This window comes from Onychomys torridus, chromosome 5 (genome assembly GCF_903995425.1).
Source record: "Onychomys torridus chromosome 5, mOncTor1.1, whole genome shotgun sequence".
NCBI classification, from domain to species: Eukaryota; Metazoa; Chordata; class Mammalia; order Rodentia; family Cricetidae; genus Onychomys; species Onychomys torridus.
Genome location: NC_050447.1, coordinates 78,208,995 through 78,353,173, shown reverse-complemented (window position 1 = coordinate 78,353,173; position 144,179 = coordinate 78,208,995). Strand labels below are relative to the sequence as shown.

At 42.6% G+C, this 144,179-nt stretch overlaps 1 protein-coding gene across 1 annotated transcript; it reads right to left on the bottom strand.

Annotated features, from left to right (window-relative positions):
- Nucleotides 1-35,648: 35,648 nt before the first annotated feature.
- Nucleotides 35,649-117,484, bottom strand: Armc3 (armadillo repeat containing 3). Its single transcript, XM_036188193.1, has 19 exons — nucleotides 117,430-117,484; nucleotides 114,688-114,736; nucleotides 107,660-107,777; nucleotides 104,919-105,044; nucleotides 98,207-98,275; nucleotides 97,133-97,308; nucleotides 94,027-94,221; nucleotides 91,057-91,240; nucleotides 78,307-78,459; nucleotides 78,098-78,203; nucleotides 59,986-60,235; nucleotides 56,587-56,723; nucleotides 51,674-51,842; nucleotides 49,381-49,478; nucleotides 48,359-48,460; nucleotides 47,874-47,969; nucleotides 43,613-43,810; nucleotides 41,220-41,382; nucleotides 35,649-35,963 (listed from the first exon to the last, which is right to left on the bottom strand). The coding sequence occupies exons 2-19, from the start codon at nucleotides 114,733-114,735 to the stop codon at nucleotides 35,754-35,756; spliced, it is 2,598 nt and encodes an 865-aa protein (XP_036044086.1). The 5' UTR covers nucleotide 114,736; nucleotides 117,430-117,484; the 3' UTR covers nucleotides 35,649-35,753.
- Nucleotides 117,485-144,179: the final 26,695 nt, after the last annotated feature.

The following is a 144,179-nucleotide window of genomic DNA, read 5'->3' as shown; positions in this document are numbered from 1 at the left end:
ACAGCCAACATAGAATTGAATCTACACAGAACTGGGTCATTTAGTCAGGAGCCAAGGCTAGGCCAAGGCTAGGCTTTGTTATTCCACACCACGTGCGCTAAATTTGCTAGTGGAGCAGTACCTCAGTTTCCTCTGGGTGTGTCTGCCTGTTTCATATCAGGAGAGAGCTGGACATTTCCTGTTGAGCATTGGGTTCGGAGGAGAACATGGGATGAGATGGGGGGGCTGAGGAACAAAGGTAAGGAAGAGCTTCCTGCTTGGAATCCCTGTCCAACCCTTTCATGTTCTTTACCTCCGTGCTGGGGCAGCTGTGAGATACACACCCCCACTCCCCACCCTCCCACCCCTGGAAACTGGGAGTCTGCAGTTTTCTCAGAAGGTGTGGACTTGCCAGACACCCTGTATTGATTATAAAGGGCAGGGATCAACCAGCACTCTGCCCCTGGGTCCTCACTGCTTTTCTAAGTACATAGACGATTCTAGAACAGCCTTCTTGCTCCAGGAAAGCAGTCAGTGAATTTATATAAAATTTATAGACACCTGGAGTTGGAAGAAATGCTAAAAGATACAGGGAAGGCATGGTCCGAAGTGAATGGCTAGGGCCATAGGGCTGCATAATAGTCCCTTCCTTGAACAGAAAATAAAGAAAAAACAAACAAAAAAGGCAAGCCAGATGCCCCTGTCTTCACGAGGCCCATGTCTCTACTCACCAATGGTTACCCAGACGCCCTTAGAGGAGAGATTGGACGACAGTACCAAAGCATCAAGCACTTACTGAAAGTGATGGGATCACCCAAAGAGAAGAAAAGACAAAGGGAGAAGGTTCTTGCTTCTTTCTGTTTTGAAGGGCTGGCCAGCCCCTTGCTGGTAGCCTACATACCACGTGCAAGGCCCTAGGTTTGATCCCAGCACCATAGAGATCAATGTCATTCCTTGACTTTGCTACTTTGCATATCACACCGAGGGCACTTAAGTCATTCCAACTAGATCAGGAGAATGGCTTGTTCTTTCCTAGAAACTCAGTTCTTCTAATGCTGTTTTCTCTGTGTGGAATCAAGTGTAACAGTTGGCAGAGGGTGTGGCTTAGCCCATCTAAAGCTCTCAGTCTATAAACACCTGCTCTTGGTTCCTGGGGCAAGTGTCTCCTGTGAAGGCTGCTGGCTGCCAGCGAGTTTCTGCAGACTGATTTAGCTGCACAGGAGTGGTTGTTAAGGAAGAGCCGAATGTCATTATCCATATCCCACTGTTTCAAAATTCTGGTTTTGTGGCAAGGGGAGCAGAAGCAGGCTCCCAGGATCCTACACCAGTTCTGGACTGCTGTGCTCCTGTGTCTTATATCTGGTTTCTCCTTTGTTATTTTACATTTCAACAAAAGCCTTGCTCTCCTGGAGTTTATTTGGTCAATGTCAGTAAGGAATGCAAAGTCATAATTTGTGGTGGGAGAGACGTGTTAACTAGGTCCAAACTGCTATCAAATATCCCAAACATAAACTTCTTCCTGTGAAGTTGAAAAGGGAGCCGAGGGTCTTGGAAAGTTTGCTCTCCACTTTCTGAGGCCTTCCAATGTCTTGGTTGCAGCTGGATATACTCTTAGAGTCCATTAACTGTCCCAACAAAGGAGAGGGATGGCCTGCAGAGCAGTCTGTCTTGGGCCAGGAAAAGCCCAGATTCTTCAGGGGACAGCACCCCTGCTGCCTGACTCTGGTGTTTGGGGGAGCACCGCCAGGTCTCTGCCAAGGATAGGAGAATCCCTGGGCAACTTAGACTCTTCAGAAAGACTCCAGCAGGGTTTTTGTTTGCTTGGTTTTTTATAGTGTTGGGGTTTCCTGCATACTAGACAAGCACTCTACTACTGACCTCTGACCTTGTCCAGTAAAATGACTGTACAGCTCCCAAGTGTATCAGCTCTAACCCAGCAACTTTCATAAATAGTTATTAAGCATCACTATGTTCCATGTTGATATCCACTTTTCTTTTGGAATTGGTTTCCTGGGGGGAAAAAAATAACAAAACCAAAAATGGTATTGGCCACTCTACAGAGAGCTTCTTAATTTACACGATCAGTCCTTGGTGGAAAATCTTTCCTTTATGGGGAAAAAAAAAACACATAAAATATGCATTTATTGTGTGAGAGGGGAAGTGAGTTTCACATCCACATATGGACACCAAAGGACAGCTTGCATGGATGGGCTCTCTCCTTCCACCTTTCCAAGGGTCCCAGGGATCAAACTTGTCATCCATTTTAACAGCAAGCATCTTTATCCAGTGAGCTATCTCACCAGCCCTCCTTTGTAATTTTTAAACTAATGAACAGTGTTTATTATAGGGTTTTTAGTTTTCTTACTTATTTTTGAAAATTTCAAAGATATATATAGTGAAGTATGATCATATTTACCTCCCAGTTCCCTGCTTCAACCTCCCCTATATTTATCTCACCATGACATTCTCCTAGCTTTTTTCCATGTCTTTTCCTAAGTGGACATGGCATCAGACTGCTCTCTAAATTCATATTCTCTACTGATAGATTATCTCAGCTCTCAGACCCCATCAGAGAAGTATGTTTGTGCAGTGGATGGTGGTTAACATAGAAACAGCTGGTCAGAGTATAAATGTAAATGGGATGCTCAGCCCAAACTGGCACATCTGTATTACAACCCCCACACACAAAGTTCAAGGACCATCATGAAGAAGGGTGGAAAGAGAGTAATAGTCAGAGATTAGGGAGGATCTGATCAAAATCACATCTTCTGGACAGGACAAGACTTCTGTACTCATGAACTTACAGCAGCTATGGACCAGTCCAGTCCATATAATACATGGAGCAGGGAGGGATTCACAGCTTCACCCCTAACTGAGGAGCCATGCAGTTGATAACTTCTGGGGCAGTCAGTTTTCATGAAGAAGTGTGACTCCCAAAGGTCAACCATACTCCAGTGGATGGCCCCACATGTAGAGTACATGAACAGCACAAATTGGACTTGGCCTCACTGGAGGGAGTATGTCACAGAGGGTAGGTTTGGGGAGTTTACTGTCTCACCTCACTTCTGGTTCCCTCTGTTTGCATTGGCATTTGCACCTGAAGATGTGATCTCCCAGCTCTCTGCTCCACTACTGCAGCCACCTACTGCTGTGCCAAACAGTCTACCTTTATGGACCGTCCCTCTGAGACCATTAGCCCAAATAAACTCTTTCTTAAGTCATCTTTGGTCACAATTTTTTTTTAATTTTTTTTAATCACAACAACAGAAAAGTAGCTAATACAGGGTGGGTAGGGAGGTGGAGATGCATCTAGGGAATTATGGGAAGGAGTAGGGTACAAATATATATGTGTCTATAAAAGCTGGGTGTAATGGCAGGCATCTTTAGTCCCAGTACTCTCAGGGTAAGATGGTAGGCAGAGACAGAGGAATCCTCTGTAAGGTCTTGGTTTTAGAGTCTGTATCATGGAAGAAACAAGAGAGATCCTACCTCAATAAGATGGAAGGAAAGAATTGACTCCAGGTTGTCTTCTGACCTCCATATGGACTCTGTGGCAAGCACACATCCCATTCATACACTCTCAGATATCAGACACATACTCATAATAATAATGAATAAATAATAAAGTTTACAGTTAGGCTTGGTGAGATGGCTTAGTGGGTAAATGTTCTTGCTGCAAGTCTGATGACCTGAATTTGATCTCAAGAGAACCAACTCATCCAAGTTGTCCTCTGATTTTCAAATACTCACTGTATCATGTACACACACACACACACACACACACACACACACACATTCAAATAAAATGGATGTAATAAAAGTTTTAAATGAAATTCATTGTTGTCTTGTTAGAGTTTCTATTGCTGTGAAGAGACACTATGGCAACTTTTAAGAAAAACATTTAATTGGGTGGTGGTAGTTTGAATGTAATTGGCCCCCATAAGCTCACAGGGAGTGGCACTATTGGGAGGTGTGGCTTTGTTGGAGTAGTTATGGCCTTGTTGGAGGAAATGTTTCACTGTGGGTGTGGGCTTTGATGTTTCCTATGCTCAGAATACTGCCTAGTGCCACAGTCCATTTCCTATTGCCTGCAAGAAGTAGGACTTTCAGCTACTTCTCCAGCACCATGTCTGCCTGCACACCATCATGTTCCCTGCCATGATGATAATGGACTAAACCTCTGAACTGTAAGCCACCACCTCAATTAAATGTTTTTCTTTATAAGAGTTGCTGTGATAGTGGGTGTCTCTTCACAGTAATAGAAAACTTAAGGCAGGCAGCTTACCGTTTCAGAGGTTTAGTCCATTATCATCATGGCCAGACATGGCAGCATGCAGGCAAACATGGTGCTGGAGAAAGCTGAGAGTGGAGAAGGAGCTACATCTTGATCCCAAAGGCAACAGGAAGTGGTCTGAGACAATGGTTGTGGCTTGAGCATATATGAGACTTCAAAGCCTACCCTATATTGACAAACTTCCTCCACATCTACTGCAACAAAATCACACCTCTTAATAGTGCCACTTCCTATGAGTGTATGGGGGCCAATTACATTCAAACTGCAATAATTGTTAAATTTATTTTGTGTTGGTTCCTGGGAAAGTGACATGGGGGAGCCATCATAGGCTCATTGACTAGAGACAATGAAACAAGAAGGCAGCCGCTCTGTTGTTGGGAAGCGAAGCCATCTTGCTTCATGCTTTCATGGATGGAAAGAGAGCCCCCCCCCCCACCAGGAGTGCTGGAACTGTGTTTTGAATGCACACTGTAGGAACTTATCAGAAACTTTTAGCAAGTAATTTGCTTCTTTGGGACTCAGGTTTTCTCCTGGAAAATAAGACGAGTGAGCAGGGCAGGCTGTAGAAATCCTTCAAATTCTACAACTCTGTTACTGGGCTGGAGCACAGCTTGTGGGACTGAGCTGGTACAAGGTCCTAGGGTCCATTCCCAGCACCTCAGAAGTATTTATTGGATGTAATTGAGGTGATAGACTTTGCTGTTTATATATTTGGGACATTTGTTTGAGGGCTCTGTATAGTTAACTGCTTTATATGCAACAAGAAAAGAAATACATCCTGAAAAAGTTTTGAGTGAAAAAAAAATCAATGGATAATTCATACAGGCCTTGAAATAAGTAGATTATCTGCAGGAGGAAGAATAATCTGTTTTCTAGGACAGCATAATCCTTTTTAGGAGAATTTTTAGTGTGATTATCAAACAGTGAGTTTATTAATAGTTGTTTTGAAAGTAAGGAGAGGAGGTATCTGTCAAGGAGAGGCAAGTTCCCCTTTGGTTAATGAGACAGGATTCTCAGAGCACCAGTTTGAAGAGCCCTGGAAATTTACAGGGAAGCTTATTCAGAAAGCTGGGATTACATAATGCAGGATGAAATCATATCTGAGCCAACCACCTTAACTAGACCCAACTAGGTACAAAACAGCAGCCATTTCCTAAGAGTTAAGAAGCAAAGTATGTTCTAGAACATTCCTTCTGTTGCTCAAAGATGTTATTTTTCATAAGAAAAAAATTAAAACCCTGATTTTCCTTATGTTCAATGCACATTCAGGAATGCCCTCTTCACTGTCTACATCACAGATCTCCACACACCATCCGTTACAACTTCACCTTCATGCATGCTTAGGAGCCTCTGTTCTGATGTTCAGTGATATTATCTCCAGAGAAGACTGAAGAATAAGTTTCCCTAGGCCCTATTCAACTATTCAGGTATTTTTTATCACCTACAAAGGAACTCTGGAACTTCACCCCACAGTATGGCACATTAGTAATCTGATGATTTTCCAAGAACGACCCTTAGTGACCAAAGGACTCTAGAAGATGTTTTGTTCAGATTGTCCTTCATCACTCCAGTTTCTTTTCCTATTGCTGTGATAAAACACTCTTACAAAAACAAGTTCAAGGAGAAAGGGTTTACTCTGGCTCACAGTTCAAGGGTACCATCCATCATGGAGGGAAGTCACGGAGCAGGAACTTGAAGGAGCTGATCACATCACATCCCCATTCAGGAAACAGAGGGATGAATGTGTCACTGCTGTTCAGTTCCTTTTCTCGATTGCTATCGTTCAGCATCCAAGCCCAAGGAAATAGTACCACCCACAGTGGGTGGGTCTTCTCATTAACACAATCAAGATAATACTTCACAGGCATTCCCAGAGACCCATCTCACATGCGACTCTAGATTCTGTCAAGCTGACCACTAACACTAACCATCACACTCATCTGCCCAAAGACACACTGACCAAAGGGATTGCCTTTGGTCCCCTCTTTGCGTTTCAAGAACTAAACTTGTAGCAGAAGCTAGAGGGTAGCTATGTCACACACTTGGATAGCACAAAGAAGCTCTGAGGTCAACATCCAGCAGAACAACAGAACTAAACTTATGCCACAAGAAAGAAGATGAAGGAATGTCACCGTAGTTCACTTTATACCATTATTGTTTCTCTCCAAGCCCATCCACCTTTCTAAAGAGAACCATTTCAAGCTAGTGGAGCTGGGATGTAGTTCAGGGGTGAAGCAACTTGCCTAGCATGAGACACTGGATTTGATCCCTAGTAACTCAAAAAAACAAAACAAAACAAAACAAAAAACAAAAGCAGGGGTACAGTCCTTTCTAACATAGCATGCTTGAAGGATAATTGCTCCCATGGCAAACTAGTGGCTTTTGTCTTGGTCCATTTCTTCCTCTAGTGACCACTTACTACCTTCAAAAACAGCCTACCTTCTTTATTCCTCTCTTATATGTGAAGAAAGATGGATGCATGATTGAATCTCTTTGAGTTTAGGGTACTACACTGCTTAGGATTTTCATTGCTGACACTAAATGTCTGAGGAAATCAATACAAGGAAGGAAATATTTATTTTAGCTTACTATTTCAGTATGTTGCTGGATGGCTGTATTGCTTTGGGTCTGATGGTGAGAGTGTGTGGCAGGAAGCAGAGACAGGATGGGGCAAGGAGATCAAAGACATGTTCCCATTGACTTACTGTCTTAGTTAGAGTCTCTGTTGCTGTGAAAAGACACCATGGCCACAGCAACTCTTATAAAGGAAAACATTTCATTGGGGCTGGCTTACATTTCAGAGGTTTATGTAGAACAGGAGAGGTGTAGCTGGAGTTTTTCTCTCTGGCTCCTGCCAAGCCCCAGCAGTCCCTCAGCCCACTTATAAAATAAACACACAGATGCTTATATTATTTAAACTGTTTGGCCTAATGGCTCAGGCTTCCAGCTAGCTGTTCTTATATCTTAAATTAACCCATTTCTGTTAGTCTATAAATTGCCACATGGCTTGTGGCTTACCAGAATCTTACATGTTGTTACTCATGGCAATGGCTGGCAGCCTCTCTCTGCCTCAGCCTTCCACTTCCCAGAATTCTCTTCTCTGCTTGTTCCACCTATACTTCCTGCCTGGCTACTGGCCAATCAGCATTTTATTTATAGAGAGTGATATCCACAGCAGAGAGGTAGCCAAGAGTTCTAAATCTGGATCTGCAGGCCGCAGGAAGAAAGAGAGAGAGAGAAAGAGAGAGAGAGAGAGAGGATCTGAGAGAGAGAGGATCTGAGAGAGAGAGGATCTGAGAGAGAGAGAGGATCTGACTTAGGCTTCTGAAACCCCAAATCCCACCCCCAGTGACACACTTCCTTCAACAAGGCTGCACCTACTCCAACACAGCCACACCTCCTAATCTCTGCCAAGTACACCACTCCCTAATAACCAAGCATTCAAATATATGAGCCATGGGGTATATTCCTGTTCAAACCACCATACTTACTTTCTTCAGCCAAACCAATCTCTACTGTTTTCTAGTAATACCCTCCAGTTATGAATGGATCGTCCACTGATGAAGTCAGAGTGCCCATGATGCAGCCATTTCTTAGATGAACTCCTGAGCTTTCCATGGACCGTTCAGGGTCATGCTGGAACAGGGTCTGTGTGTGCCTTTCCCCTGGAGTCACTCCAGTGTTGGCATGCTCAAACCTGCCACCTCTTCATTCTACACATGCTCCCTCTACCCCTGGGGCCTGGAGTGGGGGCACAGAGCAGGTTTGGACATCACTGTCCTGAGATGCACTGAATATTCAGAACAGAAGAGAGGTAGGCTCAAATTCAGACTCCAAAACACTACCAGCTAACCAATGGAGGAGGAAGGAATATTTTCACTATGAACTACCTCTCTTAGTATTTTAAACTCTTTCATATTCAAAACAGAAAAAGGACAAAAACATAGGAAACGTGACATCCTTAAAGTAGGAGGGGTGTAGAAAATGTCCACACACTCACAGTACAGAAAAAGAAAAATCAGAAAACAACAGGGCTTTAGTAATTATTATGTATGAGTGAACATAGGCTTTCCTATTTTCAAACTGTATTCACAGACTGACCTTGCTGAACAGATGTAGCAACATTTGATTCAGGAAGGGAAGAATTTATTTTGGTTAGAACTCTATTTGAAAGCAACGTATTTTTAGCCATTAAATGAACCCATGGAGCTGTGATGAAGTGGTTCTCTGGTACAGCCTAGGAATTTTGATGTTTTTGTTGATGGTGTGCAAATCACACCAGCTCACATTATGGCAATGTCACCAGAGTTTTTCAGTAAAAGCTAGGTAGACTCAGCCACCTGTGCCCAGGATGCCAATTAAAGAGACAAGTGACAGTGAAAAGCAGAGAGAGGACATTTATTCCACATTGGAAAAAGGGACAGATATGAAGGTTTAGTGACATCTACTCCATCTTCAGGGAACTTACATGAAGTTTAAGTTTAAATAAAGAGACAGAGTTCTGTCTTGTTTACTTCCCTATTGACAGGACAGAACACCATAACCAAGGCAACTTATGAAATAAAACATTTAATTCAGGGTTCAGAGTTCTACAAGGTTAGAGCCCATGACCATCATGTTGGAGTCAAGGAGCAGCAGGCAAGCAGGCATGGCAGTGGAACAGTAGCTGAGATTTTACATCTGATCCACAAGTACAAGGTGGAGGGTTGGGGATAGGAGCCTGTTAACTGAATGTATTGTGGGCTTTTCAAACCTTAAAGTCTAGCCCCAGTGACACACTTTCTCTAACAAGGTCATACTCCTAATACTTCCCAAACAGTTCCATCAACTGTCAACCAAGCATTCAAGTGTATAAGCCAACGGAGGTCATTATCATTCAAACCACACACAGAGGTATGCCTAACTAAGCAGTCCTAGTCAAGGTGTGGTCCTGCCTAACACTGATCCAACATTATCTCACCTCTGGTCCTATAAGGTGGTTCATATTATAAAGTGGCACATATACATATGAAGAATGCAAATAAGATAAAAAGTAGTGGTCCAGGGCATGTGTGAATGTTTTGTCGTAAAAGTGGTAGTCATTACAAAAACAGGAACACGGGACCACAAAGCCTGGGAAGGGAAAGTACCACTAACAATCTCAGCTTAGAGGACACCAAGTTGGCAAAATGTTCTCCTTAGAGGTCACCAAGTTGGCAAAATGTTCTCCTAAGCTTTGTATTCTAGAAGGCTTATGCACTTGAGGAAATTAGATACACTGAACACACAAAGACACCATAGCAATGAGCATACAGCTACTTAGAAGTCCTTCACATAGATACTAGTTTAGCTTCTATTTCTAAGACAGGAGGTGGCTCCCCACAGGCAGTGAGAGCAAGGCACATGGGAAGTCATGAGTTAACCACACAGCCATGTGATCCCTCCCCATGAATGGATGAGTAGCTCTCCTGCTGGGCCAAGGAAGAGCATGTGGACTCCTTGCCAGCTCTGCCCAAGAGCTGCTCAAAACATCAGGCTTCATCCAGACCCATAAAAGCCCATCAGGCAAAGATCATGGTGCACAGGCATGAGCAGAGGCCAGAGAAAGATTCAAACTCAGGTCCACAAGCTTGTGCAGCTGTTACTCTTGCACTGAGCAAGCTCCCCAGCTGAGGCTTCTACTTTTGAAGCAAAATTTAGAATCCTTATCTAGGTAAAGTAATGTGTTCACTGCGTTGGCAAGTATAAAAATTTAAACTTATACAAAATTTGGGAACAATGCACATAAATAGACTTGTTTTCTGTTGGTCATGTATATGTCATATATAGGACAACAAAACGCTTATTTGGGAGAGGTTAATAAATGTAGAACAGGTTTAAATAGGAGGCCTCTGTAAATGGCAAGTTTATATGAACTGTATCAGTTATATAATAAATAGTAGAAATGTTAAAAGAACTTTATTAGCCATTTTGTGTTACAAGTCCAGAATCAATACATAGTATGTGAAAGAGAATATTTGTTGGTCACATTGTATGTATTAAACATATGTGCCTTTAACTCTGAAAATGCTTCCACAATGTTTAAATGAAGTTTAGACACATGGCTCTGTGCATGTTTAAGTCACAGATCGGAAAGGTTTGAATGACAAAAATTAAAATAATAGTGTGCATAAAGTGGTTATCTAAGAGGTGGTAACATAAGCAGGTACTTCAGTGAGCCCAGACTTGGTTAGACTCAGCTTCCTCACTGCTCCAATGCCTAACAAAACCAGCAGAAAATACAATTATTTCAATAAAACAAAATCTGCTCTGCCAAGTCAATTCCTTTTTGCAAACGTCACAGAGAATGGAAAAACATTTTAAAGAAAGGATTATTGCTTTGGATCAAGCACCAAAGCTTTCATTAAAACCAGGTTGCAAGTATCTGCTGAATTATCTCTTTGGTTTCAGCCTTGTAGGGGGATGAGGTAAATTAGGTAAGCACTCGGTGAGTGACCACCATGCCTGTGATGGTTTGAAAGAACCCAGACTCACCAGGGAAAGGGTGGGCATGCCTGTAGAGGACTTTTTTGATTGGGCTAATCGATGTGGGAATACCCATCTTAATTGTGGGCAAGTGATTCCTTGGACAGAGGGTCCCTAACTGTATAAATGGAAAAAGTGAGCTGTAACATGTATTCATCATTCTCTGCTTTCTGACAATGGATTCAACGTGACCAGGTGCTGTGGATATCGCTCTGTGTAAATAAAGTTCTGATTGGCCAGTGGCCAGGCAGGAAGTATAGGCGGGACAAGAGAGAAGAGAATTCTGGGAAGTAGAAGGCTAGAGAAAGACACTGCCAGCTGCCGCTATGACAAGATGTAAGGTACTGGTAAGCCACGAGCCATGTGGCAAAGTATAGATTAATAGAAATGGGTTAATTTAAGACAGAAGAAGTAGATAACAAGAAGCCTGCCACGGCCATATAGTTTCTAAACAATGTAAGTTTCTGTGTGTTTACTTGGTTGGTTCTGAGCATCTATGGGCCTGGCGGGTGAGAGAGATTTGTCCTGACTAGGCCAGGCAGGAAAATTCTAGCTACAACCAGGTGCTTCAAACTCTTCCCGCTTTGTTGTATGCGTCATAATGGGCAGTACTCTTCAATGATGGATTGGAGTAACACCCCCTTCTCCCTTGAAATGCTTTGTCAGAGTACATGATCACCACAAGGGAAGAGAAAGTAGGACAATGCCTTTCAAGAGTCAAGCAGGAGTCTGATCCAAAGAAGAAAAGAGACAGACACAAAACAAAAGGAAGTCACCAGCCCTTCACCCTGCATTTAGTGGGCCAAGAAGAGGAATCCATACTTTATTCAGATAAGATGCTTGTGCAAGAGAGTGCCACACCACACCCCTTTCTGTTCTCTCTGATGACACAGGGACACGAAAGATTTCAGGTTTGAGGCTCAAGGGGTACTCTCAGATATATTGGTTTCGAGTAAGAAATATCAAAGCCTCCAACAGCAGAATGGCAAGGTCTCTGAGGGGGTCATATTGCAGAGAGGGGGTCACTTACAGGTTCCAAGAAGTGGCAGAGGATCTATGCCACATCTATGGCACATGCTTGCAGTCAGGCTGTCTCTCAGGCATCTGGGGGGTGGGAAGAGCAAGAATGTAGAAATACAAATGACTTTAGTTCATATCAGATTACAGATCCCATTCAGAAATAGAGATCATCCAATATGGAAGAGCTTTATAAAATGGCACAGATCTGGATAAAGGGACATGAGGAAGAATGTGGCCAGGCCTTATGGAGTTACCCCCAATTCACTGTCATGAAGCTGTTCCTGTCACCTTTAATTCTTTCCCACAGCTATCCATGTTTTTAATCACACCTATCATAAAGACATGGATTTCCCTCTTTTTCTTTATGTAGAATCCAATGCCATGCAAAACTTGGTCTTAATAAATGCATGTGCCTTTTTCCTGATAATCTGCCCTTTATTATAAGGGCATCTCACAGGAACTTAGAAAGGAAAGGAAAGATATTTCTGTATTCACAGAACTCTGGGACCTGAGTGAACCGGCCTTCCTAAGCTGTAAATGACACAGAAACATGCCCCCACCCCCCCAAAAAAATCTCCAAGAAACATTGCTTTTGATAAAGAAATCCAGTCACAACAAACCCCACAGCAAGTTATCTGGTTAATCTAACATGACTAATTTAGCACAAGTGAATGTGAAAAATGGCTTTAAAAATAGATTATACCCCAGTTGCTTGTGCCGACACCATCTGCATGTCCCATTCCCTTTCTCCAGCAGAGCTCTAGGATCTCTAGCCTCACATCCCTAACACCTCAGTGCACTGGAGTTTTCTGGGTAATTAGCATGCAAATGTGCATCTCAACGCAAGATCATACAGGAGCTTTCAACTCTCCTGCTGAGGAACTGATTCTGTGAGAAGGTATGCTTTTCTCATTTAGACACGCCTGTGAACACAAGGAGTAAATTCTCTCTCACAGCAGCTGGTCAGGAAGGTGCATGAGGTGAGACAGATCTAGCAGTGAGTGAAAATATCTGGGCCCTCGGCGGGTCTGCGGAGACTAGCTGAAAGGCAGGGGTGCCATTAATATTGACTTGGATTGAAAATTCTGCTTTGCCTGTACCTAAAACCTTGTTTTAAAGAACTGAGAGTAGCTTCTGGGACCAAAACCCTCAGCTGTATTTGAGGAGTTTTAGGAAGATACAGCAGGCCACACAACCACTTGTGTGAGCAGAAGGAAACTGTCCACAGCCTACAAAGGCTGATTACCTGATAGTGATTTCAGTGGTTTTGGAGAGGTTAGAATGCTTTGCAGATAGAGTCAGGTTGTCTGTCATGGCCCCTTGGACAGGCATTTATGGTCCACCTCTTGTAAACGATGAAACATCCAAATGACTATTAGGTGAATCCTTTGGAATGTATGATTAGATCGTTAGCGTCTACCAAACTGTAAAGCTGAAGATGTCGCCAGGGGTTCGTGGGCAGAAGTCTCCCTGCTGTGCTCTATCCTGCCTGCCTGCTGTTCCCACCAGTGTATCTGGAGAGAGTCCTGATTATAACTCTATTTGTTCTGTTACTATAAGAACTTCATGAAATTGTTGCCTCATTGAAACACGGAATTTGAAGTAACCCAAGTCTGTTTGACGGTTGGGGTGGTCACTTACATTTGGCTCCAGAACACACTATTGTTTATTCCTCTGGAGGTAAAAGCATATTTGTGTGTGTGTGTGTGTGTGTGTGTGTGTGTGTGTGTGTGTGTGTGTGTGTGTGTTACATTGTTACTGGTTATTTCTAAGCACAGATTCTTAATAATGTAAAGATAGAACCTTTGATTCTCTTTTGCTGAAGTAATTACTTACTTGGGTGATGCCAGAAGCTAGATATGATAGGAAAGAAGAAGCAGAGTGCATGGTGGCTGGAGGTTGATGCCACCACAGTTGTATTACAGTAGGGGATCAGGGGATCACTCAACCCTTCCCTGATGGGTTGGGACATGCATGGCTGACCCAAATGATCACTGACTACTCTTGTTTCATAGCAATGGCATCTGCATGTCATTAGACACACAGAATTAGCAGCTTTTGTTATGTACATGGCTCCATTTACACATATACAGACACATACAAACCTGTCCCAGGAAAACCCTGACCCACTCCTGGAGTTCCCACCCTAACTCATCCAGAACCCTACCCTCCAACAGGGTTTACCGGTAATAGAAAATGAATCTTCAGCCATCACCAACCTTTAAGATTAAGGAATCAAAGTCTCAGAGAGGGAGACTAAAGCCAGACAGAAAGACAGAGAAAATTAAGAGAATATGCAAAGGCAAAAGAGCCTATCCTGGTCTCTGGGTAAAATTTTTTGCTAGCTGAGAGTCAAGAATTTAGCCTAATCAACAACATTTGCTGAGAAGGTTGTGTACATAAAGACAAAATTCCCTTTCTAGTTCATGCAAGAATATTAAAATGGCAATGAGCTATGCATAAACCTAAGCATATACAACCTTCTTCCTTTCCCATAGGTAAATCTGAAATCTTCTGGAATCTCATAAATAACACAAACCATTAACAGCATGGATATCTTAGCTTCCTACTGCACACTTTTGACCTGTGGTTTCACCTTCTCAGTTGTAATCCCATACAGCATCCGTTAGGACCCACCCTATGGCCTTGTCATTTACCTACAGAAAAAAATCCCAAACAACCCTTTGACATGTAACTTGAGAAGCCACCAACTTCTTGTTTGTGGTTATTGCTAAGGCATGTAGGCGGTACTCCTCCAGAAGCTGTTAACCCCGTCCCCCTTTCCCTAAGTGTTTTTCTTTCTGTTAACCCCATCTGGATCCTCACATTCAAAGCACTTAATAAACCTCAATTCTGCTGGGCAGTGGCGATGCACACCTTTAATCCTAGCACTTGGGGGACAGAGGCAGATAGATCTCTGTGAGTTCGAGGCCAGCCTGGTCTACAGAGTGAGATCCAGGACAGGCACCAAAACTACACAGAGAAACACTGTCTCGAAAAACCAAAAAACAACAAACAAAAAACCCCAAAACAAACAAACAAACAAACAAACAAACAAAAACCAATTCTGCTTAACATTGACTTATTTTGAAATTCCTTTCTCTGGCACAGCCAGGAGCTCCAGCTTCTCCTGAGAAAAGGTCCCTAGAAGAACCCTTCAGGCTGCACCTCTGGCTCCCACCCAGTGTCACTAACATGGCTGTTGAGACTAGTTGTTCAACGTCCTTTCCATGTGCCTCTCTTGAGACCCTTGCACTCAGTCTTAAGTATGTGTCTATTTAGCCTGTGTAATAAAACCTCCCCCCAGTTCCTTCCTGATCCTCATCTCTGAATTCTTTCCTTGCTCGTGACAAGAATCTGGGGATACTGGAGAGAAGCCTCACATTGCCCTCTACCTCTGTAATTTCCCCTATCATATTGTGCTGTGACAGTGACACTTGAAAGGACAGCTGGTTCTTATCTCCCAGGATGGGAGCTGCTTGGGGTACCAAAGGATGCATCATCTTTCAGACCCTGCTTCCCTGGATTTCTTCCCCCAAAGCCTATAAGGAAACCTGGTGCTGACAGCCCCTAGTCACCTCTGGCCTGGGGCTCTTGGTGGTCATTATTGGTTGCTTCTTCATCTTTGTCTACAGTCTCTCTACAGTGAGGCCAAGTCACTTTTAGGATCTTGAAGTGTCCACTACTTTGAAGCTTGTCATCCTACAGGAGGTCTGGAGACAGAGGGGTACTCTCTGCCAGCCAGTGAGCATCTTTATTTGGGCAGGAACTCTTGTTGGCCCCCCAACTCTACCAGGGGATCCTGATCTTTGTTAGGGAGTACATTGGCTTTAGCAGCATGGAAGCGGGGTATCTGCTCCCCAGGAAGGAAACTCATTCTCTACAGGGTGTGCAGAAAGCCTCCTCTGCTCCTCACAGCCCGCATCTCCTCAGAACTTCCCTGGACTGTATACTTGCCTCTGGCAGTGATTTATGAAACCATTTGGTGCTGGGCAATTGCTCATTAATATGCTATGAATCACCGGTTGTCCTCGGTTATGGCTGCTATCCCACAAAGCCACAGCATTAGAGAAAGGACTGGCTGCCTTCAGCCCAGGAGGAGGGTGCTCCAAAGCAAACTGCTCTAAGGGCTTTTCTTGCCACTTGCTTCTCACTGTTCAGCTTTCTTTAAAGAAAGGACAATGGTGAAAATGTGCCAGAGGAGGTTAGCTGCGCACCCCGACTCCAGGACCCGAGGAGCCAGCCGTGTGTCCTCAGCCCTTCTGTCAACATATCCTTCCTCATCAGGTGCCCTAAACTCTGTGAGAAAATGTGCGTGTTAAGTAGGCCAGTAATTTTTTAAATGGCCAAATGAAAAAAACTGGAAAGAAATTCATCAAAAAAGGAAGGAAGGGAGGGAGGGAGGGAGGGAGGGAGGGAGGGAGGGAGGGAGGGAGGAAGGAAGGAAGGAAGGAAGGAAGGAAGGAAGGAAGGAAGGAAGGAAGGAAGGGAGAAAAATACTGCTGGATATGATGGAACACACCCATACACCCATAAACCTTGAGAAGTTGAAGCAGGAGGATTGTCACGAGTTCAAGAGCAGGTTAGGTTGTACACTGAGATCTTATCTAAAAAAAAAATAAAAATATTAAAAAAAAAAACAGAAAAAAGAGATACATAGTAACAGAGATACATATAAATAAACAAACACACAAAGTCCTAAAAAACACTAATCATCACAGATCAAAGATGCCCCTTCTGAGTGAGACCCTCAGGTCTGCTTCTAGCACTTCTTATCTTTTCTTTTTGGGGAGGGGGTGGCTGGGATCAAGCCTAGGGCCCTGTACACATACTTACTCAGTTTATGCTAAACTGAACTCACAGCTCTTTTAATCCCCTCTTGATTTTTATTATTATTATTACTTTATTTGACTAGGCAAAATAATGGCTACAGGAAGCAAACCGTCTCATTCTTTGAACGGTTAACTTTTCCCTGCCATCCTGCTTCCTGATGGGAGCAGACCAGGCATCCACACCCAGCTCTGCTGTGGATATCGCTCTGTGTAAATAAAGATCTGATTGGCCAGTGGCCAGGCAGGAAGTATAGGCGGGACAAGAGAGAAGAGAATTCTGGGAAGTAGAAGGCTGGGGAGAGACACCGCCAGCCGCCGCCATGAGAAACAACATGTAAAGACACTGGTAAGCCACACGCCATGTGGCAAAGTATAGATAAGCAGAAATGGGTTAATTTAAGATAGAAGAAGTAGATAACAAGAAGCCTGCCACGGCCATACAGTTTCTAAACAATGTAAGTTTCTGTGTGCTTTCTTGGTTGGGTCTGAGCGACTGTGGGACTGGCGGGTAAGAGAGATTTGTCCTGACTGGGCCAGGCAGGAAAACTCTAACTACAAATGGCGCCCAACGTGTTGGCAAGAGTTTCCACCTAAAACCTGAGAAAAAAGATTCTAAAACGGAGCTAAAAACAGCTTCCTAGGTGTCTTTCTCAAGTTAGCGGCAGCCTGCCGGTTTGAGCTACTGTGGCGGGTTCCTGGTGTGTGCGTCTGACCTGCAGTGTGGCGGGAATGAGGAGTCTACAAGCGACACTTTACTCTGCTGCATGGTGGATTTAGCCTTTGCTAGTTAAAAAAAAAAAAAAAAAAGTTTCTGGGCTATGCACTGCTTTGATAGAACTGCTTCTGATAGCTGATGGTACACATGGCTCCAGACCCAGAGCTGGTGGTAAACTGTACCACCGCCATGTTGGGAAGCTGAGGTGGGCGGAGCCAGGAGCCACAGCAGCGTTTCAGTCTTACAAAGATGGATATTACACAGAGAATCTGGTTTGTCTTGTCTTTGGAATTTTTAACTGCAGAAAAAGATTTGATCGTAAAAGCTGTTGAGTTAAACAAGTATGTAAATTTTAAAGGTACCTTGACTTCAAAATTTGGATATAAGGATATGTTGCTTTGGAAAAGAGTCTCTGCTTTTGTTTCCACAGAAAGCCAGAGGCTGTGGATTTGTTCCAGATTAAGATACATCAGGTTTGATCAGCCAAGACCACCTGAAAGTTCTCCGATGACACCATGGCCCAGATGATCCAACATCCAGAATGCTTTCAAGGCAACTGTCTCAGAGGTTCACCCTAATGGACTACTCCATAATCCTAAAATTTTCTTTGTGTCCCCATAAGATACAGCGCCCCCCTCCAGCAGGAAGTAGTAAGAGAAACTACGCCCACATTCCCAAAATTATCAAGCTGGCTTTGGAGATGGAATTGGCTCACTCCTTCTCTAAACCCAGACATATTGCTAAAAGAAAAGGTTAAGAGATTCTTGTGTCCCAAATCAGAAGAGCCCTCTGGTGTGGGACAGAAAAAAACCAATATTTTTCTTTAAAGCAGGTTGATTATAAATGAGATCTCTTTCTAAAGAAGAAAGGGGAATATGATATAGATATAATAGGATGAAAGGGTAGATTAGGGAACTTACTTCTAAAGAGCAACAACTTGTTTAAAATGTTTTACATTGGTATAGATTTTAGTCTATTGATACAAACTTAAAGTTAATTTTGTTATACTGTGTGTATATTGCTAATCCTGCTTAAGGTATTATGTTTGTATAGTTCATTTTAAATTGTAATGGATAATTAAAAATAGATTAATAATTAATCATCTGTGATAATCATACTCATAGCCATGTTAGTTAAGTCTTTTAGGTATACATAGAGATATTTCAGATAGATAGGTAATCTTCAAATACTTCAAAGACCTTCAGAATATGGCATTTAAAATATTATTAAAATTTAGACTTTCTGGACAGTGAGACATGTCTGCTCCTGGCAGCACCAATTTACTTCAGAGAGGAGGATGGGCATTAAAGATACTTCATATGGAGTTTATCTTCACCTTGGTAAAAATAGCCATTTGGGCAAGAAACTGTTCTTGCCTGGACTGCTTGATCAACTGGACATGCAGGACCCATAGAAAGGTGACCACTGAACTTTGCTTGACAAAATGGTCCTTCAGGTTCCTGCTTTGCAGAGGAAACTTCCAGACATTCTACAGGACACTGAGAGAAGTGACCGAGAGACTCTAGCCCTGTGGGCTGAAGACAAATGCCCCAACTTTACAAAGAAACATTAGGTGACTGTCCAGGCTGCCAGCTGTCTCTGTCTACCCTGAAAGACTCCTGAAAAATGCTTACATCCTTCTCCCGGTTCTCAGGTAATATTATATCCTTCTGAGGTCTTTGATGTGGTTGAAGACTAGATAGTTATAATTTCCTCAGTTATGATAAAAGATAAGTTAGATATAAAACCTTAGACTCACAAATATAAGATAGATAGGATATCTTCTTTAATATTGTAACTGTAATTCTTGCTTGATAATTGTTTTGTTATATGTAATTGTACTATGTAAAAGTTAAAACCTTCCTTTAAAAAAAAGAAAAGGGGAAATGCTGTGGATATCGCTCTGTGTAAATAAAGATCTGATTGGCCAGTGGCCAGGCAGGAAGTATAGGCGGGACAAGAGAGAAGAGAATTCTGGGAAGTAGAAGGCTGGGGAGAGACACCGCCAGCCGCCGCCATGAGAAACAACATGTAAAGACACTGGTAAGCCACACGCCATGTGGCAAAGTATAGATAAGCAGAAATGGGTTAATTTAAGATAGAAGAAGTAGATAACAAGAAGCCTGCCACGGCCATACAGTTTCTAAACAATGTAAGTTTCTGTGTGCTTTCTTGGTTGGGTCTGAGCGACTGTGGGACTGGCGGGTAAGAGAGATTTGTCCTGACTGGGCCAGGCAGGAAAACTCTAACTACACAGCTCTCTGTTCTCCACCAGACTAAGGGACTAGGCTCATTATCTCTCCGTCTCTCTCTCTCTCTCTCTCTCTCTCTCTCTCTCTCTCTCTCTCTCTCATCTATATTAATAAAATGAAGCTTAACCAAAAAAATCATTTTCTGGATAGCTAATTGAATGAAGTCCCATGGCTAGATCACGTACGCAGACGATGGCTATCAGTAAGCCAGCAGATGAGTGGCATGATAATGCCACTATAAACGCATTTGCCTGGGCTCTTTGGAGTTCTTCTGCTGGTGAAGACTGGACTCGAAAGGAAAGATAGACATCGGCTCTGAGTCTTCAGAGAAAGGGTATATAAATAAACTAATTGGTCTGTCGCTCGATCTGTGTGCAGGGTACATGAGCGTGGAGAGAGCAAGCCCTGCTCGCTTCAGCTGCTTTCAGCGTGATTAGTGTGATTCTTGGTGCTTGATTCCATTCGGGCACCAGCTGTTCTTGTGAAAAACAAATGGAGGTTTCTCAAGATAATCATAGTCTGGCTGTCTGCAGGGCATGGGGGGCTCTACTTCTGGACTGTGTCAGACTGTGGATCTGAAGCTGCCCCAAAGACCTGTGTGGGAGGCTTCGTCTCCAGCCTGTGGTCCACTGGTGAAACCTTAGGCATCAAAGCTGGTGGACAGCCGGTCACTGGGGTTGTGTATGGGGTTCCTTTGAAGTGGATATTGGGAATTGGGAGCACATCCTTTCTCTCTGCTTCTGGGACACCATGAGCTGGTCACTTTTGCACGGTCACAGGCTTCCTGTCGCACCACAGGCCAACATCAATAGAACCAACTAACAACAGATCAAGATTTCCAGTCTTGCAGTTAATTGAACAGTTATTGTACTTTGAGCTAAAAACACATCATCATCATCATCATCATCATCATCATCATCATCATCATCATTCAAGTACTGGCACTTGAACCTCTGAGCATTTATTCAAATAAAGAAAATCCAGGTTTTGGGTTTTTTTGTTTGTTTGTTTGTTTTTGTTTTTTTGAGACAGAGTTTCTCTGTGTAGCTTTGGTGCCTGTCCTGGATCTTGCTCTGTAGAACAGGCTGGCCTCAAACTCACAGAGATCCTCCTTGGCTCTGCCTCCTGAGTGCTGGGATTAAAGGTGTGTTCCACAACCGCCCCGCTCAAAAATCCAGCATTTTTAATATCAAAAGAATTCTAAGTGGTAAACACAAATTCACTTCTTCCTTAAGAGTTGATCTTGGGTGTTTTTGTCATAGCAGCAGAGGGCTGAGTAGTACATGCTAGAAAAGCAATGCATGAGACTGAGCACATCAATCCGAGGTGAGAGCCAGACCCTGGCCCCTGCTGTACCTACCCTAGTGCAGCTTACTGGGGATCAGGAAACTTGTCCCTTGCTTAACCAACAGAGACTCCTATGCGCTGTTGGTTAGCACAAGCCCAGGTTACCTCAAGCTCCAGTACAGTACTTCAAAAGGGAGATGTGCAGGTTGAACCATTCAAAACAAGACATTCACACCTCCGTCTGCCCAGGAACTAAACTAAACCTATAACAATCTGAAATAACCCTTCCCTTCCTCCCTCTTCCTCCTTCTCCCTCCTTTCTTTTCATCTTTCCCTCATTCCCCACTTCCTGTCCTTTCTTCCTTAGCTAGAGGTTGAGCTCAAGGCCTTGAACATGCTAAGTATACACTATATACTGTGCTACACACCTAACCTCAATCTTTCTTTCCCTCTCTCCCTCCTTTATTCCCTTCCCTTTCTTCTTTCTTTTTTGGCAAGGCCTACTCTGTGGCCCAGGTTGGCCTTGAACTTGTAATCCTCTAGCCTCAGCCTCCTAACACTGGGATTGTAAGTGTGCACACCCATCCCTCGATTCCAAACTCTTAAGGTAGCCACAGGTCAGATGTGGGAAGGCATCATGTTGACAGTGTAGGAATGAGCATGTGCAGAGTGGAGAATAATACACACAGGCCCCCAAACAATGGAGTTCCCCCATTCACATCGACACTCCCTAACATGAGTCTGAAAATGGCTCTGCCCTCAGCATGCCTTCCACACTGAACAGTCCAAGGAAACAGCGCCCAGTGGAGATGGAACTGCTTTTCTTTACCACCCAAGTACTTCCAATAGCATCCAAGGAAAATGAAACTAATTAAAAATCCCCTTATACTTCTTGAGGTCCAGCTGTGGAAGGCATACAGTCAACAGAGATGGTCCATGTCCCCCTGTGCTGGTGATGGACAAGCAGGCTACTGTGTGAATTTTCCTGGGGTCGGGGGAGATGTAGATAACCCCAGAGAGAATATCAAGGGCACACCAAAGAAGTCATTCCACTCAAGCCTAGCTTGGTGAACTGATGAGTTTGTGGGTGAGGCAGCTACACCACAGAAGGGTCCCCTCCATCAACCCTTAGCTACTTATCCCCAGGGAGGGGTGAGGCCCCGTGAACCACCTTGTTGAGGCTGCTTCTGAGCTGGGTCCTGTGCCACCTTGGGAACCGCTTGCACACTGCCTGGTCAACGCTTCTTGCCCTCCTGGAGGGAATGCTAATAGGCCTAATCCCGTGGTGCTCTCACATTGGTTAATCACTACTGCGGGGATTTCACCAGGGCAATGCAGTGTCATGCACAGAGGAGAGAGTCCCACTACAAAAATATATACCAGACTGGAAACATTTCCCATCTCATTGATGGAGACCAAAGCATAGTATCCACAGTCACCAAATGCTTACTGCTGTTAACCAAGAAAATCAAAATGGAGGCCACAGTGTAAATCACACAGAGGCCAACTGCCCATCCATAGCCAGTTACCAAAACCTGAAGTCATGCCAACATCTTGAAATCATAAACCCTAACCATAAACACAGCACAAGCACCAATGTTCTCAATACCCCTATTAGAGAGAATTGGTCGATACAGTGGGTTATTCATTTGAAGCACAGCATAACTCAGGAGCTTTGGGAGGAGTTGTTGCTGCTTAGGAAAGGTGTGCAGCAGGGAATGAGACCAGCAGCACCAGATACAGATGCAGCAGAGCAGGTTGTAGCTAAACAGAAGGTTGAGGGCAGCTGATGGAAAGTTGGTAGGAGGAAGCCCACGAGATAGAGAGTTTTGGCCTGTGGACTGGACAGAATTCTTGCTGACAGCAGGCCAAGATGATCAGACATGACTCCAATGATGCTGGGTTATAGGGATCCTGATCACTTGCTCAGGATGGTCATCTATTGAGGATGGTGGGGGTTCTTAGCAGGTGCTTGGTTTGAATGTGAAATGTCCCCTGGAGTCTCATGTTTGAATACGTGGTCCCCAGCTGGTGATGCTGTTTGAGAAAGCCATGGAGTGTTTGGGACTTTAGTAAGTGGGTGACTGTGGGGTGAGCCTTGAAGATTCACAGCTTGGTCCTGCTTCCTGACTGGTTTCTGTTTCCTGACTATGGTTGAAATATGCCCAGCAGCCTTACACCCCAGCCACCAACCATACCTCCTTCCTCAGCTCACAGGCCTGACACCATACCTTCCTCACCATGATGGACTGTACCCTTTTAAAACTCTGAATCACTCTTCTTCCTTGAGCTACCATCAAGCATTTTGTCAAAGCAATGAAAACAAGTATGTAATACCACAGGGTCCTTTGATAAAATGGGATTTTTATAAGAACCACAGAAGACCCTGGGAGAGGGGCTGACTAAACTTGGGCCAAGCAGACACTCATGGCTGGCACAATTTAAAGAAGTTAAACTAATCAGTGACCAGGTAAATCAGCTTGTGGCAACTGTTTGCTTTGTAATAAAAAGAATGGAAGACAGCCAGTCATGAGAAGGATAAAAATACTTCCTCTTCTATAAGCCACAGTGTGCCAGCTGTGAAATTGAGACTGTGGCCTCTCCATTTGGAACTCAGGCTTGCGCATGCTAAGTTACAGCCTGCCACTAAGCTGCATGTATCTGTGACCCTTGATCTGTTCTTTTTTAGGTATGACAATCTTCACTGTTTCATTGTTTTATTTTGTTTTAATGCACTGGTGTTTTGCCATGGGGGTCAAATTTCCTGGGATTGACTGGAATTATGGACAGTTTTGAACTGCCATGTGGGTGCTGGGAATAGAAACTGGGTCCTCTGGAAGAGCAGTCAGTGCTCTTAAACCACTGGGCCATCTCTCCAGCCTCTATTGTTTATTTTTTAAATATTTTTCCCTTTTTATTGAAAATAGATTTTTTTCTCACATACTATATCCTGATTATGGTTTCCCCTCCCTCTACTCCTCACAATTCCCCCCACACCTCCCCTCCTATCCAGATCCATCCCCTTTCTGTCTGTCATTAGAAAACAAATGGGCTTCTAAGGGATAATAATAAAATAAAATAGAGTAAGATATAACAAAAACTAACACATTGGAATTGGACAAAACATACAGAAGGGAAAGAGCTCAGGAAAAGGCACAAGAAACAGAGACCCACTTATTCATAGACTCAGGAATTCCAAAAACACTAAACAAGAAGCCATAATGTATACACAAAAGACCTGTAGGGTCAGAAGAAGGAAGAAGAAGGAGGAGGAGAAGGGGGAGAAGGAGGAGGAGAAATATATATAGAGAGAGTAAGATTTAAAAAGAGGAGAAGCCCTGACATGATATTAGAAGACAAAAACTCTTTAAAGATGCCATTAAGTTCATTCTCTGTTGGCCATCTACTGCCAGGCATGCAGCCTAGCAGGAGAATAGTTTGTTTCCCCAGTGAGATACGCTTGGAGGAAACTAAATTTGTCAATTGGAGATAGCGTCTAGGTGAGGGATGGGGCACGTGTCCACTTCTCCTTTCAACTCTGGGACCTCATCTGGTGCGGACTCATGCAGGACATGTGTGTGCTGCCTCAGTCCCCCTGAGTATGATGTGTTGATCTTATTGATTTACAGGGCCTTGTTTTCCTGGTGTCCCCCAATCCCTCTGGCTCCTTCTGCTTCCTCTGTATCTGGGTTCCCTGAGCCTGAGGGGAGAGATTTGATGAGCACCTCCTGTTTAGGGCTGAGTATTCCAAGACCTCACTCTTTGCATGTCTGGCTGTGGCTGTCTGCATTTGTTCCCATCTGCTTGCTACAGGAGGAAGGAAGCTTCTCTGATGATGGTTGAGCAAGGCATTGAGCTGCTTCCCTGGCTGGAGTCTGCTTATTAATATGGTGTGTGTGTGTGTGTGTGTGTGTGTGTGTGTGTGTGTGTGTGTGCCCATTTGAGTATATCTATGTGCACCATATGCATATTGGTGCCCAACGAGGCCAGAATAAGGCATCAGAACTCAGGAACTTGAGCCACAGGTGTTTGTGAGTTGCCTCATCCAGGTGCTGGGAGCCAAACCTGGATCTTTGCAAAAGTAGCAAGTGCTCTGAATCACTGATCCAGCTCTCTAGCTCCCAATCAACTCTTTTAAAATTATAAGTCGATCTAGTTTTATTTGGGGTTCTGTATTTAGCCATAAACACGCACTGTCTCATTTATTCCCAAGAATGTCCTACAGAGTGACTTCTATTATTACATCCCCACTGTTACAGTTTGATTGGGAAATGTCCTTAACGTCTCAGTCATTGAACACTTGACCTCCAGTGAATCTTAGACACTATGGCCCAGCCATGTTTCCTTTTTCTACACCCCGCTCCTGCCTCCAAAGACTCTGCCACCCACATCCTCCCCACCATCACAGACTGTATCCCCTCAAACCAGGACCCAAAAGAAACCTTTCTTCTCTTGAATTACTTCTTGTTAGGTATCAGGCTACACTGATGAGAAAAAACAAAACACCACTACTTTAAAGATGAAGGAACCAAAGCATTCATACATAAAAACATATACATTTAATGGAGGCTGGCTAGCACACATTCATGTAATCATGCATCACCTAGTTCTGTTGTGTAGATGAGAAATTCCCCAAAGTTTGTCCATTGTCAGAACTGACCGCTGCAGACAGTACTCTGGGGCAATCCATCATTTCTGCACATCCTGCCTAGTGCTCTTAGTAGCATACTTTAATTTCCAATGTCGTTAGTAATTTGTCTTGGAAGATGACGATAGGGCCACCTTTGCTGTCTGTTATGAACCGTTTTGGCTTTTAGCACAAGCTGCTGCCTTCTAGACCTCCACCTGGGCTCCATGTTGGCCCCTCAGCAATAAGGGAACAAAGAGAATTGGGACAAGACAGGGGACTTAATTTTTAGTCACTCCGATCCGAACACTAGAAGGAGAAGAGAGAGGAGGCTTTTGAAGAGGAGGCTCTCTTTGGGCTCATTTCTGCAGAGGTGCTATCCAGGATTGTTTGGCCCTGTGTTTGGGCAGGCATCATGGCAGAGGAAGCTGTCAACCCCGGGTGGACAGCAGGGAAAGGGAGAGAAGAAGGGACCAAGAACAGGAAAGCTCAGAGATCCATCCTCAGCAGCCTATTTTCTCCCACGAGGCCCACATCCTCAGGTTTCCACAACCCTACAAACAGTGGCAGTAGCTGGGGACACAGGCTCCAGGACTTGGGCCTATGGGACATTCTCACCGAAGCCTTCCTCAGTGGTTCCATTTTGCCATTGTGGAGTCCTGTCTCAGATTCAGGTATGCTGGGTCTGTGGCCAGCAGCTATGGACTGTGGCAGCTCTCTTGCAAGTCCCACAAGCCTGCCCCTCAGCCCCTGGCAGGACCAGCAGACACAGCGATCCCAAATGTCCTCTCTTTGTGACAGGTAAGGGGTTTCGGGCACCTCCACTGAGTGGGTCCATCTTACAGCCCAGAGATGCTAAGAATAAAAGGTAGCAGGAAGGGTGTCCCTGATGCTTAGCTACAGCGCCCAAGGACTGGGTTAAGAAAGCCTGTTCCACACCCAGAGGCTCAAATGTTCGCTCAAGCTAAACTGGTCCATGTATATTCCATCAGCTGCGTTTCACTATGGTTAATTTTGCTCTGCAAAGCCTGAAATCCTAATTTACTATCTGGCCCCATCCAGGAGTCAAAAGGAAAAGAAACCCACAGAGAATGAAGAGTCCCTGTAAACATGTTAAGCACACGCGCACACACACACACACACACACACACACACACACACACACACACAGAGTTACACTCCTGTGGGTGTTTCGCACATCCAGGCTCCACTTGATGTCACTTCTATGCTCCGTTGTGTCTTGTCCCCCAGCTGCATGATGACAGCGTACAGGTTCAGAACATTACCTCTAGAGCCAAATGAGGTCTAAGTCCAAAGCTTTGCCTGTTACTGGCGGAGCAATGCTGGGTCAGTTCCTTAACATCTCTGTGTCAGTTTTATCTTGAGCTGGGTGTTTAAACTGCATGGGATAATAGCCTCTGGCATGTTAGTGCACAATATTCTAGTTTTGCTAGTTATTTGTAGTTGTGTCATAATGATTGTATTTGTTATTTTTCAGAAGCCAAAGCATGGACTAAATAAGTTTTCCAGTCTCACACAGCTCCCGAGAAGGAGGAACAGACTGAACCGCCAGCTCTGGCTCCAGGGCCATTGCCTGCCAGCCGTGCTATGGTGTTACCTCTCAACAGGAAAGGCTCACTCAATTAATGAACAAAGTCAGTACAACCAAACATGCTTGCTTCCTCTGGCGGTGCTTTTACTGTTAAAAGTGTGACTCTCGGTGTCTCTCTGTACTGTATGAGCCCTGTGGGAGCTTCAGTGGAATCTACTTTATTAAGGGAGTCATACCTGACACTTTGGTGGTTCTCAAAAGTGAAATTCACAAGATGACAGACCCTTTATAAACCAGCTTTGAAAAGTAGAAGCTTAAGAAAAGATTTTGCAGGTGATCTACGCAACACTCAAGAGATACTGCTTTTTTGTTTATGGTTTTTTGAGACAAGATTTCTCTGTGTAACAGTCCTGGCTGTCCTGGAATAACTTCCTTCCTTCCTTCCTTCCTTCCTTCCTTGCCCCTCCTTCTCCCCCTCTTCCTTCATTTCCTTTAAGAGGTATGTATTTTTATTTTATGTGTGTTAGTGTTTTGCCTATATGTATATATGGTGTACATGCATGCAGCACCCTCAGAAACCAGAGAGTGTGTCAGATTCCCTGCAACTGAAGTTACAAAGGGTTATGAGCTGCCATGTAGGTACTGGGAATTGAATTTAAATCCTCGCTGCAAGAGCAGAAAGTGCTCTTGACCACCAAGCCATCTCTCCACCCCCACCCCATTTTCTACTCGTTTTGAGACAAGGTTGCCCTCTGTGGTGCCAGCTGGCCTTGAATCCTGGCAAGGTTCCTGTGTGATATTAGTCCACTCATCAGAAATACGTGATGCCAGGTAATGTTTGTGTGGGATGATGGAAGATTCTTGCTGCTTATGGTTTTGGTGGCTGGAAAGTCTAAGAGAGGGCCACCACATGTGTCACAACACAGTGGACAACATCACACCACACGGCAGGGGCATGAGTGTGAGGGGAGGTGGGGGACACAGTGCTCTTTTACAGCAACCCAGTCTTGATGAAGCTGAGCCTCCTGGGAGCCCCAACCCACTGTGTTAGTATCAATCCCTTCCTGACTTCACAACCCAATCAGCTCCTTCTAGACCCAGCATCTCAAAGAGCTCACTACTTCTTATTACCAGAGAACTGGAGGGCAGGCCTCCAGCACATGAACAGCTGGGAGTCAAGCCATATCCGTCAGCCTGGGGCCTTGCATGGTTGTGCAGGAAACCTCTGTCTACTGATTCACCTTTGGCATGCACTCTCATTAAAGAGTTTTAACTTAGGTCATTGAGATTAGGGGATTACTTGTTGCTGTGATAGAAACATGCACTTGTTTTTGTCTGTTTTCCAAATGGACTTCTTTTCTTAGTGATTTATAGAAGACTTTTGCTTATTAAGGATATTAACATTTTTGTCTGTTACACATACCACATTGTTTCCCCATCTGCAATTTTATTCACAGTGTATTTTCTTTACAAGTTGTGTGTAGCATGTAGAACTTATATATGTTCCTCGAGGGCTCCATGTGTCACACTCAGCAGAGGTCTTCCATGCTAAGACTACAATACCATTTATTGAATAGGCTGCCACATGCCTGCTGGACAAACTACTTTTGCAATAATATATCCGAGCTACTACCTAGATGTTTTTTATCTGGAGTCTTAATTCTCCTGTTTTTGTATGTTTGTGGCATCCTAGTTGGCTTCTGATCACTTTTCCATACATGTTCTAATATGTGATGGGAAGGGAGAAGCCAATCCCTCTGTATTACTTTATTTTAAAGTAGTGTGGACATTCATGTGTTCTTCTAGATGGAGTTTGCTGCCAAGTTCAGAAACGGTACACTGGGATTCTAATGGAGATAACATTGCTCATGTGATGATGTGGGAAATGCTGATGACCTATTGCCAAGTCTCCCAGAAAAAAGCACATTCTGTCCTGCCATGTAGTCATGGACATTTTATTTCTCTCCCATGTTGCCTCTGAAATTCATTTATGGGCATTCCATAACCTTTGTCGCCATTGCAAATTTTTTCATGTAATTGCCTGTTTATTGAACTATTTCGTTCTTGAACTTCAAAGGACTGCCTGAGAATAGAATTTAAACTGTGTCTGTTTAATAATTACCTAGAACCTAAGAGGACATTAAATGGAATTGTCTCAAAGATTTCTGTGGGGCATTTACCCACCAACCCCACAGCTCCCCAGAGTTTTCTTGAGTGTGAGCAACAGGAAATAACAGATAGAATGATTTACAGTGTGGAGATAAAGAGATAGAAAATACAGGATAGCCTCGAGAGGGCCTAGAACCTATTCCAACAGGCCCTGACTGTCTCTGCCCCAGGTTATTTATAGAGACACCAAGTGGGTGGAGCAAAAGACCTCCCTACAGCACAGCCAAGTGCAGACCATCTCAGACACTGGCACTTAGGCCCATGGTCCTAACCATCTTCTCTGTGGAACGGCTGGGTAAAGCCAGGGGGAGCCTGAGAACAGGCTCCCACAAAAGATGCAAACCAAGAGTGTTGTGATCAGCACCGCATTAAGAGCACACGTCCACCCGGGCCTGTCATGATGGCTCCCCTTGAAACTGTTAGCTCACTCACATAGCTACAGTGGCCAGTAGATGTCTGGCCACTGGCCTATGAAATTATTTCTAGAATGCAGGGCACTGGTTTCTTCCTATTATGTTTGCTTATCTCAATGAGGCTTTAGAAGGAGAAGTCTCTGTCTCTGTTCCTTCTGAGGTCCTCTGTTCTGGTAGCTGGTGGACCCTGGTCTAGTCACTCAATAGACAGTGTTGTCTCTTCAGTGGCTGCCTGGAGTGGAGTCACATTCACCCTCACCATCTTCATGGACGCATTTGCATGCTGAGCTCATTCCTGGCCTCGCACTCTCTCTCCTGTGTTTCTGCTCTTTATTCATTTTCATCCTGTTACACTTTATAAATCTTCATAATCCATCTCAAGTGTTTGCTGGATCCAAACAGGCTTAAAAAATGCTGAGATGGGTTCATGCCCTATAATCCATACTCTAATTCATTAAATTGTATGATAAATATAATTTACCATGCCACTGAAAAAAATAAAGAGGCTTATTCTGAGATAAAGAATTATATGCTTTAAAATCACAGATTTGTGTCTCTGTGTGAGTGTGTGTACTCAGGTACACAATGTGATGTGTGTGCACAAGTGTGTAGGTGCATATATGCCCACACATGTCCATTCAGAGGCCAGAGCAGGATACCTGGTGTTGTCCTTTGTCACTCAGCCTAAGTGCTTTGAGACAGGGTCTCCCACTGAACCCAAGGCTGGCTGTTTGGGGTAAGCTGCATGGCCAATGAGTTCTAAGTATGTCTCCAGCCTCCTTGCTTCTTACCTGAGTGCTACAGATTCAAATTCAGGTGCTCATGCTTGCAAAGCAAGGGCACTTATTTAGCCATGTCCTTGTCCCCACAAACTGGTTTTTGAAAAACATTCTTAATCATAGTTTCTAAATCAATCCCATTTTAAAATACATAAGGAAAATGATTATACAGATAAACTTCAGACTTAAAAGATTTATCAGAAAATATATACTTCATGAGAGTCATTGTATTAATAATTCTCATTTGTATTACCGTTTGCAATAGGTATTTATGCCCTCCCCTTTTGTAATCACTTCTAAACATGCAATTTTCTCACCAAAGATTTGCTTTATATAAGTGTTTTCCCCTCAGATCCTATAATTTTTAAGTTATATTAATGCAAAACAATGTTAGATGACCCAGTATTAAATAAAATGTGCTGGTATGCTTGTGTATTTGTATGTGTGGGTGTGTATGCATGCACAGATGTGGAGGCCAGACTAAAATCTTATGCATCATGCTCTGTAGTAGTGTATGGTGATATTTTATTTGTGCTCTAACAAATAAAGCTTGCATGGAGATCTGAGGACAAAGCCAGCCACTATATTAAACATAGAGGTCAGGCAGTGGTAGCACATGCCTTTAATCCGAGCATTCAGGAAGCAAAGATCATCCGGATTTCTGTGAGTTCAAGGCCACACTAGGAACAGAGCCAGGCACATGCCTTTAATCCCAGCACTAGTTAACCATAGAAGTCTGAAAGTCTGTGGACAGGAAGTAATAGAGCTGGGCAGAAAGAGGAGGTGATATAGCTGGGCAGAGAGAGGAAGTATGATGGCAGGGCACAGAAAGGTATATAAGGCGTGAGTATACAGGAAGTAACTCTCTTGAGCTGTAATTGGATTGCTCTATTCCTCTGATCTTTCAGCTTTCAACCCAATATCTGGCTCTGGGTTTTTTTTTTATTAATAAGACTATTTAGCAATTTGTGTTACAGTAGTGTGATGGCTTTTTTAGGTGCTTGCCAGGGGTCTGAACTCAGCTCTTCATATTTGAGTGACAAGCAGCTTCCCCACTGAGCCATTGTCTTAGCCAGTGTTCTATTGCTGTGAGGGACACCATGACCACGGCAACTCTTATAAAGGAAAACATTTCATTGGGGCTGGCTTACAGTTCAGAGCTTTAGTCCATTATCAGTGTGGCAGGAGCATGGCAGCGTGCAGGCAGACATGATGCTGGAGCTGAGAGTTCTACATCTGGATCTGTAGGCAGCTGGGAGAGACAGACGGTGGGCCTGGCTTAGATTTCTGAAACCCCAAAGCCCACCCTTAGTGATACACTTCCTCCAACAAGGCCACACCCCCAAATCACGGTCAAGTAGCACCACTCTGTAATGACCAAGCATTCAACTACATGGGCTGGGGGAAGGGAACATTCTTATTCAAACCACCACACTCATTGCCCTAGTCTCTAAACAGTGTTCCTAATGATAAGTTAAAAATAAACAAACGCGCTGTCTTCTTGGTCTCTTGGGGGCACAGTCAACCAGTAGCCACTCGACTCTTTCCAAGTCTGAGCGGGCAGAGGACACAGATGGCTCCCGGCATCATCATACCAAGAGCCACCTGAGGTCTCTAGACCTGGGCACGTGAGAGAAGAAGAGCTGGCAGGATTCAACAACCACCACCTGTATCCCAACCAAGAGCCCTGGTGCAGGGCGGCTGGGCACCAAGCGAGTACAGGTTGGGAAATGGAAGAAAGAGAGGCAGAGTGGTTCACGGGCTGGGGAGATCTCAAGAGCTGAGGGCGGCGAGGAACAGGCTGATGTGAATGGCTGCTTGCCATCACTAGAGCCCACGGTGATCTGGGCCTGGGCTATTGCCAAGGGCCAGGTCTTGATCCAAGGCCCTGAAACAGCCAAAGGGGCCTGTGTTGATATCTGTGGCTCCTGTTGCCACTGAGGGCCTTGCAAAGCCCTGTAGTCTGGGCTGCCACCTGGGACCATGTTATCCAAAGGCCATGCTGCAGTGAGGCCATGCCAATCTGAGTGGCCAGTGCTGTCACCAGGGCTATGGTGACATCCTGGCCCCAGCTGCTGCAGAGGACTATGTTTGGGTCCATGGTTCTACCACAACTGGAGTATATGTTGATGTTCCTGGCCCATGTTGCCACCAAAGACCACACAGATGCCTGGGGTCTAGACAGCAACCTGTGGCCATAAGGGTGTCTAAGGGCCAGGCCACTGCCAGGGCCATGCCGATCTGAGTAGACTTTACTGCCACCTGGGGCCATGGAGTCATCTGAGCCAGGGCTGCTGCTAAGAGTCTTGTCTGGGTCCATAGCCCTACAGCAACCAGGGTCTGAGGTGATGATATCTGTGGTTCCTGTTACCACTGAGGGCAGTGTGAATGACCAGGTTCCTGGTCAGCCACCTGATACCATGTCGGTGCCCATGAGCCATGCTACCACCGGGGCCATACTCATCTGGGTGGTCTGTGCTGCCACCAAGGCCATGCTGACATCCACACCCAAAATGCTGTTGAGAGCCATGTCTGAGTTTGTGATCCTGCAGCTGGAGTCTGTAATGGTGTGTCCCCGGCCAGTGTTATCACAGGAGTCACTGGAACCTCACTGGCCTTAGGGTAGGTGGCCCTGCCCTCACTGGATACTGCATCAGGAGAGCTGGCTCTTCCCCCTCAGGGGAGAGCTGGACCCTCCCCCACTACACACACACATACACACACACACACACACACACACACACACACACACTGGGGGAAGACGGCCCCACCCCTCACCACAGGCATGCACCTTACCTGGGTATCACACTAGAGCTGACCCTGTGATCAGGGTTGCAGTTGAGCAGACCCTGAGGGTATGAGAGCAGGACAGCTGACCCACCCCAGCCCCAGCCCCTGGCTGCCATGTGGTGGTGTGGGTGAGAGAAAGATACCCTCCCCACCTCCACCCTTTGCTACCTGCAGTAGGCAAGAGAGCTGGCCCCGGGTCACGAGAGTGAGAGAACCAGCCCTGCCCCTCTCTAGCTGCAGCACACAGGAGAGCAGGCCCTGCACCCCTCCTGGGCAGCACTTTAGAGCAGACCCTGTTGTTGGGGACACTGGTGAGTCAGCCCTGAGGGCCTGAGAGCAGGACAGCTGACCCTGCCTGCCCCCCCCCCCCCACACACACACATAGAGAGAAGGCCCTGCACTTTGCCTGGACAAAGCAGTGGAGCTAGCCCCAGTGGTGAGTGTGGGTGACCCGGATCTGAGGTTCCTAGAGCGGGAAAACTGGTCCCAGTCCTTGCTGCAGGCTGCATCGGGCGAGCTAGCCAAGGCAGTGCTGGAGAGCTCACCTAGGTAGTGGTGATGAGGGAGGGTTGGTGGTCTGACCAGCTCAGCTACCACCCAGGCCCAGAACCAGGGCTGTGCGTTGGTCCACCCCAACATCCACCTCATCTGTGAATTGTTGGAGCACATGAAGGGAATGAACCTGTAGGTCCAGAACAGCAGCATCTCTATGACACAGGACAACAACAGGATGTCCAGGAGGAGCCCCAGTGAGAGCTTATGATTGGTGGCATGGCAGAAGCCAGAGGCCTCCAGCCACACCGATGACTCATGGCAATGAACACTTGCAAGTGTGGAGGCAATACAGACTCCATCTTAGGGGAGGGCCACCATCTCAGACCAGGCTGTACTCATTTCCAGGAAGGACCTCAGGAATGTGTCATGACAACTTGAACAGATACAGGGCAGTATGTTCCTGTAGACATTCTGTCTGTGGTTTATGACCCTTGAAGTTATCTGAATAATCTTGCTGAGCAGTCCAAATAATCCTGTTCAGCGGGTTGTGATCTCCCTCCAAAAGTACAATCCAATAGTTTCAGATATGGCTTTGCGCTGAAAGTCTAGACCAATAGTTACAAAAAAATCACCTTGTCCCATATCCCTTCTACCCAATTCCAAGTGTGTAATTCTTGGCTTGTGGTTTTTCCCTATAAAATCTCTCTACACCTGGGCTTGTGGCCACCTGCAACATTTCCTTCCATCTGCCATGTGATGGCCCAGGTTGAACCTGACCATAAAAGGACACTTGCATCGGAAACAGGCTCCTTGGTGGTCTCTGGGGGTTTTGTGAAATGGGTACAATACAAGTAAAGATGAATGGACTAAGGGCTAAATTGTGTAGCCCAATAGCCACACTACAGCTTTTAAGACAAGATTTTTTTTTTTTCCTTTTTGTGTTTTTTTTTCTTTTGCTTTTAAATTTGCTTTTGTTTTGGAGGGGAGATTTCAGGGGCAGAAGGCAAATTCGAGGGGACAGGGAGAGGGAGTAGGATCGGAATGCATGATGTGAAATCCACAAAGAATCAATAGAAGTCAAATAATAAACAAAAAAAAAAAAACCCCAAATAAACATGAACAATGAAAGTATTCGGCTGGAACCTCCAGCTCATTCATGCATGGACTGAGAAGCCCCATCTCTCTCTCTCTCTCTCTCCCTCCCTCCCTCTCTCTCTCTCTCTCCCTCTCTCTCTCTCCCTCCCTCCCTCCCTCCCTCCCTCCCTCCAAACCCCGACCTCTCAGAAAATCTCCAACAAAGAAAAGGAGCCAAAAGCCCACTTCGGCTTTCTTGGAGGCGACAGCAGCCCCTCCCCTGAAGTTGCCAGCAACCTAAGACCCCTCCTAAAGCAGTTAGTTTTTGACCATACTTGGGCACAAACCCAGCTTGTGGAGGACACATCATCACCCCCTAGCCTACAGGGTATATATGCTTCCTGCTTTAGTTCCGCCAGTGAGGGCTGACGGGCTCACCTGGGAGTTGCTTTGCTCAAATATACCTGTTCTTTTGCTTTTTCAATTCGGCCTGATCTGACTTACAGTTTCCGGAGGAACCTATTGTCTAGTTACTGAAAACCTCTTGGAAAGCACTTTGACATACTAGAGTCTCAAACCTTAAAGACAGACACGGTGACTAATACAGTACAAATTGACTGAGATTATTTAAACCAAGTCTTATCTGACTCATCTAGGACAGTGACAGGTCCACTCCATCACAGGAAGCAGCTGCTATGTGCCTTCATTGATGATTCCTAAGCTCTGAGGGTTGAACCGTTTCCCCCACAATAACCTTGTGTGAAGATGGGGGAGCATGGGAAGGAGGCCCTGACCGATCCTGAACTCCATGGCCTGGAATCCAGAGCACTGCACAGTCGCACCCACAGCTTATTTCAACACACAAACCATTTCTAATCCCTTTATTTGAAGTTATCAAATCAGCGAGTGCACATCTTAGAAAGCATGTGGAGACAGTTTCTGGTTTGAGCGCTTCTGTGCTCCTTTGGTGACTAGAGAAAGCGGTAGAGGTCTGCCTCTTTGCTGCGGAGCTTCAGCAGGGCCCCCGGGTGGAACATGAGGTCCACAATGAACTCTTCGGGTGGGGGCAGGCTCCCGGTGATGCCCTTCCGCGCCTCATTCAGCAGCTTCACTTCGTTCCAGGCTCGGCTATACTCACCACGCACCAGGCAGCAGCCCACACCAATTTTATCAGCCAGTGCCTGAGGGAGGAACAAGACACCTGGGGCTCAGGGCTGTGGGCAAGCAGGTGGCAAGAGATCCTTAGTGGGAGACGGACCTTTGGAGAGAGTTAAACACAGGCATGCAAAGAAAATGTTGGTCTGCAAGGTGGAAAATGGAGAACAGCGCAGTAGAAGCCGAGCATTGGCTGTCCCTGACGGCTTGCCATCTGTAGACTGTGTGTGTCAGTGTCCTGGGAAAGGACACTTTTCAGGCAGTTAATGGAGTAAATGGATAGATTGGGTGGTTGAAGGGAAGCTATCCCAGGGATCCAGCCTGTGGACCCATCAGTCTGTCCACATCCTAGGCTGTTCTTTGGCTCTAATAGGCAGAGGGATTGAAGGAAGACCCATTTCCAGCCAGTCTGCCGTGCGATGTGGAAGGCACCATGGGGCAGGAGATCCCCCAACTGCAACTAGCTCTCTAGCTTTCTTCAACCACCTCACTCCAGGAATCTCTCTGGGGTACCCTGGTTCTCCCTGATTTGGAGGGTTTTTTCCCCTTTTAAATATCTTTAAAATAATTTAAAAACTTTTCAGCTGTATTAGACTCCCTTGTATCACCCAGTGGGGTGCAAAGACCATGTGTGTGTGATGTTTCCAAGGTAACATTTAGTGGTATGTCTCTTATTTCCTGTCAAAGCACCTTAAATCACTACAATAGATTACTATCCCCCATTTTACACAGTGGAGCTGAAGTCAAGTGTTTTGGAATCTTCGTTTACACTGATGTGCTACTGTGATTGGTTTAATAAAGAGCTGAATGGCCAATAGTTAGGTAGGAGAGACAGGTAGGATTTTTGGAAAGAGAGATGAAGAGGAGGAGGAATCTAGGTACATGGATTATGTCAAGAGATGCCAACAAGACACGGAGGGAGCTGGACATACAGAATGAAAGAATGCCATGTGGCAAAATGTAGATTAATAAAAGCAGGTTAATTTAAGTTATAAGAAATAGTAGAACAAGCCTAAGCATAAGCCAAACTTTCATAATAATATGTCTCTGTGTCATTATTTGTGGGCTGTCAGTCAGGATGAAAAAGTACTACCACAGTCCAGTACTTTCTCAAGGTCACTGCAGGTAGTGACCTAAAGGAAGAATCAAGTAACCTGCCTCCTATGTGCAGTGACCTTGTGAGTTGGTGAGTGAGTGAACACAACCTTGTGAGTTGGTGAGTGAGTAAACACAGCCTTGTGAGCTGGTACACAACCTTGTGAGTTGGTGAGTGAGTAAACACAGCCTTGTGAGTTGGTGAGTGAGTGCATGTGCCTGTGTCTGAAAATCTCTTTTCCCTGTAATGAGGAACACACAAAGGTCTCCAGCTCTCAGAAGGAAGGGGAGCAGTGGGGCTTAGCTGCTGGAGAGATCAGGAAAATGTCTGTGACGAGCTGGAAAAGGACAGACACATACCTACTCCTAAATGTAGACACACGTGTCATGTTCTGCAGCTTGTGTGTCAGAGTAGATAGGACTGAAAACTGGTCCAGGTTGGCCGGCAAGGCAGCAGTGAGAGACGGAGAGGAGAGGAGAGGAGAGGAGAGGAGAGGAGAGGAGAGCAGAGGAGAGCAGAGGCAAGGGGGGGGGAGGGGAGGGGAGGGGAGGAGGGAAATGAGTGAGTGAGTGGTCAGTGTATCCAGAATGCCTAAGGGCAGGGTGAGTAACGCCAGATAAGGGCCATCAGTCTGGAAGAAAATGAGATGAAGAACATGTGTGGAGAGGGTAAAAGGGCAAAGGATTCATGAATACCATGCTCAGGATGTCAGGGGTGGAATGTTGAGGAATTAACTGCATGACCCAGGTAACATAAGAAGGCAATGAATTCAGGTTGGCATAAGGAGTTAGGGACTGAATATTTGAATGCCCTCCCAAATCTGTATGCTGAAGCCCTAAGTTCTAATGTTTTTGGAGGTGAATCTTTGGGGAGGTGACTGGGCTTAGAGGCTCATAGGGTCAAACCTCTGTCCCCAGGAATTACTGCCCTTACAAAAACAGGAATTGCCTGGTGTGATGGCAAACACTTTTAATCCCAGCACTCAGGAGGCAGAGGCAGGCAGATCTTTGTGAGTTCAAAGCCAGCCTGGTCTACAGAATGAGTTCTAAGATAGACAGGGCTATGAAGAAAGAGTCTGTCTCAAACAAACAGACAAACAGGAAGAGATACAATTTCCTGCCTTGTGGTATTTTGTTATAGCAACTAAGCTAACACAATGCCCATTAGGTTCTCACAAGGAGCTAATTGGAAAGTAATCTGATAGAAAGATCTGGAAATTGAGAGATCTGAGGTATGGATGTAGGAATCTGTGACTATTAGGCATTTATGTACTATTTAGGGCCAAGGGAATACCCTGGGAACTACCCTGGGAAGTTCATGAAGAAAAAACAGACGAGACTTGGATGATGTGCTGGACAGTTTCGTTCTAAAGTCATCTGAGAAGAGGGAGCCTCCCTTGAGAAAATACTTCCATAAGACTAGGCTGTAGGCAAACCTGAAGAGCATTTTCTTGATTAGTGATTGATGGGGGAGGGTCCAGTCCATTGTAGGTGGGGCCACCCCTGGGCTAGTGGTCCTGGTTCTATAAGAAAGCAAGTTGAGCAAGGCATGAGGAACAAGCCAGTAAGCAGCACTTCTCCATGATCTCTTCATCAGCTCCTGCCTCTAGGTTCCTGCCCTGTTTGAGTTCCTGTCCTGACTTCCTTCAGTCATGGACCACAATCAAGTGTAAGCCAAATAAACCCTTTCCTCCCCAATTTTCTTTTGGTCATAGTGTTTCATCATAGCAACAGTAACCCTAAGACAATGGCTAACAGTATTTGTCTACTTGTGATACACCTTGGATACATCTCTGAGGGCATTTCCAGACAGGTGAATTGAGAAGGGAAGACTTATTGTGAGATGCCATGTGGGAACCTGTGAAGATAAACCCCAAGCTACAGTAGGGTCTCAGTTGGGTTTTATTACTGTGAAGAGACACCATGACCACAGCATGTTCTGAGGACACAACTAACTGGGCCTGGCCTACAGCTCAGAGGTTGAGTTCATTATTATCACAGCAGGAAGAAATGGTTTCAGGCATTCAGGGAGAAATGGTGCTGGAGAGGTAGCTAAGAGTTCTACATCTGGATCCTCAGGCAGCAGGAAGTATATGGTGGCATGCAGGCAGACATGGTGCTAGAGAGGTAGCTAAGAGTTTTACATCTGGATCCTCAGGCAGCAGGAAGAGATTGAGACATTGGTCCTGGCTTGAGCATCTGAGACTTCATAACCTACCCCCAGTGTCATACTTCCTCTAACAAAGCCACACCTACTCCAACAAGACCACACCTCCTAATAGAGTCACTCCCTTTGGGCCTAAGGGAAAGGACATTTTCCTTCAATCCAACACAAGTAGGGGCCCAAGATGTTGGAAATGCTAAGACCATAAGCCATCGCCCACGGAAAGCTGTAGCTACAGAACATAGCTTGTCCAAGAGAGTGGTCAGTCATGTGCTGTAGAAGACAGAGCTGGAGGGGTGGGGCTTCAGAAGCCCAGTTGGTTCTATTACAAGCCCTGGATGCTGAACATGGTGGTGTAAGAATTGCTGTGTTCCCTGTTTAGGTTTTGGTTTTGGTTTTTCAAGACAGGTTTCTCTGTATAGTCCTACCTGTTACTCTGTAGACCAGACTAGCCTTGGATTCAGAGATTTGCCTGCCTCTGCCTCCCAAGTGCTAAGAGCCACAATATTCAGCTCTCTGTTGAGTTTTGGTCATACTTTGACCCAATCTTTTCTTACTGTGTTCCTGTTCCTCCCTCTTGGAATGGCAAGATTATTCTGTGATGTTATATGGTAGAATTATGTAATTTGAAAAAATGCTTTTACAGGCATCATAGTTAAGATGTTGCTTTGACTCTTAGGATATAGACTTTGGACTTTTGAACAATAATAGGACTGTTAAGATTTGGGGGACTCTTACATATAACTAAGTACAGTTTGCATCATGAGATGCCACTGAGTCTTTCAGAATGTGATATGGAATATTTTCGCTTAAAATTATGAGTTTGGTTGTCAAACTGGTAAGTGGTAGATTGGTAGTAGTTCATTGTCAACTTAATTGGCTTTAGAATCACCTAGTAGACATGTCTCAGGGTATTTTGTAATGAAATTTCAAAGAGTTTTAACTGAAGAAGGACAAGGAAAGACCCACTCTGAATGGGCTTGGGGTCCCAGACAGCATAAAGGGGAGAAAAAGAACAAAAAGAGCATCACATCAGCATTTTTCTCTCTCCCTGATCCTGGGTGCAGTGTTAACCAGCAGCTGCTGCCATACCTCCCATGCCCCAGTGGACTGAACTCTCAAACCTTTCTTCCATTAAATTGCTTCTTGCCAGGTAGTTGGTCACAGAAAGGAGAAAAGTAACTAATAGAGAAGTCTGTAAGTATTTGGGAGATGGATGGAATTTAATCATTTGGTCTCTATGTTCTGGGAGCGTTTTCTCAGTTCCTACCCAGCGGATCAAGACCACACTCTCTTAGCCTCACACTTCCTAGTGCTCAGTCTCAGTGAAGGGTGCTGTCTTCTTTGCTTGCCCTTCCTAGGACGCAGGGTCAATCTGCTCTTCCCAGGCATTCTCCCCACCATGTTCAGGCAACTACCAAGTCCTTTTGGTTGTTACATCCAAAGTCTTCTCAGCTTTATTCTCCTTCCACATGGAGTAACGTGTCCATAATATGAGTCACTTGTACTCACTGTCCAGACATCTTTTAATAGGTCATCCTGTCTCTAGTTTGTGTCTGTTCTAACTCATCCCCTCTTGTACAGCCTGAATGGTCTTTCAAAATCACATTCTTCCTCCCTGACAATTTTTAGTGGTCACTCACATTTTAGGGTGAAGGGCAGACTTATCTGATGCTTTACATCAGACCTTCAACTTTATAGCCACTCTATTTCTCTCTTCCTCTTGCTATCTAGATGATATCCTCTGCATCCCTAAAAGGACCACTGATTGGCATGCCAGTGTTATTTTCTGTGTAGATGTTTATATCATTTAGAAAGTTGCTTTTTTACCTAATGAAAATTTGACATTATTTATCCATGTGTGTACATATATGTATATATAATCACAAATATTTAAAACTAAATAAGTATAAATGCAAAAATTAATATTGTCCAGTTAAATGTTAGCACCTGACTCAGTCTGATGAGATAAAGACAGAACTTTTTAATCTAATGGAAAATGAGACAATAACACTTTAAATACCTTGAAAAGCAAAGCTCGATGATAAAAGATTCCTTTCTTGATATATCCAATTGGAACGACATTGGATTTCAGTTGAAATTTCAGCTCACTTATATGAAGTTCCCAGCTGAAATCAGATAGCTTCTCTTTTGGAATCCTACCGCCCATTTTATCTGCCACATACCTGTGCCCATTACATTGAGATGAAAAACAGTTTTAATCACTTAGTTCGGATGGTTTATTATGATTATGTATACAATTACACATGTAAAAACTATATTTCCTCTGTTTTTTGTTTGCTTTACTTTTAAAAATGTACTTTCAGGGAAAAATCATCATCTGAGACAATCACAAATACATTTATAAACTAAAATCGTGCTGATTTAATCCAGTGCAAAGAAGAAAATGAAGGCTAAGGTCCCAATGGGTATAACACAAGCCAAATGATTACCACACTAATTATAAATGTAACTTTAAAGCTTTATCTTATTCTTGAACAGTGCTAAGTGTTTTAGTCCGGATGTGGAGGCATTTAATAACTGGTGGGCCTTCTTCTTCCAAGGCATTTCAACTCAAAAGCAAGAGGAACCTAGTCAAGTTATCCACTAAACTCCTGGACATTTTCAAGTGGAGGTGTGGGGGAGGATACCTATTCTCTTGAGATAAGATCTCAGCATGTGGCCCAGGCTGGCCTTGCCCTTCTCAGGCTTCTCCTGCCTCTGCCTCCTGAAGACTGGGCTTATAAGCAGTATACATTTCATAATTTTTTCATTTAAAATTTATCTTTTTAATGACAAAAGATGGTATTCTATAATACTGTTATCAAAGGAGAGAGGAAGAAGAGGAGGAAGAAAAACGTGTGGGGGGTAGCAGATAGGTGGGAGATGAAGAAATGTATGGAGGGGAGCAGATGGGTGAGAGATGAGGAAATTGGGTACTTTGTTTTTTGAGGTTCCCCGCCCTTCCCCCCAATAGTAGGATCTCGTAGGATAAGGTCAATAAACACATCTCCAAAAATTCTCTGTAACTAAGAACACATTCAGGAGGAGAAAGGGAAAAACTGAAAATTTAAAGGAAAGATTGGCCGTTGGCTGTACTATAAGGAATACTGTCTAACAAACTCAAAACACAGCAAAACAAACCAGAACAACTAAACCAAAACAAAGGAAAACCCCAAAGCTAAACAAAATCTATGTAAGCAACAAGTGGGGGGGGGGGGGGTTGGAGCGGAGCTGTCAATCCGCCTGTCACGTGACAGCCTCCCACGTGGTGGAACAGACCTCTGCCACGACTCGACTCGACTCGTTATCACCGGTTGGCGTTGGAAAATAGGGTGATTCAGAAACGAGGAGAGCCTCAGCTAGGAACACGGTGCTGGGAGGTATCGGACAAATGTTCTGCGAGAGTCATCCTGTCTCAAGGACACGGAAATCCTTTGATAGCCACACGCCCTCCCCCTCCCCGGCCCGGCTGACAGAAGTCGGTGATCTGGCAGCTGGGAGGTTTACAGCGGTCACTTCCAAGTTTGAGGACTGCTACTTGCCTCCCACCTGGAGTGGACGGAGCTCCCACAGAGACTGCAGCTGTGGCGGGAGCCAGAAGCACCCCTGCTGGGTTGTGTCAATCATGGAACCAATCCTCCATTTCTAGTCTTTCCAGCTGGCCTCAGCCTCCTTAGCTGAAGGAGCCAGCACCGGGGAGGAGGATAGCTTCCCGAGGCTTACACAGAGTTCTCTAGTCTGCCCTGCAGCAAGCTCTCAGAATGCCCACAGCTGAGAGAAATAGCAAGCAAACTAGCAGACACTCATCAGAAAAACAGATGCTTGTTTGTGCTTTAAAAAGCAATGAGTGCATTTATAGAGAATTCACAATAGAATGCCTTTAAAGGATGAATACCCCCTACACCTATGGAATGATTTAATTTTTAACACAAGTTCACTCGCAACCTTTCTATGATCGTATCAAAGATGCTTTTTAAGAGATTAGCTAGAAGAAAACACCGGCCGTTTGTCTCTAAGTAACTTCAGCTCTACTTCGTCACAGAAATGCAGCTCCATAGAAATGAAGAGCACCTTTAATTCACGGCTTATTTTGTTGATTTTATTCTAAATTAACTTTTAAAAAAGCAAACCACTGAAGCTTTTTAAAACTAACTCAGGCCGGGCAGTGGTGGCTCAGGCCTTTAATCTCAGCACTCGGGAGGCAGAGGCAGGCGGATCTCTGTGAGTTCGAGGTCAGCCTGGGCTACCAAATGAGTTCCAGGAAAGGCACAAAACTACACAGAGAAACCCTGTCTCGAAAAACCAAAACAAACAAACAAAACAAACAACAACAACAACAAAAAAAAAACTAACTCAGAAATAAGTAAACAGAGAGAGAAAAAAGGAGAGGGAGATGGGGAGGGAGAGACTCACTTGGCCAGGGCCTCAATCTGGTCCTTAATGTTGACGATGGGCAGTATGGACTTGGTCACCTCGAACACATACACACAGAACTCGGGGTCAAGAGGTGGGAACCATTCTTTGTCGGGGCTGCTTTCTGTCATTTTGGGCATTGCCATGACCTCTTCTTCCTCTTTGACTTTTTCTTCTTCTTTTTTCCCCTTCCCTTTCCTTTGAGAGTAAACAATAATGAAATCCCACATCCAGTCAACCAAATAACCAAATACTAACTATGCTCTGAATTAATCTGAAAAGCATAGAGGAATAAGGAGAGGGAAATGAATTAGAACAAAATGAAATGACACATATCTAAGAAAATGCCATGGCAAAGCTCATTATTTTATATGCTATATTAAAAGTTAATTAAAAATTTAAAAAATTGGGGACAACTCAAATGTCCTTCAATAAGAGATGGGTATATAGTTGTAAACCTTTATAATGAAATACTGATCAAGAATGAAAGGGAATAAACTACCAGTGTACAAAATAATTTGGAACCATCTCAAAAGCATTATGCTGGGTGGAAAGCATCAGTATCAGATGTAACGTCCCAGTGATCCCATAAAAGTCATCCTTGACTGATCCTGGCAGCATACGCCTTTATTGCCTGAACTCAGGAGGCAGAGAGAGGCAGATCGCTGTGGGTTCAAGACCAGTCTGGTCTACATGAGTGAGTTCCAGGCCAACCAGAGCTTCATAGTAAGACCTTGAAAAGACAAAGACCACAGGAAAACACCATCACCAAGTCTAGTTAACCACAAAGACTGAACTGCAGTATCAGGGACTTTATGGAGAAGGCCGGGGTTAAGATTCTGGATGTTGGAACATCTTCTGGTCGGACTGTGGTGACAGTTACAAAAGTTCCTTCTCTCAAATTTCATAGAGTTTTTCCCCTTAAGCAAAAGGCAATTTTGTAGCATGTTAATTAAAAGCTTTAATTTTGCTGGGCATAATTCTCTGCTTACATCTGCATGAGAGTTATTATTGGCTTCTACACCGATTATTCCTAGCATGGTAGATGGAAAAGCTTGCTCTTGATGCACTTTCAGTGGCTAGCACTAGGCACTGTGTGGTGATATATTGTGTATCCTCATAAACTTGCCTGAACATCAGAGGACTGAGCCAGCCACTAGATTAGACATAGAGGCCAGTCAGTGGTGGCACACACCTTTAATCCTATCACTCCGGAGGTAGAGAGCTGTCTGGATCTCTGTGAGTTCAAGGCCACACTGGGCTACATGAGATTGATCTAGTCTAGGAGAGAAAACAGAGCCAGGCATGGTGGCACACACCTTTAACCCCAGAACTTGAGATCTCATGCCTTTCCTGGGAAGCACACATGCCTTTAATCCCAGGAAGTAATATGGCAGGGCAGAGAAAGGTATATAAGGCATGAGGAAACAGGAACTCACTCTCTGTAGGCTGAGGATTCCACAGAGGTAAGAACTAGTGGCTGGCTGTTCTGCTTCTCTGACCTTTCAGCTTTCACCCTGATATCTGGCTCTGCGTTTTTTGTTAAAAGACCGTCTAAGATTCAAACACCAGCACTGCCTGATGTGTCCCTTGAATCCATTTCCAGTTCAGCACCCTTCCTCCAAACAGCTGGTCCTAATCCTTTGGCCCCATCCCATAGGTTAGCATTGCTTTGTCAGTATCTCCAGCTACTACACAGTGTCTTTTCTGTCATTTGCACCCCAGGATGACACTAGCTGAGTGACAGGGACTGAGAGGGATTGAGAGGAACTGACAGGTGTGAGCGAGCGACCCTCTGTCCTAGTTAGTGGTTTTTGTTTCTGTAATAGACATCGTGACCCAAAGCAACCTTTGGTTGGGGAGGAAAGGGTTTATTTCAGCTTACATCTCTCAGGTCATACTCCACCATAGAGGGAGGAAGTCAGGACAGGAACTTGAGGCAGGAACTGAAGCATAAACTATGGAGGAATGCTGCTTGCTGGCTTGCTCCTCATGACTTTCTCAGCCTGCTTTCTTATAGAACCCAGGACTACCTACCGAGGGATTGCATGGCCCACAGTGGGCTGGGTCCTCCAACACCAACCACTAATAAGAACACAGACTTGCTTACAGGCCCGTCTGCTTGGAGCATTTTCCCTCTTCAGCTAAGGTTCCCTCTTCCCAGGTGATTCAAGCCAACAGAAAACCAGCTAGTGCCTCCTCTAAGAGGAAGGGGAGGCTCTCCCTAGATGGTCACCATAGCCCCTTTGCAAGGAGTTCACAGAAACTTAAGTGTTCAAGCGTCTCCAGTAAGGCTCAGGCTTCCCACTTTGAAGATGATCCAGACTCCAATAATTCCTCCTTGTATTTTTTTTTTAGCTTTAGTAATTTCCCTCTTAATAAGTACCAAAGGGCAAGTTCAGTAAAGGACATTCTTTTTTGTTTGTTTGTTTGTTTTTGTTTGTTTGTTTGTTTGTTTTTGTTTTTGTTTTTTTCCGAGACAGGGCTTCTCTGTGTAACAGCCCTGGCTGTGCTGGAACTCACTCTGTAGACCAGAGTGACCTTGAACTCATAGAGATCCACCTGCCTCTGCCTATTCCTGACTCTTAAGGCAGACAAGTCTTTGAGGAACCCATACTCATGTGCAGGCAGATCAAGAGGTCTGTCCAAATATGCTTGGATGAGGGTGAGGGGTTTCTCAGAAAGAATGGAAAGACCAAGTCCCAAGGGTCCAGGAAGGTCAGAGTGGGGACAGTGGGGGCTGCCTACTATCCCCCAGTTCAACCGCAGGCCTGCTGCCCAGCTGTGGACCCTGCAGTGACAAGCCTCAAAACCAGCTATAGCTTTGAAGGGGTTGGGGTTTCTGAGCTCCTCTATTTCTAACTCCCCCTTCTTCTGCCTGACCTTAGTTCTACTCTTCAATTTTTCTAGCAGAATTGTATCACTTGGTCACTAGTGATATGTAAACAGGTGTATGACTTTTAAGGTAAAGAAATTGTTGCTGTAGCAAAACATGCCACATCCCCATACACACAGGTACAGATCTTTTTTCTTGTGTTCAGGAGGCTAGTCTCTCACAATATTAAGATTAAGCTGCAGATCTTACTGAAACATTCATTACCTGATTGACAAGGAACTTAGTTTGTTCCAGATTCAAACAAGCCAGGAATATGGGGCTAACCTGGGGCAGGAGTGGCATCCAAGTTAAGTAATTCTCAAGTGCTGGGCTTACATTTCCAACTAGAGGTGGGAATTAGCTATCTCTACCTGTTACTTACCATGCAAAGTAAAAGGAACTAATCAACTGAAGTTCACATGAATTTTCCTTCTGAATATTTTGAAAAAAGAAAATCAAAGACTCCTTCAATTCAAACCATTTGCTCCCCCACCCCACTTTTCCGTAGACAGGTAGCCCAGGCTGGCCTCCAACTCTCTATGAAGCCAAGGATAAGTTCAAACTCCTGATCCCCCTGCTTCCAGCTCCTAAGTGCTGAGATTGTAGGGGTGAACCACCACGCTGTGTTTATGTCCTACTGGATCTTAAACCTAGGTATTCATTTGTACTAGTCACGTGTCTCACCCATGGAGCCATCTCCCCAGACTAAATAGGAGTTTTGAATACATAACCCAAAGAAGTACAAAGAACACTGTGATTGTCCCAACCAGAAGGGCTGTCTCTTTCTTTTTGAACTGCTTCTGTCCTGAAGGGTAAGAGACACAGCCAGGAAAAGATGGAGAGAGTGTGATCAGGAAAGGATACAGGTACATGGCCTGCTGGAAGAAGATAGCCCCTCCCATCCCGATGGAGCAGAATGGGGAGCATCAGTAGCTGCCTCCACTGTCCTTTTTAAATGGAAGCCACTGTAGTCATAGTGGTTACCAAGATAGCCCGACTTCTCCAAAGGTAGGAAAAATTCTGGGTAAACATTTCAAAGACAGCACAGAACAAAAACAGACAAGTTACATCCCAGGGTTTTTATCTCACTGAATGCATAGGTCTCAAAAGTCAATCTTCTTTTGTAGTGCTGGGGCCCAGACCCGGGTTAGGACGCTTGCTTGGCAAATTCTCTGTCACCAAGCTACTTAAGACCTGAGGGGCAGCTATTAAATAGAACTTTTAGGTGCCAGATTGTGGCTCACCCTTGCTTGCCTACCCTGGAGACTCTGGGGTTCCAAGCCCAGCACAGGATAAACAAAAGCAATATCTCCCTTTCTGACCCTTGTTGCATAATTACAAGTCGCCCTGATTGTAACTGGAAGAAGAAAACAGTGCATTTCTTACCTGGAACCTTTCTCTTTGGCAGCACCTCTGCTAAGGACAGTGTTTCGTCCTGACGTCGGCTCTGATTTTTCTTCTGTGGGAGACCCAAATCCAGCACTAAAACGAAGACTATTTTCTTTTTTGTCATTTGCAAAAAACACATTCTACTCTAATCATACTAACAGTGGCAACAGGTTACATTTACAAGATAATTTTATTATTAGAAGGTCCTTTCTCTCCCATTATTATTGGGTTCAATCACCATTATAACAGTCAGGGCTTATTCTCTCCATAGTTCAGGGAAACTGAACCTCAATTGCAGGTCCTCCACACCTAATTTTCCCCCAGAGATCTTTACCACAGCAATTTACATAACAATTTTGCCACTATATCACCATAAAAAAAAAAAAGAATTGAGTTGCCAAAATTCTAAAACTCTAATAACAAAATCCTCAATCTTTCATCTCTAGGAAGGTTAGTTGAATATAGATAAAATGTGGCCTTACGTGGATTTCTCTTTGCTTGCCCTTCTTAAGGAAGATGAAGAAGAAATGCTTCGTCCATAGCCAACATCTGATGATTTATCCTCCATAGATGGAGGTGGAGAACTAAAAGGTTATACATTTGGAGTTAGATACAAACTAAAATTGGTCAGAACTAACTTTGTCCTATAAAACAGATTCCTTGGGAAAGTCATATTTTTCAGAAGATCCTCAATGGCACCATACTATTTTTAAAAGCATAAAAGAGAGGTTAAGACAAAAATAAAGTCAAAACTTTTCACAAGCCAGAACATGAAATACTTGTATACAGATATACATATTCACAGGATTTTTTTTTTTTTTTTTAAATATTGAGCTGGGGCTGGGGCTGTAGCTCAGCTGGCAGAGAGCTTACTCAGCATGTATAAAGTCTTGGGTTTGATCCTCTTCACCATGTAAATCACCCCTCGTGGTACATGCCTATAATCCATTCAGGGATGGAGGCAGAAGTTCAAGGCCATCCTCAGCTACAAGAGGAGTTTGAAGCCAACTTGTGCTATAAGCAATCCAGTTTTAAAAGCCAAAAATTTGTAAGCCAGGTTTGGTGATGCACACTTTTAATCCCAGCATTTTAGAGGTAGAGGCAGGTGGATATCTGTGACTTTAAGGCCAGCCTGGACTATATAGTGAGACCCTGTAATTTATTTTTTATGATGCTTTAATTTTTAGCTCTACCATTTATTCATTTTAAAGAAAAATAATGGGTGGTGATTACATGCCACTACACAGTTCTGGAAACTTGTCAATATTGTTTACATTTTACATTCTTTGGTTATTTTTCCTAATCCACTGGAAATTGTTAAACATGTAAGCAATGGAAAATACGGGTTGTTCCATGTCAGGCTGAGTTTATGGACCAGCCCTTATTTTCAGTTTTAGACATGGCTGGGAAGATACTATACTGCTAACTTTTACATATTTGTATATTTACAAACAGAAACTGCATGCTTCCTTGCCTAAAAGCACCCCTACCCCCAAAGACTCACATGTCAGATTTACTGTTGACTAATAAAATAGCACGTTGATCATTCAGCTCCTGTAAGCAGAGTTCCTTTAATGGTAAAAGTTTGGTGCCAGGATTTATCTGTAAGATAATGTGAGCACAAAAGTGGGTTCTCTGCATGTGTTATGATTTAAACATGAGTGCTGATGGAAAGGGTTCTTGACAGTTTGAAGAGTCTGATTCATGCATGTACACACATACTGCAGATAGATAACTGAAAGACAGACAAGATGATAGATTGATAGATAGATAGATAGATAGATAGATAGATAGATAGATAGATAGATAAGTGGATGGATGGATGGATGGATGGATGGATGGATGCATAGATAGATAGATAGATAGATAGATAGATAGATAGATAGATAGAGCCAGAAGCCAGAAGCTTTCAGTCACTCTCTCCTTTTGCCCACATTCTTTGCTGTCTTACCCTCAGCTATTCCATACTGTAGCTGTTATCACAGTCCCTGGAAGTATTTGTGTCCAAAATTTATCTACACACTTCAGGGACTTTACCTGTAAAAGTACCCATAAACTGAAACTGATTCCACAAAAACTGTGGGCCTGTTTAAAGAGAAGTTAGAGCTGAAAAGATGACCCAGGAAGTAAGAGCACTTGTTTCTCTTGAAGAGGACCCAGGTTTGCTTCCTAGGACCTGCATGGCATCTTACAACTGTCTGTAACTCCAGTCTCAGGAGATCTAATGCTCTCTTCTGCCCTTCTCAGGCACCAGGCATGCAACACACATGGTGCACATATATATGTGCAGGCAAAACACTCATGGACACGTTAACACAGAAGAAATGAGAGAAAGTTCCATGGGGTCATACCTCTAGACAAAGAACCACAGGCAACTAGTGACTGCTAGGAGAGAGGGGACCTAACCTCTCCTACGGACGAGTCGTCTTATTGGTTATCCAGTGCAGAGTGATCAGCCCTGAAACCATATACCCACAAACAACAAAAATGGACTCTTAGCATATTCTTGCCCTCTCTCTGTCCATCTGTTGGTCTGTCCATCCATCCATCCATCCATCCATGCATACACATACATATATATGTATGTAACAATATAATCAAAGAAAAAGAGGCTATCAACTTGAGAGTGGGAGGGCATAGAAGGGATTCCAGGGTGATTTTCTCAGCCTGAGAGAAAAAGGCAGACTAGATAAACTTCTAAATCTTTTGATCAAGTTATAGATTCCACTCCAATCTAAGATAGTTTTCATAATCTTTTCAAAACAATGCAAAAAAATTGTTTTAGTCTTCTAAAACTAAAAGAGATCCTGTCACTCTATAGGGGATCCTGCCCCATTTCCCATTTCAGATTAAGGTCTTGATCTCATAGAGGTCTTCAAGAATCATATGATCTGGGTTCCTCTACCCATCTGGAGTAATCTCTACTGTTCCGTTTTATCAGCTCTGTTCCTATACTGTCCACCACCTGCTGCTATTCCTTAGACATGCGAGGCACATTTGTCCCTATTCCTCTATTGCCTAGAAAGTTCTCTTCCAGATAGCCGCCAAGCTAACTTTCCTCTCTCTCCAAGTTTTTATCCAGATACCATACTCAGGGCTGCCTCACCACCATTTTGAAAATGGCAACTCTCTGCTTTCTTACCTCATAGTTTTGTAGATGCCCTCATCCTGACCCTGTTCTACTCCCCCTCACCCACCACCCACCTCCAGCTCATTTGCTGTTGTCTGGGTCCTCCCTTTGATCCCATGGAAGTGGAGATCTTTTATCTTTTTTGTTCTGTTGACACAGTCAAAGCTGCAAAGTTGGAAGCGTAATACTTTCAGAGTGAACAAATCAGAATGTTCTTTATATAGAATAGTTTCATTGAATGTTTCAAAGATTCCGGCCCCTCTCTGTCAGCATTGCCCTGTGTGTCCATATTCTGTGTTAGGTTTCCTGCTCCTGTCTTTAGTTCTCCTGAAGCATCTTTGTACTAATGTTATTGTAGTTCTTTCAAAATTACTCATTGTTGAATGAAATGAGCTTTGTGGAGCAGTTTCTCGGTGGTTTGTGTGTGTTGTGGGTGTTACTGTACTTGAACGAACAAGCTGACTTAAACTACTAATAAAACAGAACCTAGTTAAAACTACGAGAACACAAAATCTTATAGCCAGAAGAAGTCCTGGCTGATGTGCTGATTTTCACTTTTCTATCTATAAAAATACAAAATATGTTTGGAGCTTATTAAATAGCAATGTAAGGGTATCATGATTAAAGGGAAAATCATAGTAAAGCACAAATAAATGCTATCACTTACCCGGCCGTAATCATAGAATCCATCACTAATTATGTTGCTTGATGACAAATAGCCAGTCTGGCTATATTTCAGGGAAAGATTGTTGTTGAGCAATTTGTTATAGGCTGCCTCACTGAACTTATTTTTCCGACTTACTGATAGATTAATGTCTTCAAGGATATCTAGGGCCCTGTCAACAAAATTAAAACAACAACAACAACAACAACAACAAAACCCATTTGTTTTCTCCAAGCCAACTACCATTGAGTTCCCATTTCTATCTTTAGGCTCCTGAGTGAAGAATTGAGATGGAAAGGTTAGTGCCTCCCCTGCCTTTTTAAACGACGTAAAACTGACAGAATTATGAAGACAAATCAGCGCTTTCTGCGAACACAAATGCCACGCAATAACTCATATTCAAACAGTGGGTAGGACATGGCCTGGATAAATGTCTCCGTCAAAAGCTTGGTTGGCCGCCTGTGGCACTGTTGGGGGCCGAGGAGAACACTGAGGCGGGGTCTAGCGGGAGGGAGTTAGGTCATTGGTGTGTGTCCTTGAAAAGGTTACTGGGAGCCCCCCTTCTCCTCTTTGCTTCCTAGCTCTCTGAGGTGAGCAGCTGTGCTTGCCTCCCCCCCCATGTCCCCACTGTGAGCGCCTACTGAGATGTGCTGCCTCACCACAGGTCCAGACCTGTGCAAGGAGACCAAGGAACCGTGAGCAAAAACATCTGGAACTCGAAGTCAAAATAAGTCTTTCCTCTTCATAAGTTTCTTTCTCGGGGTGATGTCACAGCAACAGAAAACAGGGGAAGAATTTTTTTGTCATTTCTTTAATTTTTTAGGTTGTCATACAAAGTAGTGGGTTCTATTATGACTTTTTCATACATTTGTTTGCACCCTCACTGGCCTTCCTCATCCTCCTTGCCCCTCTATTGCTGCCTCTCTTCCACCCTCTGAGCCCCTACTGTCTGTAATAGAACACGTCACTGTCACACGTAGTCTAGGACCCTCTCTTTCCCCCTCCATCACTCCTTTAAGGTTTCTTCCTCCCCTCTCAGGGTCTCCTTTCAACACACACATCTAAGTACACACATACATTTAATTTAAATATAGGTTCTACAGAGGAGAAAAACATGCATGTTGTTCTAAGTCTAGATCTGGATGCCACTCAGTAACCTCCAGTTCTATCCGCTTTTCTTCAGATGTCATGACTGCAGAGTTCTTCAGTGTTGGATAAAATCTCACCGTATGCGTCACCACATTTCCTTCATCTGTTTGTTAATGGATATTTAGGCTGGTCTATTTCTCAACCATTTTGGAGGAACATTTGGATGGTCTCTGTGGTGTGCTTACTTACAGTCCTTTAGATGCAGTTTACATGCCTTCTAGCTGTGTATAAGGGCTCATCACTCCTTAAGTCCTCAGCAGCATTTCCTGTCCTTTGTTTTCTTGATGTCAATTTTTCTAACTGGCTAAAACTGAATATCAAAATAATTTTAATTTGCATTTCCCTGATGGCTAAAGATGTTGAACAGTTTTTCAGATATCTGTCAGTCAATTTGTATTTCTTCTTTTGAGGATTATCTAGTCCGTTCATTAGCGCATCTATTGACTGGATGATTCTTCTGATGTATAATCTTTGCAGCTTTTTATATGGTCTAGTTATTAATCCCTTATGATCTTTTTGTAGTTATTAAAGATATTGTTCTCTTATGAAGGCTGTCTGCTTATGCTGGGGACCACATTCTGCTGTGCACAAATGAGAAATTCAGTTTCATTTGTGAATTCTTGGGATTATTTCCTGGGCCCTTAGAATCCCTTTCAGAAAGTCCTTGCCTGAGCCTATGCTTACAAGTATTTTAGTTTCGTTTTCTTCTATCAGTTTCAAGGTTTCAGGTCTTACACTAAGGTCTTCTACCTACTTTAAATTGTCCTTTCTACAGTACAAGAGATGTGAATCTATTTACTCTTCCACACGTGGAGATCCATTTTCCCCGGGTCATTGGTCAAACATGCTATATTTTCTCCGATGTTTTGGGCATCTTTGTCAAAAATCACAGGGCTGTGACTATGGAGGCTAATATCTGGGACCTCTATTGCATTCCATTGGTCTACATGTCTATTTTCATGCCATATAGGTTCTGTCACTATGGCTCTGTAGTATAATTTAAGGTCGACTATTGTGACACCTCCAGCATTGCTCTTTGTGATTAGTGCTGCTTTGGCCCTTCTGGGTTCTTTATGCTTTCACATGAATTTCAGGATTGTTTTCTCTAGTTCTGTGAAGAATGTCGCTGGAGTTTTGATGGATGTTGTGCTCAACATGCAGATTGTTCTTAAAGTACAGATGGTTTCACGTTATTATTTATTTATTTATTTATTTATTTATTTATTTATTTATTTATTTGTTTAGGGGGTTTTTCGAGACAGAGTTTCTCTGTGTAGCTTTGCACCTTTTCCTGGAACTCACTTGGTAGCCCAGGCTGGCCTCAAACTCACAGAGATCTGCCTGGCTCTGCCTCCCGAGTGCTGGGATTACAGGCGTGCGCCACCACCGCCCGGCTCATGTTATTGATTATGCCAATCTAAGAGCACAGATTGTCTTCCCATCTTCTAGTGTCTTCTTCAACTTCATTCTTCAACGTCTTAAAGTTTCCATTTTAGAGGACTTTTACTTCACTGGCTATGTTCATTCCTAGATATAGTTTTTATATAATTGTAAATGGGATTCATTTCACTCCTCTTTCTTTCTTAGCAAGTTTAATGTTGGCACGTAGAAAAGCTACTGCTTTCTGGATGTTGATTTTAGATCCTGCTAGCTGCTAGAAGTATTTGTCAGTTCTAAGAGTTTTTCTGTGAAACATTTAACATCTTTTAAATAAAAGATTAAGTTGTCTGCAAACAAGGACAATTTGACTTTTCCTGTTTGGATCTTGTTCCTTTCTTTTTCTTTTTGTACTAGCTAAGACTCTATGCCCTGTGAATCTCAACAGTCACTGCCTGCGTCTTATTCCTGGTTTAAGAGATAATGATTTTAGTTTTTCTCCACTTAAAAAGGTTGGCTTGCCGGGCGGTGGTGGTGCACACCTGTAATCCCAGCACTCAGGAGGCAGAGGCAGGTGGATCTCTGTGTGAGTTCGAGGCCAGCCTGATTTACAGAGCTAGTCCAGGACAGGCTCCAAAGCTACAGAGAGACCCTATCTCGAAAAAATAAAACAAAACAACAACAACAACAAAAAATGTTGGCAAGGTTGGGGATTTAGCTCAGCACTTGCCTAGCAAGTGCAAGGCCCTGTGTTCAGTCCTCAGCTCTGGCAAAAAAAAAAAAAAAATGTTGGCTATAGGTTTTTTGTACATTCCCTTAATTCTGTGGAGGTATTGTTTTAGAACATTATTTTAGCTATGCAAGGATGTTTTACATTTATTTATGCTACAGAACGTTATTGTAACTATGGAAAGGTGTGTTACTTTTTTTGTGCTGCATTTGTTTAATGATGTAAGGATGCATGTTTAATTACATAGAGACATGTTGCATGTGTTTCACCTTGCCTGCCAAAGGCACCTGATTGGTCTAAATAAAGAACTGAATGGCCAGTAACTAGGCATGATTCGGGAACTGATTGGTGGCCAAAAAGAAAAAGCCTGGTACAAGGTATAATCCTTTTTTATTTTCTGATCTCTTCAGAGCTTTTATCATGAAGGGGTGTGGAACCTTCCCAGATGCCTTTTCTCCAGAGATTGAAATGGTCAGGTGATTTCTATTCTTTTGTCCACTTATTTGCTCTTTGTCTTAGGGTTTCTAGTGTCATGAAGAAACACCATGACCACAACAACTCTTATGAAAGAAAATATTTAATTGGGGCCGGCTCACAGTTCAGAGGTTTAATCCATTACCGTCATGGCAGGAAGCATGGCAGTGTGCAGGCAGACATGATGCTGGAGAGGGCCCCGCATGAGAGTTCTATATCTGCACTTGTAGGCAGCAGGAAGTGAATGCCACACTGGGCCTGACCTGAGCTCTGAGACCTCAAAGCCCATCCCAGTGACTCACTTCCTCTAACAAAGCCTACCCCATCAAGGCCACACCTTCTAACAGTGCCACTCCCTGTGAGCCTATGGGGCCATTTTCATTCAGACTACCACACTCAGTTACACCATAGTCCCACCCAGTGTCTAATCTTCTTCGTACGCTCTTGAAATCAGGCTCGAAGAATTTTTTGTGCCTATGTTTATCAAGGCAATTGGTCTATTGTCTTCTTTTATGGTTACATCCTTATCCAGTTTTGAGAGTGAATTTGGTAGTGTTCCTTTCTATCTTAGGGAACAGTTCAAGGAGCACTGGTGTTAGCCGTTCTCTAAAGACTCCGTAGAATATGGTCCGGCCTTGCCTTTTCCTTTCCTTGTTCATTTAATGCAGAAAGAGTATGAGACCCTAGATTTTGTCAACAAAATTACGTAATAAGAAAAAATGCTTGGGAATGTGTGGAAACCTTCAAACTTCTTTTGCTATCATGTTAAAGAGAACTAAGCTCATCTGCAGCTTGTGGGAAGAACTGGGAGAAGGACGCTAATTAAATACAGATGATCAGGTGAAAGGGTTTGGTGTTGCAGGGAGGGGGATTAAATAGAAGTGGTCCAGCCAGTTTACTTCAGCCTTGAGTCTAGGAAACAGGATTGTGTTTGGCAAAGGTGAATGAGAACCATTTATGAGGATGAAGTGGAAAAGGAAACATTGGAAATGAATGTGGAACACTCAAGGGAGGCATTGTCAGGTGCACAGGAAATTGAAGGATGTCCTGCCCCAAGTGGCCCCTCCTGAGTGCTAGCCTAAATGACAGTGCAGCCTCTACTTAATGCTTCTTGGGTCTGAAGGGTCTTTCATGTTCTGTCTTTCATGTTCTGTGCCTGAGCTAGAAGAAAGGAACATCTACTCACCCAAGCCTGCATAATTCAACAGCTGTCAGCTCATCACTGGCACAGACCATCACCGCCCAGCTGGCATGCCTTCGGACCTCATCATTCTTGGAGTTCAGGAGCTCAACCAGGGGTTCCAGACCACCACACATCCTCAACTACAATCAGAAACCCAAATTTACATGTTAAGAGTATAGAAATGGGCTTGGCAGTCCACACCTGTAATCTCAGCACTCAGAGGCTGGGGCAGGAGGCTCCTGAGTTCAAGGCCAGCCTGTCTCACAGAGCAAGAGCCGATCTGCAAATCCCAGGGCTGTCCTGTCAATATGGTTCATGGGCAGAGCACTGCCTGCCATGGCTAGATCCATGGGTTCCATCCTCAGCAGGGCACGGGGAATAGGAAAATCAACATTCATACTTCAGAAAAATCTCATGATTTGACTATGAAAAGGTTTCAACTGCGCAAAGACAATTTTAGAATGTGTCAATTTAGAGTTCTTACATTCGGGGGAAGTCTGCCAGTCTTTACAAGAATCCGCTTTTCCATTCTAAGTAAGTCATTGCAGAGTTCTTCAGAATTTCCCTGGGACAGTGTGGGGAGCCCATCCTCTCTCTGCAGTATGAGGGTTACTCTGTGCTTATCTATCCTGCACCTGAATACTGAAGGTTCATTTGGTCCTGGACAGACACAAATGTGTCCCCTTCCCCTGCAAATGCCTTTGTACATGTGATAAGGATGCTGGGACTGGAGATGACACTGCACTCTCAGACAATCTCAGTGTCCTTGCAAAGATTCCAACAGGAGGAAGACAGGAGTGCCGGAAGCAGAGAGGATACAGTGGGATACAATGCTGCCGAGATCATCTCTGAAGGGGGAAAGAGGGGCCATAACCCAAAGAATGAAGGTGTCTCTAGGACAGTAGTTCTCATCCTTCCAAATGCTGGGACCCTTTAATACACTTCCTCATGTTGTGTAGACCCCCAACCATAAAATTATTTTCTTTGCTCCTTCAGAACTGTAATTCTGCTGCTGTTATGAATCATAATGTAAGTATCTGATATGTGGGTTATCTGATATGTGACCTCTGCAAAAGGGTTGTTCAACCCCCAAAATGGTCATGAGCCACAGGTTGAGAATCACTGCTCTAGAAGCTGGAATGGGCAATGGGACTGAGTAACCCCCCTCCTAAAAACAAAACAAAACAAGACAAAAACAAAAATGCCTTCAGAAAGAGCACATCACTGGAGACTTCTTGGTTTTAGTTCCTAAGACACATGGGAGGGGGGGGGGATCTGGTCTCTGTTTCTCTAAAGTCATGGATTTTTCTTGTTTTAAGCTGTGAAACACTGGTAATTCAATCTGGCAGCACTAGGAAGTAACACACACACACACACACACACACACACACACACACACACACCCACAGCCTAAGTCAGTAGCATAGCCAAAGCTGTGCTGAAAAAGTTCTGTAGAAAAGGAACTTTGTGTTTTGTTATTTTTATCATATAAAAGTTGCTTCTTTGGGGGAATAGAGAAGGAAAAGAGAATAAGAAAGTAGCTGGATGGAGCTATGTTACTTATGCCATTAAATAATTTCTAGGTATGAAATTCCAACTGGAAAAAGAAAGATCTGAAAGTGTGGTTTGTTGTGGAATATTATTTTAAGGTGTGTTACATTTGTTTATGCTCTGGAACATTTGTTTAATGATGCAAAGATGTGTTGCATTCTTTTCTGTTGCATTTGCTTGACTCTGTGAAGCTGTTGTTGCTTTGCCTGTCTAAATACCTGATTGGTCTAATAAAGAGCTGAATGGCCAATAGCGAGGCAGGAGAAAGGATAGGAGGGGCTGGCAGGCAGAGAGAATAAATAGGAGGAGAAATTTGGGAGAAAAAGATCAGAGAGCAAAAGACGGAGAAGGAGAGAAGGCATCAGGGACCAGCCACCCAGCTACACAGCAAGCCACAGAGTAAGAAGTAAAGAAAGGAATATAGAATAGAGAAAGGTAAAAGCCCAGAGGCAAAAGGTAGGCAAGATAATTTAAGAAAAGCTGGCTAGAAACAAGCCAAGCTAAGGCTAGACATTCAAAAGTAAGAATAAGACTCCATGTATTTATTTGGGAACTGGGTGGCAGGCCCCCAAAGGGTAAAAACAACAAGAAAAACAAAAAACTAACAGCACTTGTCTTGTGTCTGAGATACAATACTACACTCTCTAAGTCTAGAAAATGGAAATAACATTTCAGGAAATGGTGTGAAAGGCAGTATTTAAAGTCAAGAGCCCATGTGAGCAATGATCCAATTTCAAGCATTCTCATGTCCAACATCCATGCCTCATCATACAGGACTCACTGGTTCATTTGAAGCATGGCATACTTAGGAAGCCAATTTTCTGACCATATTTACTTCTGGGTATCAAGATAGAAATCTAATGCCATGTGTTCTTTTGGCAGCGAGCTAACTTATTAATTCCTCCATCCACTCATTTTCTCATTTATTTAACAGCTATTCATTAAATAGGCATTACAAAAGTCAGGCGTGGAGGCCCACATCTGTAACCCCAGCTCTTAGAAAAGAGAGGGAGAGGGATGGTGAGCCCCAGGCCAGAGGCTAACCCTGGTTATGCAGTGAGACCCTGTAGATAAATAATACATAAATGAACATTGTGGTGTAACATGGACATTGGGCAGGAAATTCCATTCCTTTCCCCAAAGCTTGAAGGAGTTTATAATTTTCCCTTCAAGAACCATAAAATGTGGAGTAGGAAAACAAGGAAAGATATGGGGGGGGAGGGAGACAGGACAGCCAAGCTGGCCGGCTTGGAGAAAGGCGGGTGGGGGAGGTGGTAGAGCCGGCTTTGAATGAGAAGAGAAATTTACCAGGTGGATGAAAGGGGACACCACCTTTCCATGCAGAGGAACGGAGGAGGAGAAAGAAGAGTGTGCATGGACTTAGAGAGTGGATATTTCTGTATTGTGGCACTCTAGGAAATGCGGTTGCTTGGGCTGTGGGGCAACAGGTGCAGGTCATGTAGGGTTTTGTATATAAAACCCACCCAACCAGCTTCCCTCTTACCCACTGGGGACCTGGCAATGGTGTAAGGAGGGTCACAGGCTGAAGGGTCAGCATGGAGAGGGAAGGCAGGGGAAAAAAAAATCTGCAGTGCTCCAGGCTAGACCCCTCTGCAAACACAGAATAGCACAGCCGCCGGGCGGGCTGTCACTTCGCATCGCGTTACCAACATTCAGCACAGTGCCTGGCACAGAGCAGTAAGTAGATAAATACCCAGAGGCTAGCTGGACGACACCCTAGTAGATGGGTAGGAAGGAACCGTGCCAGCAGGAATGAGGACAGGTAGAGAAGATTGGGTAGCGCTCTGAGCAGACGGAATGACTCCAAACCATGTACCCGTCCAACCTCACCTGGTTGCGGGCCTCCACATCGCAGGCAGTGGCAGCCACGGTGAGCGCGGCAGTGCTCTGCACCACAGTGTTGGTGGAGTGCAGCGGGCCCTGCAGCGCGTTCATCACTTCGTGGCTCTGGATGACGGTGCGCAGAGGCTCCTGTATGGCCATGTTGGTCAGCACGGTGGCGGCATTGGCGATGGCTCCGTCCCGCTTGCTCGACAGGATGTTTATCAGCGGGTCGATGGCGTCGGCTTCTGCGGCAGCACTGTGCACAGCAGGGAGAAAAAAAATGCTATTCTCTCAGTTCAAGGCAGTATCCGAGGAGTCTGTAACCGGGTTTACTCGAATAAGCACAGAGACAAGGATTTTAGAAACAGAATGATTTGTCATGTAATGAACCCAGAATGGGAGTGCCAGTGATCTAAGAGCAATCTGGGGGAAATGAGTGAAATCAAGGAATCCTTGGGTTACAGAAAATACATGATCAAAACCTCTTGAGCTCTTAAGTGTTGTTCGGTGAATTTCCTCAGTGGGGATGAGTGTTAATTGCCAACTTGATACAACCAGGAGTCACCTGGGTAGGGTCTCAGTGAGAGTCTCAGTCTCCACCTGATTTGGTTGCATGTCTTTGGAGCATGTCTTGGGTGGGGGGGGGGGGTATCTTGATTCTGGTAATTGAAGAGGAAAAATTTGATCACTAGGGGTGGCACCATTCCCTGGGCATGGGATTCTACACTAGATGAGTGGGGAAAGCCAACTGGGCACTAACACCCATGTCTAAATGCATAGCTGTCTGCCCTTGACTGTGGGTATGATATGTCTGGCTGCTTCAGGTTCTTGCTGCCTTGGCTTTTCCATGGTTGATGAACTACAACCCCTAATACTTGACGAAGGAGTCGGGTGTTTTGGCCAAGGCATGCTTGTGATGATTAAAGATTTAAAACATTTGATGGGAGGGGCTGCACTGTGTTAAGCACCTGAAAAATAACCCTGTGTAATAAGATAAGGAGCACACACTGGCCCCAAAGGACCCACAAAGCCCAGACCTGCCAGGGCTGTCATCTCAGCTTTGGGGATGGCAAGGAGTTCAAGACCTGTCTAGACTATGAAGTGAGTTCAAATTTAGCCTTGGCTACTTGGGGAGACAAAACAGACAAAGGGGTCAGGAAATAGAGCTTTGTAGTAGAGCACTTACCTAGCACTTATGTGGCTCTAGGTTCAATCCCCAGTAACACAAAGACACATTAATAATAATAACAACTATTTGCCTAAGTCATGTTAATAGAAGCCATCAGGACAACAAAAATTATTAAGGCTCCATTAATACAAACATCTCAAATGTGAACATTTTGAACTTATATTGCATATATTCCTTTTTCATTTAGGATAGTATCATAAAAACAGAAGAAAAAAAAAGTGTCCCAGTGCATTTAATTTGGTAACATCATCTAAATCTGCTTACTATGAGGGATGACCTGTGTCCTCAAAGACAAAAGCTATGACAATTGTCCTGTCCAGCGCCCAGCAGATGACAAATGAAATCTAGGTAAGGAGACCAGTGGTCCTCAGGGAGAGTAGGCTGTAATGACCATACAAAGGAGCTCAGAAGGAAGAGAACAAAGCCCAGGCTTAATGATGGGCTAGCAGACCCACAGGCCTGCCTGCCTGCATCCTTGGCTTATTAGGCTAGTCCTTCCGAGACATATTTACTACCTTCCAGGTGAAGGTGATATCCAGCTTCACTTCTATGCTTCTTCCTGCTCTTGGGATACACTTAATCCTTTCTATGATATCTTCCTTTCTTTAGGAAGATATAACCAAAATTGACTTGTATAAACATGTTGGAAGGCCCTCCATCTGAGTATAGTAGCTAGGGGTCTGTTGTTGGGATTTATTTGGGGAGGCTCTTTGGGTGTCCCACCACCCAGCTCCCAAATAAATCACACATGGAAGCTTATTCTTAATTATGAATGCCCGGCCTTAGCTTGGCTTAGTTTCTAGCCAGTGTTTCTTAAATTATATTATCTACCTTTTGCCTCTGGGCTTTTCCCATTCTCTAACTTCTGTTAAATCTCACTCTTATTCCATGGCTTGCTGTGTAGCTAGATGGCTGGATGGCTGGGTGGCTGGGTGGCTGGGTGGTTGTCCCCTCGAGTCCTCCTCCTCCTGCTCCTTCTTCTCTTTCTCTCCTCCCAGATTTCTCCTTCTATTTATCCTCTCTGCCTGCCCATCCTGCCTGTTTCTTCTTCCTGCCTCACTATTCAGCTCTTTATTAGACCATCAGGTGTTTTAGACAGGCACAGTAACACAGCTTCACAGAGTTAAACAAATGCAACATAAACAGAAGTAACACACCTTAAAACAATATTCTACTACAGGGGTCAGTGTTTAGTTCATTTCCTTGGGATAAAATACTCTTACGTGGTCATTTGGTTTTATAAATAAGGAAGATTTTACACTTGATCTTAGTCAAAGAACTGAAAAACAATGAATAAGAATGACTTAGAGCTTACTGTTTTATCAGGAACTGCTCCTATTTTTGCTTATGTAGTTTTACAGTTCAAATAATGAATTTTAAAAAACTTTCTGTAGCATCTCTCTCTCTCTCTCTCTCTCTCTCTCTCTCTCTCTCTCTGTGTGTGTGTGTGTGTGTGTGTGTGTGCAAAACATCATACACAAAAATAAAATTAAATAAAAATAATAAAAAGACTCAGCTTATATTTAAAATAGAAAAGGGAGGAGGAGGAAAAGGAAGAAAGAAGAGAAGAGGGAGAGGAGGGACAGGAGGAGGAGGGGGAGGAGGGGGAGGAGGGGGAGGAGGAGGGGGAGGAGGGGGAGGAGGAGGAGGGGGAGGAGGGGGAGGAGGAGGAGAGGAGGAGGGGGAGGAGGAAGGGGAGGAGGAGGAAGAGGGGGAGGAGGAGGAGAGGAAAACTAAGAAGTAGTGAGTAGTGAGACTAGGGATTTCCATAAGGAATGCCTGAGCTCCTGGGCCTTGTGCTCAGTGTTGACATTCTAAGGTAAAGACGTGCCTCGCCTTGGTCTGTGGATGGCTGCCTTTTGCTCCTTTTCTTGCTCTTTATGAAGACAATAAAAGAAGTACATAAAAACTTAGATGCTTAAAAAGCCCAAGTTTCTGGTACACAGGGGAAGAAAACTTTTACTGCACTGAGCAGACCAGCCTCCCAGAGATAAACCAAGCTTTCAGCCTGAGGAAGAAAGGCACACACTGGACCTCCACCCTCTGCCTCCAGTTAATTTTCTGTGTAACTCTGAGAAACAATTACTAAAATGAACTTGTGGCAGGAAACCAAACCCTTTTTTCCTAAAAAAGAGCTAATTACAGTGATAGAAATATAATACAAAATTTGTAGATTAGAAATTTGCATTCATTGTGTTTCTTTGAAACCCATCATATTGTTTTGCCTTTTACTGTTTTTAATACGAACATCCAGAAACCAAAGGCTGTCATAGTTTAAGAACATATTTCAGTTTTCTTAACAGCACAGCATTATCCAAGCACGTGAGAGGGAAGTCAAACTGCTGTATTATGAAATCCAGAATTATGGGGCCATATGTCACTACAATAGTTAGAAAATATTTTCTGATATTTACCATCTTTCATTGCCATCCAGTTGGAGTTTACTCAAATGAGTTTAAGTATAAACTTAAAAAAACAAGCTAACAACAAATATGGAGATGACTAAAAACATCTGTGTGTACGTGTGAAGAACAGAGGTTCAGTCTAGCACGTTGGTGTAGCCAGCCTAACCAGGTCCTGCCTATACCTCCCTCTACCACTATTTCCCATCTCAATCTCTTTTTCCTTCCCCCTCCAACTAAATCCAACCTGGCCCTCATGTGGATTAGCACCAGTACAGGAGGTCCACCCACACAAATAGTCCTTGACTTACAGTGTGAGTTGGGAGTTTTCAAAAGTGACGGGCATTCAATAGAAACCATACCACAGGTTTTCAATGTGGACATTTTACCTGGTTGGCAACGTATCAATGCATGCCATAATCCATTTCTTCTCACTCCCTGCCCTTTTTCCTTCCTGCTTTCACTTGTCCTCCCCCAGTACCCAACAGTGTGCTGTAGCATGAGGCTATGATGTCAGGTAGGCTAGGTGCATTAACTGCATTTGGACTTAATTTCAGTTCTCAATAGATTTGTGGGAGTATAGGCCCATCATGAAGATCATCAGTCAGCAGGTCCTAATGTGTCTCTTGCTCTTCCAACCCTTTCTCTACCTCACTGCTAATGCAATATTTTTACATCCTAATCATATTGCTTCCAATATCCAAACTTTCACAGTTTCCCAGCTGTCAAGATAAAGCCCAGATCACCCACACAGCTTCCAAAGTCCTGCATGCCTAGCTCTGCCTCCCCGGTGCCCCACACTCTCTCCTCTCCTGTAACTCCTGCTGAGTCTCACTACACAAGCTCTTCCTACTTCTGACTCCTTCTCTTCTGGATAATTCCTTTGTAGTTTGGTACAAGTGGCTTTTCCTCAAGAAAGGGTTTCAAGATCCCTACACTCAGTTCTTTTTTAAAACCTGAACTTCAACCCTTCTTAAACACACCCATTTCCTTTTGTTCAGAAAACAAATTTTTGGCACACAATCAAACATAACAAAATATATTTCACATTTGTCATGGAAATCAGCAGTTTTCCACTGGAGTTCCCCAAACTTACAATCAAATAAGCAAACCAACAAATACAAAACAAAACAAAACAAAAAACCAGCAAATCCCCTTCAACTGATGGCTTACAATGCTATTTCACATGTATGTGTTTACACTGATGTTCCTTTGCCCCGAATACCCTCCCCATCCCTCCTGAACTTCTTCCTGGAGAACTACATCTCATTCAGTAGCTGTTCCACGGTGCTGTGCTCTGTGCTGTCTTGCTAAGGCCTCCTTGTCAATCAACCCCCGCCTGCCGTGCCTACTGCCCACTACAGGCTTCCTGGAGCCAATGTTTGCCCCTTATTTGATTTGTATCTCCAGTTTTGGGGGGACCAAGACATTTTTAATGCTTTGGATTAACTCAGGGTAGTGAAGAAAAGTTTGGGGTGGGTTGAGAAGGGACGATGAGGGAGAGCCAACGCACTGGGATGTCTAGGCTGACCTAGATTGAGTTCAGTCCGTCCAATCCTCACCACAATGCATTGAGACAGCTTTTAGATGAGGTTAAGTCATGTAATTTTACACTTTAAACAAAGAATATATTAGGAACCTGTTTATTTCTTATACTGGGGAATCACTGTCTTTGCAAACAATGATTCTGAGTGTGTCACAAAGCTACACCATTTGGTCCTGGAATTGGATCTTTCTGCTGGTTTGAGAGTCCTGTTCAACAGATCTGTGATGGCTGGTTACATGAATCAAGGGTGACCTTGGGCATTCTGGAAATCTGTTTAACAGAGCCCACATACAGGGTAATATGTGGAACCCGGCGGAACAGATGGTAACATTGGCAATAAGAATCTTGTTTGTTAACAGTGATTACAACCATTCCCACCAGCACGACTTTTCATATGTCTCTGAGTTTTGTTGCACCAAGGAAGACATATTGGCACAGCCAGGCTTCAGGGGTGGAGAGAGGCACTGTCGGCATGGCTAAGGATGGCACCTGGAGCCGTGCCAGCTGACAGCGGACCTGCACAGGGGAAGTGCTGCACCCACTGAGAAGCAGGCTTTGGGACAGACAGCTCCTCTTACCACAGCCCCAGCTGGAATGCTGAGAGCAGGGGTCCTGACTAGCTCTTCCTGTACCTGCCAGTTTTTAGTGATCCAAAAAGTGAGGTGTTGGGCTGCAGAGACGGCTCAGCTGGTAAAGGCGAGACTCAAAACCAAAAAGACAAAAAGTGTGGTTCGCTGTCCATTCCAGAGTTGAAAACAGGGATCACCTCGCCACAGCCCTCCGCTTCAGAACGCTGGCACACACACACATACACACACACACACACACACACACACACACACACACACATCCCGCAACTGTACACCAGGGCTGACAAAATTAGCCAAGAAGATTTCTTCTTTTAAATAGTGTTTAAAGAACCTTTGGCTGTAAAGGGGGGAAATCGCACCTGCAGGCATGTGCTTAAAATGAAAGGTTTCAAAGTAGATGATAATTAGAAAGTAAACATTAGCCAAAGACACAGGGAAAAATAGAGATGTGATAAAGTACTCAGAGATGTGTGTGGAAGCAAACTGTCTGTATCATAATGCTCTGCCTTAGCTGTTGTTCTGAGGCTTCCAGAATGTTCTTTCGTACAGCTTCTCTGGCGTTGCGGTTTCTACGCAATCTATGAAGCACTATGTTCACATGTTCTTCACATGGTTCTCAATGAAGAACTATGCGGCCACAGACTCAAGCATGCTGGCCCAGCACTTCCACAGACAGCCCAAATTGTTTTTGTTACGGATTTGGAGGCAGTCAATCAAAGTCCAAGGGAATCAAATGTAATTTTCTTACACAGAGTGACGAGGGGTCTTTATTGACCTATCTATTCGATCACAATTCTCTACTTCCCTTATGTCCACCACCCTCTGTTTCAAAAGCCGGACTGCTCTGCCCATAATTAACTGCCTGCCATGGGAAGAGAACAACTCTCTTCATTTTACATGGTTGCCTGGTCTCCTAATAAAACAGGAATGATGGCCAAGGTGTTTGGCTGCTCAGAATAAGCGGCTTTGCAGTTACCAGAGGTTTCTGTTTCTCCTGTAGATCGGTCTGTAATATCTGTAAAGGACATGGAATAGCATACCACCGTAATTAAAGATATCATTTTATTTTCTTCATAAGGACACTGAACGCTCTAGTGTGACTGAAAAAAAAAAAAAAAAGTAAATCCCCAGCGCTGAGCTATGTCCCTCTTTCTCTATGAGTTCCATACAGGGCCCTGGGGCCCCTCTTAAGACCCCAGGACCACACTTCTCCTCATGATGCTGTGATACTTTGTTTCACTTACACTTCACTTCTGTCACTTTAGAAATTAGTCTTTTAAGATGACTGCTGCGCTGATGCTCCCTTGTCATCCTGGTGCTTGGGAGGCTAACATGGGAGGATTGGGATAGCCTGGGCTACTACACTGTCTCAAAACTGAACTATAGTAGTTGTGCGCTGACGTCTCCCAGACTCAAGCTCAAGGAACACAGGTCCTCAAGGCCTTTTCTCTATCCCCATGGCATCTCTACAGGGGGAACAACATTCTACCCAGAAAGCATTGGGAGAAGGCCCTGATGTGATTAGAAAAGGATCCTAAGCTCAAAGATGCATTTTTAGATAAATGACAGGATGTCCTAGAGAGGGAGGCCCGTCAGGCCCCTAATGGAAGTCATTTCCGGAGAGAAGAGCCAGGAAAGCTGCCAAACCGAGTGGCTCAGAGGTTCAAACGGTGGGCAGTCTACAGTCCAGCTATTATTTCCTAGCTGAGAAAGAGACAATTCGGATGGACAGAAAGTGTTCACGAAGGGGTTAACAACATGCACCGGACTAAAATCCTGACAGTGTGACTTTTAATCCATTCTCTCTTCACATTTATCATGAAGGGATTTGTTTTATCCATTTGCTTGCTTAATGCCTGGTTTCCTATAGCCCAGGTAAGCTTCCACCTCGCTACATAGTCAAAGATGATCTCCCACTCCTGACACCCCTGTTTCCACCTCCTCGGTGATGTGATTAGGATCCTTTTCTAATCACATCAGTTTCCAGCATTACAATATTTTCAGGAGACAATATTTTCTGTGACTGCCTTCCCTCTCCAAGAAGAGCAAACGTAGAGTCTGCTTATTTCACTTTGTTGTTGTTCAAGGAATGAGGGAAGGCGGAGAAGAGGGGAGGGCGGAAGGCAGAGATGAGAGAGAGCAGTCTGAGGAGAAAGATGGAGGGGGAAGCAAAGAGGAAGGATTAGAGATGCAGACTGAATTCTGCATAGAGAACAAGAGCCTCCCACACTTCCTGAGCAACAGACACGTGGGAGCCAAGCTGCAAGGGTGCAGGGACCGGGGGACAGGCTGCATCTCAGTGTGAGTGTCTTGCCTACCTCTGGTAACCTGGGGAAGTACCATGCCTCTACTTGCTCAGGAACAAACGCACGTGAAGAGGACAAGGACAGCCCTTCTCACATAAGACTGCTGTTGGATCCAAAGATAGGCTCCACTGGGGTACTTAGCTAAACACCTGCCCATAACTGCCAGCTGCCAGCAGCAGCAGAATCTAATATCTATTAGCCACTAGCAGGAGGATTTTTGTGGCTCATGGGAAAAGAACACCATATTTCAGCGTTTGCATGTGAGGATGAAACCTTCATTTTTCAGACAACTTTCCAGCCAGACAGCCAAAATAAACCTGCAGGACTGGAACTGGGGCTTTTTCACCATCGGATCTGAGGCCTCTCCATGGAGGTACAATTAATCAGCAGTAAGGGCTTATTCATTCTCAAGTGAAGAAAAACCGCAGCGAATGATTAATATGAAAAGTCAAGGGTGAATACAAACTAACGTATAGGTTTAAATAGGCTTCAAATTAAAAGAGAAATAATCTAAGGATATCCAATCTGTTTGATAATTTCCTGTGGAAATCAGTAATGCCAGAAACCAGAGAGTACCAGCAACTTTAAAATGTTATGCAAATATCAGCCCTGCTCTGTAGGTAATAAAAGCAGCACGGATAATTTTCTAATTGAACATTTTATGAGATTCACTGAGCCTCACAAAACTGGTAGCTAATCAAATTCAAACTGTTTGTCAAGGTCTGGCAAGGATCCGCTGACAGAGTAGGCACAGGGAATCAAGCGCTTTTATTGAAAACTCAGTTTCTCGTGCTGGGGGCTTTTCAACCCCAGTATGGTTTTTTCCCCAGCCAGTATAAGCAAAGTAATAACAAGATTCGACCATATGGACAGGAATAGAGAAGCTAAAAGTGGACACGAGAAACAGCCTTGGGAAATCTGAACAGAAGGAATACAGGAATAATTCATACGTATATCGTGAAGATTCTTTCTGTTTTATCACTTAAATACAAAGTGCTTTTATTTATGTTGTGTGTGTGTGTGTGTGTGTGTGTGTGTGTGTGTGTGTGTGTACCATGACATGGATGTACAGGTCAGAGGGCAACCCTTGGGAGTCATGTCTCTCCTTCTAGGTAGGACCTGGGCATCGAACTCAGGACATGGGGCTTCGTGACAAGTGCCTTTACCTACTGTCCAATCTCAGGGGCTCTAGAGGACTTCTAAAGTACCAAACTCTTTAAAATATCATCGCTAGTTAAAAAAAAAAAAAAAAAAAAGGATCATTCTTCAGGCCTCCCAAACCAGTTCAATTTATGTCGCCCGTCACTTATATTGGGAGACCGCCAAGGTTCTAGAATTTCACAACAAATTTACACAAGAATTCTTAAACAATCTTTTCTATTGCAATGGGATTGATTCATTCGCGTCTACTGCTCAAACGTGCTGTGGCTGTCCCTGCGATGACACAGCGCGACAGATATTCAGCCACCGCTAGGGAAAAAGAAAAAGGTGTCAAAACATTGTGAAATGACAGCACCTGGGACAAAGACAGACACAAACATCTGCTAGCCGTGTATTTAGCGGTAAAATACTATCGCAGTGAAATGCTTTCCAGATCACAATCTTTTAATAATGTTCCAAAAATATTATTTTAGGCTCACCAGAGTGTTTCAAATTAAATTAGTGTGTGTTTCATTAAAACACAGAGCGAGCAGTCCATTTTTGCCCCTCCCCCAGCCCCCTCCGGAGCCGCCACTAGGGGGCAGTGGGAAGACGCGGTTCCTGCCGCTGTGGGTGAAGGGAAATCGCTCAGAAAACCTGTTTCTTAAGAAAACCCCTGCGCGACAAAGACAATAACTGCGAGGCTTGGGCTTTAGGTCCGACCCACACATCAAACCTGTGCGCTGCGTTTGCGTCTTTCATGGGTCGTTTCGATGGCCAGTGTTTCTTCAAGCTCCCTGAGTCCCGAGACCACTTGTCCTAAGTCAATCTGAGTGTTGCCCAGAAGCGGGTCTAGCGCTAATTCTCAAAGGACACACAACTACAGCCATCTCGGAAGGGTGTGCCGCCTCCCTCCCTGCAAGAGATGCCCAGGGAGATGGGAAGGCGTGGCGTGTGGCCACTTTCAACAGATGTGTTTTCTTGTATCCTAGTCTTCAAAATAACCGGTCATCACTCACTCTGGTACAGCCATCATTCTACAATAAAATATTGGCGACTCTAAGGATAATCAGTCCCACATCTACAAGTTAAAAGACATACAAAGGAATGGTAAGACAAACACAGCATATTATATTACCAGCCCCACTCTCAGCTTTATTTAATTGGGTGCTGATTTTTTTTTTTAAACTTTAAACACACACACACACACACACACACACACACACACACACACACACACACACACACACACACACACACACACTTTCTGCACGGGCCAGAGATAATTCCCACTTCAGCACAGACCATCTCTGTCTAGGTGACAGGACTATCATAGCATGGTCACTAAGTGAGTCCTGGATTGTCCTGAGACATGCTATATGAGGTACTGGCTTTTGCAATAGTATATAAAATTCTATTCTGGGGATGCATTAATTTTTTTCTCCACACATTATATGGTTTTCTTAGACATGATTACTCAACACATAATTTTCATGGACATTAAAGAGGCATTACCTGCCTTCCTCCAGCTTTATTTAATGAGCAAGAATTTTTTCTTTGTTTCTATATTAGTCAAGAGAAATTTTAATACAAATAATACAAAATGACCAATCATTCATATTGGCATGGATATACAGCTGAAGCTATTCGAAAGTTAACAAAGCACTCAGGCACACAGTAACATGGGGCCCTCTACCCCCGCATTAGCCCCTTGGGTCTGCCTTACTCATCAGCTCTTGTGGTCTTGGCCAGAGGTCACACAAAAGTGGAGCAGCCCCTAGAGATGAGCTTGTCTCTGCTGTTGGGAAGGCTTGAGGTAGCCCAACAAATAATCCATTTATTATTTTTTTAAAAGTGAACAGTCTATGTGCTATAATTCAGAACTTTCTTGGGTTGCTGCTCTTGTTGGCAATGGAGAAGCTATACAAAAGGCTGAAAATTTTACAGGGGAGTGGGGAGGAAGGGGTCTTTAAAACTATCTTCAAGGAGAAAAGGTGGGATGGTTATGCAGAATCTAGGTCAGTATGGTTGAACACACCATTATCTGTGAAGATCGAGCCTTAGTATCAGATTTCATTTTATTTTAGGTATTAAAATTGCTGTAGTTATTGCTTGCTATTTGCTAAAATTGTATCTTTTTAAAAAAAATGGTATAATTTAAAAATACCCAACATGTATACTTCCTTTTAAATCTTGCCATGGTTTATCAAATAGGTAAATTTAGTTATCAGCGCAAAGGGAAATGAAGGTTGCTGAATCCTTTCCATTCTTGGGGGCAGCTTTGAAAACTCTAATTCTGATCAGATCCAACAGATGGCAGTGACGTTATAAATTGTTTAAACTATTCTCATATAGGACCAGCCACTCAGAAGGCTGTCAACCGCAAATCATTCTCTCTGCACTTGCATAAATTATTTAAAATTTTGAAATGATTAATTGGGTAGAAAAGAACAGAGTAAATAAAACATGAAACTCAACTGAAGATATTTCCTACATCCAAAAATTAATAGCTTCTCATTTCCAAAAATCATTACACACAGAGGACTGTCGAGTAGATTAGCAGCATACCAAGAGAGGGCGGCTTTGCCAAGTTAGCCAAGGGGCTGCCATTCCCACCCTTGGCCACGGCTGCGGCTTCTCCATTTTCACCCACTCTTCCACCAGGGCTTGTCTTCCCCTCTCTCATTCTATTTGCACACTTCAGACAATGTCTTTCTCCTTTCACTTCTAACAGGGGACTTGGCAGCTCTCACCTTTCACTACCCTTCAGATAAGTACTTTGTTGCTTCTTACTCATTAACCTTTATTCTGTAGAAAATACAGGGCCCGAAGTGAGAACAGAAGGCTTTTAGAGGGAAGCCACTATTGTCTTCAGGGTGGCTTCTGTGATCCAAACATGCTTTCCCTGAACATGGCAATGTTACATGTGCAGGCAGCTTCAGTTTTCTGGGTGGTAAAGAGCTCTTTAAAGCAGGTAACAACTTTAAATGAAGCACACATATGCACAGCAAAGCTAACATTCACAAATGAGTGAATGGTTGGTAATAACACTTAAGTAAAACAATGGAAATGTAGGTAGCATAATCAGTTTCTACATGATTTCATTACCTCAAATACACAAACAACTTACATTTACGTAGGCAAACTATGCCCATTTTACTGTTTATTAAAATAACCATTATGTCTCTTTATAAAAGAGTTATTAACCAGAACTCAATATAGGAGGAGATAACTGTCTTTACTAAAATACTAATGAATTTTGTCAAATTGAAATTTAAAAAACAAAGGCCAGGCAAACACGTCTCCCAATGCCCATCTTACCATTTTTATCCATGACTATGTTTTTAAACATTTGCTTAACTGTCACACTTTTAAAAATCACCCATATACATCAGAAACTTATTAAACAAGGTTTACAACACACAAATCTATAGAATATCTATAGTGAGAGACTAGAAAAACATGTTTGCTTTCCTACTAGTTAAATAATTAAAGTATACCTTTGATTTGCATGTTTAAAATAAACTGTGTGACTGTGCTAGTGAGGAATCTGGCCCTGAGTCCAGCTTAAGTTGGATCTAATGATTTAGTAACAACTGCTCGGGTGAAGCCACAGAAAATACCTCTTCTCAGTTTGTGTCTTCATATAATGTTATATTCTCATTCTCCCCTCTCTCTGTCTCCTCTCTCTCTCTCTCTGTCTCCTCTCTCTCTCTCTCTCTCTCTCTCTCTCTCTCTCTCTCTCTCTCTCTTTCTCTCTTTCTCTCTCTCTCTCTAAGATCTAAATCCATACTCTCTTTTGGCAATGCAATACTAGGTATATGATGCCCATAAGGAGAAGAGGGGATAGCTTAATTTTATTTAAATTTACTATTGGTCAATAGTCTAGTAATATTTTCCTTTCAGTACAATACCCATTTTCTCTAGAAGGCTATTCCTGGGAGCCAGATCGGCTAAAGACTAGGCAATGAAGTCAAGAGAGTAACTATTCTGAGTTTTAAAGGGACCATAACTTTTCCCTTTTAATGTGCTAATAGTTGTGTCTAAAAAACATGATTTAAAAAAACAGTTATGATTTCTTTATTATCTGTTACCTTTGAAAACAAATCACATGAAACACTACAAAACAAGCAAATGTCTTGAAATTTGTATATAAAACAAAGATTACTTCTAGTTTCAAACTCCCATTTTTTAGTAGTGTTCCACTTAATCTTTTACAAAAAGGAAGACAAAAAAGGAGTTCAAATATAGTCTCCAACTATTTTTTTTTCCTTTTTAAGTGCTTTTTAACTAAACACCCACATCCCAATATCAAAGCCGGTGCCTAACTCAGATTGGTTGTGTACATTTCCAAGATAACATCTTGTATTTTGTTTCCACAGCTTCTGGTTATAGAAACCCCAGGCTCTGCTGATAAAGAACTGGGGCTGGCTGCTGCTGACTGCCTCTTCCAATAGTCTCCAACAATCCTCTGGAGCCATTTCTCTCAGCTCACTGTCTTCATCCTCATTAAAATCCACTGTTGCTCCAAGTTTGGACATTTCCTTAGGCTTCCTTGACCCAGGTCTGACGGAGACAGCAGAAGTCTTCTTTAGAACTGCCATGGCAAATACAAACTTGGAAATCTTGGCAGGGTTTTCTGGAGATAGGCAGATGGCTCCTCAACCCCCACTGGAACTCCCCCTCCTTTGGTGAAAGAAACACGTTTCAGTGGGTTCTCTCTTCTTCAGGTCCTCCAGCATTTCCCGTTTACTGAAGCTCCCAGGCTTCTCCTCTCCAGTTTTCTCAGCTGCCATTTCCCCATCACACCACACTTCCCCTTTTTCACTTTGGGTGCATTTTCATTATTTTCTTTTTTAATCTCCTGCCTCCTCTCCCACCCCCACCTCTATCTATCTGTGGAACAGTGATGTTCTAGATGCTTGGAATGTGTCAATGAATAAAGAGCAGAAGGCTGCTCCCTCCAAGGACTATAAATAGCAATCAAGCCCACAGGTGAGCCTCACGAGACGGAAGGCAGTAAGCAAGCAATGAGGGCCTGCAGTGTGTAGCAGTGTTTCAACACTAGCAATGGTAGACTGCTTTCCAAGGTGATTTGAACAGTGACTGACTTGGCTTTCTAGAAAAAACATTCTAGACAAGAGGAGTGTCAGTTCAAAATGCCCCAGGCAAAATACTTCTGGACCTGGAAAGAACATATTTCTAGAACATATTTCATGGCCTATTTTACCCTTTGTAAAAGAGTTGTTTTCTTCAACAACGATAATTGTAAGTGTGTTAATGAAGTAAGCTACAGTCTCATTTATGAGAACTTGGCAGGTGGGCTAGAAAGGGCTTCTGAGAAGTTGGAGCATGTACTTGAAAAACACACCCTCCTCTATGGCTTTCATATAAAACTGCACAAGGCTAGTTACCTGGCACCCAGGCTTCTGATTCACACAACAGCAGAGATTTCAAGGGAATTTTGGCAGGGAGGAAGTTATGGAGTCAGCTAGACAGGTCCAGAGATTGGAGATGAACAAATGCAATCTTCCAACAAAGGGCCCAGGGAATCGTTGGAATCCCTAGGAGGCCATTCCCTCAGAATCTGTACTCAGTGAGAGCTGAGTGGCCCCAAGCCCCCTAAGGGTCCTTAGAAACAGCACTGCTGAGAACTTCACAGGCACAGATTCAACCTGACTCTCCCCTTCTCCACCCTCTCCCCTCCCCCCCCCCCCCACCATGGCCTCAGTAGCAGGGTAAACAGTCAGAAGGGGAGAATGGGAACAGTTTAGAACCAAAGTCAAGCAGTTTCATTCATACTCATTACAAACCATTTGAAGTGTTGTTCTGTGAAGAAATAAAGTTTAAAAGGCCCAGAAAGCTTGAGTGTCCATGAAACCACATTTCACAGAGACCGCCTAACAGATAGCACCCCTGTACTAACTAAAACACCTTAACCCTGAAAGCCTTCCACAAAGGGGCCTGGATGGGCTTGGTATTTGCTGACGCTGTTGAGAAAGTCTCCCATCTACACATCATTGTTACAGGTGAAGGTGTTTTCATGTGAAAAACAAGACACATGGTAGCCTGAGATCAGATATATTAGATGAGAAATTAATGTATAGGTAGGTTATAAAATTCCATTTTTAGATCATAAAAATTTGAATTAGAAATTCATTTTAGGCACATTAAGATGTGACTGTAGGAGACCAGACACCTCACGGCACACCCACAGTATTTATGGCCACTACAGTACGTCGTTACCAGTTAGGTTAGAAATGAGCAGGTGTTCCAAAAGGTCTCAATGCACCTGGATTGCGTGCTGGCTTTGCCTCCCTCCTTCACCATGAGCCACAGAAAGCGATTAGAAAATCACAAACTCAGCCCCCCAGCAGCAGAATGGCATGTGCTGGGAAGGTCTTGGTGAAATAGCTTGCTTCCAAAACGGGGATTCTGTGGACCCCAGGAAAGCTAGGTTTATGCTAACTGATGTTTAAATACAGTCAGAGGAGAAAACATTTTCTATTAAAAATAGCCAATCGCATTTACTTCTGTTGGATTTGACTTTATAATCATTGAGTTATTAGCATTCTAGAAGGATCTCCAAGTTGGCCTGGCTGGCTTCCCTGTTTTTGGTTGACTGTAAGATCTTTTCTGACTCCAGTTTTCAGCATCTGCTATAAATACACCAAAACTGATTCATTCTAAAAAAAAAAAAATATTTACTTCAGGGTTGGCTCAGCAGTTAAGAGCACTTGTTACTCTTGCAGAGGATGGTGGTGTGATTCCCAGCACCCACACCTTGGCTCACAACCATTGACAACTCCAGTCTCAGGGGGTCCAAGGCCCTCTTTTGACCTTTGAGGGTACAGGCCATTAATGTGGCTATGCATACATATATGTGGGCAAAACATTCATACATCTATAATGATAAATACATCAACTAAAAAAAATTTCTTTCAAAATTATTTTTAGTTCAAAAAAAAAAGAGTAAAACTGTACAGATCTCTCTCAAAGAACACTAGTAAACCCCTTACCAAACACAATGAAGAAAAGGTTGAAGGAATGGAGGACACTCCTGAAAGGTGAGGACAATCTGGCCTCAGATTAAATTACACAGATGAAGTAGACCAGTCTCTGAGAGGACTAGCTGCCTCCTAATTCCTTTGGGTTTATACAGAAATGTGAAATCATAGATGCCAGAGTCATATCAAGGCATGCATACACTCATGAGGCCTGTATTTAAGTATTTTAGATAATACTTAAATCCAAGTAGACGATGGAGAGATTTTAATGGTGCTGATAAAACTTCCTGAAATGGTAGGTCTGCTGTCTTCAGATCATTGCTTCCTGTGTCAGAAGCATCCTAAAGGCTAGCACTTGGGTGGAGAGAGACGGCCGTGGCTTGGGAAGTGAGTCCCACTGCCTCTGACGGAGGAGTTCCCTTGGTTTGGATGCCTCTACTGCCAGGTTTTCAGGGCATAGATTTTAGTCACTCTACTAACAGCTTACAAAATACTTGCACAGGAGTAGAGAAAGAGAAGAACAGTAAGAAAAAGACTACATGAGGGAAGAGGAGGCTATCCTTCAGTTAGACAGGACAATTTGAACCAGAACTTCACATACATAAAAGGATAAGAAATAGCTGTTAGTTGCATACTAAGTAAGATGCATGGAGGGGAAAGCATTATCTTATTTCTGAAAGCTGAGTCCAGGAGATTCCTGTCTTGCAAGGCTGTGTTACCTTCTGTGGCGAAAGGAGCATGGCCTTTGGAGTCTGACAGACATGGGTTCAAGTCTCCAGCTCAGCTATTTATACATGGGTGAACCCTAGAAAGTCAGCTAAGATTGCAGAGTCTTGGTCTCATTAGAGATATACTATGTAGAGAACTAATTTAAAAAATAATTACAAAACACATTCCACAGTGTTCCTAGTTGAGAGGAATCTCCACACACACACACCCCACCCCCCCACCCCCACCCCTTCATGTCCATTGCATTTAGAACACTTGTAAAATGCTCTCACTTTCTCTAATGTTTACATCTTTTCAAAATAGATCTTTAAACTCTTTAAAGTTTAGCTATTGCTTTTAATAATGATTTCAAGAATATTTCTCGCATTGCTTACTGTCATTTGCATAAGAACTGAAAGGTGTAAGAGTTTCCAGGAGGGGCTGGGGAGATGGTTCCGTAAAGCCTCGAACATGGGGTCCTGAGTGTGGATCCCAGCATCTATGAAAAGTGCCAGGCATGGTTGTACGCCCCTGTGAGCCTAGTGCTGGGGAAAAAACAAGGATGATTCCCGGAGTTCACTGGCTTTCTTGTCTTGCTGGATTGGTAAGCTTCCGGTTCTCTCTCTCAGGGAGACTGTCTCAAAAAAAAAAAAAAAAAAAAAATACAGGGCATTTGGACTTGAGAGATGGTCAGTGGTTAAGAGCAGTGGCTGTTCTTCCACAGGATCCAGGCTTGATCTCCAGCACCTATATGGCTGCTCACAAGTGTCTGTAAGTCCAGTTCTAGGGGATCCAGTTCCCTCCTCTGGCCTCTGTGGGCACTGGGTACGCACATGGTGCCCAGATATACAAGCAGACAAAACACTGATACGCATAAAATAGTAAAAATTGAATAAAACCAAGTGGAAAGTGATAGAGAATGATACCTGGACTCTATATGCATCTATATAATATGGACACATAAACAAACACACACACACACACACACACACACACACACACACACACACACACACCCCACAGAGGAGCAGTACACACACAAAGACCTAACTTGCCAACTGGGTTTCTCAACAAAATCCAGTATTTGGGGAAATAGGCCAATCAGATAACTACTTTCATAAGAGACCCTGAAGAATAACAAAAGTCAGATTACCTAAACAATAAGAATCAACTTAAAAGCCAAATGTCACCGTCAGGATGCGCTGGACCCGGTGACGTCTCTGCACTTACTTGGCATTTGCTGTGCTGTTGGTCGTCAGGTTTGCCAGGGCCAGGGCGGCTGCCTCCCTCACCTCCTCATTGTCACTTTTGAGCAACTGAACTATCTGTGGAATCCCTACGGAGAAACGAGTGTAAACCCTAAACTGTAAAGAGTTCAAACCCTCCCCCACAGCCCTGAGCGCAGTGACTTCAAAAATGGCAGTCTCCGGTTTACTCACCTTGGGTGTTGAAAAAGTCTTTGCTGCTGGAGTTCTCGCTCATGGCTGAAATAGCTTGGGAAGCAGCAATCTTGGTCCCATCGCTGTCAGATCCCAGGAGGGTCACAAGGCATTTTTCAACCTCTTGTTCGTGAAAAACTTTTCTATTTTCAGCTTTCATAAGCCAAAAGGAAAAGCAAGTCAGAACTTTCCTGGTAAAAACTGCATTACTATTTACCACTTGATAGATATATAGGCCATGTGCTAACTTTAGTGTTCAAGCCTGGACTAAACAGAATGTGTGCCTAGTTAACCTTCAGAACACAGCCAGGACACAAGGGAATGATGGGTGCCACGCTCATTCTGTATGGCCCCATCTGCTGTGCATCAGTACTGTGGTAGGGAGCATTGTGTGGTAAGATGTTCACATTCAGAATTCATAAGCACTTAACACTCATCATGAGCTGATTCAGGCTCTCTAACAATGATCTCCCACGCTCTCTCTCCATTGCAGCAGTATCCGGTCCTGTCAGCAAAGACGTTCTGGCCTTGGCTCAGCTGTCTCAAGCAGCGGGCCTTAGGCAGGTAACCAATCAGGAGCCACATCCTGGGAGCCCATCGATCCTGTCTTTCTTCCATGGACAGGCTTCAGGCTGGTCAGAACGGTGGTATCTCATTAAAAAGCTTCAGTTAATAACATTGAAAGTATGTGGCTTCTATGATAGTTTTTAATGTATGAAGTCATTATTAATTTTAAAAATGCAGAAAATTTTTCCAGAGACTGACCACATTTAAAAAAAAATGGCTTAGTTGTATCATTAAGCTTTCCCTGATGGCTCTGAGTCAAATCCTAAACAGAACACTCAGCATGAATTCTATCAGGACAATCTGACAAGATACAGTAGTAATTAATGTGAAAAGATCAACTTTCAACTTTTGAACACATAATTGTTGCACTCATAAATTCAGTATATATGTAAAAACTGGAAAGATTAAAAAAATAGTTTAAGTAAATACTTTGGGCAATTAGATTTTTTACAAAATAATTTAAATAAATACTGTGGGCAATTAGTTTCCCAACCCTGCTGGGAATATTCTCAAAATCCAGCTGTGTTCACCAAACCTCAAAAGTGCTGACTGCAGTGTGGCTATAATAGATTTAAAAGCTGAATTAACATAGTAACCAAGTACTTTCACCGAATCTCTGTGCCAAGAAGTATTTGTGCTGTAATTATGCAGATAATAAAGACGCTAGACAGTAACGTTACTAATAGAGTAATGCCCTTTGAGAATAACAGTGTGCTGACATAAAGCGGGAGGGAGCCAAACCAAACTCGCCTGTAACGCTTGTCCTTGCCCAGTCTCGGGAGTGGCCATTGCCCTACCTTTGCTCAATGCTGAGATGTTATGCTGAGATGTCAGTTAGCACCAGCCCATAACACCATAGGCAATTAACACCTTCCCACCTCTGACTACAGCCAGGTCAAAGGCATGCTGACCCTGCTTCCCACAGTGGGAAACAAGAGTCAAAACTTTAAAAATGAGTGTTACTTGTTTATATGTCTCAACTGTTTTTGACAAACAATGAAAACATACACACTTATCTAAAAAAAAAAAAATACTGTAACGAAAGAAGATAAAGCACAGCCACATTTTTAAATCGATACTGATAGTAGCTTTGTTCTTACTAACAGAATAAGGACTAATACCTGTCCAAACTTACTAATGGCACTTTCTAGCTAGGAAAAAAATGTAAACTTCTACCAAATTATTTACTATCAACAGAGAAATACTAGATGACTTTGTTAATCTTTGCTTTGTTTGAGGGTTTACCAGTGTAACCAAAATAATAATGCACGTCTAATGAATCAGACAGATGGAAGAAGTCAGGACTGTCCACAAGTTATCATAAAAAACAGACAAGAAATATAGGTAGGGTGTGGAAAGAGAGTGGTCTATTGTTAGGCACACAGGGAGAGGTAACTTGGGGTTGTGGACAAGTAGACAGAATTAATACCCCAACAAGAAGGAAATACCCCAGCAAGAGAGGAAGGCACCACCCAGTCCTCTAGCAGAGGCCCAGGAAGGTTGACCTTGGCCCACCCCTGCTTAGATTGAACAGTTTTGACAGCAAATGTGGCTAAAGGGCCAAGTTTGAAGCAGATTGTTACCAAGATTGTAACAGCCCATGCTTTGTATCAGAAGTGGGTTCATGCTGTGGATTTATTAAGACAGGAGGTGTGAATGTTTATAAAATCATCTCCTTCTCTAAGCTTTGAGAACCAAGAGTAAAGGTTTCAGGTTAGATATCTCCTAGTCTGAGAAAATCAAACCACCTAGGTGCCTACTAGATTTGAAGAACCATTTGGCAAAGGTTTCCAGTGTCCCTCTTGTCATTAAAGGCGGAGTTGACTCAGGGAGAACATGCCAGAAAGGACAAAGGAAAGTTACCAGCCAAATCAAATAAGTAGAACTGTAAATATATAACTTTTAGAGCACTGGCCTAGCATGTTGAAGAGACTGGTTTGGTCCCCAGAACTGAGAGAGAGAGAGAGAGAGAGAGAGAGAGAGAGAGAGAGAGAGAGAGCTCATTTTTTCAAGACAAAAATTCTTAAGAGTTGAGACCCGAAAGGCAGATGCTGATGGAGTTGTAATATACAAGAGTACTCCACTGAGTGATGTTAGAGTAGATGGAAGTCCCACCCATTCAGAAATGAACATTCTGCTGGGCAGTGGAGGTTGATTCTCATTCCAATGCTTGCCTAGTATCCCATTATAGCAACATCAGATTATTTGAGTTAATGCATAGGTTTTGAAATTTATCATAATAGAGATCTATAGAGGTCTTGTGCAGAAAACTGGAAATATGTTTAAAGCAGAATGGGCTCTACCCACTTAAATCACCCAAAAGCACATTTGTCAAAAGTCTCAGAGTTAGGATGATGGTTCATAGGGTAAAGTGGTTGCCACACATGCCTAAGGACCTGAGTTCAGATCCCCAGAGCACACAGAAAGGCCAGATACAGTAACACAGGTCTCCGTAATCCCAGCACATCCCTTTGAGGAGACAGGAAGAGAAAGCAGGGGAATCTTTAGAAGCTCTCAGGCCAGCTAGCCTGGTGCACACAGCAGCAAACACCTGAGGCTGTGCATTTCCCTGCACAGTGCTCTTGTGATACACATTTGCTCTCACACATATGTGCACACACACACATACACACAGATAGACACACATGCACACATATACGTGCATAGGCACATGTGTACACACACACACACACACACACACACACACACACACACACACACACATTTAATCTTAAAGGTCCAGAAAGAAAAACTGGTTATTTCATTGACACCTTGAATAAGAATAGAAACAGACATTTTGATTTTCCTTCTGAATCTAACCATTTGGAGAACACAGACAGTAATGGGTTGAAATGAGATTTCCCCAAATCCAAAGACTAAGCACCAAAACCAGAGTAAACAAATACAAAACCATAGCCTAGCATAAATCATGACCCGCAGAATACAACACAGCAGAGAGACTGGTCAAGTTCAAATCCAGCCAAAGGGTGTGTGACTCCATCAAATGAACACTAACACTGAGTGAGTGTGTGCCAGCTTGATCATGCTTGTCCTCGGTTTCCCCATTTGGAGGCTATAATCTGGGAGACAGAGACAGCTTCAGACAGTCCATGATATCTTTGAGGTGACATGCAGAATAATGTCCATATTTAAATGTTGGCAAGCTTACTCTGATCAGATTCTCAAAGAAATTCAAGCCTCCCCTAAAGCCTGAGTTTGGGCATAGAACTTGCCTGTGCTTGGAAGCCATAAGGTTTGGAAGCCATGCGTGGAAGCCATAAGAAGCCTCAGGCAGAGAGAGATTCAGCAGGCATGTCGGAATTAGAGACGGATTTAAGACTTGCAGAGAAGGAAGCAGTGCAGACACTAGTCATAAGTGAGAGTTCTCAGGGGGGTTTTTAGAAGGAGCGAGACATGAGACCGGAAGAGAAGCTTAGTATTGAAATGAACGAAATGCAAAGGGCTTTGGCTTGTCAACTGGGAGGAGAGCTAAGTGAGAGACGTGTTCTAGAAATGGCAAGGAAGACAAGTGTAAGGAGGAGGTGACCATCAACAGTGGGTGTCCAACAGAGCTAGAGCTTAAAAACAAGGAAGATATTTGTTTAAACGATAGTATTTTATGCCATGTTCCTGTCAAATTCTACAAGGCTGCTTTGCAATCAGTGGGTTTAGCAGTGGCGAGAAGCTGAGGAGGTGGAGTTATTTTAAAATTAGCTTGTCTGTCAGAGAGGTTGACTAAGAAAAAAAAGAGAACACGACCACGGGACAAGAGCAGAAAAACTTCTGTAAATTGTTCCTGGTCAAAATTATGCACCTCCGCCTGGCCAGCACAGACACCAGAAGAATACAGTACAGTGATGATGTGGTGCTGCCGTACAAGAACACCCCTGCCACCATCCAAACCTGGACCAAAGTCTTCCCCTGACATCTCAGCTGATGGGGAACACAGGCAAAGGCTCTGTGAGAGCCTCATCTGCTAGCTACACCCAGGCCAAGGCAGGGCAGTCTGCAATCCACAGGAACATTGCAGCTCTACCATGACATAATGGAAATGGAAGAAAAAGGACAGAGGTGCTTTAAAGGCAGTAATTACTTCTCGGGGAATAAAGGTTATGCAAAGCAAAGACAAGAACACAAAATTCAATAGAATATTTACTGCATTGGGGGAAATACCAACACCGGAGAGTGTGGGGAGGAAGGCAGAGACGCATTTTGAGTAACTTTTCAAATTTATTACTTTTTCCTAATTAAAGAAATATTTGTACTTTATGTGGATAAGTGTTCTGACTGCACATATATCTATGTATGTGTGCATTCCTGGTGCCTTTGGAGGCCAGAAGGCACCGGATCTCTGGGACTGGAGTTAGAGACTGTGGTGAGCCACTGATGTGTATTCTGGGAGTTGATCTGGGTCCTCCGCAAGAACAGCAAGTACTCTTAGCTGTTGAGCCACCCTCTCTAGTCCAAGACCTTTTGAATTTAATGAAAAGATTTTACCCAAATTAAGATGAAAAAATACATGAAATAAGAAAAATTAGGCAGGGCTCAGACTGGGACTCTACAAAAAGCAAGACTCAATGAGAGTTAAGGAGAAATGTCATCCAATATTTCTAGACCCAGGTGGATTGCCAAACACATTAAGACAGCAAGCACATTCACAGGTAAGGACTCAAAAACACAAAAGTAGGCTGCAGAGACTGCTTGGAGGGGTCAATTCCCAGGTTCCACACAGAGGGAGAGAACTGACTCTAACAAGCTGTCCTTCGAACTCACACACATCCACACACTCCCCAATAAACATACTGTAATAAATAAAAAAAAATAGCACTCTTGGTTATCTGCAAAATAAATTTTTTAACTGAAAAGTATACCCTGATTAATTTGAGAAACAAATAAAAAACAAAATACAAAAAAAAAAAGAAAAAAATGGCAAACTGTGTATACTGAGATAGACTCTATTTGCCTGGAAATCTAGACTAGAAACATAGATAAAATGTAATGTCACAGTAAATAGATTCTTTAAAAGGAGAGACTCAGCTATTTGGTGAAGAGACTCAGAGACTCATACATAACGATTCCTTTACACACACACACACACAGACACACAGAGAGAGAGAGAGAGAGAGAGAGAGAGAGAGAGAGAGAGAGAGACTTGCCTGTAGTTACATTACTATAACTCTAAAATTTTATTTTTAAAAAGCATAGAAAAATGAAGTATGGAAAACAAAAAAGTCGGAAATGAGTCCGAATACAGAAGTTCATAAATAAATCTAACTTTACATATTTGCATTGCTCTTGGTGGCTGTCAATGGTGATAACTTCCCAGCACCACCCAGCTGTGGGATGCTCAAGGTTCCTCTTTGTTCCCTTTACCCACCTGCACCTTATCTAAACTGTCTCTTGTTTAAGGAATGTTTTGTTTTGTTGTTTCCACAAACCACTTTGATAATATATAATGATCTTGATGCCAAATTAGAACTTAAAGCTAAAACGTATAATTGAGAACTTTTTAATGATTGTGATTAGAAGTGAATATAAATCTAAATTACTTAGCGTTATGCTCGAAAAGCAACAGATACAATATAGCAAGAAGCTTCTAACATACACTTCCTCTGTGATGGGCCATCTAGATTATCTAAAAGGTAACAATATAAACACCTGATCTGACATCCTCCAGAAAATGCATCTGCTGTTTACTCAAGGATGCTCATCCCCACTCCCAGTGTCCATATTTGTCTTCTGGACTGGTGCCTTGCATGCAGGAGGCATCCAGCAAGTGCTGGTTCACTCACAAGCAGAGTCTAGGGTTGGCTAGACCACGTGTATACATTGACATCTCAAAGCAAAACTTGAATTTTAAAAACTGCAAATCAAAACATTTATAAAAAAAAACCCTACAAATAAAAACAAATATTACAATTCAAAATGAGAGATTTTTTTTAACTATTGTCCTGACTCAGAAAGGGACCTCAGGGACATTGAAGGTCAGTCTCTCCAAGTCTGACCCGTGAGCCCATGTGGTTAAGACTGACTGAAAGACTTGCTTCCTAAGACTGAAATTTAAAATCACCTTAAGACAGACCTGTCTTTATATTATAGAAAGTGTCAATGCCTCTTTTTAAAAACGAACTTCACGATATTCACGTCCACACTTCAAAGGGGGGACATTTCACAGTCACGAGAAAGTCCTGAAGATGTAAGAATGCTTACAGGATGGCCTGGGGACAGGATGCAGGCAGAGAGCCTGAAAGGAGGACTCCTGAGTAAGAAAGTCCTGGTTAAAGGGAAGATACAGTGACAAGGCAGAGGCGAAGCCAATACAGATTTAGTCATTAGATCCTAAAATTAAGACTGAGGAGACACGACTTGAAGCTGAAGCGTAGTTATTTTAGAACTAACATAAGGAAGTAGAATCAGAAGACATCAAGTGCCACAAAGAGCTCCAAGACTAGATGCCCGAATTACTTTGTGTTACAAAGGGGAAAAAAATGGACTCCAACAAATGACGCCAGGAAAATTGGCTGTATGCATACAGGAGTGAGAAGTTGGATACTTCCTTAAACTACATGCAAAAAATAGCTCAAAGTAGGCCAGGAACCAAATGATAAGAGCTGAAAGCATGAAACCCTTGGAATATCGGAGGACCTTCATGACAATGGATTTGATAAAACACACTTGGACATGCTGCTGCAAATAGATGAACTGAGCTATATCAAAATAAAAAACATACATGCATCAAATCCCACAATCATCAGAGTAAAGGGGCAACCACACAATGGGAAAGAGTATTGGCTAATCATAGGTAAGGGGTTGGTACCCACAACACATGAAGAAAATCCCTATAACAAAGCAAAGGTGGCCCTGAGAACCCAGAGTCTGGGAGTCTGAGGAAAAGGACCACAAGTTTAAGGCCTGAGTGGTCTACAGGGTGAGTTCAAGTTCAGTCTGGGCACTTAGTGAGACCCTTGTCTCAAAATAAAAAGCAAGAAATGGGTCTCAGAAGACAGTTCAGTCACAAGGATCTGAGTTTGATCCCCCAGAACCCAGGTTAAAAATAAACTAAGCAGCATTGACTCATGCTTATAATCCCAGCCCTGGGAAAATGGAGGCATGTGGGTCCCCTGAGCAGGCCAGTCAGTCAACCTAGGCTACTTGGTAGGTTCCAGGCCAGTGAGAGACCTTGCCTAGCAACAACAACAGCAAAAGAAAAAGGTGAACAGTGCCTGAGGAAGCACCCAAGGTTGTTTCCTGGCCTTCACAAACATGCATTCATGCTTGTACACACACACACACACACACACACACACACACACACACACACACACAATTATGACGTTTCTCTGAAAATTATACACATGTGATTAATAAGAGGATGAAGAAGTTAGTTAACATTGCTAATTATTAGGGAAATATAAATAAAAACAACTATGAGATGCCTTTGTGTGCCTAGTAGGACAGTTACTATCAAACAACTAACAAGTTTTGGCCAGCATGTGGAGAAACTGGAACCCTGGGCATTGTCCATGGGAATGAAAAAAAACAACAGTGCAGCTGTGAGAGAGAACAACATAGAAGCCCCTCAAAAGATTAGAAAATAGAATTAGCATATGTATTCGCAAGCCTTCCTGGTACATACCACAAGAAGTGAAAGCAAAGAGTCAAAGAAATATTTGTTTGTGCACGTTCATAGCAGCTGTGTTCACAATAGCTCACAGGGAAAAGGCAGCTCAACTGTCCATCCGTGCTTGAATGGGAAATCAAAATGTGACACAAACAAAGAAGTATTATTCAGCCTTAAAAACAAGGAAATCTTGGCACATGCTATTATAGGAATGGGCATTATGAGGACAGTATGCCAAGTGCCACACAGCCACAAAGGGACAAATTCTGTATGATCTTAAGAGCATCAAGTGACTGACGACAGCAGTCAAATCTGTCAGGACAAAGTTGAAGGGTAGTTGGCAGAGGGAAGTGAGTAGATAGCCATCTGAGTCATTCCAGGTGATGTTCTGCATGTGAAAAGGGTCCAGGAAGAGGAATGTTTTTAATACCGCTGAACTGTGCGCCTAGCAGTAGATACAGAGGTGAATTTTATACTACTAGTGTTACTAGAATTTTAAAGTGGGCACTCATTTCTTTTTCTCCTGCACCTCTTCTGACTTCCCCTTTCAGGGGTTGCATCATGTTATTCTCAGTTGTCCAAGTCAGATACCTGGTCTCACTCCAGGTATCACCTCCTGCCCACCTCAGCCATGTAATCATTCCATAAACACTTACAGAGCCTCTCTGCGGGGCAAAAGCAGGCAGGTGGTTCTGCTTCCATAGTGCCTTGAGTCTGTGCTTACCACATCTGTGTCCTGGCACCATGTATCCGTATGTATGTATGTATCCATCTGTCTGTCTGTCATTCTACCTTCTCTATAATCACTTCAAAATCATGTTAAAACCATACGCAAGACTTGTGTGAGTATATTTGTGGTACACGAATGTGTGTGCATGTACAGGGAATGTGCATGCCTATACCTATATGTTTGGAAGCCAGAGGTCAACAGTGGGTATCTTCCTCTATTGTTCTCCCAGTTATTTTTGAGACTGGGGCTCTCACTGAGCTTGGAGCTCACCAGTTTGGCTAGACTGGCTGGCTGGCAAGTTCCAGGATCCTACTGCCCCTGCCTTCCAGTGTTGGGATCCAAACTCAGGTCCTCAAGCTTGCACAACAAACATGTTAATCCACGGATCCCTCCAAGGTCCTAAGACTTTTGATGATTTGTTTTTATACACATACATTTGTTGGGAGGATGGTATATGCTTTTTAATATATATTTTATGTTTTAATTGGCATACAATAATTATATAGTAATTATACAGAGTCCCATGAGGTGTTTCAGTACATGTATACAATGTGTAATAAACTAGTCAGGGTTTCTGGAATCTGCCATCTCAGATATCTATCATTTCTTGAGTTAGGAACACTAAAAATGTTCTCTATAGACTGTTTTGAAATGACTATTGTCATGCAGTTTATCCCACTGTGCTGCAGGGCATCAGAAGGGCTGTCTCCATTAACCCTTCCCTCTCCACCCCCTTCTCCCAGACTTATTGTAGACTCTGATAACACTGTTCTAGTCTTTTCTACTGTGGAATCAATTTTGCAGCTTCTACATGTGAGAAAGCATGTTATTCATATTTCTGTCAGGGTACTTTCTGGATGCGTGTGTGTGTGTGTGTGTGTGTGTGTGTGTGTGTGTGTGTGTGTGTGTGTTGCTGAGCCTCATGCATGCTAAGCCAGCATCTTACCTCTCAGCTATACCTGTAAGTCGTCCCAGGTAACCATCTTACTTCACCTAGATCACCATAGTAACCTCCTCCTGGTCCTCTGTGTTGGGTGATACATCCTTCCAATCTCTTCTCAACCCTACAGTGAGAGTGCTCAAGTACAATGTTCTCTTCTCACTCTGTCTCTTCAGTGGCTCTTCCTTCATGTGAAGTATCTTGGTTTACAACGATTTCTCATTGCTTCTCTAGCCTTGACCAACACTCTCAATGTTCTGCTGTGTTCCATTCATTAGGCATTCTGCAAATTTTCAGCTCTGGAACTTTCTACACTCTTCCAGCCTTCATACACTTTTCCTTTCAGTGAACATCCCACCCAGATCTTCTTTGCCCAGGAAACTTTCACTATCAATTCCACATCTGAACTTGTAAAGCTCTTATTGGAACCTAAGACTTCTCTACCCTGAGTTTTCATGTAGTTGTCTTCCATGGTGATCCTGTGTTTGCACAAGCATGGTTGGCACATCTTTGTAAGTGCCTGCTTGCTTGCCTGTCTCAGTTTGTGTAAAGAAAATCACGAATGGATAGACGAATGGACAGGTTTTAGGTGTTGCTCTGCCCTCACGGCCACACAAGCAGGTCACCACAGTTATAGTATCAGGTCGAACACTGAGCCTAGTACTCTGGGCATACTGCCTGTTGCCCTGCCCATGCTCTGTCACATGATTGATCACTGTCAGGTCCAAAAGAAACTCAGGACAAATATCTATCCCTGGTGTCTATTAACATACCAAATCACATGCTGGCCTTCAGGCTCTCTCAGCATCACAAATTCCTGTCACAGAGTCCATGCTGGCACCCTGGCTCTTCCCAGCTCTTCTCACCCTGCCCCCTATCCTAAGCTTCTCCAACACATGGGCTTCCCTTCCCCCAGCTCTTCGTTCCTGTACAACCCTACTATTTTGTCCATGCACTCTCTCTCTTATCTCCCTCTCTCACTCTCCCCATCTCTCTCTCCTCTTACAGCCAAGTCCACTCGGCTGACTATGTTCAGTGTGCTACTTTCTTTCGCTGCTTCCAGATGCCTCTGGCTGTACTCTCCCTCATGTCTACAATAAGAACCTTCCCCTCAGCCATACCTTCCAGCAGTCATGTCCTCACTTTATATGATCTCCGTGAAACTCACCACACAAGTAGGGGCTGCAAGAAATCTAGAAAGACCCAGTCACACCAGGCCTCAGAGAAGATGTGCAAAGCATGTTGGGTGTGACAGTGTTTGTGTTACCATTACACCACTCTTTGGGCCTCACTTCATCAAGAATCCTGGAAGAGAGCGAAAACAAAACTGGCCCAGTGTGACAACATCTAAGCTCCCCTGGAGAGAACCGGAATAAACCAACATTTACCTGTTAGGTCTTGGGCAGTCCATATATCTAGAAATGAGCTCAAGCTAGACTACACAGGATTCCTGGCAGTTAGATAAAAGCCAGCACCCCCCAGGAAGTTGTGAAACAGGTTTTCCTGCCCCAAAAGGGGTCATTTCCCCTATTTCTAGCAGAAGGCACATATGGCTCCACTAATGTACCTGTGGTCACAAATCAAAGCCCATGCTGGTCTCCAGGCTCCTACAGTCTCTACTCACAAGTACTTGTTATGCATTTCAAAGCCTCCAGGATAGCATCCTGATCCTTCTCACTTACCCCATGGCCCACGGTGCAGCTAATTCTTTTTTTTTTTTTTTTTTTTTTTGGTGGAGCTGAGGATCGAACCCAGGGCCTTGCGCTTGCTAGGCAAGAGCTCTACCACTGAGCTAAATCCCCAACCCCTAAGCTCATTCTTCTTACTATTCGCTCTTGCAATCATACACTTTCCACTTTTCTCTCTAGCAGATAACTCTGGCCATGTCCAGGATGCTTTCTTTTCCCTCTGTTCCATGCTCTTCCAGACACCTCTGATGTTCTTTCTGCCTCCCAATAAAAACCTTCCCATAATGGAGAGGTCATTTTAGAAGTTTCTTTACTGAACCCCCTCACATATGTTTCCAATCTTAAAAAAAAAAAAAATCTTAATTTTAGAGCCTATCTTTAGATTTTGTGTTGACACTGTAACTCATGAAGCCCCACTATGCCAATACATACCACACAGTGGACTTGTGTTTGCTGCATTAAAGTTGAGACTTTAGGAAACCCAGTATGGGCTGAAAAATGTTCTCCACTGTGTATACACAGACATATATACAGATGTGAGTATGTATGTTTAGAATGTAAATCATAGAAACAGTCAAAGCTGCCATCATTTCTAAGAGTAGTGATGCAGAAGGGCTAAAATAAGTTCCCATCTTTTATTTACAAAATTCCCCAAATATACATAAATTAAGGCTGTCATTGCATCTTCAGTGCTTGGGATGTAATTAATCACTCCTATTGTATAGACTTATGATAACACAGCATGTCGCAGAAATGAAAACTGTATTATGTACATAGAACCAGTACATTGTTTTCTGTGGCTGTATGACATGGCACTGCTGGCTTCTGGCCGAAACTTGACGGTCCTTGGATGTCACTTGGAGAGTGGATCTCTCAAAACAACCCTTTCTGAATCACAAATACCATGTGTATTCTGTGTTATTCCAGTTTCAGGAGAAATAAAGGCTTAAAGCTTAAGAGAACTCACACTGAACTGCTTTTTAGAAATGGACGATGATTAAGTGGTATTAAGTTTGTAAACCCCCGGACAAAACAATCTGCAATTTAACTTTTGTTGACTGTGAGATGTTTGGGCTCTAACTATTACATGTTCTGCTCTTCTCGGAGGGGTAGTTAATGCAGGCTCTAGCATTTATAAGTATTCATCAGAATTAAGAATGCAAGAGGAAACTTTGTGTTGAGCTTATGTTAAGAGGACACATACGATCATAAGCCGCCTTAGTAATGGCTTTGGCCGCGTTCTTCTGGATGTCCGGAATTGTCGAGTTCTCTGCAAAGGAAAGCAGTTTTCTGAGGCCCCCTGTCTGCTGCAGCAGCGCCATTGTGTCCATATCCTCCAGGCAATTGGCTATCACAGCAAGTGCTTCTACATGAAGGTCATTTAATTCCTAACAATAAAAACAAACACAACTCGAAAGTTGTCCTCTTGGTTGCTTCACAAGTTGCTACAACAAAATACTTGACCAAAGCAACTTAGGGGAGAAAGGCTTTATTCCAGCTTATGGTTCCCAGAGGATACAACCACAACCAGGAACATAAGGCTAGACACTTACATTGCATGGGCAGTCAGGAATAATAGCGAGAACAGGAAGTGGAACAAGGCTACAAACCCTCAAAGCCCGCCCTCAGTGATGTACTTCCTCCTGCAAGAACCTTCCTAAAGGTTCTATGACCTTCCCAAACAGCATGACCATCTGGGGACAGCATGACACATGTCCTATGGGGGACATTTCACAGTCAAACCACCACAATGGTGTTAAAGAAAATTACTCCTCAGCTTTTACTAAGAGAAGTGGCACTCGTCAGAACATAGTGTGATTAGTTCTGTGTTGACAGAAGCCCAAGGAACCAGAAGTTCTTTTCAACAACTCACCTCCTACCACTTGACCCCTCTTTTCCCATTTCCCTTACTTCAAAATGTTTTATGGATAAAATAATAAGGGAAATGTCCAGTAATTACAGTCAATTGAAATTGTTCATATTATCTTCCACCAAACACAAATCTAAAATCCCCAAAGGGAAAAAAGTACAGATATTTTTGGTAGTACTGAGTATGGAACTAGCTTTGTCCATGCTAGGCACGCTCTCTAACACTGAGTTGTAGCCTCCAAATCAATAAGCAAAGAAGAGATTTTCTATGTAAGGGCAAGTTGGGTTGCCAATCAAAGGAAAGGTAGGTCTAGAAATATGAGACCTTTTAGTGTATCTCTTGGTATTACCACACTGTGATTAAAGCCACTGGAATGTGGCAGTCTGTTCAAAACTTATAATGAATAACCAGGTGTGGTGGTGCACAATGTGGAAGGAAGATGACTGGTGCTAGTTCCAGGTCAGCTGGGGACACACACACACACACACACACACACACACACACACACACACACGCGCCCACGCACGCACACACGCACGCACGCGCGCGCACACACACGCACACACGCACACACGCGCACACACGCACACACACACACACACACACACACACACACACACACACACACACACGCACACACGCACACACGCACACACGCACACACACACCAAAACCAAACAGACAGGCAAACAAACTTACAATGACCTGATCCATTCTAGTGTTCAGTAATTAAGGTGAGTCATCTTACAAGTTAAGAGCTCTGATCAATTGAGGCTTTTGTTGAGGGCAAAAGGCACCTAGACCAGTGAAGGAGGTAGTGATGGATGTCGGTCATGACCATGTCACTAGTTATAGCTGTGAAAGCTGTAATTGCCCAAGTGTTTCTTCTTCATTTTGGTAGCAATGCTTGACCACGTGTCTGTTCGCATTTGTGTATTCCAAATATATGACTTCGTTTTTCACTCTCTTGTCTTCTTATCATACAATTTGAAATGGTTAATTTTAATTGAGGATTTGGTTTTCATTACCTTTACAATATAAGATTTAAGTTTCTGAAAGTTAAGAAGAATAAATGTCACTCATGGACTTTGTGCTCACTCTAGGGTAAGTGTGGTGAATTTTCTGATAGACACAGGATGGTTGTTTTGTATTAGATGGATGTATGACTTTGTCCTTGTTTTTCTATAAGAGTACAATTTAATTTTAACTTTAAAAATTATGAAGACAGAGCCCAGAGCAACAGCATATTCATTTAACAATAGCACTAAGGAGACAGACGCATGTGAATTTCTGAATTAGAGGCCAGCCTAGTCTACATAGGGAGTTCCAGACTAGTCAGGATTGTAAGTGAGACTGTCTAAAAAAAAAAAAAAACCAACCAGAAGACAGAAGTGAGGGACAAGGGGTGGAGACCAAGTCGAAAGAGCAGCTCAGACAAATTGGCAGCACACCCTATGTAAGTCTTCCTTAAGACTGCTGTGCACATACAAATATAAAATCCTGACACAGAACTAGTGTACAGGGTGTCATGGAATCAAAGGTAGATGGATGTGGTGGGGGAACAGGCTTGTACCAGGACAGCTTTTAACATTGTACTTTATTTTCTCAGTTATGTATCAAGCTCTGGGGTTCATATATTTTAGGAGAAAAATTGAATAATGGTCAGTCTGAAACGTAATAAATTATTACTCAACAAGACTTTAACCGCCTAGATTGTCCCTCTCTCCTTGTTTTTGAAGAGGCACTATGTAGAATTTATTTGATATAATGTAATGAAATGGAGGCCATGGATATGAAATATACGTATAGACACTTGGCTCTGGAATTAATCCTGGAGATCCTTTCAGCATGAATCTGAGCCATATCTATACAGCTAAATGGTCTTCAGCAAAGTGCTAGATTGGTGTTGGTGACTGGAAGATGTGAGACACACGTTGACTCTTCAAGTGGAAGATAGCTTCCTTGTGAACCTTGTGGGAACTGCTCAACTTCACCTCCATTGTTTCTCATTGTATTATAAGGTAAATTGTTCTTCTTGCCTCATCCCACAGACAATCATGATGGATAGAGAGATTAAAAAGTTAATTCTAGGTGTTTCAGAAAAACCTTAAACTTTCAAAGCCAGAAGGCTTATTTTCTATTAGTTCTTGATGGCCTCTACAACTAACCTGCTCTAAGCAGCCTAATAAAGTTTTCACAACCATTAATGAATCACTGCTGTAAACTCTGCCTACTACAATTAAAAACATTCAGACTTTAGGACAACACCTCAAAGAGCTGCATGGATGGGAATACTGCCAATACCTTGGTTTCTAGGATCTTGGAGAGCTGGTCCAGTCCTTGGTTGTCTTTCAGCATTGTCCGAGACTCTTTATCGCACGTGATAACACCCAAGGTTTTGAGAGCCAGCAGCTGGATAATTGGGTACTCCGACTTCAGGAGCTCTAACATCGGAGGGATGGGGTTTAGTTCATGAAGTGTAGTCCGACACTGAAAATCCTGCCGTGAAATGCAAATGAGCACATTTAATAATTTCTACAATAAAATGCAATCTCAAGGATGGAGAGGGTCTACGTTCTGGCAGAGAACATTATTATGGTATAATTTCTCCACTTTTAACTCCAGATTCCAAAATAACTTATAGACAAAAAACAAACAAACAAAAAAATAAACCTCTTAATGGACAGTAAAAAAAAAAGTATTTATTGTTGCTATCTATCACTTGCAGGCTTTATGTTGCTGCAAACTTCTATAAACATTATTACATTAAAATGTATATATAATACAATTCTTTTCACATGAATATACTGTTTCCAATAGTATTTTATGAAATAATGGCACAGGTTCTTTATCTTTGAGGGGTTGTTCGTGAAATAGCTGCATGCATTCACTGCTGTAGATAACCCTGTGTGTGCAAATTTATAGCAGGGTTTTTTCAAATACATGACCTTTAAGTAAAGCCCTTAAGATCTCATAGAGTTGGTGTAGTTACAGTCCTGCATGTGATGAACCAGTTCTGGTAGTAGTAGCCGGGCAAGGGGCATTGTATTGAATATCAGAGAAAACTCTCAAACTTTATTACTAAATCATGATAAAAAAAAAAAAAAACTCAAATGTGATTAAAATAGCATTGAAGGTGAAAAGGGGGGAGCTGGGGAAGTATCTCAGTCAATTGAATGTTTGCCACTTGGCCTGGGGAGATGAGTCTGGACCACCAGAACCCACATAAAGAAAGCAGAGTGGCAATGTGCCCGTATTCCAACTCCAGGGAGACCAAGCAGTTGGATTCCCGGAACTCAGTGGCCAGACAGCCTACCTTAATCATTGAGCTCCAGTTAGTGAGAGACCCTGCCTCAAAAAATAAGGTAGAGGGTAACTGAAGAAGACTAGACGTTGACCTGTGGCCTCCACACTCGCATGCATAGATGTGCATGCACCAACATAAACGTGTATGTACAACACACACACACACACACACACACACACACACACACACACACACACGCCGGGAAAACTCCCACATTCAGCTTAGCCTTCCTTCCTTCATCTTTTACTTACCTCTAATTGCTCAGCTTCTGTCAGGCATAAAAGTTACAAGTGGCCTTTAAAGTCATGTCCCCAGAGACTCAGAATGTGACCACCAGAGAGTCACTGCTGATGTAATTAGGGAAGACAGGGTCAGCCTGGAGTATAGTCCTTAGTGGTGTACTTCTAAGGTAAAACTGATGTCCTCATGAGGATGGAGATGACAAAGACAGAGACTAGAGTGTTGGCTCCTAGCAAAAGCTGGGCAACCGAGGAATGGTTCTGCCCAGTCTCTGGAGGATGTCATATTAACACAGTAACTTTTAACCACCCAGCTTGTGGTATTTAGCTAGAGCAGTCCTAATATCTTCTTAGTCTCCAATGCTTCTGTTAGGAAGAACTGTAAAGGTTACACATCTTATTTTCACTTGAAAGAAAAAGTAGAAAAATGCATCCATGAGGAGTCCTGAGATTAAAACCACAAATCCACATATGGAAAGTTTTAAGTCGCTGAGTGAATTGGATGGAGAGTATTAATTGACAACTACAAATAATACAAAATCATCCCGAGACAAGCCTGTGAGAGATTTTTTAGATTAAGAGTTTCTCTAGCTTTTGAGATTATCTTGATTCTTTTCTCTGATGTTGAAAGACCCATCTTGTCTGTGGGACCATTCCCTGGGAAGCAGATCCTGGACTATTTGAAATGGAGGATGTTAACTGAGCTTGGGAATCCATTGCTTTGTGCTTCTGGACTGTGGATGCCACATGACCAGCTGCTGCATGCTCCAGCCATCTTGACTTCCCTGCCAGGATCTGACTACACACTCTTGAATTACGAACCAGAACCAATTCTTTCTCCTTTAAGCTGCTTTTTGTGAGGGTGTTTAATCCCAGCAACAGGAAAATAAACTGAGATGGTGGGGGAAAGCCCATTGGATCAGGGACAGCGGAAAGAGGCTGGACTTCCTCCAGAGGATGTCTGTTTCAGGAGCACGACGTGGTCATGTTGCAAGGACCAAGCTGCAGAGGCCAAGAAGGTTTTCTGAGTCTCTCTCCATCCCAGTGCCTAGATATTGTCCCTCGATTAGTCCTCTACTCTACCCCTCTTGCCTGCCTTAGGATTTCAGCTAACCTAAAGTTTATCATGCACATTTGGTGGTTGTTAAGAAACCTGAGCAGGAAAAGCAGCAGAGACAGCTGAACTGTTGTGGGTGAAGGCAGGGCCCAGGGAGCATCACAGTGAGGAGGGGAGTGGCAGTTATTTTCTATTATACAGTATATATATCATATAGCCAGATGAGATAGCATTTTGCTGTCGTGAATAATGAATTGCACTGAGCAGACTCGGATGACAGGTTTTTTGTTTGTTTGTTTTTAACTAATCAGCAGTCCAAAGCTTTGGTCATTGACTAGCTGGTGCTCCGAGCCCATCAGGACTGTCCCAGTGGCTTGTTTTTATGAATGAGAATTTCTGGAAAGAAGCTGTCGGCAAAGGCTGGTGCTATCACAGTAATGATGTGCACAGGTTGGACCATTGCTGGTCCAGAGCCTAATTACCTTATCTTGTGCTAGTTTCCGCCTACATGTCTGTGTATCATATGCACATAGTGCCCACAGAGACCGAGAGAGGGCATCAGATCCCCCTGAACTGAAGTTAGAGGTGGATATAAGCAACCATGTGGGTGCTGGAAACTGATCCTGGGTCCACCGGAAAAGCAGCAAGTGTTCTTAACCTCTGAGCCCAACCCCCACAATTGGCTTTTGTCCAAAGAATTTTAATGGTATTGAGGCTAAAACTCAGAGCTTCCTGCATGTTAGGCAAGCACTTTAGCTCTGAGTTGTATCCCTGGCCACCAAAACACTGTATAGAAGCTAACCTTACCTGTACCAAGTTGTAGATGCATTCAATCGAATTCTTCTTCACATCTGGGTCTGGGCTACTCAGAAGTCTGATGAGCGGCTCCAGTCCACCATGCTCAAATATCTGTACTTTGCCCGAGTACTCGATGGACATGTTTGCGAGGCACAGACTTGCAAACTCATGGATTATCACTTCTTCTGTAGATAACAAACAAACAAGACAATATGTTGCTATTTACTGAAGCTCCTACTTTACAATGGGCTCTGAGGAGGGGTCTGATGATGACACACACTTGTCATCCTAGCTACTTGGCGGGCTGGGGCGGGAGGGTCTGGAGTTCCAGGCTTGTGGGCTATATTGCAGTGGTGGTATACTCTCTGAACATATGCAAAGCCCTGGACTCAATTTTAGTACTACACACACACACACACATACACACACACACACACACACACACACACACACACACACACACACACACACACACACATGCTGTGGGTACCACTCTGTATAAATAAAACACTGATTGGTCAGTAGCCAGGCAGGAAGTATAGGTGGGACTAAGAGAGAGGAGAATTGGGAGAAGAGAAAGGCAGGAGTGGAAACTCTGCCAGCTGCCGCCATGACAAGGAAGATGTGAGGTACCGGTAAGCCAGGAGCCGCGTGGCAAAGTATAGATTAATAGAAATGGGCTGAATATAAGAGTAAGAGCTAGACAACGGTAGGCCTGAGCTAATGGCCAAGCAGTTTAAATAATATAAGCGTCTGTGTGTTTATTTTATTAGTGGGTTGTCAGACTGACAGGGCTTGGCAGGGGCTGGAGAGAAGGTCTCCAACTACACACACACACACACACACACACACACACACACACACACACACACACACCACAAACACACAGAGGCTTTGGAATCCAAAGCTCCACAAATCTCGCTCATACCACACTTCCTGAAAAGTTAGAATTGCGCCATGGCTTGTGAGATTATAATGGCAACTCACAGTGGATGGCTCATAAGTTCTTTACAACATGTAGTTTAATAAAATGTAAAAAGAACTCCGTTCCATTCAGGAAATAAATGTAGGATGCAAAGTTACCTTCCGGAGCAAGCTGAGCAATAACAGAGTTCATGACCTCTAACTCCCTCAACAACTTTTTAACATCACCTACAAAGGAAGAAACAAAATAGGAATGTTTGTTAAAATAATAACAGCGATGTCTGCTAAGCATTGCTCTGGAGTTAAGTGCTTCTGTGATTTCGTGGGTAAGGACATTGAGATCTAAGCAGCAACAAGGAAGTAGCAGGATGCATGCCCAGGTCAGCTGACTCTGCTCAGACACCATCCAGCAAAAAAGGATGACAGCCGCAGTGCCAGACCCAGAACACATCAGAAAAGCTGACTTACAGTGTCCTTTACATGTTTATTATATTAAATTTTTATTTGGAAATTCTTATACATGAATGCTGTATTACATCATGTGCACCTTTCCTGCCCCTCCAGTTCCTTCCAGATCCCTAGTCCTTCTCAAGTCCATGATCTTGTCTTCTTTAACTATTGTTGGAGGGCTCTAGCAGGCCCGAGCATGGCAAACATGACTCTGGGGGGCTTGCCCTTCCCCCATTCCCTCTGCCTTGTTAAAAACCGTGAGACTACATTCCTAAAACTGGCCACCAAGCTCTGTGCCCTTATGTGGCCACTTCTTCCTCACGAAGCTGACTACCAAGGTCCAGCTATGGAAGTATTGAAGTCCAGCAGTCAAAAGCCCCCTTTGGCTCACCTAATTAACACATCCAATCAAAGGCCCTTCCCCCTCCCTTGTCCCCTTCTCCCTTGTCCTCTGTCTCCTGTCTTTGTCTCTTACTCCCTGCCCTTTGTCCTTATGGACAAAGAAATCACCTTTGTGCTGAGAACTTGGTCTTGGGGTGTCTTGTGCCAATGCTGACACTTTTAATTGTTACTACCTCTCTCTCTCTCTCTCTCTCTCTCTCTCTCTCTCTCTCTCTCTCTCTCTCTCTCTCTCTCTCTCTCTCTCTCTGTGTGTGTGTGTGTGTGTGTGTGTGTATGCATGTACAATTTACTGTTGCTCACACGTACATGTGTCTTAAGCTGACTCCTTGGGATTATACAACCTATCATGGAGAAAGCGGATTCACCTCTCTCGGCAGCTCTTCATCTAAGGGCAGAACCTGTGACATTCCCCCATCTACACTGGCACATTGACTGTCATTGTCATTATGCAAGCTCTTGTTTAGGAAACCATATGGTTGAGATTTCGTCCGTGCCACCTCCCTGCCATGTCTAGAAGACCCGATTTTGAGTAGGTGTCTTGGTCTTCTAGCTCATACTATCTTTCTGAGCCCCCTTCCTCAGTTTCCCCAGAGCTTTAGCTTACATTGTAGATGCATCAGATCTATGGTCACTTATTCTCTCTATTTTGAGATTATTTTTAAGTTCGATTTTCATAAACTTGTATAGAATGCAAACAATTTTCCTAACATATTTTGACTGATATATCCTTATTGCTTACACTCCATTTAATTATTAGAGATGTCAAAAGTGCTTAGAGAGAATGCACTGGGTTTTGAAGTTCACTTGTCTGTGCATTCTGTTAAGCTAAGGCTAGCCAAGTACGTCCCTACTTCTTGCTGACTTAACTCCAGGTTTTTTTTGTTTTTTGTTTTTGTTTTTGTTGTTGTTGTTTGTTTGTTTTTTTTTTGTTTGTTGTTGTTTGTTTGTTTTTTTTTGTTTTTTTTGAGGAAAAAAGATACCTATTTCTTTAGTTTTGGAACATCTGGTTCATTTCCTTTACCTGTAAGGAAAGATTAACCCCACTTGAACTGGAGGGAAGGTCACTGAAGAGAACTGTCTAGGATGAATTTGTCCTTCTTAATTGCTGAATAGGTTTGGCATTCACTGAACACCCCTTCCTGGGGAATTCAGACCTGTGGCTTTTCTTCAATCAGAAACTTCTGATTTCTGTTTCTTTTGCTGTGGCTGAAGGTGGAGCAGACAGTAGCTTTTGTAGGTTCCAGGACCTGTAATGTCCCATGGTGCTGTGTTGTGGGGAGCAGAGGTAGTCCTGAATGAATATGTGTTGTTGAGAGGGGCCCCAATGTCTCAGGACCCCAGGGGAACTGACAAAGCCTTTTCTAGGTAAGGCTCAGGTAAACAGCAAAGCCTTCCTCTGGCCCATGTGTGAATGTTGACAGAGTTTACAGAAAATGTTGGCTACAGTTTCCTAGAGACTGTTCCCTACAAAGCCCTTCTTCTGAAACTGGCTAAGCCCTCTTCTCTGTGCTGTACATAATAAACGCACTGAGGTTTTGGGTCTTTGGGTAGAAGTTGCTGCTCTCCATCACAGTGAGTACAACACCCCTGACCCCAGTCTTTCCATATGTCTGTCTGTCATCTCTTACTTCCTGTATCAACTCAGTCAGGTGTCCAGCCCGAGCTGTGCTGGACACAGTAGGGGATGACATTTATGGTCCAACACCAGGTTTTAAAAAAACATTTTCTCCACTAATTGACAGGTAACAGCCTTGGCATAATACTTAGATCCTTGCAAGGATCTGGGAACCAAATTCCATGCACCCTGTCTCAGCAAATGCTCTTCTCCTGATGCCAGTTGGCATGGTTGAGAATAATTTTTGTGACAACAGTAGCAAAATCCCTTATTTTTAGATGCTTGAAAAAAAACCCTACTATTTCTGGAATTTTAGATCTCCAAGCACTTCCTCCATATATATATATATGACATCCACACTTCAAAATTTCTTGATGTGTCCCTGACCTTAAGGCAGACCATGTTGGTGCCTGGGGGCTCTCAGTTGCTTCCTTTCTATGTGATTGGCAGTCATGTGGAAAGCCCATAGCTGTACGTCCCATGTGGCTTCAGGTGGACATCTCACTTTGTTTTGCTAAAACAAGCTGAAAGTCTCCATCAGAGGGTCCCATGCCGTGAAATTTAGATCAAATGACCAGAGATGCACAAGAACCACCCCGGTGGTCCATACAGTCTGCTAAGTCACCCTCCCTGCTGGATGGGTGATTCTAGTTCACTGCAGCTCTGTGAACCAGTGACCCAGCTGATGGACTTACTCTGCTTTTGACACTAGATGGTTCAAAGAATCGAATCCTTTTTCTTGCTGTTAAATCAGCAAAAACAAAAACAAAACCAGGCAATCTGCTCTTTCAAGCACTGTAAACACAATGTTAGTCTCGGCTCCTTCTTTTTCAACAGTGAAGTTCCTCAGCTACGGCGACTGGATGGAAATTCTGGCCTGTGCTCGGGCCAGGAGAACAGCATCTGGCTGAGCAGGGTGCCACCCATAATTTCTGGTCAAGGCATATCTGCCAGTGACTTTAATGCCTGCTTTAACTTCATCAGATCTTTTCGATTGCATTTACTTTTTAGACAGAACCTCACTATGTAGTCCCAGCAGAGCTAAAATTCATTATGGTGGCCAGGCCAAATTCACTGCAATTTCTCTGCCTCAGCCTCCCCATATTGACATTACAGGTGGATACCACTATATCAGGCTTGATTTCTTTCCCTATCACCATATCTTGGTTTTACCATCTAATTCATCATTGACCTTCTACCAGTTTATAGAACCATCTTTCTCTGGTGGCTTTGAGTTTCTGATGAACCCTCTGTAGCTGACTACATCCATTGTATCTATGGCTGACCACAACCTCTGCATCTGTGGCTGACTACATCCACTGCATCTGTGGCTGACTACATCCACTGCATCTGACTGACTATATCCACTGCATCTGTGGCTGACTACATCCACTGCATCTGTGGCTGACTATAATCTCTTTATCTGTGGCTGACCACATCCACTGCATCTGTGGCTGACTACATCCACTGCATCTGTGGCTGACTACAACCACTGCTTCTGTGGCTGACTATAATCTCTTTATCTGTGGCTGACTACATCCACTGAATCTGACTGACTACATCCACTGCATCTGTGGCTGACTACATCCACTGCATGTGTGGCTGACCACATCCACTGCATCTGTGGCTGACTACATCCACTGCATGTGTGGCTGACCACATTCACTGCATCTGTGGCTGACTACAACCACTGCATCTGTGGCTGACTACATCCACTGCATCTGTGGCTGACTACAACCACTGCATCTGTGGCTGACTACAACCACTGCATCTGTGGCTGACTACATCCACTGCATCTGTGGCTGACTACAACCACTGCATCTGTGGCTGACTGCAACCACTGCATCTGTTGTGTGCGCTGGATGAATTAAACACAAACTGGCAAGAGGAAGAAAACAATGGCACTTGGGTTTTGGCCAAAATAGAAGGTCCAGTAAAGTAATTTCAGTGTCTTTTTTAATCACTTTAGCTTGGCACAGACACAAAGCTCAGTAAGTTCCAGAAGAGGAGGAAGTGGAAAGGAGAGGAAGGAGAGGAAAGGGAGGAAGAAAATGGGGGGAGGAGGAAATGAAAGAGAAGGGGTGGAGTAAGCAGAAGGGAAGGAGGAGGAAGAGAAAGTGGGAAAGGAGGAAGAGGAAAAGGAAGAGGAGAGGGGGAGGGGAGGAGGAAGAAAAACAGAAAAAGAGGAAGTAGTGAGAGGTTGTGAAAGGAGAGCTGTTTCTCATATGAAGTTTTAGCACCAGCTTCCTGTTGAGGCATCAGTTCATCTGCCATGAGCACAGTTGTTCTCTGAGCATGAAAGCACAGGAAGGCACACGTTTCTAAGAGGCATCCGTTGTTGCTGTTGTTGTTAGACATGTCAACAATGCTGCAACTGAGCAGTGTGGAGGTGCATTCATTTACAGATGAGCCTGGAGGCATGACTCTCGGGATCCAATGGCTACTTGCTCAACTTTTATCCAAGTTTTCTAGGACATGTGTGACAAGTGGACTTATATCTGTGAACATGTTGATTCTTCCAAGAAAAGGAGACCTTGCCAAGCAGCTGGGGGTGCCACATGTTAGCCACATCATCAAATACAAATCAATCAATTCAAATAATTTTTTCATCTAATGGAATCAAAAGAAAGCCTTTCATTATACCATAATTGTTCATCACACCAGCTATGTATTCACGACCTGTCATCATTATTCAGACAAGAGAGCCAGGTACTTACTGGGACCCTGAGGGCAGCAGTGCTGTCCCCACTGGATGAGCAGTTGTGGTGTGTCCTCCTAGTACTGGTCAAAACCAGCTGATTGGATGGGTTTTGGGCCTGGGAGGTCCCAGAGAACCCCTCACTTAACACCTAGATGTGAAACTATTTCTTTAAATTTTTAAAAAATTTAATCGTGTATGTCTGTGAGTGGATGTGTGTGGGTATGTGTATGTGGGTGCAGATGCAAGAGGGTGCCAGAGGACATGGATTCCCCCTTAATCTGGAGTTACAGGCAATTATGAACCATCTAGTATGGGTGCTGGGAACCAAACTGCAGTCCTCTGCAAGAGCAGGATGCACTCTTTACTGTTGAACCATCTCTCCAGTCCCTAATTCTTAGTAATTAGGGTCACAAAATCCCCTAGAAACCCATAAAATGTAATTTATGTGTCCTGAGCTGAGGATTTTCACTGACAATTTGCAGTTTCTCAAGAAATAAATATCTTATATATTAGATGAGAGATTAATGAATGAAGAAGTAAGAGAAATAATAGAAATTAAGAACAAAAACGAACGGGGAAAAAGTCATTGAAAATGTGAATATCTGTGCATATCACACGTTGTCTAGAAAAACTGCCAACTGGAGACAGAAAGATAAGAACCATAATGTACTCTGTAGAGGGCCATGGTAAGGGACAAAGTGACAGGTTAGCCACATACTGTAACTGGGAGACTTGGGTTTATTTCTGCTACCCTTGTTCCATGGTTAAATTCACTCTCTATTAAGAGTACCATTGAATCTTTTTGTAGTTACAAAGATATTGGCTCAAAATACTTCTTGAAACTTTTGTAAGTTACAAAATTTGTGACCCAAAAGCTACCCTAAAACACAGAGAAGTGACTTATGCCTGGGCAAATACATATTGCTCACAAATAGAGACTACTGTTGTTGGCATGACTCTGCCAAACTATCGTTCTAAAAGCCAGAAGATCATGTTTTAGCTAATAGTATAGTACCACACTCCTAAATAAACGAAAATATTTGAACCAAATGATAGTTCTGATTCAAGAGTATTCAGCTTAATCAATTTGAATTCAATATATACAACTAAAGTTTTTATACAAGCAATAGTTTTAAAAAGTGAATTTATCAAAATCTGCTGTGGGCTTCATATATTAGGATATTATATGAAATATAACTGACATGTGTGTAGGAAAATTGTACTATACTAACTCGAGTTGGGGAGAGAATCATTTTAAGAGACAATTTCTTTCCTAACCTGTTAGACTAGAATATTATCACTAACTTTGGGGTGAGATTTTTATACTTATCTCCACTTCTGTTAAAAATCTACTAAAATAGGAAATCTGGGATGGATAAATGATCCGGTGCTCAAGGGCCCTTTCTGCTCCTCCAGAGAACCTGAGCTTGGCTCCCAGCACCACACTGGACCGCTCACAACTACCTCCAATTCCAGTTCTAGGAGATCCAACGTCCTTCTGGCCTCATTTGTACTTACATGCAGATTCATACACATTAAACACATCTTTTAAAACTATGAAATCATTTGTTACACTGTACTGCCTTTTTTTTTTTTTTTTTTTTTGCAGATGATAAAGTTAGCTCAAGTAAAATTTAGGCTAATCTCTTAAAGTTAACTTTGAAAGAAGGAGAATTTGTTCATTTCAAAACATTGTTACTCACTGTTGGAAGCCAGGATGCCAAAGATCATCATAGCATTTCTTCTTACAATTTTGTCTTCATGGGTCAGCAGTTTGGTCAAGGGCTCCACAGCTCCAAGTTCAAGGAGAGTTGCTTTATTTTCCTCACCTGACACCACAGGTAAAACAAGACCGCGCATGAATGTCTTCTGTCTCCCTGGAGTTCCACCTAGTGTTAGCCCAGAACAGACCTGGGCTTCCAGCATCCTGGATGTTCACTTCTCTCTCTGCCTATCACATAGGATAGACTACCTTGACTAATCCTTCCAAGTTAAACAAATCTTGGGGTCTTCACATGGAACTCAATTGTTGGATCTAATTTGCTAGTGTTTTCTTTACAAATTTCTCATCCATGTTCAAGAGACATACTGAGCTGAAGATTGCCTCATATTCTTTTTGGCCAGCTCACAGTTTCTGTTCACTTTTTATTATTGTTTTCTGTTCCATTAATATCTTTTCAGATACCTATTATATTTATTACTGACTTTGAGTTTAATTTCTCCTTTACCATTGCTTAAAAACAAAATGCAACCATTGGTTTGAAACTCCTAAAAATTGATCTTTGGGCATATGAGTGTGTATTTAGCATGTGAGGGCATGCACATGAATAGAAGTCAAAGAACAGTTGATGTCTTTTATATCTAGGGATCCAAACTCAGGGCAGCACTTTTACCCAGTGAGCCCCCTCCCTGACCCTAACATGGTGCAATAAATTTTCATCTAAACGTCCACTTAACAACATTCTATACATTTTATAGATTACTTCAATTCTCACTTTTATCACCCTTTCTCCTTCATCATGAGTTACATAGGAGTGTGTTGCTTACTTTCTGAGTATTTAGTGATTACCCAGAATATCTGGCATTATTGATTTCTGACGTGTGTAGCTGGAGCAGTTTTACTATGTTAAAGTTAAAACCTTCCTTTTTGAAAAAAAAGAAAAAGAAAAAGAGGAAGTGTTGTGGATGATTAATTGGTAAATAAAACACTGATTGGTCAGTAGCCAGGCAGGAAATATAGGCGGGACTAAAAGAGAGGAGAATTGAGAGAACAGGAAGGGAGGAGGGGACACTGCCAGCAGCCGCCAGGACAAGGAAGATGTAAGGTACCAGTAAGCCACGAACCACGTGGCAAAGTATAGATTAATAGAAATGGGCTGAATATAAGAGTAAGAGCTAGACAATGGTAGGCCTGAGCTAATGGCCAAGTAGTTTAAATAATATAAATGTCTGTGTGTTTATTTTATAAGTGGGTTGTTGGACTAACAGGGCTTGGCGGGGCTGGAGAAAAGGTCTCCAGCTACAGTCGTGATTCCTTTGTGGTATGGAGATACATTTTTGAATAGTTTAGAATCCCTTAAAGCTTGCTTCTTCCCATTTTATGCCCCACAATTCAGTTTACTGAGGTAAGTATTCTGTAAAATACTCTTGAGAAATAACGTTCACTCCACAGTTCTTAAGCTCTATACTAGTCAATACTACGTTAAATTCATCAGTATTGATGGTCAAACCTTCCATATTCTTAGACTTGCAGTCTATTTATTCTTTCATTTATTGAGAAAAAGGGTCTTGAATATTCTCTTTGGGGAGTGTCTGTGGATGCTTATTCCTCACAGTACCAGCTTTATTCATTTGGAAGGTCCTATTTTAAGTCCATAGCTAGGGAAGATTTTCTTTAGCCTTTTGATTATTTGACTTCTTTATCATAATGAAATGACCTTGGGCTCCTTTTACTGTTTACTTTTCTTGTATTTATTATAACCACTCCAGGTTTATTTTGATTAGTCTTTTCATGAGATATCTCTTTTCATCTTTTATTTGAGCCCTTACATTCTACATGTCTTTCTCAAAGGCAGCATGTAATTTGCTTTTGATTTTTAACTCAATAAAACAATCTCTCCCTATTGTTAAATTTTATTTTAATGGAATTTTATTCAGCTGTAAAGGATGATGAAACTACAAAATTAACATGAAAATGGACAGAACCAGGAAACCTTAAGTTAGGTAAACCAGGCTCAGATGCTCTCTCTCCCCTCTGTGAACTGTAGCTTCTAACTGTTAAAAGTGCACATCCAAGCGGGGGGAACTGTGGCTAAAGACAAGGAAACGAGAAAAGGGCCATTGAGACTGCACAAATGGAGGTCTAAGGGAGGGGGGGGGGGACAAAGAACAAAGTGGGAATGGGGAATACTGGGGTGGGGGAGGCTACTATAGGGAAAGGAGCATGGAGATGGGGTGGTGGCGGCCTTGACATTAACTCTTCTTACCAATGTTGTTTGTACACAGGGATATTTATTTTATACTTCAGGTTGTGATCCAATGCAAGTTTATCTTATTGCTCAGTTGGTGGCACTTTTTGCTTCTGTGGCATTTATTCTTATTGGTTGAATAAATAAATGAGTGAGTGGCCAAGTGAGTGAATAAGAGGTTGGAAAGACAAGGGTATTTACTATGTACCCACCCAGGCTCGCTTTCCATTTGCAACCCTCCTGCCTCCACCTCCCAAATCCTGAGATGACAGGCATGTGCCTGACTCCTGGTCTAAATGACTGCTCTGTGCTGTGACCGACCCTTGGAACCCAAGTAAAGCACTAGGGATGTACACTGCCTTCAAGGGGGGCACTGATGTTGTTCACACCGGAAGTAGGCTACAGACTAGTGAAGAAAGGGCCTGGTGTGTAGTAAATAGGAATGAGATAGGAAGATAAACTGAAAAGATCCAAACCTTTCAAAGCAAATTTATAAATGGCTTCACAAGCTTTGGCTAAAATCTCCTCCTCTGGAGAGTTGAGCATTAGCACCACGGTGGCTGCTTTTTTGCTTTCAATTGTGAGTGGGTCGAACTGAAATGCAAAAAGAAGAGTAATTGGGTTCATACATAATTCCTAAATGTCACATAAAAATGAACAGTGGCTTAAAATTGAAATCGGCCACAATCCTGCAAAAGGATGTGGTCATGGCCAAGTAGGTGAACTGGAAAGTTCCTATTTCAGAAAGAAATACCTGGAGATAAAGAGATAGCTCAGTGGTTAAGAGTACTGGCTACTCTTCCAGAGGGACCCAGGTTCAGTTCCCAACACCCACACGGTGGCTCACAACCTCTGTAATTCCAGTTTCCAGGGGGTCTGATGTTTTCTTCTGGCCTCTGTGAGCACTACATGCATGTGGTGTACAGATACACGTGCAAGTGAAACACCTATACACATAGAATAAAACGAAAGCAAAAGTCTTAAAGACCACTGGCAGCCCTCTGATTCCCAGAGAGCAGTGGAAGGGGAGAGAGAGTTGGAGTTACAGATGCGGATGCTCAGCTGGACTCAGACAAGTTGCTGAAGCTTCTAGAATGCTGCCTCTTTCCTCTGTGTTCTAGGGATAAAAGCACATATCTGGAGTAATCAAGGGAGGGTTAGGAAGGTTCTGGTGAAGCACTTAGCCCATTGTCCAGCACATCACACATATGCTCACTAAAATAAATATGTATTACTATTATTCTAAGCCCGAACACAAGAATCCTTGAGTACATCTGATGCCCTGTCTCAACAGTCAATGTGTTCATTCCACCTACTGGACTCTTAATGGAAAAGCAGGAATAACATATGTGAAGCAAGAACAAGGATGAAAAATGGAATAAATGTATATAGTAAGATACAACCTTAAGTAAGTTCCAGAAAAGGGTAATGGGAGCATAGCACAGAGGAAATCTGTGATTTGTGTCATGCTGAGTCTGAGCAATTCTTGTGTAGCAAAACCAAGCAAGACCAAACTCATAGCATTGGTGCTTTCTGTGGACAAGGAGCGATGAATTATGACACTGTTTTTCTCCCACCTCCCACAAATGGAGGGAGCAGTTCTGTGTGTGATGCAGGCAGATGGATTTCCAAGTGTTGCTTGGTTCTTGGGGTGACTCTTCCTATCTGAACATCGCAGTATGTTTGGGAATATGAGGTGACATCATTGTGTGAAACTGGGAGACTAAAATGAAAATGGAGATGGATGATGGAGGTAACTTAAAAGGATGTATCTGGAATGAGGAAAAAATATACAGAGGAGAAAAGTCTGTTGGATTTTTGAAAAAGTATTACATTTTTATTTTACTCTGTGTGTGTGTGTGTGTGTGTGTGTGTGTGTGTGTGTGTGCAAATACATGGAAGGTCAAAGAACAACTCAGAGGAGTAGGCTCTCTCTTTCTATCATGAGGATCCTGGGAATTGAACTCGGGTTATCAGGCTTGATGGCATGCACCTTTATCTTCAAATGCCTTCTGCCAGATTGTAGGACACTGTTGTCTCAACATTGCTAAAGGGTTTCTGTGTCTGAACACCCATGTAAAAAAGATGAGTGCAGTAGTGACTATCTGTAATCCCAGTGCTGGAGAGGCAGACACAGGGGGAGTTTCTAGACAAATCAATGTACTCCTGGGCTCATTGACAGACCTACCTCAAAAAACAAGGGTGAAAAATGATTGGATAAAATATCTGATGTTGACCTCTGCCCTCCAAATACAGGAACAAACATGCAAGTGCATCTTACAGGAACAAACACGCAAATGCATCTGAACACACACACACACACACACACACACACACACACACACACACACACACACGCACTGGCTTGATAAGCAAATGTGTAGTTAACTTCAGAAGAAAATGCCATGTTTCCCCAAAGTAGTTCTACCATTTTGCAATCCCACCATCAATGCCCCTGTATCCAGCACAGTGTGTCTGCTTCGTTGGGCCTTCTTTGTCTCTGCAATGCTTTCTAGGATATGGATACTGACTTTTGGTAAACATATTGCATTTACATATTTCACCTTTGTGCAATGGAATAGCCTCTTTTCTTAAATTTCCTTAAAATTTGTGTTAAGAACATATTCTTTCTAAAAATGAAAAAAAAAATTATCACTATGGAATGTCCACCTTTTTATTTGATAAAAGTGTTTGTTCTGCAATTGTATTTTGTTCAGTATGCAGACACTTTCTTGTGATTAGTGTTTTCATCGTCTGCATGTCTTTGTTTTCATTCTTAATCTATGTATCCATGTACTCATGTATCCTTAAAGGTTTCTTTTTTTTCTCTCCTGCTGAGCTCCCCTTAAAGGTTACTTGAGTGTTGTCTTTTCATCAAATTTGACAATCTCTCACCTTAAAAATACTTCAATATTTATATATAGTATTATTATTGATATGGTTGAGTTTTATTAACTATCTTGTGATTTGTCTCCACTTTCTCTAATCTGTTCTTTTTCCTGTCTTTTTTGGTAACTGAATGTATTTTCAGCTTCCTATTTTATTTCCTCTAATGGTTTATTGCTTGTTTTTCTGGTATGATTCACATTTTCCTTTTTTTTTTTCCATACTTACTTATTTTTATTGGCTACCTAATATTGTGAAAACTGTGTAGTTGAGTGTATAGATCTTTTTCCTTGGTAATGGGGATGAAAGGAACTCAAAGGATATTGGATTTTGCTATGGTGAGCACATATCCTACACCTGGGTCTATGTTGTCTACCTCAAGCTCATTTTTAAACCTTGCTGTGCAAATCCAGGAAAGCCTTTACCATATGGCAAGGCTAGCCGTACTACAAAGGCCTGGCACTTCTGGAGACTCTACCTAATAATGCTGTAGAAATTCAGTAAGACTCTCTTGTCAAAAATCTGATCCCCAGATTCATGCGAGCTCTAAAAACCATTCGGTTCATAGCTTTTTAGTAGTTCATGCATGTTGTCATGTCTTGCTCCACCTAGACAGCTTAGACCTTCACATCTCCAGGGACCGTTAACCAGACCTCTTTGCTGTTGGCTCTTCTTGGTTGGTTCCCTGTGCTATAGACTCCAGGCAAAATTTTCTAAACAAATCTCTCTTATTTTGAAACAAAAACCACTTTTTTCTTTAGATACTACTCACCTTGTGCCCTTCCTTCCCTTTCATGGTGAAAAACATAATGAAATGTGACTTTCCTCCATTTTCTACTGGCTGCATATATCCAAGCTGAACTCAACTTTCATCAGACTCCAAAGGGACACTTCTAAGGCTATCACCATTGGGCACCATGTCACCTGCCACTGACCATTTCTAGATCATTTCATAGTTGAAGCTATGAACCTCCATGTTTTGTTGGGCCTCCTGAGTTCTGTTTGTGGAGTTAAGGTGACTTATCAGGGTACTGTCTTTTGATATCAGGAGACCTAAACCATCAGCTGGCTTCTAAAGATGCATTCTGTTTCTGAAATCATGGACAGAAGTGTCCAGAGTTTCTGTCCCACCTTCCCAAGGCTCCCTGACTGTCTGTCACAGCTCTAGACATCCTGAGAAGTCAAACGGTTTCCCAACATTCCAGCTGCCTGGTCTCCCCACCGGCCCATACTTGGAACAGACTTAACCCCCATTTCAGATCTTTCATTTTCTAATATAACTCTTCCTCTTTTCTTCTCTCTCTCCTCTCCTTCTCCCTCCATCTTCCTCTCTCCCTCTCTCTGTATGTGTGGTGTGTACTTGTTAGTGTGAGTCTGGAGATGTGTGGTGTGTACATGTTGCTGTGAGTGCATCTGAAGATGTGTGGTGTGTACATATGTGAGTCTGGAGATGTGTGGTGTGTACTTGTTAGTGTGAGTCTGGAGATGTGTGGTGTGTACATGTTGGTGTGAGTGCATCTGAAGATGTGTGGTGTGTACATATGTGAGTCTGGAGATGTGTGGTGTGTACTTGTTAGTGTGAGTCTGGAGATGTGTGGTGTGTACATGTTGGTGTGAGTGCATCTGAAGATGTGTGGTGTGTACATGTGTGAGTCTGGAGATGTGTGGTGTGTACATGTTGGTGTGAGTGCATCTGGAGACCAGGATGTGGTATACGTGTTTTTATCAATCAATCTTCACCTTTTTGTTCCTTTTTTTAGGAAACAGGGTCTCTTACCTTGTACTAGACCGACTAGCCACTTGAGGATCGACCTGTCCCCCTCCTCTAGGGTCCCCCACCCAGTACTGGAGTTATAGATGAGAGTCACCATGTCTAACTCCTTTGTGGGTTCCAAGGATCTGAATTCAGGTTCTCATGTCTGTGTGCCATCACCAACTGAGCCGTCTCCCAAGCTCTCTTTCCCTCTTTCTTTCTTTCTTTCTTTCTTTCTTTCTTTCTTTTCTTTTCTTTTCTTTTCTTTTTTCTTTTTTGATATTAGCTCCCATTTTGTTTCCCAGATTGACCTTGAACTCCCAAACTCAAGCAACCCATTCTGCCTCAGCCTCCAGAGTAGCCAAGACTACAGTCATACCATAGAGCACTAAATTTCAATTAATGTTTGACTATTTTAAAGCTTGGTTTTTGAGCACATGACTAACTTTTCAGTCAAGCATGCTATGGTAACTCCAATCTTCAAAGGATAGAGTACATAAAAGTCCATTGACGCATGAGTGATAAATAAGCACTGTTTAATCTCTCCTGGAGGTTTTGTCAACACTCTGCTGTGTTACTGTGCCTTCCAGCCATCATTAGGAACAAGGCAATAGAGATTACGGGAAGCATAAAGGAAGATGGAGGCTATAACGGCGGCACGCTAAAGAGCAGTTCTGCGGTAGAAATGCCAGTGCTTGGCAGAGAGCGGAGGCACTTGGCGTGGCGTTTGTTTCCCCTGTGGGGCCCACAGCATTATAGTAATTTTTTATTTAAAAAGGTGCTGAGAATGAAATGATGTCTGTAACAGAGTGCTACCGGACTAAATAAATAATACTGAGCTGTAATCACATAGGCCATCTGCCTCCCCACGAGGTAGTCAGTCACCAGCAAGCTTGTTGTGAAATCACAATGTCACACTCTGTATAAAATGAACAGTGAGCCAAAATTACCGCAGAATGAATGAAAGTAGGAAGAAGCACCTGGCTGAGCTCTGCTTTTTAAGGCCGGTCTGCTGAGAGGCCAGAGGAGTACAGAGATGGTCTCCCAGCACCTTTAAGGAAATGCGCCCATGAGAAACCAATCTCCCAGCACCATTAAGGGAATGCAGCGATGAGAAACCATAGTCTCCCAGTTCAGTTAAGGAAATGCAACCATGGGAAACAGAACTTCTGAGACAGAGATGTCCCTCACTTCGCCCTTCCAATGTGGTGCTCACAGGCCACACTTGTTTGCTTTCATCCTTTCTTTTTGAGACAGGGTCTCACTGTCTAGTCCAGGTCAGCCTTAAAGCACTGATCCTCCTTCCTCAGCCTCTGGAGTCCTGATGTGGCAAGCACACACTACTACCCCTGACTCACATGTGGTTCCAGGGTACTTGGAGTGGAGGCTAGTGCTTGACACTACTCTAAGCACCTGATGCTGTCTAATGCTCATTATTGGGAGTGGGTATGCCTCTGAAGTGGGTATCACCACATCCTCCCTATACCATGTACCCAATGCACAACTGGGTGTAAGAGGATGGTAGAGTGAGTAGCTTTCATCATAGCTCTATTATAAAGTATATATCTTGGTGGTCATCAGTGTGTGTGTGTGTGTGTGTGTGTGTGTGTGTGTGTGTGTGTGTGTGACAGAGATAGACAGACAGACAGAGACAGAGACAGGGACAGGGCAGAGTCCTGAGGATTCCTACAATAACAAATATTATTTGCTGCACTACATGCCAATCACTGAGAATGTCATATAATTTATTTTGGATTAATAATATAGCAATTCAAATGAATTGGAGAGCACAATTCCCATTTCAAAGATAAAGAAAACTGAAATAGTTTGGCTGAAATTGGCAACTTGGTCAAAGTGATTAACACACTTTATAAGGAGCCATGCTGAGTGAGATAAGGCTTCTAGCCTTGACTGTAATAATCCAATTTGGAGGGCAACTTTCTTGTGGTACTTTCCAGTTTTTGCAAGCTTGGGAATTCCTCATTTCTATTTGTATTCTGTCTGGTGACACATACATCAAACACATGTTTTGAAAAAGGACTCCAAAGTCAGTATCATCAAAGGTGGTTTTCCACTGTAACGTAGTCTTTCAGTAACTGATTAAAGTGAGCAGATAAACCAAGCACTTAAAAATGAAAAGGGCTCTCTGTAAGGGGCCATGTTTATGCTCAACATGTAGAAGAGACGGGGCCAATGATCCCAGACTACTTTATTTATTTATTATTATTATTTTCTTTCTTTTTTTTTTTTTTTTTTTTTTTTGGTTTTTCGAGGCAGGGTTTCTCTGTGTAGCTTTGTGCCTTTCCTGGATCGCTCTGTAGACCAGGCTGGCCTCGAACTCACAGAGATCCGCCTGGCTCTGTCTCCTGAGTGCTGGGATTAAAGGCATGCGCCACCACTGCCCGGCCTCCCAGACTACTTTCTAACGGGAAAAAGTGGTACATTGCATGTCCAAGACTATCAACACATGCCATACACAAGTATGTAAGCACTGTAACATAACTTCTCCTTATTTTTAAAAATTCCCTTGGATAATTCATGTTAATGAGAAGCTAGTGAATATAAAGTTGAAGTATGTAAAAGAACACAATGAAACTATTTATCCATTAACTAGACTGCAAACATGCTATCTACATTCTAGAAAAGCTAACGATCTCTGTTTAATTGTGCTAATTATATAATGACAATGCTGTAAATGTTTGTTTACATTCTGTTAGGTTTCTCTGACTAATATTATTGTTAGTCAGACTTTGGACTTCTGCCACCATGCATTCATGTACACCGTGGGACATGCCAAACTGTCGGAACAATTTATTTTTAAAACTGGTGGTTAAACTCTTGCTGGCATTTGTACCAGAAACTTACCACATCCTTAGGGGGAGGTTCGACTTCCTTCTTTATCTTTTTACCCATCCTAGAAAAGAAAGATGCAAAAAATGTGATCTGTGCTAAAAAAAATGTGTACATCCTCCATCTCTCAGTCATCTAAGCCCTTGGGAGAAGGGTCATTTCTTTGTCACATTTTTACCAATTAAAGCATGCAATTCATGTAGGAATTCCTGCAAGGGCACAAACTGTTTCATGTGTCTCTGTTGGAAACACTGATTTTCAAAGAACTTATTGGTAAGAGTGTTGAGTACTGGTGTTTTGTTCACTTTAGAAAGGTGACTACACTGATGACCTAACTTCTGACTAAGTGAGCAATAGCACACACAGCACATTTACACACCACCTATGTTGGGCTTGAGATTAAGTCTTTGAGACCCACATGACATGCCACAAAACAGGCATGTGTGCCCTTTTTTTGTATGCAACTATGTCATGTACCTGTAGGTATCTAGCACATGATATGAATTTGGTATTATGAAAATCATTAGTTCTTTTTTTTCCTGTAGGTAATGCTTTGGTGAAAGGAAGAGCAAGTTACCAAAGTCTTGAGAGAAATCCCTGGATGTAGAAAATCCCTGGAGAGGGCCTTCAATATCAGGATTAGTTCAAATTGTTTGTCAGGAGTCAAAAGCTGCTCCTGGTCCTAGAGACACTGGGCAGAATTCATTGAATGTATTAAAAGGCCACAAAATCACAGTAACTCAGAGGCTTTGGAAGATGCCCATTCCATGTGACTAACTTGAATTGTAAGGCCTGTGAAGAACTGGGCAGGCTTATCCTATCCTGGGGTACCTTATGCCTTATCCTGTATACTAAAATGTCAAAAAAAAATACCCGCATTCTCCATTAAATATAATTTTGTATAAATATATTTTAGGTTTATTTATTTTATGTGTGGGAGTATTTTGCCTTTATGTATGTTCACTATGTGCATGCCAGTTCCCCAGGAAGCCAGAAAAGGGTGTTGCATTCCCTGAAACTGGAATTACAGACTTGTAAGCCACAATGTGGGTGATGAGACCCAAACATGGTCCTCTAAAAGAACAACAAATACTCTTAACCACTGAGCCATCTCTCCAGCCCCCAAATTGCCACCAGGGTTTGCTTTTTAAACTACTCCACAACTAGTATAGATACTTGAAAATTCTTACAAAATGAGAAAACTGTCTTCGAATGTATGGAGATGTGATATAAGTAAAACACTAAAGTATTAGTTTTCAATTTTCTTTCCATATTTAGAGCTAGCATTTTTCTCAAATCTCAGATATTCATGCATGCTTGAAAAGTGCACGGGCCCTTGACTTTGAGCCTGTTTCATCCAGAACACAGAAACCATTCTGAAACATGGAGAAGCTATCATAGGGTAAGTTCATAGGTCAAGATAAGTTCATAAGCAATTCTAAGATATAGCAGCAACTGCTATATAGAGAATTATAACAATTCCTTCTGAAGAACATTCAGGAAACAATTAAGTTACACACACACACACACACACACACACACACACACACTTGTTTGAAGTTATCTCAGTTGACCTCATACTAATGTCTCCTATTCCAGAGTTGTGTTTGAACAATAGAATAACAACAGTGAAGAGGATAAAGACATGGAGCACTGCAGTCATGGGAAGGGTCCTGGGCAACCCCATGAGGTCAGAGGTGACTGATTTTTATCACTATATTGGAATAGTTCTTTTTGGGAGGGCAGGAGTAAACCACTGGTATAGTTGGGAGCAATTAGCCACACACATTAATTATTTTTTCTCATAAAGACTAGGTATTTTACTGTAGAGAATTTGGAAGACAAAGAATAGCACAATGAACAAAAGAAAATTCACCCAAAGACAAGCTCAGGTAGATTTGTGTTATTTTGATATAGTTCCTGTGTGTGTGTGTGTGTGTGTGTGTGTGTGTGTGTGTGTGTGTTTTCTACAGTGATTTTTACCATCTTTCCTGAATTCTACTGCTTATTGTCAATTTCCTTTCCTAGGACCATTTTCCTAAGAAATTCTTAAAGGGCAAGTTCAAAACATTTCCATCTCCATTTATCTTCCTGGCGTCTTCAGTGGATCAGCATATCATTTAAATAATGCTTTCAAATCCATTACTCATCTAGCCTACCATTTCCAGTTTTCTGGAATTATGGACAAGGCTGCAATGAATGTCTTTGGACACACACACACACACACACACACACACACACACACACACACACACAAAATCATCCACCTCTCAATTTCTTTAGGAATATAAATACAGCTGGAAGATAATAGGATGAATAGGTACTAAGTTCATTAAACTGATTATGACAATGGATTTGGCTTAAAATCATGCCTTTCATAGCCGCGTTATCACCCCACTTGTCATTTGTATCTCCGCACCCACCTCTGTCTGAGCTTCAGATATTCCCATAGGCAGAAACTAGCTTTGAGCAGACTTAAAGCAGCAGAGGAAGGCTGGAGCAAGTAGGATCCTGCTTCAAGAGACACTTACAGTCAAATGACAGGATCTCAGACCCTCACTTCCCTATTGGAGCCTCAAGTTTGCCCCGTCAAGGGCAGGGTACCGCTGGTAACTGCGGGTGCTTACTGGGACAGCTCTTCAGGTGTCCCCCTCCCTTTGTCCCAGCGGTTCCCACCTGTGCACCAAATGCCCCAATTGGCTCAGTCCTGGGTCTCCCCACCCTTTAGGGCAAGTGTACAGCCGGGCCTGCCTTTACCTGCACAGAGTCCCTAGGAGCAGAGGCGACTACATCTACATACTGCACTGGCCTCTGTGGGTCAGTGTTGTTCCTGGTTGCTAGGCGACACCGGGCTGCGCCTGCGTGCTCTGCCTGGAATTGGCTCTTAGCTCCAAGGCACCCATTGTCCAGCACCCGGGCGATCAATCCTGCAAGAACCATAATCGTGCCGGGCAAGACTAACAAGGCTCAAAATCTCCTCCTCTCCCTCCCTTCCTCATCTTCAGATATCCTTTCTAACGGCCCAAATAAAGAAGATCCTGTTCGCTCTCTCGCCCTCTGCCCCCAGCCACATTCAGCAAAGAAGCCATCCATGAATCGGAGCCTTCCCTTCCTTACTGGTTCCTTCCCATCTTTACAGCCACCACAGACCACGCCATCGCGTTTGGCCCTGCAGATAATGACTCTGGTTTTCCCTGCCAGCTTTTTCTCTTCCACTCAGATGTACTGGCCCTCCAGAAATCATCGTTCCGGACTTCACTCCACTGTTCAAATAATCTGCAGCTTTCTTTGAAAACACAGGAAAAACCCAAAGCCTGGCTGCCCGTTCTATGCCATTCCCGCTGCCTTGTTTCCAACCTCTCTGCTCCTTTCCCCCAGCTTCTCCAAACTTCCTCCTCTAGCTTCTTTACATTAGAATTTCCTTTCCCAGCAATGCTTTCTTAAGCCTCTTTCATCTGCTAGATTGTATGCTACTCTCAGAGATTCTTTCGTTTCTGCCTAACTCAGCCTGGCTCCCGTGCAACCCCCAGAAAGGAGCCTTCCCTTGCTCTTAGGAGACAATCTCTCCACTCCTCACACTTTGCAGACTCCATCTCCCACCGGTCTTCCTTGTTACATCAGCCCTAACAATGCTGGTTGCTAATTTATTTCTGTACTCTCTTCCTACTATTTTAGCCCCCTAACAACCAGATTGTTACGTTTTTAACAACTATTTCTATCAAAGTATTTATGGTCTAATATCTCATGTGATTTCTATATGTTGGTTAGACCTTGACTAATATCTTACCCAATATAATTCATTAACTTCCTTTCTTCCAGCCCCCCATATATATATATATATATATATATATATATATATATATATATATAAACAATAATAATCTCTCCTGTGCCTCACAAGAAGATAAAAACAAAATAAGATTTCCTCCAGGGTCTAGCAAAATGGCTCAACAGGTAAAGGTGCTTGCTATGCAAGCATGGGGACCTGAGTTTGATCCCTGGAATATATCCCATAAATGTAGGAGAGAACCAACCCCATAAAGTTTTCATCTGACCTCCATATATGTGCTATGGTACATGCATTGCCATCCCCCAGCCATAACACACACAGAGAGGGAGAGAAGGAAGGAAAGAGAGAGAGAGAATAAGTAATAAAAACTTAGAACCTCATTCATCGTCATCACCCAGCTTCCCATTATTACTATAGCAAAATACCAGAAACAATAAACATAAAAAGGTAGACTTGTTTGGACTCATGGTTCTGGAGTTGCCGTCCTTTGACTAGGGCAGTGCATCATAGAGATGCTCACCTCACAAGCTAGGAACCAAAGGTTGGGCTAAGAGGGTTGTAGATATTTTATCACACTGTGAACCCTGAGATTGTGTTATTTACTGAAAAAACCTGCTTCTAGTTGTGGGGTGGCTCAGCCCTAGCACACACCTTTAATCCAAGAGCTTTCTTCTCAAATATTGTGAACGGGGTTAAATAAAAATCAACCGTAGGTTAAGAGGTAGAACAAGCAATCAGTTGACAGGAAAAAAACCATAGAGTGTAAGAGGAACTCAGGAAGGTAGAGAGATGCACAGGAAGTAGAAGGAAGAGACATCCAGTTGGAGGAGTTTTTGTTTGAGATGTAGGACAAAGCTCTCTTTCCAGGGTGCTGGGCAGAGGAGGAAGAAGCTGGGTGATTTCTCTGCCTCTCTGAGCTAGCAGGTTTTCATCCTAGCATCTGGCTCCTGAGTCTTTATTGATAAAATCAAATGATACTTAGTTAAAAACAATAGGGTCCCACTAGCACCCACTTCTAAAAAGTCCATGGGACCCTCCAATAACATACCATCCTGGGGACCAAGTTTTTAACCCGTAGACCTTTGGGGAACACTTATAAAAACCATAGCAACCTGTGTCTCGTGCCATTCAATTATCTCTATGCTTTTGTTCATGGCTCTCCAGGAAAATAACCTGCACTATTTACCTCCACATTTTTAATTTTCCATTTAAGCCTGTCTTTCCCCCAGCACTAACACTGCCTAGATCCATAGGATGTTAATTATCTTTGTGTTTTCTGGTATTGCTGTGCACATGACACTCTTAGCAGCCCCTTCAGGAAACTTAGGACTTTCTGTGCTGTCCCTTGATCCTTCTAGTTTTAAAGCATTATTTAAGGCCTTTGCTATACCCGCCACACATTGCTATTTTTCAATAATATGTTCCTGAATCTCTCCCACAGTGTATGCATTCAATGGGGTGCTCTTGCTTCTACATGTGACTTCAATTGCTGTCCCTTTCCACAGCTCCCCAACCAGCTTTGATAATGAACTCTAGGCTGAAATGTCCTTTACAGGCACTTTAAACAACATGATACACCTAAATTCATAGTTTCCCTGGTACAAAATGTGTTCTTCTATTTGTCTAAGGCAATGACCTAGGGTCGCAATCCCTTTGGGGGTTGAACACCCTTTCACCAGGGGGTGGCATATCAGATATTCTACATATCAGGCATTTACATTATGATTCCTAACAGTAGTGTAATTATAGTTATGAAGTAGCAAAGAATATAACTTTATGATTGGAAGTCACTACAACATAAGGAACTGTATTAAAGGGTTGCAGCATTAGGAAGGTTGAGAACCACTGGTCCAGGGGCACTAGTGTCTTCCTAGCTGCTCATACACAAAGCCTGACACTCATTCTCCTTTATGCTTAGATATCAGATTCTAAGTTTACCTTTTCACTCTCATAGTCCATGCTGTGGATGTACAGCCTTCTTTTTCCCGGGCTCATGTACAAACCTTTCGATATGTCTCTAGCCCTGGAGCCTCATCCTGGCTTCAGTGCTCTTTTCCAGGATGCTCAAAGTCACCCCTGGAAGATGCAAGTCTAATTAATTTTTCTTTCTCTTTGGTGTGTCCCTCTCCCTCCACCACAGGATGGCATGCAACATGATTAGCAATCAAAATTCTCAAATACCAGTGATATTTTCTGCCCTTCACTCCCTTAATTGGCCTAAACATCATTTACTCATTTTTCACATCTATCATCATAATTTCCTCCAGAAAGTCTCCATCAGCTCCTCCAGGCACCAGAAAGCATTTCTTATCTTACATCATTGCTCTACATTATGCATGTGCTAGTTCCATTATTTTCACATGACATTATAAGCAGTGTGTGTGTGTGTGTGTGTGTGTGTGTGTGTGTGTGTGTAATCCATTTCTAAATGATCTTCAAAATGCACATTTGGTGAATATTATCCTGAGCCAGAAAGTTATGAGTAACCGGGTTATGTGAGTCATTAAGTCTCACTCCAATCTTATGAGGTATGAGTACAAATAATAGGTATAAGGTCATTTTTGTAATAAATGGCAAAGATAGACTTGAATTGAAGTTGGCTTGACTTCTGTCACCAGGTCCTGAACTAATACATCATACACATAGGTCTTCAAAATACGGTATTATAACAAGTCATAAAGAGATTTTTATGAAATCATTTTAACTGTTGTTTTGATTTATTCACAGACTTCCTCTTGGCTCAATATGCCTTTTCTTCATTTTCTGGTCAAGTTTATTTAAAAACATGCAGTTGGTGAGCTTTGACAGGGGTTTACAGTTGTGTGAGCAACTGCCACCATGAACACAAAACATTTCTGTCATCCCATATGTCCTTCGTGCTTCTTTGAAGTCAAGCCTCTCTCTCCACCCTACAGCCCTGGAGGCCTTCTCTCTCTCCCTGTAATTTTGCTCTTTCTGGAATGTCTCATAAATGAAGCCATACAGCATATGGCCTTCTCTGTCTTGGCCCTTTAATCTAGCACCATGTTGTTGACCACTGTCCCTGGCGTCTCTTCATTGTTGACTAGTGCTATTGCGCTGCATGGATGGCTGCGGAATGTTGACCCAGGCATGTTCTAATCTGGGGCTGGTGTTAATCCACCTTCTCTGACCTATTATATGAGGGTTTGGGGAGAACATGCTTCCTCCCCCTTGGGAAAATATCAGGAGTGGAATTTCATTTTTAGGTCTTAAGGCAAGGCTGTGTTTAGTGTCATGAGAACCTGCTAAATTGCTTCCCCAGCACCTACACTGTATCTGCAAAGAGGTGAGAACTCCAGTTGGGCGGTGTGCTCTCCAGGACTTGATACTGTCAGTCATTCCAGTGGGTGAAAAGTGGTGTCTTTTCTGGGTTTTTGTTTAATTTTATTTTTTTTTATTTTGTAAGGAGAGGAAATGTGTGCCATGGTGCTCCTGCGGAGGTCAAAAGACAACATGTGAGAGTCAGTGTGGGTTCTAAGGATTGAACTCAGGTCTCCAGGCTTGTTCAGCAAGCTTCTTTACTGCTAAGCCATTTTGCCAACCCTCTTCTGTTTTGTAATGTGTATTTCTCTCACATAGTGTTTATCTTCTTCAGTGAAGTGTCTGTTTGGATATGTAAGAAATTTTTTGTATTTAAGTCATCTGTCAGAAATGTAATTTAGAAATATTTCTCACCAATATATGATCTATCTTTTTCATTTCCTTTTTAAATTTTTATGGGTATATGCATTTTGCCTGCTTAGAAGCCTGTTCCTGAAGAGGCCAGAAGAGGGTGTGAGATCCTGGAGTTAACAGCCAGCTAAAAGCTTGCCACATAAGTGCTGGGAATTGAACCTGGACTCTCTGGAATAGCAGTTAGTGCTCTTAACCGCAGAACCATCTCCCCATTCATTTCCTAAATGTATCTTTCAAAGGCCAGAAGCTTTCAAATTAGATGGCGCCCTATTCATTCATTATAGGTTAGTTCCATTGCTGATTTGTTTGCTTTTTTGTTTTGCTTTTCATCTAAGAAGTTCTTACCTATTCACACACACACACACACACACACACACACACACACACACACACACACACACACATATATATATATATATATATATATATATATATATATATATATATATATAAAGTTATTGGATTCCCTAGAACTGAAGTTACAGATATTTGAGATTTGAGTCACCATGTGGATGCTGGAAACCGAACCCAAGTCTTCTTCAAGATGAGCAAGTGCTCTTAAACACAGAGCCATCTCTCCACCCACCCACCCCCGTTATGTTTTGGTTTGTTGTTGATTTGGTTTTTGTTTCATTTGCCTTTGTTTAGAAGGCTCACCATTTTGATCTAATGTTTAGCTTCATGGCCTGTTAACTTTTGTAGATGCTGGGAATACTTTAAGCAGCACAATCAGTGTGTGGATGTCCAGGTATTACCAGGATTACTTCAAGGAAATTTTATGCTTTATGTATTCAGTTATTTTGCACCTTCCTCCAAAATAAATCCATCCTTTGTAAGCAGGTCTGTTTCTGAGCTTTATTCTGCTTTTGAGCAATATTTCTATCCACTTACTCATAACTACAGTGTCTTCATTTTTTTTAGCTTTCCAGTTAAGTCTGAGAAGCCCTTTCAAGGGGTTTTGGCCACCCTATGTCTTTTTACATTTCCTACACATTTTAAGAATAGCTTGTCAATTTCTATAAGAAACCTGCTGGGATATTGATTAAGATTTCATGAAGTCCATAGATAAATTCAGAAAGACCCGGTAACTTAATAATACTGAGTTCTCCAATTCACAAACACAATGTCTCTCTCCGTTTGAGCCTTTTAAGACTTCTCTCTGCATCTACAGGTCCCATACTTGTACTGAAAGCTCCCATCTAAGTACTCTGTCGATTTTTTTTTTTATGCCATTACAAGGAACACTCTTTGCAATGTCAAAATTTTTCTAGTAGAAAAATAAATCTGAGTTTCATATATTGATCTTATAAGATGTGACCCTGTTAAACTCACTCCATAGTTCTGGTAAGTTGTGGGTGGATTTATTAGGATGTTTTATCTACAAATTGTCTTAATTCCCCTGATCCAATATATATTTATTTATCTATTTATATATTTTGGTCTTTTCTTTTCCTTTTCTCTTTCTGAATTTGTTAGCTCCCTGTCCTAAGAAGTGCACCTGTGAAATACACCTCAGACAGGAAATGCTATGAAATACACCTCAGTCAGGAAATGCTATGAAATACACCTCAGACAGGAGGTATGGAATATACCTCAGACAAGAAATACTGTGGAGTATGCTTCAGACAGGAAGCAGTATAGAGAACACCTCAAAAAGAAGAGTTTTCCAGAATGAGTCATTGTCCTTGCACCTCCAAATGAATGCTTTCTGGCTGTTTCCTTTTTAAATGTCAGTATAAACACATGGGCTCCCAACATACTACACAGTTTATTGTAGTCACTATTCTTTTTTACTTTTAGCTGTCCCGTTTGACCAGTGGGAGTCCCTTGAAGTTGAGTACTCTGTCCTCTGGACACCTGAGGTCCACATATGTATGTGTAGAGGCCAAAGGTGAACTTCAGACGTCATTCCTCGGTAGTTCTTTACCTTTCTTTGAGACAGGTCTTTCAAGTTTTCCTTTTTGTACGTGTGTGTGTGTGTGTGTGTGTGTGTGTGTGTGTGTGTGTGTGTACATACATATAGAGGCCCAGGGTTATTGTCAGGCTTCCTGTACCACATTGCGTCTTATTCACTGAGGTAGGGTCTCTCAGTAAACCCATAACTCATCTATACAGGTAGTCCGGCTGGCCCGCTGGATCTGAGGAGCACCTTTGTTGTCCTCTTAGGCCAGAGTTACAGGGAGGGTCCCACACTGACCTGACATTTATGTGCCAGAGAGCTGAACTCCACCATCACGTTTGCATGGCACGTTCATGGCCTACTGAGCCATCTTCCCAGTCCCTCTGTGTTTAATTTTTGCTAAGTTTTCTATTTTTAAGTGATAAATAATAGCCATGTTTATTTATGGAGTACAATGTGATGTTTGAATTTATGTGTGCATAGTGGAATAATCAAGTCAAGCTAAGTAGTATATCGATCATTGCAAATACTTACCATTTCTTTGCTGGGAGAGCATGTACAATGAACCTTTTGCTTATTCTAAAATATCAGTCACCCTGTTTGCAGCAATCCCCTGAACTTATCTGTGCCCACTTCCTTTCTCCACATCCACACTCCTCCCCTGCGGCAACCATTAGTCTCCCCTTTATGTCTATGAGTTCTCTTCGTGGAGCCCACATGCACATAAAGTTATGTGACGTTTGTCTTACAATGTACATCCTGCTGTTCTTAGTTGTAGTATTTCCTCTTTTCTTAGTCTAGCAATGAGTTTGACTTTTTTTTTCCTTTTCAAAGTCATTTTTGGGGACTGGGGCAATGGCTCCATGGTTAAGAACACTAGCTGTTCTTCCAGAAGACCCAGGTTCAATTCCCAGCATGTGGCAGCTCATGACTGTCTGTAACTCCATACCCAGGGAATCGACACTATCTTTTGGCCTTCATGGACACTGTGTGCATGTGATGGACAGACATACACACAAGCAAGACACTCTCACACAGAGAATAAGAAAATAATTTTCTAACACTGTTTTTCAGTTTCATGCATCTTTTCTGCTGAATCCAAATTCATTTTATCTGTTTCCACTCTGGTCTTTGTTTCCTTCGGTTCACCTTGGACTTAGTTTGTTCTGTTTCTGGTTCCATGAGATAATACCAGATTGTTTACCTGAGATGCCTTTGGATTTAGGAAGTCTGTCTGTAAACAGTTCCATGTCATTGTTGCTAGGTAAGGACTCTCTAAGGCTGCATTACTAATTGTCTCCACTTGTCTTGTGGACCTGTTCTTCCTTTCTTCCTGTCTAGCTTTTTCCTTTCCTGATTCATGACTTCTGCAATGGTGTCATGGATTTGTTTCTTGTGTTTTTTTTTCGAGCCTCACAGAAAATACCTGGTATAGACTATTAGAAGTTAACAACAATTTTGATTGTCTCACAGACTCTACACTTCTTATCACCTTCTCCTTGTAGTCTTGCTGATATTCATAATTCACTCCCATGATCATATCACTGTATTTTAGATTCTTTTAATAGCCTCAGTATTAAACCTTAATACTAGAGACTGAGTCCATTTCCCCACCCATGTTAAGTTATTTATGTATGTGGGGTTTGCGAATGGACTTAATCTCACCAGTGAGTTCTGTAATTTCTTATGCTTTGATACTGCTAATTAGCATCCTCTTCCTTCAGCTTGGAGACAATCTTTGGCATGTTTTTGGTAAGGCTAGTTTAATACTGACAAACTCTCTCCAATCCTAAATGTCTGAGGAAGTCTTTATTTTTTCTTTTATTTTCGAGAAATAGAGTTGTTGAATATAATATTCTTACTAAGTTTTTTTTTTTCCTTCAGGATTGTGAATATATTATGCTACTCCCTTTTGGCCTGCAGGATTTCTGCTGTAAAAAAGAAATTCTCATGCAGGAGATGCTAATTTTTATTTTCCTTTTTAAGAATATGTAATTTTAAAATATTCAATTATTGTTTTACACCAAGACACCTGTGGACTCCAGCAAATCCTTTTCAGTGATTCACTGAATGTGACTACAAAACCCCAAATCTGTCCAAAAAAAAAAAAAAAAAAAAAAACCTGACCTACTCTAAGACTGTGAAAAGCAAATGTCTGTTTAGTACATCCAGTCTATACTGTCTACTTGGATTAAGACAATCTTCAGAAAAGAAAGAAAGTATCTACTCTATTCTATTGGTAAACCGACATCTGATTCAAGTAAGAGACTACATTTGTATTTTAGTTAATTTAGTCAGGGCACGTTCCATTTTAATGTACTGAATTAAAGTCCATTCAAACTAAACTAGTCACTTAGTTGATTGCTGTCCATCAATTGATACTGGCCAAAGATCAATTCCAAAGATCAAAGACTCCTGTCTTCTGTACCACTCAGTTTAGTGTGAAGAAAGCCAGCAACTCCAGAGCAGCCTTTTGCTCTTTCTGAGCTTACACTCACAGTTTGCCAACACGGTCTGTGCAAAGCTCCTCCGTCCTAAGACAGTAGGCTTGCTGCAGGCATTTTCTGCTAGCACACTGTGTTGTTTAAAAGTTATCTGCTTTTTTGGCAGCCATTCAAGAGAGTTCTTTGCTCATAAATCCTCTTTATCTCATGCTATGGTCGAAGCGAAACCTTGGCACAATTTCAGTTTGTTTGTCTTCTTGTACCAGGGAAGGAAAAAAAATTAAAGGCTCTAGAGACTAACACTGTGTGCAGGGCATGAAACAGTGGGAAGCCCTGTTGGCTATTCAAAAGGGTCGTGCTACTAAGTAAGCATCCATGGGGTAAAATACAATCTCATCACAGGAGAGGCATCCACCCCAGAGAAAAGATTATTTGAAAGCCTGAATCGTAGAACTTCAAACTAAACAATGCTCATTGTGTGCTTGACCCCAAGCCTTTTCAATCAGCTTAACTTAGTAGACCAAATCCACAAGGACCAATCATTTAGTGCTTAGGCTGGACTTTACATGCTTTCGGTTTTGAATTTGGCTTCTATAATTGTACCATGGACCTATCAGCTTGTTTACTGGAGCCGCCAAAGTTTAAAAGGAAATAAGAGGTCATCCCACTCAGAGAAAAGGAGTGATAACACGTGTCTGTACCAACACATGTCTTGGAGGCGACATCTCATTGTGTGCAAAATGACAGAGAATCATTTCTCTGTCCACATTCTCTCTGCATGGAACATGGAACCCATGCTGCTGGATAAACAACAGGAAGAGCCCCTTGATGGGAAACAATTTCTCTAGTTTGTCTCTACACATTGAACCCATCTTTCAACAGAAGCTGAACACTGTGCCTTTTAAGGAAGGAACCTTGGCACACAGGCAGTCCAGATCAGAATCACCTGAAGGATTTGTGATGAGGATGTGATTGTGGGGCTGTACCAAGACAGACAGAGGGTTGGCAGTGAGTGAAGGGTTCTGTAAGCCCCTCCCTTAGCCTGTCATGTTATACAAAGAAAAAGTCCAAAAGCACATGGACTGAATGAAGTTGGGATGCTGAATCTCTTGGGCTTTCTTACCCAAACTAGAGCAGACATCATCTGGAACAAACTGGCAAATGATCATCATTTGAGATGACTTGTACTTGGAAGATTCCTCCGGTCCCACCAGGCCCACCCCACCACCACCACCACTCCCACCCTCGCAGTCCTGTGGCCTGCTTCTAAAATAATCACTCAGAAGCTTATATTAATTATAACTGCTTGGCCATTAGCTCAGGCTTATTAGTGACTAGCTCTTACAACTAAATTAACCCATAATTCTTATGTATGTTTAGCCACCTGGCTTGGTACCTTTTCTCAGTTCTGCCTTGTCATCTTGCTTCCTCTATGTCTGGCTGACTACTCCTGATCCAGCCCTTCCTCTTCCCAGGATTCTCCTTGTCTGCTTGCTCCACCTATACTTCCTGCCTAGCTACTGGCCAATCAGCATTTTATTAAACCAGTGTACAAAGGCATTATCCCACAGCAATGGTTTGCATGAAAATGTCCCCCATAGGCTCATGTATTTAGACCCTTGGCTCCCAGCTGGTGGTGCTTGTTTGGGAGGGCTTCGGTAGGTTTAGGAGGTGTGCCCTTACTGGAGAAATGATGTTACTTAGGTCAAGCTTGGGAACTTAAGCCTTGACCCTACTCCCAGTTTGCTCCCTCTGCTTGTGTTTGCAGATAAAGAAGTGAGCTCTCAGCACTCAGCTCCAGCAGCAATGCCTGCTGATTGCTCTCATGTCTCCCTCCATCATCACGGACTCTTATCCCCCTAGAACCATAAGCCAAGGTAAATTCTTTATAATTTGATTGCTCCAAGATGATCCTTGAAGTATCATCAGTTAAGATAAAACTCTTCTTGAGGCCTAAAGTCAAGGAAACTCTCTGTATCTGCTAAAGTATTCAGAGATCATTTACTGATTTGACTTTAAAAGCATGGCTGTGCCAGGTGGTGGTTGTGCACGCCTTTAATCCCAGCACTTGGGAGGCAGAGGCAGGCAGATCTCTGTGAGCTTGAGGCCAGCCTAATCTACAAAGAGAGTTCCAGGAAAGGCGCAAAGCTACACAGAGAAACCCTGTCTCAAAAAACAAAAAATAAATAATAAAATTTTAAAAATGAATGCATGGCTGCTGGAATCCATTTTTTTGTGATCAGGGATCTGGAAGTGAACTGCAAGTAAATATTTACAAACATATTTAGGCATGAATGTGAACTAGTCAAGACTATGACTACTGGAAAACTGCTTGATGGCTGAAACCACTTGATGGACTTCTGCTGTGCTGTGCCATAAAGTCAATTGAAAATCTAAAATTTAAATTCAATAAAACATTTATATTTTAATTTTAAAGACATTCTTATACCTCATGAGAAACAAAAGAAATTTTGGTTTTTTGTATTTAAAGATTTTTTTTTATGTACATAAGAAAATAGCCAGTACAAGTATTTCTGGATAGCAAATAAGAAGCCATTGAAATAAAAGTTTAAGTGACTGAGTGAAAATAGACTCTATTAGCCACCATATTATTAGCATTGCTGGTATGAATGAACATGGAGAATAAATTTGTTAAGCATATCAAAGTAAAGGCTATGTGTCACCAGGGTGTGTGAAGAATTTGGGGACAAACAAGTGACTCACTGTAGAATAGCACAACTTTCAGATGATCAAAACATAGTACTTAGAATACATAAACTAAAATTTTCTGAGTAGGAATTTCATGTCCCTATTAGTTTCCCCAGTTTATTGGATGTAATTCAAGAAATATGGGTTACTGGCCTCCTCATCTATCCCAGAATACTAATATTACTGGAACTGTAAAAAGGAAGTAACTTAAGACCACAGGGAGAAAAGCAATAAAAACACCATATCATATCTCCAATCCTTTCTCTTTATCCACAAACATCTTTGTCCATAAAATCAGATAACCTGCTTGTTTTCTTTGTTGGGAGCCTCAATCTTTCATTTGAAGATTTCTGTTATCTATATTTTAAACAGGAATGTCTTTGTTTCTGCTTTTATTGTTCTTTTAATGAAGGCTGCAGTCACAGTTCTTTTGTGGGGGCAAGGATTAGATTTACTTATTTAATAAGTTGAGTATATCATTTTTAAAAAAAAAACAGAAGTGCTTTTGTAGATGAAGGAGAACAGATATTAAAGTCATTACTTACCTCTATTTTAAAATCACGTCCTATATTATCCTTGGGCTTGCTTAGAAAACAGCAGCTCTAGAGAAGAACTATTGTGTGTGCGAAATATTTACACTTTGGGGAACCCAATTCAGACAAAAACCTGTGTCAGAAAGTGGGGGGTTGCCGAATAGGAAATCACTTCTTTTTCTGTAGAAGCAAATATTTATCAAAAAGAGAGAATATTAGGGTGTTGTCCAGACTGTTTTGTTTATTTACTCACCCTTTGAAAGGAAGGATGCATATCCTTCACCCCTAAAAATCTGAATACTAATATCTTGGAGACTATATCCTCCGTTGCTAATGAGTGAGGCCTAGGGTTTAACTGAACTTCAGGGGCCACTGTAAAAACAAAACAAACAACAACAACAACAAAAACCTAAGGGGACAGAGTGGGCATGAAGAGTGCAGCAGAGGCTACAAAAACTCAAGCTGAGCAGGGGCTCCTCCTAGACTAGATGAATGAGATCCTCTTCAAATAGGGAGGAGATGTGGAATGACTGACCTTGGTTATTAGAATTGCAGATGGTGTAGTGGTTTAGATGAGAACTGTCCCCCATAGTCTTAGTCATTTGAACACTTAGGCACCAGTTGGTGGCACTGTTTGGGTTGGTTTAGATGGTACAGCCTTGCTAGCGGATGTATGGCACCAGGGCCATTTATTCAAGTTTCAGAAATAGGCCAAGCAACCATGGTCTTCTATGCCACAATAAAGATGAGCCCTTGGAATGTGTTGATTGGAAGGGATATACAAGAGACTTCTGTAGTGCTGACATTGTCCCGTGTCTTTATCTGACTGGTTGCTAGGATTATATACACATACACTCTTAGCAAATTTGCAAGATACAAAATCAACATGTAAAACCCAGTACATTTTTCTATAAATAAATATGGAATAGATGGAGAAAAATTAAGAAAATAAGTCCATTTATAATAGCTTTTAAAGTAACTCTAGGAGAAAATCTAACCAAGGAGGTAAACGGCTACAATGGAAACTATAAAAAACTAAAGAAATAAACTGAAGAAGACACTGGAAGGTAGAAAGACCACCACCATGTTCATGGATTAGCAGAATTAACATTGTGAAAATGGTCATATTACCCAAAGCAGTTTACAGATTCCAGGACATCATTCTCATATATGAGAGACAAAGGATGACTAATTGGGGGGGGGGGGCACTGGAAGAAGGAGGAAGGATGAAAGGGTATTTGGGAATGAAAATGAGCAGAGTAAAATGGTGTACATGTAGGAAAGGGTGAACATCAGTGTAATTATTGACTTATGACAAAAGGAAAATTCTAGTTCAGACTACCTATATAATATATGAAAATCATTATACACTAAAAAATAGAAAATAAAAATAAACAAAATAAAAACAATGTGTGGGAGAACAGAAAAAGAGCTATATAAGGCTCAGTCTTAGGAAGTTGAAGCTACCTTAGCTCCATACTAACACAGGGCAGAGTCACCACACTTAGCTGTGCCAATTCAGCATCACAGAGTTCAAGGGAGAATTGTCTGCATCACACTGAATGTGAGGTACTCTGAATTCACTCCATGCACAACATGCACACTTACATAGCAGTCCTGCATGCAAGAAAAATGCAATATATTATCATAGTATGGTATTTTTTTGTTGGAATGTCAAAAATCAAAAGTTTGATAACACTCTTTGTCAACAAGAATCTGAGGAAGCAGGTATTTCTTAAGCTGATGGGGTTTTAAATACATAAAAACTCTATAAAATAGCTATTAGCAAATATCAAATGTACCTACTTCCACATGTAAAAATGACACATGTTCAAGAATATTTACTTCAGTATTATCTGTAATTTCGAGGGAATGAAATCAAAATAAGTGTTTATCAGAAAGGGGCTAATTCAGTAAATAATGTTTTACACACATGAGATAATGTTCTAATGTTTAAAAAAATGACACATATGTATTGATTCTGGGTAATCTATAATTGATATAAGTGAAAAAGCAAGGTGAGTGCAAGTGGAGTATTTTGCTGTTGGAGATCAACCTCTAGAAGATGCAGAAGCAGGTAGACCAGTTGTCTCACCCAGGAAGAGGCTTTGTATTGCTATAAGCAAGGGCAAGGAGGACCTTGTGTCTTCAAGATCATCAGTATGACAAAGAATCCCCCTCATTGCACTAGAAATGTCATTTGCTACTCTTTTGGGAGAAGGGGTCTAAAGAAAAATCAACCTTAGAGGTTGTCCTTTCTGTCATAGAAGAGCTCAGACAGCGACTGTCAGTAAAGAACAGAGATGGCCCCTCTCTTGATGTTGTCACATGGATTTCCTGCCAGATGAATCTACAATGAACTGGGATAGAGGTCAAACAACATTTATGAAAATAAAGAACAAAGCTGTTCCTACCTGAATGTTCTAGCCAGCATTCTAAAGAAGCCACACCGCAGAAAACAACCGCGAAAATGTTGCTCTTGTCACCTCTTCGCAGTCACTAAGGGAAACCTTGCTTATCCCTCAACATGAAAGAATGACACCCTCTGCCCTTCCAGGTCTTTCCAAATCTGTCAACCCAGACCCCATTGGTGTGGTGATGGGTTCCTCCTCTGCCCAATTTTAGCCTGGCTCTGAGAGAATGAAAAGGGGCTCTGATTCTTGGGGTGTTCAGCAAAACTGTTGGACTTTGGATGTTAAATGTACCCAACAGGCTCATGAGTGAAGACTTGGTCTCAAGGAAATGGTGCTATTGAAGGGGGGTGGAAAGTAGGGATCTTAATGGGAACAAGTGTATCCCTGGGGAATACGCTGGAAAGGTAGAGCATGTCCACAGCCCCTTCTTATCTCTCTCTCTCTTTCTGTTTTCCACCCAGAATCATGGTATGAGTAGCCTCCTTGTCTACCACAAATCCTGCAGCTAAAATGTCTGTTTTGCTTCAACTCAAGGCAATGGATCCTGCTAGCCTTGTACTGAAACCTCTGAAATCTATAGACAAAAGAACACTTCCTCCTTTAAGTTGCTTCTCTTGGGTTTTCCTCACCATGAAGATATCTGGCTAGCACAAAGACCAATAGAAATCTATTTCCTCAGAGATAAGTTATGGTGGATGTCTCTTGAAAAAAGAGAAAGAATTCCTATTCTCCTGAAGGTCACAGACACTGAATTCCTCCTATGATTATGATTTAGGCCATATACCTTACAAAATTATACTTGTAACTGTGTGTATGAACATTGGTCTTCACCTAGACTTGTTGACATTAAAGCATGTTCTCAATTCAAATGATAGCTTTCTCAAATGGTTTCACGTTGACTTTTAATTATTATTATTTTTTGTGTGTGTGATGTGAGAAAGGAAAAGTCAAAAGTTGAATCCTCCAGGAATCAGTTGAGGTGAAAGAATTAAGAACATAAAATTGTTATCATGAGCCAAGTTATGGAATTGGCCTTGGTGTTCACCAAAAGAAAAAAATAAGTGAATTTCAAAATGCAGTAAATAGACACATAGACCTTTATTCTGTCAGAAAGAAGAATAAACTTGTTTTGTATAGAAAAATGGGTGCAGCTGGAGCTCATCACTCTAAGAAAAATGAGTTAGACTCAGAAAAATGAACACTGAATGTTTTCTCTCATACATGGAATCTGACTTTTCAAAATGAAGTCTGATAGTAGAACAGGGGTTATTTGAAAATAAGGAAACAGCAAGAGGGCATGGGAGACAGGAGAATGAAAATGGTAATGTTCGAAGATCCACACTTATGGAAAGGTTATCATGAAACCCATTATTTGGTAAATTAATAAACATATGCTAATGAAATAACTAAAATTAATTTTTTTATTGTGGAATAGATATTATAAAATGAAAAGGGAAAAGACTTAGGACTGGCAGGGGAGCCAACAGACCCATCAAAGCAGATCTGTGTCTGCCATGAAGACAGGGCTCTGGAGTGAAGACAGCATTGAAAAATGTTTTATACTGAAGGCATACTGAAGATCGGGGTGGAGACACACTGGCTGGCAAACTGACACAAATCCTGTTGACCTGTTACCCAGATGACAACTCTTCTGGAGGTCACCCCTACTTGCAATGGGCTTGATATGCATGAGCAAAACATCTTACTGTTTTCAAAAAACTGACTTGAGATGCAGAATCTTTTGTTCAATTTTACAAAATTTTTGGCTGTATTTCTTCCAATATTTTGCTGCTATCTGTCCCTCTCTGGCTTTTCCTGAGTGGTACAAAGTACCTAGACTAGTAACTGGAGAGAGATTCCTCCACTCAAATTCTGTAGATTCTCCACAGCCTGGAGAAGCTCCATGAGCTCCCTGGGGCTGTTTTTTCACTGTGCACTTCCTCTGTTGCTGTGTATTCATTTTGTAAGTTTGCCAGAACAAAATGAATAGGCTGGCTTCCCAGAGACAAGAGAATCCTTTCACAGTTTTGAGAGCTAGAAGCTCAAACTCAAATTGCGTACTCTAGCCCCTTGAAGATTCTAGAGGAAATCTCTTTCTCTGCTAGCTTCCAGCGGTTGGTAACAGTCTGTGGTACCCTCTACTTAGGGATGCATCACTCTAATCTCTGCCTCTATCTTCCTGTGCCACCTCCCTGTCTTACTGTCTCTGCCTTCATATGGAGTTCTTCACATGGTTTGTTTGTGTTCATAATTTTCTATTCTTATAGAGGTAATAGCTATCGGATTAGTGTTCACCCTAATCTGGCATGGCTTTATCTTAACTTTATTACCTCTGCAAAAACTCTGTTTCCAAATACAATCACCTTCACAGGTACAAGAAGTGAGATCTTGATCACAACTTTGGAGGGAACATAATTCAACACACAACCAACTGTATTTTTTTTTGGTTGTAGGTAAAATTTCCCCTAGCAAACAATTAGTTCCCTGAGAGAAGGAATTTTGCTCATATACCCTCATGTCAGTCACATCTGAATCATATGTAGGTGCCCACTGTGAGCAGAGAACAACTAACCTGAATTAAAGCATTGCTTGTGTTGCTGAGATCAACTTGGAGATAAAGAGCAGGATGATGAGTACACATTTTCCCTTTGAGCCATGGAGTTGGTCTTTGTATGATGTGTTACTTAGGGTATGCGTTTTGTTGAACCATAGCAGGAAAATCCAACTCATACTGTCTTAAAATGACTCATGCTTCCAAGTCCTCAGATTATTCATTTTTCATGCCTCAACAGTGTAACCAAGAGAAACGTAGATATCTTCTTTCAGCCATGATTAAATATCTGAAACTGACATAGCCATAAATAACTGGAAGACTGGACAATATTAGAAACCAGCATTTTTTGGGCATTGGGAAACAGTAAGGACTGTTATCAGGGAGAAGTGAACTACAATAAATGAGGTGAAACTGATAGCCACCATTGTTTCTGCCCAGAGATAGGGATATGACCTCTGGGATCTAGCTGAGCTCAGGAAACCGGAACTGGAGTTTGGAAACAACAATGTGAGTGGGACCTGGAGGTCAGAAAACTGAGGAAGTAGAAACTGCACAGAGCTGGCATCCCCAAACCCCACAGATTATAGGGGTCTGGAATTAATCTGGTTTTTGTGGCTATTAAAAAATACCAGAGGCAGTCATTTATAAAGAATTAAGTTTATTTAGCTCATAGTTTCAGAGACTAAGAAGTCCCAGAGCAAGATGCCAGCACCTGGTGTGGTCCTTGGTCCATAAAACGATGTGGCAGAGGATCTCCTTGAAGAGACAGAGCAAGTATGTGGTACTTAGGTCTTTCTTTCTATTATAAAGTGGCTAGTCCGGTTATGGGGAGCCTCACTCTAATGACCTTATCAAATCTCTATAACATGCCAAAACCCCAAACTCCAAATGTCTTTGGCATATAGATCAACAGCTCATATGCGATTCTGAGGGGACATTTGAATGGTGACAGCTCTGTCAAGTTTTTGACTGTATGCTGAATATTGTGCAGAGCCAAACACTATGTGGCTGTGTATAGGAGATGTGAACAAAAAAATCAACAAAATTCCTATAGGGCTAGATGTTCGTTTTTGTTGTTGTTGTTTTAGGGGTGTGTGTGGTTTTTAATTAGGTAGTGTAGCGGGACCATAGTAAAACTCTGCAACACTCAGTAGAGATCCAAAATCTCCCAACTTAGTAACAGTTCAGCACAGATCATAGGCAGCTAGAGACCTCCCTTCCTAATGCTTGCAGATAAGCATCTGAAGGGTGAAGGGTCTTGCTGGTCCACAAAGACCTTGCCATTAGTCATAACCAAACCCACACTTGTTAAAGGAAGTTTTAGGAAAGGTTCAGTTGCATGCTAGGGTTCAGGAAAATAATGATACTTCAAAGGCTGGGGGTAAACTACTGGGCTAGAGTACTTACTTAGCATGTGTGAGGTTGTGGTTTCTACTTTCAACACCAAGATTTAAAAAAAAGAATAGAAGGGAGAGACAGAGAGAGAGAGAGAGAGAGAGAGAGAGAGAGAGAGAGAGAGAAAGGAAGGAAGGAAGGAAGGAAGGAAGGAAGGAAGGAAGGAAGGAAGGAAAGGCATCCTCACCATTTCATCATCCAACAAGCCTACCTCATAGAAAAAAATGACCGAAATTAACATCATGGCCAAAATCCAGATGAACTCTGTCCTGGGCTACTGTCTTTTCTATAGACCTATTTATCACCCCCTCACCCAAAATTTACTTTTCCGCTTAAAAATAATTACATCTTAATGTGGCAATATTGTGTTCCCCAAAATATTGTGCACCCTAATAAACTTATCTGGGATCAGAGCCAGGCAGTGGTGGCGCATGCCTTTAATCCCAGCACTTGGGGGGCAGAGCTAGGCAGATCTCTGTGAGTTAGAGGCCAGCCTGGTCTACAGAGCCAGATCCAGGAAAAGCACAAAGCTACACAGAGAAACCCTGTGGGAGGGGCGGAGGGGGGGGCTTATCTGGGGTCAGAGAACAGAACAGCCACTAGATACAGAGGCCAGAAAATGGTGGCACATACGCCTTTAATCCTATCACTTGGGAGGCAGAAATCCATCCGGATCTCTGTGAGTTTAAAGCCACACTGGAAACAGCCAGGCATGGTGACTCATGCCTTTAATCCCAGGAAGTGATGGCAGAAAGCAGAAAGATATATAAGGCGTGAAGACCAGAAACTAGAAGCATTTGGCTGGTTAAGCTTTTAGGCTTTTGAGCAGTAATTCTGCTGTGATCCATTCAGATGAGAACACAGAGGCTTGCAGTCTGAGGAAACAGGATCAGATGAGGAATTAGCAAGGTGAGGTGGCTGTGGCTTGTTCTGCTTCTCTGATCTTTCAGCATTCACCCCAATACCTGGCTCCAGGTTTGTTTTTATTAATAAGAACTTTTAAGATTCATGTTACATCTTAACTTCCATCTTGTCTCTTGAAAGGATCTAGAAGATTCTAAACATTGTAAAATCATTGAGTACTCACTTCCTGCCTTCCTATTTGTCTATTGTTAGTTTATTGCAGCAGATTCAACTACCGAAAAGTTTCCTTCATCTCTGCAGACTCAATAACTTAATGTTGATAGCATCCATTACCTAATAAATAGGTACTAGATATGCAAGAAAGTACATAATAAAGAGGAAGAAAAACATCAGTTAGTCTAAAATAGGCTCAGAATGACAGCAATAATGAAGTTGGCAGAAAAGGACTGTCAAAAATGCTGTTAAAACAAAATCTCAAGGAATACATTAGCACAATGAGAAGAGAAACAAAACTCAGATAAGAAGTTTCTCACTCTAAAATCATACAAAATCTGAAATTAAAAAATTGTTAGTTGGAATTAATAGCCATTTTGATTCTGTTGAAGAAAAGATCAGTGGATTTAAGGCCTAGGAACTAGAAACTCTGATATGAAACAAGGAGAGATGACCTATGTGATGATTAGTGGATGATCTCAGTACTCACTGAGGCATTTACACATCCAATTGAAGCTTCCCAAGGGACAGGAAGAACATTTGGAGAGACAATAACTTCAAGTATTTTAAATCTCATGAAAACTACAAATTTATAGATAAGAATTTTAACAAATCAATGAGTATTGGAAACAAAGAAACAATGTACCAAAATACATTATAATTAAACCAAAAGCTTAAAGAGAAGAATTTTAAAGGAATCAGAAGAACTCAGGCAATTCATATATAAGAACAAATATAAACCACATAGAACACATGTAGAAAAATCAGCATATATGAAGGTCAGAAGACAACTTTTAGGAGTCAGTTCTCTGCTTCCACTATGTGGGTTTTGGGGATTAAACTTAGGTCATCAGGCTCAATGGCAAACACTCTTAATATCTTAGTCACTTCACTTAGTCACTTCACTGGCCCCCACTTACATAATAAAAAGATTTAATAGGTTCATGGTTTTGGAAGCTTGGGATCAAAGCAGTATAGCACACAACATATGAAGACCCTGTGGCAGGCAGTCATAATACAAGAAGACAGAAACCATATCTAAAACCAGGAAGCCCAGAGAAAAGTGGGTACAGCTTGCTCCTTTTATTCTCATGAGTATTACCAAGGGCTTATGTGGTAGTCTGAATAAGAATCTCCCATATGTTTGAATACTTGCCCCCCAGTTGATGGAATTGTTTGGAAAGGATTAGGAGGTGTGGCTTTATTGAAGCACTGGAAGCAGGCATTCAGATTTCAAAAAACTCACTATTCCCTCTGTATTTCCCACCTCCTACTTGTGGTTTGGGATATTCACCTGGGGTTTGAGTTCTTACCTGTTCTGCCCCAATGCCTACACTCTGCCATCATGGACTCTTACCCTCTGAAACCATAAATGAAATTAAATTTCTTCTATGTAAGCTTTCTTGGTCACAGCATCTTATCACAGCAAGAGAAAAGTAACCAATACAGCTTGCCTGGGAAAATGCCTTAATCCTTTTCTGGTCAGGAATTCCAATGATCTCAGGACCTTGAGCTAAGCTCCATCTCTTCAGGGTCTCATAGCATTACCACTGTAAGAACCAACCTCACAACACACAAGGCATAGGGCAACACTCAAACCACAGTGATAGATAAATATTATGTTTCACCAGAAAACAGCATCCTTCTGATGAGACAAATTTCTTCACCATAATTTTCCATTCCATACTTTTAATTTTTTTTTAAATGGAAAAGTCAGAGCAAAAATATACTATCTATTCAGTTATGAACTTTCAAATTCAGAAAATATCATGAAGTTTATTAACAAAGTATATCACAGTAGATTTCCAAGATTAATCTTAATTAGCATATCAATTTTTATGTAAATCATTCTGCTGTGTTGGAAAAGTGAATTCTAGGATAATTTAATTCTTAAATAAAACCAGTTGAATAATCTTTTGGCTCTGTTAATTGCCACTCAGTTTTTTAAATTATTTATACTTTCTTAGTACTATGGCTTAATCCAAGGGGCAGGGCATCGAAACCACTTTGGGTACTATAAATCTTTAGGAACAGGTGAGGCAAGATTATTGTATTCTTTGGCTGAATTAAATTCTGCTTCATTGGCTATTGTGGCATGGCCTTCTATTTTCATAGTCAGCAATATTAACTCTTGCCCCACTCTCTGTCTTTTACATTCTTGCTAGGAGTTATACCATGAGATTTACAGTAAGCAAAATAATAATAATAATAATAATAATAATAATAATAATAACAATAATAATAATCAACCAAATAAACATGTTGATAGTGCCTGCCTAATCAATTTATTTTCATTAATCTTTGGCTTTTATGTACTTAGAGGAGTATAGGACCAAAAGGCATTCTTCCACCCCAGACGCAATATAGGAGCATCTTATATCAGCAACACACACACACACACACACACACACACACACACACACACGTACGTGTGTGTCCATACATCAACATGGGTCAGGGGAGGTGACATCTTCCCTAAAGCCATGGATCCTGGGTTTATAAGATCCTCCCAGCCCCAGGTTTTACTTTATGAGATTTTTTTCCATTAACTGGTTCTGATCTGTTGTCTGTTGTCACAGTAGAATTATAATTGTAGTGCCATTGTGAGCTCCCTATTTCTCCCTCTGGCAAATACCAACACTAAAAGAGTTTGTGGAGACCCTTACATTTGTAGCCAGCTTCTCTGAAGTGAGGATGGCCCTAGCCCAACCCCCACCCCCGCAAACAAACAAATCTGTGTTTAGTGTCAGAGGTCTTGAGCAGAGCGGGCATTTTGTATATCTGGGCCTCCAATCTCAAATTTTAGTAAGTCTGGGTTGTTGCCTGAGTCCATGTTATTCACTATATCTTTGCTTAGGGATCGCCTTCTAGTTCTTTTAGGATGACTGGCTGGGTTTTCAAACATTATCACATTCATTCATTTATTCTTCAGCAGACTTTCCCTTTTGGATATATATTTTATAGTCAGCCATATACTATATAGAGCTAGAAGGGTAATGATACCTTTTCTAGGCTATCATAAAGACTCTGTAAGGGGACGGTGGCTCTTATCTAGGAGATTTCTGAGTTCATTCCCTGGCATAAACAAACAATCATAAAGTTCAGGAAGATACGAGATCAAGCCAGAGGAGAGTAAAAGTAGCGGTGTTATTCCTTCGGGGTGGGAGAGGTCCTAAGTCTGGCAGTCAGCTCCACAGAGCCTGGCTTGGGTTATCTTACAGAGCTGAGTCCTCCCCTTTCTCCTACTGGCTCTAGACACTCATCTGTGCCTTCCAGCTGTGTCCCATAGCAATGTCTTCTGGGAACAAGAAGCCACCATTTCGGGAAGCTTCTCTTTCCTCTCTCTGCCTATTTCTATTTCTCTAATCCCCATTCAGTCACCATGTATAAATATATGATTGACTGAAAGGACGTGAGCCAAGGCTTGCCAATTCAGATCCCCTCTGGCCTGTCTGTGCAGCAACACTTCCTCTCCCGCACACGAGACCCCGTCTGAAAGGAAACAGGAGTTGTCAAGGGAAAGGAGAGATCGTGACCCTTCGAGATTATATATTCTGCTCGGAGGAAGAGCAGTTACAGCTTCTGTGACCCACTGTGGAGGGGGGAAGAGGCAGATGACTGGAGTGATGAGGAGAAAGTCTGAGGGTCCCCGCTAAAGGCTTCTAAGGCTCTGCCAGCTTCAAATACTTAGCACAGAGCACCGTATTCTGGGAAGCCCTTGTTCCCTGGATTCCCACCAACCCGCGGAGAAGATTTGAACAGTGACACCCAGGCTGGGGGCCCCTACCCTAGATCTCACAGTAAGAGATGTTCCCTGAGGAGGGCCTTCTAGGCAGATGGGTCAGTACACACAAAGGCTTGTGGCGTGAGAAGAGGTTAAAGAGGCTGTAATGGCTGGGCAGAAGAATGGAGAGTAAATAGTGCGCATGCGCAGGTTGGGAGGTCGGGGAGCAGGTAGATCCCGCTACTTATGCACAGCCTGGTGCAGACTGCTGGAGCTATTGGAGTTGATTTTAGAGAAACCGAAAGCCTTTGAAGGGTTTTAAGCTGTAACAGATTGTGTTTTTCGTAGTTACTTGGTGTGTTAGAGAATGGCTGACATAAACAGCTTAAGAGGAAGAAGTTATTTGGGGTCACAGTCATAAAAGCTTTCGCCCGCAGTCCTTGGCGCCGTTGATTCCAGACCCATGGTGAGGTAGAATGTCGTGGCAATCGCAGCCTGGTACGGACATCGTTCACGTCATGGTAGATGAGTAGAGAGGGAAGGAAGGAGCTGGGAAATGATACTCGAAAGGGCCTGACTCCAGAAATCTACTTCCTCTAGCTAGGATCCCCCCTGCGAAAGTTTTCACAACCTCTCCAAAAAGTATCAGGATCTGGAGACCAAGCATTCATGTGACGTGAGCTTGTGAGGGACATTTCCTAGTCACAATGTAACAGTTAGTATACAAGAGAAGGCCCTAAGTTCAGTGCAGCGACATGGCTGGTGCAAAAGAAATCTTCTTTTGAGAAAATATCAGCAGAGTCAAGAGGAACAGAGAGGAGTAGCTGGACGTAGAGACACCGGATCCGTAAGCACCAAGATTAGCTAGTGGAAGAAACGAGACCACTGATATGAGAGATGAGGGGGTAACTAAAATGCCAGTCACACTTGGGTAACCAGATACAAGATGGCGTTATTCAGGGTCACTGGAAGAGGACAAGGTTGTCGGGGAAATGTGCCAGCTCCACATTTGTGTATTTGGAAGCCTTATGAATGGTGAATGCTTAGCACACAGCTGTCTGTACCCGTGAGTGTGACTTTATATGTAGCTCTAGGAATGAATGGCTGATTGGTAGAAGGTATCACAGAGATGAGCTCAGCTGGAGCACAGGGCACACAACGCAGAGTTCCGATATTGTGTCCTCTGCTTGCTCTCCAGGGCTTTACCAGAGAGGAAGAGCCTCCTTTTGGATTCTTTTGTGTTTGCATACAGTCACCATCTCCTGTAGTTAGAGTTTTCCTGCCTGGCCCAGTCAGGACAAATCTCTCTTACCCGCCAGTTCCACAGTCGCTCAGACCCAACCAAGAAAGCACACAGAAACTTATATCGCTTACAAACTGTATGGCCGTGGCAGGCTGCTTGTTATCTACCTTTTCTATCTTAAATTAATCCATTTCTGTTAGTCTATACTTTGCCACATGGCTCATGGCTTACCAGTGTCTTTACATGTTGCTTCTCATGGCGGCGGCTGGCGGTGTCTCTCTCTAGCCTTCTACTACCCAGAATCCTCTTCTCTCTTGTCCCGCCTATACTTCCTGCCTAGCCACTGGCCAAACAGCATTTTATTTGTACAGAGCGATATCCACAGCACTTCCCCTTTTCTTTTTTTTTTTAAGGAAGGTTTTAACTTTTACATAGTAAAATTACATATAACAAAACAATTATCAAGCAAGAATTACAGTTACAATATTAAAGAAGATATCTTATCTATCTTATATTTGTGAGTCTAAGGCTTTATATCTAACTTATCTTTTATCATAATTGAGGAAATTATAACTATCTAGTCTTCAACCATATCAAAGACCTCAGAAGGATATATATTACTTGAGAACCAGGAGAAGGATGCAAGCAACTTTCAGGAGTCTTGCAGGGTAGACAGAGACAGCTGGCAGCCTGAACAGTCACCTAATGTTCCTTTGTAAAGTTGGGGCATTTGTCTTCAGCCCACAGGGCTAGAGTCTCTTGGTCACTTCTCTCAGTGTCCTGTAGAATGTCTGGCAGTTTCCTCTGTGAAGCAGGAACCTGAAGGACCATTTTGTCAAGCAAAGTTTAGTGGTCATCTTTCTATGGGTCCTGCATGTCCAGTTGATCGAGCAGTCCTGGCAAGAACAGTTTCTTGCCCAAATGGCTATTTTTGCCAAGGTGAAGATAAGATATGAAGTGTCTTCAATGTCCATCTTCCTCTCTGAAGTAAATTGGTGCTGCCAGGAGCAGATATGTCTCACTGTCCAGAAAGTCTAAATTTTAAAAATATTTTAAATGCCATATTCTGAAGGTCTTTGAAGTATTTGAAGATTACCTATCTATCTGAAATATCTCTATGTATACCTAGAAGACTTAACTAACAATGGCTGAGTATGATTATCACAGATGATTAATTATTAATCTATTTTTAATTGTCCATTACAATTTTAAATGAGCTATACAAACATAATACCTTAAACATGAGTAGAAATATGCACACAGTATAACAAAATTAACTTTAAGTTTGTATCAATAGACTAAAGTCTATACCAATGTAAAACATTTTAAACAAGTTGTTGCTCTTTAGAAGTAAGTTCCTTAAACTACCCTTTTATCCTATTATATCTATATCATATCCCCTTTTCTTCTTTAGAAAGAGATCGCATTTATAATCAACCTGCTTTAAAGAAAAATATTGGTTTTTTTCTGTCCCACACCAGAGGGCTCTTTTGATTTGGGACACAAGAATCTCTTAACCTTTTCTTTTAGCAGTATGTCTGGGTTTAGAGAAGGAGTGAGCCAATTCCATCTCCAAAGCCAGCTTGATAATTTTGGGAATGTGGGCGTAGTTTCTCTTACTACTTCCTGCTGGAGGGGGGCGCTGTATCTTATGGGGACACAAAGAAAATTTTAGGATTATGGAGTAGTCCATTAGGGTGAACCTCTGAGCCAGTTGCCTTGAAAGCATTCTGGATGTTGGATCATCTGGGCCATGGTGTCATCGGAGACCTTTCAGGTGGTCTTGGCTGATCCAACCTGATGTATCTTAATCTGGAACAAATCCACAGCCTCTGGCTTTCTGTGGAAACAAAAGCAGAGACTCCTTTCCAAAGCAACATATCCTTATATCCAAATTTTGAAGTCAAGGTACCTTTAAAATTTACATATTTGTCTAACTCAACAGCTTTTATGATCAAATCTTTTTCTGCAGTTAAAAATCTCAAAGACAAGACAAACCAGATTCTCTGTGTAATATCCATCTTTGTA

Excerpts from the sequence above, each read along its gene's own strand:
- Armc3 (XM_036188193.1), bottom strand. The coding sequence starts at position 114,735 with ATGGGTAAAAAGATAAAGAAGGAAGTCGAACCTCCCCCTAAGGATGTG. Across the intron at positions 56,724-59,985 it reads ATGTGGAGGCCCGCAACCAG|TTGAGGATGTGTGGTGGTCT; the intron begins GTGAGGTTGGAC and ends TTCTGATTGTAG. Across the intron at positions 47,970-48,358 it reads GCAAGCAAAGAGAAATCCAC|TGCTGGATTTGGGTCTCCCA; the intron begins GTAAGGCCACAT and ends TCTTCGTTTTAG.